This window comes from Colius striatus, chromosome 8 (assembly GCF_028858725.1).
Source record: "Colius striatus isolate bColStr4 chromosome 8, bColStr4.1.hap1, whole genome shotgun sequence".
Classification (NCBI taxonomy): Eukaryota; Metazoa; Chordata; class Aves; order Coliiformes; family Coliidae; genus Colius; species Colius striatus.
This window is the reverse complement of record NC_084766.1, coordinates 29,316,040-29,460,218: the sequence shown is the minus strand read 5'-3', so window position 1 is coordinate 29,460,218 and position 144,179 is coordinate 29,316,040. Positions and strand designations below refer to the sequence as shown.

General features: G+C 40.3%; 3 protein-coding genes across 13 annotated transcripts in view; 1 reads left to right on the top strand and 2 right to left on the bottom strand.

Moving 5' to 3' along the window:
* The window catches only part of ACSL5 (acyl-CoA synthetase long chain family member 5), a 19,237-nt gene extending 1,130 nt beyond the window's left edge, over positions 1–18,107 (bottom strand). The window contains exons 1-20 of one of the 3 annotated variants that reach the window (XM_062001274.1): positions 18,007–18,107; positions 10,449–10,634; positions 9,809–9,917; positions 9,145–9,209; positions 8,964–9,065; positions 8,537–8,636; positions 7,302–7,480; positions 6,591–6,623; positions 6,324–6,375; positions 5,728–5,801; positions 5,203–5,280; positions 4,874–5,008; positions 4,260–4,394; positions 4,090–4,185; positions 3,479–3,551; positions 2,534–2,622; positions 2,322–2,438; positions 1,726–1,869; positions 687–788; positions 246–317 (exon numbers count right to left, since the gene is read on the bottom strand). In XM_062001274.1, the coding sequence (XP_061857258.1) occupies positions 246–317; positions 687–788; positions 1,726–1,869; positions 2,322–2,438; positions 2,534–2,622; positions 3,479–3,551; positions 4,090–4,185; positions 4,260–4,394; positions 4,874–5,008; positions 5,203–5,280; positions 5,728–5,801; positions 6,324–6,375; positions 6,591–6,623; positions 7,302–7,480; positions 8,537–8,636; positions 8,964–9,065; positions 9,145–9,209; positions 9,809–9,917; positions 10,449–10,604 (1,911 nt within the window). In that variant the 5' untranslated portion in view covers positions 10,605–10,634; positions 18,007–18,107. Of the gene's footprint in view, positions 1–245; positions 318–686; positions 789–1,725; positions 1,870–2,321; positions 2,439–2,533; positions 2,623–3,478; positions 3,552–4,089; positions 4,186–4,259; positions 4,395–4,873; positions 5,009–5,202; positions 5,281–5,727; positions 5,802–6,323; positions 6,376–6,590; positions 6,624–7,301; positions 7,481–8,536; positions 8,637–8,963; positions 9,066–9,144; positions 9,210–9,808; positions 9,918–10,448; positions 10,635–12,624; positions 12,713–14,276; positions 14,367–18,006 lie in introns of those variants that run through there. The other 2 variants (XM_010208579.2, XM_062001275.1) reach the window with 2 other exon arrangements.
* A 29,081-nt stretch (positions 18,108–47,188) lies between these two features.
* On the bottom strand, positions 47,189–57,086 carry TECTB (tectorin beta). The gene is made up of 10 exons (XM_010200660.2): positions 57,011–57,086; positions 55,044–55,234; positions 54,502–54,644; positions 54,348–54,420; positions 51,182–51,285; positions 51,023–51,106; positions 50,682–50,844; positions 48,655–48,724; positions 47,713–47,745; positions 47,189–47,241 (listed from the first exon to the last, which is right to left on the bottom strand). The coding sequence occupies exons 1-10, from the start codon at positions 57,084–57,086 to the stop codon at positions 47,189–47,191; spliced, it is 990 nt and encodes a 329-aa protein (XP_010198962.2).
* Positions 57,087–63,350: 6,264 nt separating this feature from the next.
* GPAM (glycerol-3-phosphate acyltransferase, mitochondrial) lies at positions 63,351–124,325 on the top strand. 9 transcript variants are annotated; one of them, XM_062001582.1, is made up of 22 exons: positions 63,351–63,365; positions 66,446–66,583; positions 93,346–93,463; positions 95,819–95,941; positions 98,881–98,954; positions 101,811–101,924; positions 103,154–103,303; positions 104,202–104,298; positions 105,118–105,254; positions 106,659–106,758; positions 107,320–107,532; positions 107,917–108,030; positions 109,999–110,084; positions 111,039–111,154; positions 111,810–111,880; positions 113,041–113,305; positions 113,810–113,952; positions 116,215–116,292; positions 118,830–118,970; positions 119,729–119,918; positions 120,031–120,089; positions 121,017–124,325. In XM_062001582.1, the coding sequence occupies exons 3-22, from the start codon at positions 93,362–93,364 to the stop codon at positions 121,131–121,133; spliced, it is 2,490 nt and encodes an 829-aa protein (XP_061857566.1). In that variant the 5' UTR covers positions 63,351–63,365; positions 66,446–66,583; positions 93,346–93,361; the 3' UTR covers positions 121,134–124,325. The 9 variants fall into 9 exon arrangements, with proteins under 9 accessions (XP_061857566.1, XP_061857563.1, XP_061857564.1 ...); XM_062001579.1 differs by lacking the exons at positions 63,351–63,365; positions 66,446–66,583 and adding exons at positions 73,405–73,461; positions 91,838–91,961; XM_062001580.1 differs by lacking the exons at positions 63,351–63,365; positions 66,446–66,583 and adding exons at positions 91,021–91,095; positions 91,838–91,961.
* The last annotated feature ends 19,854 nt before the right edge of the window (positions 124,326–144,179 follow it).

Genomic DNA, 144,179 nt, shown 5'->3' with positions numbered 1-144,179 from the left:
TGCAACTCCAGTACAGCTCCTGCAGGCTAGGGTGAACCACTTCATGGCAATTGCTACTGTTGCCCACTTCTCTCCTCCTTCAAGAGACAGGCAGATAGCCAGTGTTTCACTGCCTACTTCATTCAGTTGCCTAGGACAGCTATCTTGGGTCCCATCCTATCACCATCAAAACAGGAATGAAGGCTTCTCAGCCACTGCATTAGCAACACAGGTGTTTGTTACAAGTAGAATTTGGAAATACTTACTTGTTCAAAGGATTTAAGGCCAGCTTGTTTCCCCAGCCCAACCATATCTTCTAAAATAGCTTTCTTCACTGCCTAGAAGAAATAGGAGGAACAGAGTGGGTAAAGCTGCCATTTTGTAATTGCAGCTCAAGACCATGCCTATTGCTTAGTCAGTGAAAACTGAAGTTGCCAAGAATGTATGTACCTATTTCAAGATTTCTCATACTAAGGCCACTACAAGGTCACATCTATCTTCTCATTGGAAAAGAAGCAGTGATAGTCCTTGAAATGTTATAAGACTTGCAGATTTTACTTTGTTTGCATGACTCACTCAATATTAAGCCAGTTTAATTTACCAAAAAGAAAAAAAAAAAATGGTGAGCAGAATGAAGTCTAAACAATGCAAGACTGGACTTCAGAACTAAATTCTGTCTAACCCGCTAAAAACACAAAGCCACTCACTGGATTTTTGCAGACATCTTCATAGGAACCCTTTATTCCCAGTTTTGCTGCAAATTCTGGAAGCGTCTCAGGATCAGGAACCACTATACCTACTAGACAAGACTGAAAACAAGTGGAAGTAGTCATGCTGAAACCAAGATAAGGTGTCTGAAATTACTCTGATTGTCCATGTGAACTTGATTGTAGACAGTGTCTCTAAAACAAGCCACATCTACATCCCCATCTATTTCCAAAATTTGGAAGGTACCTACAGGGATTTGAGTCCCTTATTTGAGTTCTGACAGCAGTAACTGAAGTACTAATGCAGATCATTATGTGTGCTGAATGCTCCAGCAATTGCTTTTGGCCGATTTGCAGACTGAAGACTGGAGTCTGCTAGTAGATGACATAGGTGACACCTCTGTGACAAAGAGGTAAAGAAACATCCCTTTCATGATAATAGGCTGAGAGAGTTGAGGCTGTTCAGCCTGGAGAAAAAGTGGCTCTGGGAAGACCTTCTAGCCTTTCAGTACTTAAAGGAGGGAAGAAAGATGGAGACAAACGTTTTACGGGGGCCTGCAGTAATAGGGCAAGAGGAAACAAAAAGAGGGGAGATTTAGACAACATAGAAGAAAAATTTTCTACAACGAGGGTTTGTAAAACACAGGAACAGGTTGCCCAGAGAGATGGTAGGTGCCCCACCCCTGGAAACATTCAGGATCAAGTTGGATGGGGTTTTGAGCAATCTAGTTGAAGATGTCCCTGCTGATTGCAGAGGGGTTGGACTAGATAACCTTTAAAGGTTCCTTCCAACCTAAATGATTCTATGATTCTGAACTATACAGAGCTGACCTGACACACTAATCTCATACAAGCTTGCAACTTGATGCCATGATCTCTCATTCTTTGGTGTCAATTTGGAAGGCTATAGGTCTGAAAGGATGTTCCTATAAACATGGCATTCTTGAGAACAGATCTTATTCAAGAACTCTTGTCCCCAATCTTCTAGAACTCACTATGGGAGAAATCTTACAGGATGCTCAGTCCTAATGTCACTTACCCTCAGGCTTTCCCCATGTACAAAAACCTGGGCTACAGGAGCACTTCTGATATAGACATTTTCTATCTTCTCTGGAGCAATGTATTCTCCTTGTGCAAGTTTAAATATATTCTTCTTCCTATCAATGATCTTCAACGTTCCATTCTGGAATTTAAAAGTGCAGGCCATTACTTTCAAGTCTGTCATCTATAAATCTGTCTTCTACTTCCGTAAGAAGTAGATGATAGGTTTGGTTTTGTTATGTGAAAGTCACAAAGTAATCTAGAACTGGTCTTTGATCTCTAGAGAGAAGGGGCACTTTGTCTAATTTCTCGAGTTAGCTCAGGACACAATTAGACAGCTCCTTCTCCTTCGACAGAAACCAAGACACCTTGTTGTTCTTTGCTGTGGAAGTGACATAGTCTCAACTGCTGACCTAGGAGGTCTTGCAACCTAATTGGTCTTTGGAGCTTTGCCTAGGATTACTTAGTGAATTATAACAAAATAATAGCATGTAAGGCTTTTATTCTAGAATTCACTTCTCCAGCTTCTCCGATTACTGTAAGCTAGCCAGGAATTCACATCCAAGGGATCGTTTGAATAAAGCAATTACTCACTGGCAACCATTTCCCTATGTCTCCAGTGTGGAGCCAGCCATCTTTATCAAGTGCCTCTGCTGTCTTCTCAGGGTCTTTCAGATAACCCTTGAACACATTTGGTCCTTTAATGCAGACCTACATTAATGCAAGCACAGAACATTGTCAGTCACCAAGTCTTAACGATTCAGATGTTTCAGTATTTCCTGACGCACACAGAAGATGGTACCCACCTCGCCTTCGTTGTTAGAGGAGAAGTAGTTCATTTCTTCCACATCATCTAGTTTTATGATGTTACAAGCCAGAGGGGCTCCAACATGGCCTAAGAGGAGAAAAAAAACAACCAAACAAGAACAGTTATATTTTGAGGATTCTGCTAGTAATTGACTCTATTTGATCTAAAGCTAGAAAGACTAGGTCTTGAAGTGCGATGGGAGAACACAGGTGCCTCCTACATATAAAAGGCTTCAGTGGTAGCAGGTACTTAATAGCAGTTTGTTCACTGCTTTAGCAAGAAGCAGTACTGTTTAAAGGAGTATGACACCAAATGTTCAAGGAAGTTAAACTAATATCCTGTATTAACTGTCTGGAAATGGTACGTAGGCACTAATTCTCAACGCTTAGAGCCATTTTTTGGTGTAATCACCACACCAATCCACAGAATTCCTTCATACACTCTGGTATTTATTTGCATTTCATCTTCCTTCTGATCTACAGTTAGTGGGTTCCCAGAGATGGTGAGTTGAACATAGAATACCCAATATTAAAAACATCCTTGCTAAATCTTCAAAATCAGTCAGTACTTCAGGAAAATAGTCAAGTATCGTGTCTGATATTTTAGTCATAATTCCTGAATAAAACAAGTTATTTGGGAGCTAAAGCTGTTTTCTTTAAGCCATTTGAGAAATCCTTGTCCAGTTTGTTCAGCTCTGTACAAATACTTCTTTCCTATACACTGGGACAGGGTCTGAGCTGACCCATGTCACTTCACACAAAAGATCCTCACTTGCTTGAGTCAAGAATTTCAGTACCTTTTAAGCATACAGGTGACTGTTGCTACTAAGAATCACTCTGAGGTTAAGTACCCAGGACTGAATTAAAAGCAGTAGAGCACCTAAGCTTGAGGGCCACTTTCTGTTGACAGCTAAGAGGGAGTATATAAGTCTCAGCTGCCATACCTGTTGTCCAGTCTCCAGGCATTGAGAAAGTACACCCAGCTGAACATTCAGTCTGGCCATAAGCTTCAAAGATCTGTGTGAGAAAGGTTGAATATTCTTTGATCACAAAGTTCTTGGTGCGATAGAGCTCAGTTTCAGCTATGGTCATGCTCAAATCTTCTTAGGAAAGAAGCCAAGACAATCTTAGTCTTTAAGACTTCTTGGTCTTATTGGTGTAACCAGATGTTCTTCAAGTTCACCTATCCAAACCTTTCTTTCATCACCATTCTCTAAACTGTGGTTTCAAATGTACTACATTGGGAGCTCATTGACTGTCAGGATAAGCCACAAAGCTCAGAAGGAGCTACTTGACTTTGAGTGTGCTCAGTGTTCCTATTTCTGCTGCTCTCTTCCTCTTTCTAGAGCCTACAGGATAGTTTTTTGGTAGTATCATTTGAAGCCAACCCTGCAGAATTTTGTTCCCATTGCAGTTAACTCAGATCAAATAGCCTGCAAATACTGAAGACTGACAGCAATCCCCCTGGAATCATGCTGGGCTAGGCCACAGCTGTATCATTGGTCATTTGTTTTGGCATAAATCAAACAGATCTTTAAGAAAAAACTCAGCTTACCTGACAGCCTAATGCTGCTCTAAGAAACGTCAGGACAGATGGAGATATAGGGGCTGCACCTGTTACCATTACACGTACTTTTCCACCCATGGTTGCCTACAAGTGAAATAGAAGCCATCAGATCCTCCAATGCTACATGGCTCAGCTTGCTTACACTTAAAATATCTTACCTGAACTTTTTTGAAGATTAGCTTATCCCAGATGCTGTCATTTCGAATTATGCCCTGTTTTATTTCAGCTGTCTTCATCATCACAGCAAAGTTTAACAGGAAACATTTCACCGGGCTCGTTGCACCACTTTTTATCTACAAGGAAAAGTATTGGTGACTCTCAAGGTTTAACTCACATCTGTATCTCCAGTCCTTGCTTTGTTAGGAGGGACCATAGCTTACTTTGATGTTCTAGGGTCTGTTTTCATCACTATGATCTAGGAGATGAACCAAGAGCCAAAACTAATTTGTGTTTCGTTGCTGCTGGCATACTACAGCCATATCTTTGAGGGACAGGGATCCTCTGTAGCTTTGCGCTTGCCTCATTTGCATTCCAAAAGCAAACAAGCTTATTGTCTCTGACTAGCCACAGAATTAGCCCAGTCATGACTGGATACACCTTTCCTACACTCCAGGACTTTTTCCATCTCCTCAGAAATGCTTTTAAAGAATTCCTCCTGTTAAGGAGTAATTAACTCATGGTGATGTTATGGTGCATTCAATATTAATTTAATATTGTATGCTTGCTTAGACACCCAAACATGAAGATAATTTAGCTACAATTGCTCACATACCTTGTCATATATTCGATTGAGCAGTCTTGGTACAACTGGAAATAGCGTTGGCTTCAAAGTTTTCATGTCATCTGTTAGCAACTTGATGTCTCCCTGGAAGAAGCCTACTTTTGCTCCACAGCTGTAGACCACAGTCTAAAAGTTGACCAGACAAAGCTCAGTCAAGGATTCATTAGCCATAATTATTTGTCTATGTAAACAGCATAATTTCCAGTGCCCAGTGGTAGGCAAGTTCTAGTGTGAATAGGTTTTGGGGAAATACAGAAGGCTATCATACCTTTTACTACAATTTGATTTATAGAAGCTCAAATGCATGTATCTGTACATACCTGTACAACTCTCTCAAACATGTGAGCCAAGGGAAGATAGGACATAGTGATATCTGAACTTGTAAATTCAAATGTGTTCTAGAAGGAAAAGAGGTAGAAGTTGGTTGGCACTCCCTATGCCTGCTTGAGTTAAGAGTAACTAGAAAGTGAATAATATTGGTATCAAGTTGAGTAATTTGAAATAGACACTTCAAATGACTGAAGCAACTTGGGCTCATCCATCACATCTTCAAAATTTGCAGCTGTAGTTCAGCCATACTAGATCATGATTAGTTATATGTTTTGGCAAGACTTGAAATAGAGTAGTTTAGTACTCTTGGCATTTAGGACTGACTCATTCTAGAAAAATATCTCTGTAGATGTTCTTGTTCAAGGTTCAGCCAAGTTTCTTCCTATACTATTGTCCCATTGAAATATGTGCACTTAGGAAAGCATGAGGTGGCTGGTTTGCAGAAAATGCTCACATTTAAGCTAGTTTCATGACTGACTGACATAGCCTAGATATCACTATTAGCAGTAGCTTACCTCTGTGCTTATAAGGAAGGCAGCAGCATTTGCAACAACATTTTGATGTGTCAGCATGGCTCCTTTAGGGTTACCTTTGGAGAGATCAAGCAAAGTCAGCTGTGACTGCCTGCTTCTGCTGTCTGTTTCCCATGTCTTGTCTGGCTCAGTTTGGACTCTCTTGGCTCAGTCATAGCACACACTGCCTTAAGACATCACAAATACACCTCATCTTGAGGGCTTTCAGCTATGAATATTATATAAAGGAATATTACAGCAGAGTCTGCTGAAACAAGATATTTATCTAGCCACTATGGATCAAAATACAGGCACAAGTTAAACAGCCAATCTTTTTAACATTAAGACTCTCTTTTTTTTCATATGGTAAGGCAACATGATTTTGGCTATTCTTCCCTCCAGTTCTAAGAAGCTTTGTCTTAGTGCACTTGACTTTGAGTGACAATGACCCAAGTAAAACTAAGTAGTGGCCTGACACTGTTCTAATTTACTGTTTTAGTTCTATATTGTTAACTTTTTCTCTTTTTTTGTGCTGGAAAGGATTTTTTTTCAGCAGGGAGTTTGTTTTAGTGGGAAAACATCACTATATGTTCTCTTACCTGTGGTTCCACTGGTAAAACACACAACACAAAGATCTTCAGGTTTCGGAGGCTAGAAGGAAAAACAGGTCAGAGTAAGGATTATGTTGCTTATCAGTATTTACATACACTTCCTGAAATAGGATGAACCAGGAATTGTTTGGAAATAGCAAAACAAGGTACAAAAAAAAAAAAAACTCCTGCCAGCCTTCTCTACTAGGAGCATGGCAAGAGATCTTTTCAGAGACTAGTTTTACAAGTTTATAACTGTTCCAGAGAGATACTTACAACTGGCTCTCTGATGTTGTTTCTTCCCAGCTCCTGTGTTAGAGAAAAACACATCTTAACAATTGCAACAGAAAGTCGTGCCACAACTCTACCTGAATAAGTAATTGCATCTCAAATCAACACTTATTTTTATTTTCCTTTTGATACTGTCTCATTTAGAGATATTGGTCTTCCTGAATTTAAACATACAACTTGGAAAAAAACTGACTCCTGAGGCTGTGGCAAGAATGAATTTGAGTGTGATCAGAACTGCTTAAAGAATTTGCAAATCCTGAGTGGAGATATTTCATTTTACTTGATATGGGCCATGACTCATACTTTACATTTATGCATCATATCTGGAAAATTAAGCCTAGTATTGGAATATCAGAGCAGCTAGGAATTTGCACTTAGTTTCAATTAGATACAACTATCAGTTTAGAAGCCTGATAAATCTTGTTTAAACTGCACCACAAACTAAGCTCAGGAAGTCTTCAGTTTAATGCATACTGCCTATCCAGAATGCAAGGACACAACTGTAGTTGATGGTTTGAACTCTGCCAAGTCCATTTGGCCAAATGTTTCAAAATGACAGCTCATCAAGATCTCAGGTACAGGTGTGACAACTGGATAATGCTTACATTAAAGTGTCATTGTTGCTAGAGAAGGTCCAGGTGTCTAGCTGGCAAGGTATTCCTCTGCAAGATCAAGCAGAATCCTTTAGTCACCTACCTCAACCTCCTGAAGTGCTAGAATTTCAATTCCCACTTTAGCTCCTCTGTCCTTGAGCTCTTTATCAAAGAGGTCCATAAGAATGATAGTCTTCATACATGGTGTCTTTTCTTGTTCACAATTCTCAAGCAAGACCTGTGCCTTCTCAGGCCTGTCACAGATCACTATGCTTATGTCAGCTATAGAAAAAAAATTACATTTTAGAGGTCTATTTACAAGACGTGAGACTAGTGAGTGACAGCTCAGTAGCACAAATATTTAGAACATGGAAGTGGTTTCTTCTAAAGCTATTTGCATTTGTGTGTATGGATTCAATGTCTGACTTACAGTGCTAAGAATGTTCCTCCTACCATGGTCAGCTGATTGGGCAAATGCCAAGGAACAGAAGCCAAATATCTTCAGTCATCATGAAGATAAGCATTTAAACTTTTGATATTGCTGTAAGAGCTCAGAATTGTTCTCACTGATTGCTTAGGTTTAGTCATTTTCTTTAAATTTAAAGAAATTTAGATGCGTTTGAAAGAGGGAGATACAATTCTTGAGTTAAGACCTCAGCTTCCATGCATGTGGCAGGCTGGTTTTATCAATTACAAAAGCATTTCCCATTAAGTCAGCAGCAGAACTGGATTTGACTAAACATGCCAGTTCCCCATTAGCCCAGTAAGACATAGCTGTGTATTCCCAAGACAACCCGTTTCCAAGGTTCACCAGCATGACCGTTGAAGTGATTTTGCTTGGCAAATCCTGTTTATCAGTTGGATACCAGATTGTTGTGACAACAGTGGGTATTTCCCCCCCATCTCTCCCTTAATAATGAGAGAAGAAAGTTTGAATATTTATTCAAGCTCCCTCACCAGTTTCTTCCATGACAGCATACTAGTTGTTGTTTCTGTAGAACAGGCCCTAACCAGATAGTTTAAAAAGATTTAGGCATTTCTTTACCCCTCCCTCCTCCACTCTTTACATCCTACAACTTTAAATCAGAGACACAAATCTAGTCTTAATTTGCATGCAAACCTGTCTGCATTGTCTGATTGTTTGGCAATGTGGGAGCTCAAGATTGCAAAACCTCAAATAGCAAATAGTTAAGCACTCTGATTGCAGAATGGTCCACAGCATCTAGCAGTAATGTTAAAGCTACTCCGATTTTTGCATCAAATTCCCTTGAACTTCAGCCTTCACAAAACAAAGTTTCTTAGAGAAATCATTATGAAGTAGTGGAAGTCAATATTTACCTTTGTTAACAATATATACAATGGCTTCTGGCCCCAGAGTGTCATAGAGTGGAACAGCAACCATTGAGTAAGTGTAGCAGGCATACTCTGAAATGATCCACTGAAGAGAAAACAGTACAGCTAAGGATAACTAGCAGCTGACAAGACAGATTTACCTACAGATTTCACCCATCTTGACTAGCCACACACACATAAGTAGGGGATTGTGGAAAGAGTATATCCATAGGATTCTTAGAGTAGTGAGGGTTCAAGATCATTGTATTACATACCTGGCATGGTATGTGCTCAGTCAGTAATAAGGGAACTGGGAAGGGAAAAGCCAGTTGTGATTGTTCCTCATCTAACCTCAAGCTATTTAAATACAGACCCTCCTCTCTCCCCAAGGTGTCACAATATTCTGAGAAAGAATATTCCACTTGTTGCTTACCTCTGGCCTATTCTGAGCAAAAATGCCAATAAACTGGTCTGGTGATGGCTTGCATCCTTTTTGCAGAAGCCCTGACCCCAGGTATTGAGCTCTGTCCAAAACCTGTAAGATAGTTGCCCCCCTACGTTAGTGTTACAAGACAGTATTTCACATTAAGTTGTCTGTCACATACAATGCTCACCTGTTTATATGTCAGCCACTGATAAGGTTGGTTGGGTTTTCTGTAGCCTAAACAGTTGCCATTTCCTAATGGAAGAATTTGGAAAAGGAATTGTAAAGCTCGATACTGAAGTTGCATAGCACTTCAATGCAACACTTCAAGTGGGAAATATTTTCAGTCAGACATCCAGCTGCTTGGAGCATGGAAGTGCACAGTGTCCAGGTCTCTGCCCAAACTAAGATTGTAAGACTGCTGGCTTTATTCTTACAAGCAATACTTCCAAGGTCTGCTGACACAGCCCACATGAAATTGAAATAGCTTTTAAGCTATCACATATTTCCACGTGTGGGACCCCTGATGTCATGTGTGCAGTAATCTTACACTAAAACCCACATCAGAAGACAAAACAGAAGTGTTCCCCCCAATTCCCTCTGATGCTGACTCTTCAGCAGGTTAAGGTGATAGATTTCAGAGATGCTTGCTCCTGCCCAGTCTGCCAACTAAGTCTACTTCTACATCAGTGGGGGGGAAAAAAAAATGTCACTTGTCACTCTACCCCACAGAAGGCTAGAAAAGGTTTTAGGATCTTGAATTATTCCCACAGATAAGTGTCAAGGCAAAAGAGCTTGGAATAATTTTATTTACTTGTGGTAGGCAAGTAGTAACTAGCACATGTAAAGCTTACCAGAAGCATGCAGCCCTCTCTGGAAAATTTCATACAGGGTTTTACCATCTTCAAAGTAGTAAGAAAGTAGGTTATTATCTGACAAGATTGCACCTCTTCTGGCTCCTCCCTAGGAACAGAGCATAGTTATGAAACATTACAGAACAGATGCAATGTCATTTGTTCCTTAGCCATTCTCCCAGCAATCCCTTTTGAAACATTTCAATAACATTGCTTTGTTAGGGAAGTCTCATTTTCCTTCCTGATTTTGATCTACTCTGTCATCAGTCATATGCAGAGGAATTTTCTAGATGGCTTAGATTAAAATTCAGTTACAGGTTATTAGAGAGACCTTGACCCAGACTGAGTGCTACCACTTGCCTAGTTACATGAAGTCTACCACCAGCCTCAAAGCTAGTGCAAAGCATTTAAAATAGAAAAAAAAATCAGTTACAAACAAGGCCATCTGGTAAAAAGCCCACCTAACCCTGTTGCAAGAGCTAAGGCTTCCCTTCTCCCCACCATGCTGTTGAGTTGTACATCTGGGAGAAATGACTGTGTATATCAGACAGGAGAGTTTCCACTGATACCCAGAGTCAGAACAAATCACTGTTCGGATTAATGCCAAATAGTCCATGTCCACAAGCAGACTAAGTATTACCTCAACTCCTATTGACTGCTTGTTCAAATCAACAGGAGGTACAACAGGTTTTGGCCTGCTTATCACCCACAGGAAGACACAGGCTCCAAATAAAATAAGACTAATCAATGCTGGTGTTGGGAGCGGTGAAAATAAGACTTGAAGTATCCAGATCATTGTGCTGAATCAGCGGAGCCAGAGCTGAACCTGAAACAAACAGGTTTAATAGACGTGAGTTAGAAGCACTCACTACCAATGAACCATGGTTACTTAAATAGTTTGTTAAGCAATAGGACAAATCATTTCAGCAGCTTGCCCCCAAAGACTCCTGGTACAATAATGAAGCGTGTTTATACAATGCTTTAAGCCTCTTAAGAGATCTCAAGTCACCTGTCCCCATAAATCTTAATCCATGTTGCATCCACCTCCACGAGAAACTGAAGCCTGATGAAGTCCGACAAGGAACAGATGTCAATTGTTTCTATTCAAGAGTAAAAATCTGCCTGAGGAAAACCAATATATAATTTCTCAAATTAAGTATAACTGAAAAAAAAAATGCCTACAGTTCAATGATGTGAGTAGTGAAAGCAAGAAAACTCTTCAATGTGATAGCTGTTCAATAGGAGAGAGTATTACTAAAATAGTAAAGGTATTGCTAAATTACAATCACAGAAACCAGGAAGGATCATTTTTTTTTTTACAGTATCATGGTAGAGGTAATAAACAGAACTGAGGATCATGACTATAGCAACAAGTACTCTGCTACAACTTAACACTACTTAGCGTTAACACTGCCTAATAAGAGCAGTGCAATTTTCACAAATAGCTACTGTCTGTTACATAGGCTTACTTGACAGAAAATTAACAAAGGACACCTATGACCCTTTTGTGATAAGGATCAGAGAACTCACTAACCCCAAATGCCCCAGGTAGCAGTAGGTAAGTCACTGGAAAACTTTCTGTCAGGGTATTCTCATCTCCTCACTGACTCATGGGCAAGGCAGTTTGTGCCAAAACGTCTAGGAAGACTGAACATTAGATAATGATACTTGGAGCAGAGAACTCCAGATCTAGAGAACACAACTAATCAAGTTGAGGAAAGCATGAAGATTATTAAATGTGGCAAAGCTTTTGCCTTCAGATTCTGAATTGACTCCACAGGTCTCATACATAGACAGAGGAACCAGACAGTAGTCTAATCCCCATATAACCTAACTGTCTTGACTATAGCTACTCAAGAATGATTTTCAGTTAAGCCAAACAGATCTTTAAGTTAAAGAAAGACCTATTGATGAGTTTCTCTCTAAAGCCTGGGAAGTATCCTGTGCTCATTTGTTTCTGGTTTATTGGTTTTGTTTTTTCATAGCAACTGTCTTCATTAGCCAGCTTACAGCACTGTGTGAGACTATACATGTGAGAGCCAAAACCTAACATCCTTTAAAGCTGCAGGAGTTAGTGTGTCATCCAAAAAAGCAAAAAGCACAAATACCTATATCTTGTTTGCAGTACACAAAAAATGCTTTTGGTACCTAATAGACTTTTTTCAATTCCTCTACCTCATTAATATTTAGTGACGGTGTTTTGCTCTTACTTTCCATTCACGTTTCCTCAGATGGGCTTTTAATCATTCCTGTTAAAGTACAAAGGTTCTCTTATTTAAGCTGTGGCAAGATACTGAAAATAAATTTCTCTCAATTCCCAGCATTAGGACACTTGTTTCCCATGCCTACTGTAACTACTCATCAAATCCAAGTCACTACTGGTGGTCTTCAAAAGCCACTTAATCCTGCTGCCTTCAAAGCAGAAGAGCCAGCAGAGAGGATAAGAGTCAGTACTTGACAGAGTTTTCAGCCCATGGGACGAGAATGGTTCTATCCTATATCTGTCCTACGGAGCAACTACAATCGTAGCTTAAGCCACAAATCCAAATACCCTATGCATGTCTCAAACCACCTGTTAGACCTCTTGTGCAATAAGATGCTGGATAGTTTAAGTGTGCCTATGTTGTCTGCCCTATCAATGGTCAGGGATAAGATGCACTAAGCTCTAAAGTGCAAAGGCTTAGTTTTTATCAGAAGAGATACCATTTACAGCTATGAGTTCAGGAGTACATGTTCTCATTTCTACTGTACTGCCACCCCCTGCAACCCCTACAGCAATTCCATCACTGGCTGGAAGGAGTGAAACACTTACTCACAATTCCTCCAACTTAGGAGATTCTCTCCACTGGAAAGTGGCAGAGCTTCATGCCTCCAAACACACAAGTATGAAGAAAGGAATCGGTGTCATCTCCATCTCAGTAGTTCCTTACAGACGGCAAAGCAACCTCTTGACACTTGCACAACTTCAGAAGCAACAGTGATGCACTGCCTGGGAGAATGTTTCCTAAAATTCCTTGTCTCAAGTTCACCCAAGAAACAGTTTGCAGATGTCTTTGAGGTGATCATGAGAACTTGATCAGCATCAGTGAAGTAACATTGACTCATTCCAAGCAGGAAGAGTAGAGTACAGCCAACTACACTAGGGTTACTAATTAGTTGGTTAACCACCAATAGCTCACTCTACATTTGCTTACACAGTGCAGCTCTTGCCTGGTGTCCAGCTGATGTGAGCCACTGTACCAGTTCTTACTCCTTGGAAGCATTATATGCCATCTTCCTCCAGCTGCACCAAGGAGAAGTCTTGTATTCTGCAGGGTTTATGAACATCTAACTTTTAGCATCCTGAGAGAAGCTAAAGTGCAAAAGCTCAGTAGTGACTACTAAACAGAGCCATGTAAAAAAGGCAGAAAGCAAAATCCACAGTAACTTAAGCGTTAAGCCTAAGATATGCTTTAGTCAGACTTTGCTTTCAGAGTGCCTCTTATGAAAGTCTGAGGCAAACAGTTCAAGTACCCTTTGATCTTGGCTGAGGAGCACTCTGCTGGAGGGTGGGAAAGAACAGGGCCTCAGTAACTTACTTTCAGGAAGTATAGAGCTCTGTAGTTTCAGCATACACGTTACAGCCTATTTCTGGGCCTTGCTCATGAAAGCTACTGGACTCAGGCTTTCAGTATACTTAAATAGAAAAGTAATTCTTTATTAAGAATTCTATTATGTCTGATATTACTGTCCCTCCATCGGGATGGCAGTAACACCATGACTGCTTAGTATGAAAAGTAGTTTTGTCAGATCAATTATCAAGCCAAGCTTTCAGATTTTTATATATCAGATTTTCTCCTTGAAAACTACCAACTAATAAATACAGAACATGTTCAACTAGCCCTTTGAAGTACTGAAAAAGTTCAAAAATAGGCAGTATGATGGATCTTTTACTATTTACCTTATTAGATAATACATGATGACATTCTTGCAAAACGTGCATGCATCAGCATTATATTAATAGGAAATCATCTCTAGACACACAACAAGCATGCTTTAAAGAGCTAGAACTAAAGCTCAACTTGAAAATTCACACAGACCTCCTAAGAGAGCTAAAATATCATTAAGCCCCTTACATAGCCACACAGATAAAAGGTAGCACCAAGAACATCAACGTGCTAATAACTTTTATCACTGCATATTATTACACCAGTTGTATTATGAGGAGCAAAGAGCAAACATGTATCTGAATTTACCTCAGCCTAAGGTTAACATTTAACTGATAGCATACTACCAGAGATTTCCTAGCAAGCTCCTGAAAACCTCATTATCTTAAACCCAGCAGCTAATCACTGTGCTTGCACATAGGTTATAGTGAAACCCATGTGAGTAACAAGCAAGCCCATTAGCAATAAAACAAATAAAAGTAGAACTTCATTACTTTGACAGAAAATATTTCAGAAAACTACACAAAAAAAGATACTCCTACCATTTTGAAGATGGGGTGGAGAGCCAACCTCTTTTCCTTAAGTAAAAGGAAGCCTTACAAACACAGTAGGAAACCCAGACCAGCTAGATAACCCTCATGTTAAAAACTACAGCTACTTCCCTCTCCTCGGTTTAAATAAATCAGCAAGCAGAAAAGCATGCTGGGAGAGGAGCCTGTAAATGGGAGGAACTTGCGTAGAGGAGATTAATTGGTTAGGAAAAGAAACACAGAAGAAGTTGTTGAGTTGTTTAGAGGTCTTCTGTTGATTCAGTAGAGCTTGACGGTTACATGTATGTGAAGAGCTAGGTGAAAAATAGAAACCTTTTGAAATTATCATGTATTGCTTATAGACTATTTGGTATTATTTTCTCTGGGTATAAAGCTGCCCTCCCAACAATAGTTTTCTCTCTACAGGTGTGTGTACATTATGCTCAGCAGAGCTTTATAGCCTGCAATACTGACAAAATGCTTTGAGTAAAGTATTTTTCCTACTACTGTAATATATTTGCTGGTGGGCTGAATCTCCAGTTCGGCTGCTGATTTGAGGTTTTTTGGTTTAGGTGGGGGGTTTTTTGTTATTTGGGGGTTTTTTTAATCCCCCAGAACTACCCAGTTCTTTCTGCTGTGGTATAGACTTAATGTATGTGCAGTTATTTGCACAAAGTAACAGTGAATCACATTTTAAACTTCACTTCTGTTTCCTTCTATGACAGGGGTTTTCTTTCTGCTTTTACAGTTGCATTTCTCTGCTTAACGTTTATAGCTTCTGCAGTCTCCATTTTCCTCTCTAATGCTTGTCTAATGTAACTGGAATTTTGCAGCAGGTTTGCAGGAGTAGGAAGACAGTAGCTTCACTTATCTCTCTTTTTTAGTGCCTTGACTTCAGATCTTGGATTTGTTTTCCCACTTAATAGTTTGTCCATATGAAAGTTTTTCTGTACTGCATTGATGTTGAAACGTTCAAAGAACAAGGCCAATTTTGTTAAGAACATGATAGAAACAATGATTAAGCTTGAAACAATCCACTATGTCAAAAGCAGAAACCTAGGTAGGATTAATGGGAAGAAAAGTCAAGAGACTGTGACAAACTACCTATGCCTGCCAAATGATGAAAAAACTAGGTAAAGGGTAATTCTCTCAGGAGAAGATAGTGACCACCAACTCCAGCTACACCCCAGACTCAAAAGAAGGCAAAGTGGGCATGTGTGCTCATTTATATGCTAGGCAAAGAAGTTTTGTCCAATTAATGCATATGTATTAACATATTGAACATGTACAAATTGTGTGTATAAATAATCATAGTTTTGGGACCATGGTGTGCTGCCTTGGGACAGGCACTTGTGTACACACATTCACACAATTAAAGAAAATACCTCTGTCTTGTGTGTGAATTGAGTATCTGCACACCCCCATTTTGGAGACAACATGAGTTTAGAATTATCTGCTCAGCTAGACTAACTATAGCTGTACATAGCATGTACTTGCATCCAGAATACAGCCTGTCCTGGACCTTGGCTTGTTAAAGCACATAGCCTTTACTAATTCCAATTATGTTTTTATGGCTGCTGTAAACTTTATACTATTCAGGTAAAGCTAATTTACACTGTAATTGTGGTGTTCTTTAGCAAGGCAGATATACTTGTAGGGAAGCTGAGGCTTAGTTCACTGATTTTGCTGTAAGCTTTACATGAAGATCAAAAAGAAATAGCTTGCTCTGCATGTAACTCCAATGCCTTTGGCTTTGCCTACCCAGACCTGTACCTATGGGATTTAAGTGAAGCTGTGAGCCTCAGCAGTAACAGTGATAGTCTGGGTGCACTTATGCTTAGAGCAAGTCAGTGTCTTTTGCAGAGAAGGGAAAGGACAGGCTCCCAGCCCAGCCAGCCCCATTGTTACCTTCTTTTAGTGCCTGTCTGAGTGTTTTCCCCCTTTAGGTATCTGACCTCAGACTGTTATTTTTCCAGGAGGAAGAGAAAAAGCAGTGAATTTACCCTGTCTCTGATGGTTAGCAATGCTGTGTATTTTAAATGGATTGACGTTGGCTGCAGGTATGAGAGCCTATGCCCACAGCATCATCCTGCCAGGCCTGCCAGAAGCCCAGTGTGTGATGTGGAGGCACCTGAGCTGGTAAGGTTACATTGCATTGCCTGGACTCAGTGGGTCTCACAGCTCCAACATAAATTGGATTGGGGGATGTACATGGAAAAGCCTTGGGGAGCATAGATTTCCTTAATGATTGGTTCTGTTTAATGCTTATAGATTAGAATGTAGCTGATGTTCTTTCCTCAGTATGAGTAAGAAGTGACATGCAGATTTCAAAGCTTTTGGTTTTTGATACTGACTTAAATGATCTGAATAAACTGCATATTTTTAGGAAGCACAAATCCACTTGTTGCTAGTAATTCTCTGCCAAAAAAAAATAAAGCACAGTCATGAATAACAGCCTTTGCTACTTTTTGTACATGTGCATCTTTCATACTCATTAGCAAATTAAGATGAGCAGCAGGTAGGATATGTGTATAGAAAGTTCAAGTTGTTTCCTTTCTGTTGTCTCTGTCACAAAAGGTTTGCTTAGAGGGTGGATAACCTGAGCTTTTATAATAAACCTTTAGGTCATGGCACAACACGAGCTTTTGCCATCTGAAGATGCCAAAATAGCCCATCTAGGTAGAGCAAATAGCAGAGGCTGTAAATGAAGGGGAAGCATTAGCTCAGTGTACAGTTTTCTCTGTTGTCATTTCATGCATCTTAATTTTGTGAGTCTGTGGGAAGTAAGAGCTCACTTTGTTTGCAGGGTTTTTGAACTCCAGTTTGTTTTCTTAATGCCATGAAAATAATCACTGTTTATTGCTCTGATGCACTTTTCAAGGGCAGCCTTCTGGCTTTTGTAAAGCAGAGTAACCTGCATAGAGATATAATCTTCTCAGAGCACGAGATTCCTCAGAGAAGATAGTAAGGACAAAATGTGGAAGAGCAGAACACTTTTTGCCAGTTCTCTTACTTGCATATTGATTTCTGGATTATCTTTGTCTCCAATATCCATTCCTTTGTTACAGCAGCAGCTCTGTACAAAAGCAAGAGCTTGAAGAATGTTCCATCTCTACAGCCCCACTTTAAGCAGTGGTAGCAAGGCTATGGCAGAAGTCTGATGTGCCATACATGTCTTTGCTTTTAAAACATCAAAAACGTTATAGCTTGCTTCTGTGTTCTTAGTTAGGGATTAAGGTCCTATTGTAGTAAATACTGCCAATAAGCTTCTGTGTATAAATGATCAAACATGTTACAATTTTTTACTGACAAGATTTCAAAAGCTAATGATTCTTCCACTTCTGGAACTTGGTTTTAAATGTGAGTCTGGAAGCCTGGCACTGGTACTCTGTATACTGTATCTTTAAATAGACGTAACTAGCAAACTGATAATGGCTTCAGCCTGGATGGCAGTCCGGTTTCCACTTCCAGCTAGTCTTTAGCAACAGGGAGTGTTCAGGTGGTTGCTCTCACTCAGGCTGTGATTTCTCTGTATCACACCCCTGAGTCCAGATTTGTTTCTTTAATAACATCCAGACAATTACACAGCTGTTGCCTTTAACAGTATAATGATGAGAAGAGTGCATTGGATCCAGGCTTGGCAGCAAATTAAGGCTATTATCTCACTTGCAGTACTTCTCTGTGGGAGCAGGAAGCCTAGTACTTGGGAAGCACAGGGTCTGATCAGGAGAGATTGGCTTACCTTCCTTTGGGGCTGGAGGAGAGTGGAGGGGCTGGTACAGCTTTCTTCCTTTGCTGCTTTACAACTTCAAGTAGGTGTTCAAGGGTTGGTGCTTCCTCAGCTCCTGTGGCAGGACTAAGCCTCAAATCATCAGCGTGTGGCTTTAATAAACAGGCAACACTGCACCCAGGTAACCTTTGAACCTACATTGCAACAGGTTCAAAGGTAAAAAAAAAAAATTATTCCTGATCAAATATAAAGAGCAATTTTGGCTGGTTAGAAATGTTAAACACACAAGTCTTGCTCAACAGCTTTGGAAGAGAGCAGCACACTGAAAGCAAACCCAGCCCTGCAAAAGCTGCACACTTGGATTTTTAATAGGACTCTTATTTACTCTGAGTATGTATGAGGCACTGAGTTAAGTCTCATTACACTGTGAAAAGGTGCCTCCTAGGTTGTACTTTGAGCAAGCAAACATAGTGTGATATTTTTCCCTACTGGTTTGTGTAGGAACCTCTTCTTAATCCCATCTGACCATCGAGGCGTGGGTTTCCTTTGCAGCTCAAGTGGTCTGTGAAGCAGTACTGTCATTTACAGTAGGGGCTGTCAGTGCACTTGGGATGTATGGAAGGCTCATTATCTTACCATGATGAACCTTCTCTTTTGAAGGTGTGCAAATGGTCTTGCACGTGCTGGATTGGCAAGTAGACTAAGTCTGCTTGATCAGAGATTTCTTGTGTTGATTTAAGGTAGTGATTTTTTTTGGTCCTCCTCCCTCTGTGTAATGGGAGTAACAGAGCTGCTATGCTTAACACTGATTGAGAGAGACCCAGCTGTGAGGTGAGGTATGCTGGCAGGTGGACCTTCTTGGCTTCAGTTCCAAAAGCTGTGGATGTGATCTTTGGAAGAAGTTTGCTTACGATCCAAGAGATAAGGCTGAGTACCAAAGTCCTTTAAGCACTCACTTAATATTGTCAGGGCTGTTCAAGATTGTGAAGCTTTTGTTGATCCAGGCCTGGTTTCATTAGTGCTGCAATTTGATTCCTCTATGATGTTTGAAGCGTAAACCAATTAATACTTTTCACTTATGATCTGAAATATTCTGGATTCGGGTAGGAGAACTCATCTGTGTCAGTGGACATGAATAAAAGTGGAAGCCTCTGTGCTAACACTAATTATCATCCTAGACCTTCTGATTTCAATGGCCTCTAAGTTTTTAGAAAATGTCAGTTTGAGGAGGATGAAAGACAAAGAGTGAAATGGTTCCAAACTTGGTGTAAAGAGATGACAGTTATGTGCAAGTCTATTGGCAGCAGCCTGTGGTGCATCTTGCATGTGGGAAAGCAAGCAGTTGATTTAATGGTGTTATGAGGTATGCAATAGATGCTAATAATTAGTAGTTGGGCAGGTCTCCATTCAGTGTAAGTGAATGTTGCCTTACCACCTCAAAAGACATAGAGTGACTGATACCATGTGTGATTTTGTCTTCTAGATGCATCTTATATACCAATGTAGGATGGAAGTGTAGCAGTGTCACTTGAGGAAACAAAGCCAATTATCCAAGCTAGCTGTATGTATAAAGCTGTAACTGCTTTTCCTTCTCTTAGTGCATAAAGTGCATGGCTTTTTACTAGTTTTGAACAGCAGGTTAAGTCAAGTTATAGTGTTTCGTTACCTTTCACCTATGTAGTTGCTTCCTGATACCTGAAGATTAGTTCACCTTCCGGGAGCCCTAAGAAACTCTGGGTAGGTTAGGCTCTTGATCAAAAGTTTTGATCAATTGCCAGTGGTGAGTAACCTTTTTTTTTAGTTTGTGATGAAAGCAGATGTGAGAAAACATGTTGATAAACCCACAAGAAGACACATGGGCTTACATTCTGTAGTGCAGGTTTGTATGTGTACATTGTCTGCATTCCTTGTTGTTTCTGAATGAGCAATGCTGTAGTTCGTGATCTCAGTGACCAAAGTGTATGACCAATGACATAAAATAGACTAAATCAGCTGTGGAAACATCACCTATGTCCCAGTTCTGACAAAGAGGAACTCATGCAAATCTATTTACATAGGTTTTTCAGTAAGATTGGGGAAAACCTCACTTCCAGGTAATGAAAATTTTGGTATTTTTTTCCATCAAGACTATGTTATGAAGAGAACAAGTGATGAATGATATTAAGAATTCTCAGTAGGCTTAGCAGAGATTCTATGAATTTTATCAAGTTAGTAGTTATTGAAATCTCCAAGCAATTTATGGCTCAAAATATTAATTCAAAATATTGATTTTTGACAGAAGTGTCAGCATGCATATGATGTTTAACCATGTATGTGATAATCCAATGTGATAATTTTCTCTTGCTAGTTTTTATAGGTGATAGAAAACCCAATAGTTTGCCTTCTCTGTTTAGATCCATTTTCTATGCTTATCACTAGTCACATTAACACTTCTTTCACATATAACACAATCATTTGCACTTTGTGCAATTCACTCAACACTTAAATGATGAAAAGTACCAAAAAAGAGGAAAAGAAATTAAAGGGAGTGTTTCTTTCAGCCCCATTACTGATAGCAGGATTCACAGGCATGTTTTAGGTACCTGCCAGTGAACAGAAAACTGTATCTCTGAATGCTGATTAAAAGCGATTCTTGCACAGGTTGTGCAATCAGTCTGAGCTGAGAAGAGTGGAGCTAAAGGTCATTACCACACAATGCTGGAGTTTAATCACTTCTAAGTAACATATAAGAAGCCTTTTTTTATTGGTCTTGTGAAATCTGCTTAGATGCAATAGGCTGTTGAGTGATAAACATGAAACAAACTCTAACTCCTCAGCCTAAATAATTGCTCTGCCAGTAGTAAAGTTTGGTGCCAGGATACTGTAAGTCATTCTTACTACTTTAAAGAATTTGTATAAAAGGGATGGATGTGTAGTTAAACTGTTCATATCAATTAATGAGACTCCACATGTCTGAATATTTGCAGTTCCTCTGTGGTTCCCAAGAGCAGCTGCACACTTGTTTTGTTGGCTGTTATGGCTGCTGCATAAAATTCAAGGATCTGACAGAATTTGCTGCTTCTGTATTACCATTGACAATCTTGCATTCTCCTGTCTTCATGCAGAGCTTGAATAGTGTCCTACAGAGCTCCAACAAGTGTCTATGGTTTTAAAATCAGAAGAAATAAACTTTTAAGATAACTGTAGATGTTAAATACACATGAGTATGAATTGGCACCAGTTATGTTACGGGAACTACAAGCATCTGGTTTCTATCTTGATTTGCTTACTGATCATAATAACTGACAGATAATTCTACTGATTTTGACTGGAAATTATGTAATACTGTGGATTTACATTGGTCTATTTGAGATGAGAATTTCTCCCCATAAGAATAGTTCTTCTGTGCTATGACACAGAAAATATTTGGTATTGATCACTTCTGTTCCATTTGATAAGAATCATAGATGAAAGAATAATGAAGCTATCTCTGTGTAATCTCCAACTGTATGTTGCATGTTAACTCTGAAGTCCGTCCTGCCCACATTCTGCCTGGCTGTGCCAGCAAGGCTCTGATGAAAGTCTGTGGACATATGAAATTATCGTGTCTTTTCCCCCTATAAAGGTTAATGACATAATGGAGGCTGTTTAAACATTAAGTGGGCAGACACAATGGATACAAATTACTTTAGATCCACCTTGCAGCAACTCATGAAGATTTCATGGTATTTAACCCCTGATGAAAGTGAGGTGTTAGTAAAAAAGTCAAGGTACCAAAGTCAAAGGTCTGCTGACATTTTGAAGCTCAACACAATTTTATTGTCATGTCCATGCAGAGCTTGGCTTGTGCATGATCTCCAGACTTTGAAATCCAAACCTGGAACATCCAAGAACTGAAGCTTCTCACTAATTTGTTCAGTAGTTTTCATAGTTCTGCTCTGTTCTTCTGCCTACACATTTACCTGAAAATTTTACTGCACTTAACCTCCTCTACTGCTAGGATAAAATATGGGCAAGAGAAGCAGGCATGATGGTTAATGAACAGAGACTTTGATTATTGACCATTCAAAGTGGAAGTAGAAAAAAATCAACTCTTTCTTAGAGGCTTTAGACTTTGGATCTATGGACTAATAAAAGAGAAAAAAGCGAATGTTCAAAGTGAGCAGTATGTGACGTGTAATATTTAGACGAGGAAAGTTTAAAGACCACTTGGATTGCTTCTAAGTGTTATCACAGTGCTATAATTTAAGTGGTTAAACCTCTGTTGAAACAACCAAATTGTATTTATCGTATATATAGCCGTGAAGATTTGTCAGTGTCAATCTGGAGTAATTTGTCTGAACAAGAGATCCAGCAATGATATTTTTTACTGATACTGTGCTTTTGATGGTGGAATAGTAAATACATTGGTTTACTAAGGTGTCTGTTACAGCCCTCTGCATGTTGTGTCTAAACCTCATCTGTTCATCTGAGTTTAACACAAAGGATAAGCCTTGGGAGTTCAGTTCTTCTTGTGATATTCTGAGGAGTGCTGATCTGATTTGGGGTCCATCCTAATTTAGAAACTATAATATATGATCTCTTCCTTTCAGACTAGAGATAATGCCATTGATATTGATGAGGTTCCATTATAAACTAATACAGAGCTCAGATGTAACAATTAGACTTTAAAGTACAGATCTTCTCCTTATAAATTGTTACTGGAACAATGCAGGATACCTATAACATTCTGAAATCTTTCATTTCTTTCTGTGCATCAGCTCAAGCCTTGACTGAATCAGTTTTGTCCCAGTTAAAGACTAGGCTGAGTGTAAGTTCAGGATGTGGTCTGTGAGATAAGATGTCTGATGGTTTTGTGATTTAATTCTATGGACTCCATTAGATGCCTAGATTTAAAAAAACAATTATGCTGTCCAATGAATACTGGCAGAGTCTTTAATTTTCAAAGTAATTTTATGTATTTCTTTAGAAATCAGTTGAAACAGACCATTGGAGCTAACTCCTTGAACATGTTTGAGATCGTCATACTGCAGGATCACAAAAAGAGACATTGCATCAAACATTGGATTTAGATTTTAACTTCTTTCATTGAAGTTGCTTATTACTAATGAAGGCACTTGTGTTTTGGTGCCTTAAAGGGTTTAGATGTTTAGGAACTGTGACTGAGGTTATTTCAATAGCATACATGGTTTTTCAGGGTTGTGCAGATGAAGAATTATCAAATCCAATTAGGTGCTAACTGAAGCTACTGAACTTCAAAAAGCCATTTGCTTGACTAAAGATACAGAAGTGTATATTGCAGTTCAGGAAAGGACATCAGGAAAAAAGGCAGTGGTATTCAAATTCAGACAATCAGTACTTCCTGTGGCTAAGGTATAGCCCCTGGGTCATGTTTACTAAGGGTTTGGAATGAGGTGGAGGGTAAATGACTTTGTCTACCTGATTAATGAGTGCATGATGTATAGGTACGTATTATAGTCTAGTGCTTATCTATGGCATTCACACTGCAGTCACTGCAGTCACTGCACTAGACATGCAAAATGGATTAATTTGTTGCGTTTTTGGTGTAGCTACAGCAAAAGTAGTTCTCAAAAGTTATTTCAACTTGTGGGAAGTCCTTAAACACCTCCATTTCTGTTGTGTTCAGTGGGGCTTCCCCTGTGCTTTAAGTTAGCATGTCTCACAGATTTAAATTTCTACAGACAGAGAGGACTCCGCAATAACATATTACAACATATTGCAAGGCATAGTTGATTCTAGCTGAGGTAGCAGGTGCCTTAAAGGATCTAAACTTGCAACTCATGCTGCAATGATTCTAATGGTAAATGAATTCAAGATGAAATGCATCACATGAAATTCTACACCTTTTATGACCTTATGGGTTGAATCTCAAGCACCTCCTTACCTTTGACTGAGAACACTACTAGATCCTATACAGCAACCCACTGAGATAGCTACTGATACCTCAAGACCCGTGTCTCAACCCCAAGCAATTTGGAGAGGATCTGCTGCTCATGTCACAAACTTTTCTTAGAAAATTTCAGGCCATAATTTTCAGGCCACAGATGACTGTTTTGTCAGCTGCCTATTCAGGGCAACCTCAGACATAGATTATTTGGGTTACATCTTCTGTTTAAGGCATATGGGATATTTCATGTGAACAAGATGAAATGAGACTCAGCCATTGTACCAGTAAACCATGATGAATTTGTTCCCCGTGTCCAGTGAAGAATATGCAGTATTGAAAATTTGCTAAAAAGAAAAAAAAATACAGAAAGAGGGGAAAAATTACAGAATGCAACAGAAGATATATTAAGATACATGCTGTCTGTAAACAGACAAGTAGTCTATTCTGTGTTGGTAGTTTCATGACCTTTGTCACCAGTGGTATTGGACTATCTGTGAGGTCTTGATTGTGTAAAAGTTTGAAGGTCAAAGAAAATTATTTGGGTAGAAAAAAGTGCCAGTAGATGTTTGGAGCAGCCACTCATAGCCCCTTTCTACAGGACACTGCTGGTGCCCTGAACAACATGGAGAGCAGGAAGTGCCATCAGCTGCTTCTCCTGGATCTCATGCTGGCATCTGAAGTTGGGAAGTTGATGAAGGCTTTGGAACTTCTTCAGCTGTTCTTGTTGCATTCTGTTTCAAAGCAAATGAAACCACCTATATTGCATAAAACAATGCATGGTGTGCCTGATGGCAAGCTGAGCAGAGGTGCATGTCCACTGCTTCATAAGGCTGCATTCAATTCTTACTGGAGAACCAATGCAAATATTTGAAAGGCAAAAAGACAAAAACCCTCAAGCAAATAAACCAAAATTAGTATTGCCTTCATTCTCTGCCATCACCTGACAGACTTTTCTGTCCAGGAAGAGAATTTCTACCCTGCTTGTGTTATACACGATGCAACTTCTGGTTTACACAGAGAGAGATTAATGGTAACTGAGGCAATCTCACACTTCGCTGCTAGTGATACTTTTCCTCATCTCTCAATTACTGTTATACTGCATCCCATATACTCATTTGTTTACTTTCCAACTGAAGTGTGATAAAATACATGACAATCTGTAAAATCAGGCCTGTCCTCAGTTGCAATACGTATTGAGTCCAAACTCAGGATGCCATTGAAACAATTAAAACAAAATAGTCTGATTAATTAGGATTATTTAATTAAAATCTGGTGACAGGCAAAGAAGTTGGAGCCAGTGGAATAAAAAGAGGAACAACTCACGTAGTGGGTCTGGGATGGTAGTGATTTTCCACAGCAGCTCCTGCAGTGCTGTGCTTACTGTTGATATCAATATTATGACTACCACTCGCACAGCATCAGGGCTGTCCCTCCAGCATTCCTTCCCCCACCTTCACCAATAGCTGTGGGTGGGCATGATCTTGGGAGGGACCATGGCCAGGACAGCTGACTCAGGCTGACCAAGGAGATATTCCATACCATATGACATCAGCTCAGTAATATAAACTGGGGGAGAGGAGCAAGAAGGGGAGGCAAGATTCATTTCTGGCCTTCCCAAAGCAACCGCTACGCGTACTGAAGCCCTGCTTCTCGGGAGGTGGCTGGACATCACTGCTGATGGGAAGTAGAGAGTAACAGCTTTATCTGCTTTTGCTTTGCTTCCCGCTCACGCGGCTTTGCTGCTTATTTATTAAACTGCTTTTATCTCAACCCACGAGACTCCCATCTTATTTTCTCCCCTTCCCTGGCTTGCTGAGGAGGTGTGGGATATAACAGTGTGGTGGGCACCTGGCATCCAGCCAGGCTCAAACTACCACACAGACCAATCTCCTTATGTAAATTTCATACAATCATAGAATGGTAGGGATTGGAAGGGACCTTTAGAGATCATCTAGTCCAACCCCCCTGCAGAAGCAGGTTCACCTAGATCAGGTCACACAGGAATGTGTCCAGGTGCATTTTGAAGATCTCGAAGGAGGGAGACTCTACACCCTCTCTGGGCAGCCTGTGCCAGGGCTCCCTCACCTCAACAGTAAAATAGGGATTTTTTTATGTTTAAATGGAACTTTTTGTGTTCCTGCTTCATCCCATTACCCCTTGTCTTGCTCCTAGATACAATAGAAAAAAGGGATGTCCCAACCTCCTGACATCCACCACTTATATACTTGTAAATATTAATGAGATCCCCCTCATTCTCCTCTTCTTCAGACTAAACAGCCCCCGTTCCCTCAGCCTTTCCTCATAAGGAAGCTGTTCCATCTTGGTGGCCCTGCACTAGACTCTCTCCAAAAGTTCTCTGTCTCTCTTGAGCTGGGGAGCCTAGAACTGGATGCAGACACAGGCCTGGTGAGGCCTCACCAGGGCAGAGTAGAGGGGGAGAAGAACCTCCCTTGACCTGCTGTCCACATTCTTCTTGATGCATTCCGGAATATCATTGGCCTTCTTGGCCATGAGGACATATTGCTGCCTGGCTTTTGTTTATACCGATTGTGTTTGCAACACAAAGAAGTCTCTTGATACTTTCTTTAGGTTCAACAGGAGAATATTTCAGCCCTTTTAGAAGAGATTTTTTAAAAGTAACTGAGCTGGAGTAGGTATTTCAGTTCTTTGCTTTGTTTTTTCCTCCATTCTGCAATTCTAGGATGTTTTTATTTAAGAACAGTGCTTGAACCAATGTTTTCCCAGTTTCAATGGGAAATGCTGGCAGAGGAGAAGATTTTGCCTAATATTTGACTCAGATATACATCTGCCATCCTTGGTAAGACCCAGTTTGCTATTTTTCAGTAGATGCAAAAATACTGTGTTCTGTTTCAAGGCTTTTCTAGAGGAATATATCAGAAGAAGACTGTCACTGTGAGGAGCCTGGAGGTTTTTATCAGGGAGCACTGTCCTCTCTGAAATGTTTCTTCTGCCTCTGAGCTCACAAGTTATTGCAGTGCGTGCATCACAGAACATGATACTCAAATACCTTCCCTCAGTAAAAAATACTGACATTCCAGTGGCATCTCAGTGCTTCTGCCAATAGATTCTAAAATGACATGAGACTTTGTGACAACAATCTGGGAAATCTGGGGTGATGAGGAAGTTGAAGATTGCTGCTCCTGGCACATTTTTTGTTAGTTAGCATAGTGTTAACAAGTGGCTTCTGTGACTACTCCTCTGCTTGTGGTGAGACCTGCCTTTGATGTGGATTGCTTTGTGCCCCTACCAGATCTTGAAGCATATTGCTTGTGCTATGAAGTTGGTATTTTCTGTTAGGAAGTAGGAGGGAAGAGGGCTAGTTTGTCTGTTAATGATAACAAATTACAGAAGAGAAAGCACTTAACGGCAAACCGAGGCAAGTAGAGCTCTTCAGATGTACAGATCTCTTGAGCCCTCAGTGGTTGCTGCCAAGGCCTTTTTGCAGTCAGATCTATCATTTTCTCTTACCAGGAGCTGATTTCTGTTCAGATTGTTTCCAACAAAGTACTTTCTAGAAGATAAGAGTGTTTGAGCTGGTTGGGAAGGGGCTTTTCATTTGTTTCTAGCAGTTTCAGAAAGCTGACCAAGGTCTGGTTTGCTTTGAGGAACTTTCAAACCTTAAAAAGCAAGAGGACTGATCTAGAAGAGCAGAACTGCATTATGATTCTATGATTCTAGGAGTTCTATGTTTTCTCAAATGCTGAAACACAATGTCTTGGCACTTTCCAGCAGGGCTTGGCAGTTTTGCAATATCCTTTGCTGTGACTGATACAAACCTGAGAAATACTTTAACTACTCGGAAGCAGAATGTATCTTTAGCCCCAGTCTTGTACATCTTGGGATGGCACTTCACGCACTAGTTCATGCTGCCTTGAGTACCTTTTAAGACTGAGGCAGCTATTTGATCCACACCACAGTGTGCATTGACAAGATTAATCTCTGTACCATGGGAAGATATCCTGACAGTCCACCTGTAGCTCTAAATGAACTCACTATGACTGCAATCACAGCATTTTGACTCACTCTGTAGCAATCCAAAAAAGGTGCTTCCTGGTAGAGTAAGCAGTAGAAAGGCAAATGCGAGAAAATGGTCTTGCAATGTCACGTCTCTGTAACTGGTAACATCCAACTTAAAACCTTCCTTGAGGCAATTATGGCATCCAAGCAGGGCCCATGTCTGTGTTATAATGCAATCTGTCCCTCTGATTGCAGCAGTGTGCAAGAAATGCTATAAATTCTGCTTGAACAGTTATGCTTGAACACAGTAAGTGGTATTTGCTCCATGTGCTCTGTATACTCCACAAAAAAGACTTCTTGTGTGGTAACACCTTTTTGTTGTACTCTTCTGGGTGCTGAGATTCCAAGCTTACTCATATTTCAGCAGATGGTGTGGAGCACAGGTCATTGCAAGACTTCCTCCTGATACACAGTCACATACCATACTTCATTTTAAACACCCACATACTGTTGTAATACCTTTGGTGTAAGTAATAGAATTAATTATTTCAGATTAGAGTAATAAATCCAGATCCCAACTTGTTGACCAAATGTAAGGAGAGGGCCCCATATTCAAAGGTAGAACAGGAACTACTGTAGAAGGCATTTGACTTCACCCTCCAGAAAAGCTGGAGAGGAACCCAGGACTCTGGAGATTCCCCCAAGTGCTTGGAATGATGCATCTGTCTTTGTTTTGCTTCTCCTGTATTTCATTCAAAAGTGGTGCATGCTGTTACTTATAAGGTTTGGGGTTTTTTGCTCTTTTTCATTAAGTTTTTATAAGAAGATATATTAGGAAACACTTCTGTAACACCCAGTTAGGTTTCATCTTATTTGCATTCTCTTTATCTCCAAATTTTGCAATCCATATTTGTTTTGTTTCATTTTTTTTTTTTAAAGCAAACCAAACCAACCAAAGCCATGATGTTCATCTGGGGAGGTGTATCCAGGCACTATAGCTGATAGCTTCACTTAATTCTATGTAGTCCTTGGTGTAGTTTATATTCCTTAATATCACTTGTTAAGTAGGAAAAAAAAAAGCATCTGTGCTGTTGCTGGAATCTTCCTTTTATTCTTGTGGCTTGCAGTGCTATTTGCTTTCTTGTAGTCTTGCAGTAAGTCCATATGCTCTTCAAAAACATATATCAGTATACATTGATATATTAGCTCAGAGGTTTCCATGTATAAAATAGTTGCCATAAGAATTATGAACTTAGAATTTCTTCTCTTCCCTTCACCATCCCCTTTCTTTTTCCCATCTCTATCCCCAAAGGGCAAATGCACAAAGCAAACGATACAGTAGCTGTTAGTCAAGACTGCTACGTGGAACTAGATATTCCAGAGAAGATACTCATATATAGAATCATAAAACTCTCCTAACACCTTTAATGAGCTTACTATGAGAGACCAGAACATGCCCTCTGTCACATGAGAGTGCAGAATAGATCAACAGTATTATTGAAGTCCTATAGCAACAGGGAATTATTACCATCAGCTAAGCACCTTTGCTAACAAATTGAACACAGCAAGCAATGTTTTTTTACTTAGTTTTTTTTTGTCTTCAGTCACTTACCTCTTTCAGTAGAATATCAGTTGTTCCTGTAATCTCCTTAGCACTGTCGTTAGCTTCTTGCTCTTTGCTAGTCAATCTGCTTACTCAACCATCTTTTATAATGACACAGCTACACCCTCACGTAATAATAACTTGTTTTTATGCAGTGCATTCACCTTACTGATTTGCCCAGCCTACTCACACGTTTACAAACCTGAAAACACTGTTTTAATGGGACACTGCCTACCACCTGGTTTTCTAGTCTGTTAGTGGTATCTTTTATGTGATTACAATATCCCTTCAAGTACAGCTTCAAAGATCTATATCAAATGGTCTAGATTTGCTATAGATGGTGAAGAAGAATTTCAGTTTGGAATGGATTTTTTTCCTATTAAATAGCAATGATTTGGAAAAGGATTTTCTCACTAAAGCCATTTTTACAGTAGTTCCATATGCTTTTCAGACACTGAAACTTTTCTCATGAAGATTCAGTTCCCAGAGTTAAAGTAGAGTTTAAAATTTAAGAAATAAATTACATTTTCATACAAATAGCCCTTGTGATTGTTGGGTCCAGTCATTTGAAGACAAAGCATTTAAGTGACTGCCAGTTATGGGGATTTCTGCTGGAGGCTGGGGAAGATCCTTGCAATTCTTCCCAGGTTTGCATGGCCTGAAGCTTGAGCGGTTGCCTGTTGCTGCAGAGATGGTTATTCTGCTCTGACGGATCTTGCTGTAGGATTTTAATAAGCCTTTCTACTGAGTCCAAATACAGAATATCCTCTTGGTAATGTCTACATTGCTGGAGTCCTCCTGCTGAGGTTACGGGGAGTAATATGTAGTTTGCTGTGCTGTTACAGGGTTGGTGCAAACAATATGACACTGCTCTGTGGAAGAGTGGTTGGTTTTCATCTTGCAACTTTTATGTGTGCTCAGTTACTTTCTTTTCTTTACTTACTGATCTTCTTTTCCCAAGCCAAAAGATTTATTTTAACATAAAAATTCAAGGGCAAAACTTATACAGCCCTTTTGAGTTACTGGATATAAATTTTGATACAGAGATATCACAGGGGAAAAAAAAAGACCTCTTGCTGATTGTATAAGAATTACTTAGGTAACACATGGTCCCATAGAGTTCCCTCTGTTTGTCATCTGCTTTTACTCACTGTCATCTGTTGCATCTTTTATCTTGCAAACACTTCTGTTTCAATATGGTCCCTTCCAGTGTGAATGTCAGGACAAAAGCAATGAAATTCAGTCTTTGATCTAGGAATTCCAATAATATAAAGAGCAGTAATCTTTTGATAGAGGAAGATAGACAAGTATATGTGAGTTAAAGACCTGGAAAAAAACTCCATAAGTGTAACTTTTTCTAGAGCTTGACAGGTGCTATGTGAAAATCCTCCTGAAACCACCATGGTAAGGAAAACATCCACTTGTTCTTGATTTCAAAACAGGAAAGTAGTTGCATTTCCAACTATAAAACGAGTAGGAAAAAGTGCTAAAATACTATGAAAAATACAGGACAGAACTTCTCAATAGGTGAAAATGTAGACTACATAAACCACTGAATAAAATTACAGGATATTTAGACTTTACCTGTGTGAAGCACCAAAGAGAAGGTACATGTCTGTAGGTCTGAGAAAACTTCAAGCCTTGTTCTTACTGTTTGCTGCTCTGAAGGAAATTTTGTTTTCTGTATCCTACCCAAGGATAACAACAGTAAACCTCAGCAATGCCAGAGGGAATAAGGTGGTGTGAACAATTTCACTTTCCTAGCAGCTGAAGACATTGGCTCACGTTTATTGCTGAAGGGACAAGAATGCCACCAGATAATTGAGTCATGGGGTTTGAAAGCAAGCTTTATTCATTGATTTCTCTATATGGCTGGCTAGCAGACTTTCTTTCATGGGTGTTAGAAAGGTGGAAATTCCACAGGACAGCTCTTTACTGACAAAATTGGTCACTGTATAAGGAGGTATCTGGCTGTAATGTAGGCGGAATTGTGGAAAGAGTTTACTTCCTAATATAAAGATTAATGGGCTTCTGAGTCTTGTTATGAAATGCTCAGACTGATGGCAGTGAAATGTTTTCTTTCCCTTGTTTTCCCTGAGATTACTACCCATCATGTGAACTACTTACATGGGTCTCAACTATACTGTAAAGGCAACGATGATGTGGCAGCATTATTTATGAGTCTTAATAGCAGCTCCTATGGATCTGCCATTTCTGCAGGACAATAGTATGCAAATTGCTCCTACTTTTTTGAGCTCATATGTCAGAATGTAAAGACATTAAAGTTCGAATGCAGCTTTGGGGGTGGAAAGAAGAGAGAAGGGAGTTTGGCCAGTACTTCAGTTATGATATAGCCAATATCATAAAGCTGTTAAAAATCAGCCTTACAGGGTTTTCCCAAAGAGAATGTATCTGGAGTTGAGGTTTTGAAGAATATTCCATATGTAGTAATACCATACATATGGGATTGTTCAAAATTTGGGCTCTAATCTTTACATTTTGGTTTGCTCGAAATTCTTTAAGACCTTAACTGAAGATCTGGGGAAATACTTATATCAATCAATTTACTCTGTGTATGAATTTGTCCTGTAAAACACAAAATAACAGCTTTTGTGATTTATGCCAGATTTGGTAATTTTTCATCTGTATGGAACCTGTATTAGATAATACCCTAAGTTTTCTCTTGGAACTAGATTATAGTACTATAAAGTATGAAAACACCTGAAATCTGTGGGAGATCAACAGCTCCAAAGTGATCTATGAGGTGAAAGTGCAGAAGCCAGTTGTGATTAGTAAAGACTATCGAGTGATTCAGAGTCGAAATACAGAATAAGTTTTGCCTTCTATTTTCTGACACACACACAAAAGAGGCCATCTTCTTGTCACCATCTCTACAGTACTGTAGACAGCAAACACATCAGACAGTAACTGTAGAAAGTTACACACAGCAAAGCTGGACAGTGTCCTTCTATGACCCTCCTGTCAAAATTGTGTCCCCTCTACAGCTATTAGCAGAAGTACTTCGTAAATGTCCTCCGGCTGGACCTCTGCTGCATCACTGGGAAGCTCACATGAAGTTTCTTTGTGGGATGAAATAGATAAATTGCAGATCTCTGTGGAAAAGCAGATCAACCAAAAAGGTGCAAACCATCACTAGGAAGATGGCAAGTACATATCATCTGCTGCTAGAAGTAAGTTTCAGTTTAAATACAGTTTTCTTTTGTCTGTTGAATCTTTCAACGGTATTCTTGTAAAGTGTCAGCAGGAATGCGTTAAGGAAGCACAAATCAGATTGGCTTTATAATAATTTTAGTCTTAGTCTTTCTTACCTAGGAAGGGCAAGACAGGGATGTAATGCACAGCATTTTCCTCTCATACTATGGGATATAGAAGTGGGACAGTGTTGAAAGTGATGATTATTTCCTTTGTAAATATTTGGGTTTTAACAGTAAATAAACTCTTCCTAGTTAGTTGTGGTTAATATTCAAGTGTCTAATAAGCACTTGGTCAAAGGCTGTCAGTTTTTGAGGATATATGTGGTTCCCAGAGACTATAGCATTTCCAAAACTATATGGATTCAGTCCTTACTGTTAGCTATTTAAAGGATGATTTTTCTATTTCTTACTAGCTCCTGCAGAAAGCATGAGGCTTTATAAACAGGAAATGTCCCTCTCTGTTCTAGAATGCAGCTCAGGTACCATGCTGTTAGTGAGTACTGGAAACTGCTATTGTGACTAATACTGCAGCCATCCTTTTTGCAATTTATTTTATGAACTTTGTTATGTCACACATTTCCATAGCACAAGTCAGAACACTCAGCAAGGATTGCTGTGTGCCTAATACTGTGACACAGAAACAAATGGCATATCCTCTAGAATAATAAGTAACTTAAAAACACAATTCACCCACACAGAACAAAACTCTGCATCTAAATGGATATCTGATCCAGTTGCTAGACTAAGCTCTAAATAGAATGTTTGTACCCAGGACCTTTCCATAGTAGTCTGCATCTAAGCTCTTGCATCCTGCAAGTGCACAATTTATGGAGGCTGTGATCACTGAATGTCTGACTCCCATGTAGTTTCCAAACTTATTATGTAATTTTATAAATGCATATATTATCTTCTGTCATGTTGCCTTAGAAAGTCATAATTCCATATTGCAGCAATAGACAGCCTGAGCACAGGCCATTGAGTCTAGCTAGGTAAATTATACACAAATAAATGATCTTTTGACAGACTTCTTGCTGGCATTGTACTTGGCCCCAAGGCCATGCTGATAGCATGTGCTGCTTTCCCCTTTGCTTTGTGGATCCTACCTGCAGGAGGAGGACTTTGCTCTGCTTACCGTAGATTAAGCATTTTGCTCTTACCTGAGGGGAAGGGAAGAGAAAAATGTACACAAAAGAAACTAGGAATATAATAAACTCTGACCTAAACCACTCCCACGACATGATTCTTATGGGTCTCTTCCAAATTGAGATATTCTATGATTCTATGTGACTGCAACACAGTACTTCAGCAGGACAGTGCAAATCACAACACTAACTTTCTGTCCTTCCTGAATGCAGAAAAAGCGACACAAGTCAGAAAATATATGTATATGCAGAAGATCAGAAAGAAGGAAGAAAACTGTCCTCCTCTAGCTGTTTAGAGCTAGGTCAGAGTGAATCGATGGAAGAGGAGAAAGCAGAAAATGGGTTTTATTAATTGCCACAGTGGTGGAGTTTGTTGTGAGAAAGGTGTTGAATGCTAGGGTTGGGCCTGTGAAGAGTGTTGGGTGAGGTGTGCCTACCTGCCAGGCTGCTGGATTCCAAAGTGAAGCAGGAGCAGAGTCTGCCCTGGTCCTCCTGGGCTTTTCCGGGACACATTGTTCTGATGCCAACTGTGACTCACCTGTTTGTGTAGGGTTCAAACCATCCCTGCTTATCAATGCCAGTGAATACCCACTGTAAGGAGGTGGTCTTCCCACCCACTGCATTCTCCAGATATGGGAATAATAGAAATAAAGCCTGTACCAGTGTCTCTTTCTTAGGAAAGCTCTGGAGGCAGCAGTTACTCCTGAACTCTCAGGTGCTGGACTTTGATAAATGTTATCAGTATTTCCAGGCATGATATTTCCTTGAGCTAGAGAATGTGTGTGTGTAACTTTGTTCTTTTCACTGTTGCTTTTCCTCATTGGAAGACTCGAACGTTTTCAGGAATTTGGAAAAAAAAAATGGGGAACTGACTTTTTATTTTCTTGCAAAGTCACACAATTTTGAAGGAGGGAGAAATACTCTTCCATTTTTTAAAAGTGGGTGAATGCTCTCTTAAATAACTGGAAGCTGCCAGATCCCAAGGTATGATGGCGCTATGGGCTTTTAACACAACATCATGAGAAAAGAAAAGGAGTTTTAATAAATATTTTACAGCTTTTTAGTAAAATATTTATTGTGGAAAATGAGTTTGCCTCCACAAAAGGAAAAGAGAGAGAAGATGAGAGGATGAACAAAGCTGTTTCTTGTTATCTATAGTTGTCACTGATGCCTCATTTGCAGATGTTTCTGTTCAGCTTTAGGTTGCAACCCACCATCACTTGATAGATTTTGTTTGATATTCTGGAAGAAATTATTTTTCTGTACAGCAAAGAGAAGCCTGTAGCTAGCAATCCTCTTGCATAAAAAGCAGTTCTTTCTTGTATTACCTCCAGGCAGTTTACTTTCGGGACTATTAATGGGTAAAATGTTGGTGGCAGTTTCCAGCTGCCACAAAGTGCTTGATTTTCCATCACCAGAAGATCTTTAACCATTGATCAGCCAACTGATATTCAGCAAGCAATTACAGCCCAGTGGGCTTTCCAGGGACACATCTGGACTTAAATTCTGTACATTAGTATTTGCTACGTGATGACAAATTCAATTTGCATAACATTGGTACTGATCAGTAGCTCTACTTGTTCTGTGACAAATTGGAAGGGAGATGGCTGTGTGTGCTTCTTCACTTCCTCTTCATCCTTGCAATTACTGTTTTGTTCTTCAGCTTTTCAGATGTCAGTTGATTATGCTAAAAGTGAAACAGATCTGCTAAATGGGAAACTTGTCTTTGGTGTCTAATAATTTAAGGTCAGCAACAATGCAGTAAGTCTCAGTTAACTTTTTAATGACATACTTGTTCGTCAATAGGAAAAAAATCAACAAATAAACTAATGCATTTAAGTTCTAACAACCCAGCAGTGAGCTGACCTTAGTTTCTAACCTTTTCCACGTGATCAATTGGATTGAATGTTGGAGTTACTAAATGTATGCCAGAGGAGAGGCATCATCTCTTGTTTTCAGGATGTCTTCCTGGAAGAGGTACTGAGAACAGCAGCATTCTCCAAACCTATGAATGGGTGTTCCTGGTCACTCTCAGCTCTCCTGGGGAATCTACTAAGTATTTAGATTTTTTGGAAGAGGGCTCAGAAAATGTGAAGGTACAGCCCTTTCACAGCTCCCTTTCTTCACAGGAAGAGGTTTGACATTGTGTTCCCTGCTTACAGCACTTGCCTAATATTATATTCTAATTAAGCCTCCTGCCTTTCACAGTTTGTGATTCACCCAGATTCACATTCTTGAATAAGTCTGTCTCTAACAAAAATGTATCTGAGGCACCTATGTGTGGTTTTCAGTCCTTAGAGACTCAGGAATCCCAAACTCCATGTAGGAGTGACATAGGACATTTCTATGCATGTTTTTGTTACTTCTTGAAACTGAAATAAAATCTGTTTGTATGGTAAACATGTGGAGTTAACCCACAGACTGCTTCCCATGATAGGGGGTTATTGCAGGACTTGTGGGCATATATCAGCTATAGTTGTATTTTGAGGTGGTAGCTAAATGAAGTGTTCTAACTGCCACTGTATGAGGTTCAGATCAGTACCTCTAAATCGGTTCCAGGCAGATCTGACAAAATGACCTTGTTTCCTTAAACAGTTCTTGGAATAAACTTTTGTTTTGCTCCTTAACTCCAGGTCCTAAGATTGTTGAGTTAAGAAGAGTTACTGCTTGAGGGTAGCCAGGCAGCGGAAGCTGAGTAAGGCAGGATGACTATAATCTGACCAGCTGCAGCAGGATCACTGATTGCTGGCTTGGTGCCCGTTCTGTGTGGTTCAGACAGTTCATCAGCCAATATTCTAGGAAAGTGATTTTTGTGTCTCTTGTCCTTCCCTCCACTAATGAGCAGCGGAAATTTGGCAAGAGATCTGTCTGTCTTGGACCTTTTCCACTGAATTACAAACCTTGCTGACTCTCAGATCTACAGTAGTTGGTGAAGAGTGCCTTGATTTAGTCCAAAACTGATAGTAGGAGCATGAATGTTGTGTCTTGACCAAGCTTGTTATTTAAGTTGCTCTGGAGGAGGAAAACACATTTAGAAAGGCTACTGAGCAGAGGTGGGAGATTGATATGAGAACTGGAGCTGTATCCTAGGCAGGCTGCTTGTAGTGCTCACCTCCCTTGGTATATGCTTTCTGTTTCTTTTGAACATGCACAAGCACAATGCACCTTTGAAAAGTGATGTAGTTACTTCAGCATCAGTCCCAAGTCTCACTGAAATCCCCTTTGGTTCCCCAGGACTAGCCAAAAAAAAGCCAGTATAGGGGTCAGGAGAACAAGTTTTGTCCTGAAAGCTGCTTTAGTGCCTTTTCTGGTCTTTACTGGGAGCTGAAGGGTGTTCACGAAGCACAAATCCTTCAGCCATATCACCCCCACTAGATACTGCAAGGTTTTTCCTCACAAGAAGGTGACAGCTGATGGAGAAAGAAGCATGGCCACACTTCACCAGCCTAGAAAGTATCATGCTTGAGATACTAAGTCATGAAAGTAGCTCTATTATCTATGCAATAACTTGTGGAAGGTCTTTGGTGTAAGTGGAGCCTGAACCCATTAAGTAGCAGTTTTTCCCAAGGCAGCCTTGAATCCTCTTGGTTTCAAGGTGAGCAGGGCTGTTACCATCATACATTTATCAAAAAAAAACAACCCTTGCAGTAAAATATCAGGCCTTTGGTGTATGTAATTAGCAGGTTACTCTAATTGTACCTAAACAATCTGAGGACAGTAAAATGTGCAGTTTGGAGTCTTTCTGCTCTGCAGATTTTGATTAATTTCTAGAAGGGAAACAGGAGAAACTAATGAGTGACTATCCAGATCAACATGCAGCAAAGGCAGAGAGAAGCTGATGCTGACTACATTCCTCTCATCCACAACTTTAATGTATTATATGTCTTATCTTCCTAGGGACTGCTGGCTTGGTATACATTGATGAATTGGGAGAGAAGCATATTTTAGAAAAACATATTTTTATGTGGCCAGAAAATTTCTACCATCAGTATTCTTCACTCTAATAAAGATCATTTTCCACGAAGAAGATATATTTTTAAAAGGTTGGGGTTTTTCTGCCCTCCAAGACTATTTTCTTTTATTTGCAACTTATCTCCCATTTTCTGAATTTTTTTATGGGGAAGAAAACATTCCATTTTTAACAGCTTTTGGTGTTGAGCATTAGATAGCAGAGCAGATTGGTAAATCCCCCACAATTTGTAAAATAAAGTAAAAATAAAAGAAAAATATACTGGAAAGAGATTCTAAAATAGCTGTCTGCCTCTGACTGCAGTCAAACAAAATTAATTGCTTCCATCAGCTTGGTAGATGGCTTTGCTCATGAAGACAGACACCTTTGTGGACTCCATAATGAATCTTGCCAAACTTCAGTTACAAGTGAGTATGAGCTGAACTGTCAGGTCCTTTGGGGAATGAGGAAAGCAATGCTCTTTTCAAATATGACAATGACTTTTTATAAATCCTAACTAATGGAAAGTTCTGATGTGCACAGTCACATTAAAAAAAAAAAAAAAAGAGGGAAAGGTTGTGTGTGAGGTGGGAATTAAGGTTTAGAAGGATTAAGCCTTAAAGTTAGTGTCTTCCAGAGTTGGTCACCAAAATAAAGTTGAACCCTGCTTGATTAATTAGGAGCCTTGAAAATCAGAGCATGTAGATTTGTGAGCAAGTTTAAAATTAGTCAAGAGATTATACCAATCTTGTTAGCGATGTCCTCTGGTCCAGGTACATAATAATCACCAGGCAATCCTTCAGGCTGATTTTCAGATGTTTTAAGCCCCTCCACTGAAACAACATTCTCTGTGAAAGCCAGGGCAAGGATGGCAGCACCAGCCAAGCCCAGGTAACACCACACCTCGCAGACTCCCCAAACACTCATCAAACCAGTTTCACAGTTGCTCTCTGCTGACAGAATGATGCAGAGGTGCTGAAGTGCTGCCAGAGATTACATGATGGCAAAGCAAGCTGACAGTGTGTTGCTGCATTTATTGTGTTACACCACAATAACCCCCTGCTCTACTTTACCTAGAAGTAATTGAGAAAAGAAAATCTTAACACTAATATTTTTGTAGACTGTAAGATGTTAAGACATGCCAGCAACTGGTCAGCCTCTTGGTAAATTATACCCAGCCTTCAGGTGCCAATTACAAAGGAATGAGGATCCTATTTCACTCACAGGATGGAAACCTGGGCACGGATATAGGCTCAGTGTCTGAGTTACAGTGCCCAGGGGCATAATACCTGACCATAAATAGAGATCTGCAATGACAGAACTATAGCAAGACAATTATCATCCTGTCATTGAACAGACATAATGTCTAACCTTGTTGTTCCTGTGTGGTTAGGTGAACCAGTTACCTCCTGTTTTGTGGTCAGTTCTGGTTGTTGTGCTGTAAAGTTCACTTTTTCTAGAGCCTCTCCTCATGACAGTTATGTTTTTCCTTCTCCTGGTTTGTTTGTTTTGGTTTGTTTTTTCTTTAATCTATCGTAGGCTAAAGGACTTTAAATTTAGTTATTCCCAAGTGAAAATCCTACAGCAGTTTGTTTGCACTGCTATATCCTTCCTAGCATTTGAGTTTCCTACTTGTTCTTTTTTATTCTGTTTGTACAGCTAAATCAGGTCTCTGAGAGATGAGTCTGAGTCTGTTCTTGGGTACCGCGTGGCTGGATTTAGGCATCAGCACCAAGATCAACCCGTGGCCTGAGTCATTGGCAGGTTGGGCAATGCCATAGAGCTGCCACAGAACCACAGTACTGTGCAGATTGATGGGAAACAGGATCACCTCCAGGAGAAGTTTTCTGAATGGAAAAGAGAGATAGCATGGATTTCTGAACCCAGTGTTGCCAGATTGTTACATTACTTGATTTGAGCTAGCTTTTCATGCAATCGTTTTTGGAGTGTGCATTTACATCCTCAGGGAGTGTGCATTTGCATTGAAAGATAGAACACCTGAGGTGAGTGTAGACAGTAATGTATCTGTCTCCTTTCTAAAGATTTCACCTTTCATCTTTGAAGGCTTCTATGGATCTTGACCTTTTGATAAATATTATACAAGACTATAAAACTTACCTAAGCTTACTAGTAGTTCTTTCATTGGATTTCTAATGCTAGATGGAGATCCTATCACTGATTGTAAACTCTATTACCAAAAAACATAACTACATGCACCTTTCCAAGTCCCCTCCACTTCCACCATGTCCAAAATTTCAAGCATCTCAGCAAAATGTCTTGACAATTTTATGTCTGTTTCACCAACCATGGCCACTCTTTCTCTACAGTCTAGCTAAAGCACTCACATGATATCTTCTTGTCCACTCTATCTTTGAAAGACAGATTCTCCTTAGTTCATATTCTTATTTGTGTAAGTTCTGGCACTAATTCCTACTGATTCTCTGGTGGCATGCAATGGAAGCTTTACCAAGTGGCGAGCTAAGACCCTTTACAGCAAGAACCTGTCCCTTTTCTTGTTACATGCATTTTCAAGCAAGTATGGGTAATACTAAAATGAGAATAGCCATATAGAGACCTGGGATCATGATGAATCATGCTTGCTGTGCCCAGAGATAATCAACACAATCAAAGACTCAATCCCACAGCCATCCCAGTGTATGTGGAGAAGTGCAATGCAAGGATATATCACCATTTTAAGAGCTTGTTGGCATGAAAATACAGACCAGAGACTAATTTTCTTCTCTGTGAAAAAGTGGTCAACATAAGCAAGCCATAAAGGCTGAGTTTTACTCACTTATGAAAGGCTTATTACCACAACTAGCTTGTACCTTTCACCTGACACGTATCAAAAGTGTTTTGCAAACTGTGTGAAATGTGCAAGAGTTGTTTGTTCACCACTCAAATCCGGCTGCTGTAGAGAAGGGAAATAGTAGCTGCTAAACAGCCCACAGTGACAATGTTCAGTGATTTGGTGCAGGAAATGAAGATAACTAATACCCAGTTGAAACCAGATATATTAATTAAGCAAATAGTAAGCTAGTCCCCTTTTTTGGTGGTGAGGTTTTTTTAACACATACTATGGTTGCTTGAGACTTGACAGGTGATGGAGTGCCTCCTGTTTAGTTTTCTGTATCTGTTGTTAATATTCTTTCTACTCTTTCCAAATGTTTGTCTACTCTCTTCTTGAAGCAAAATAAATCTCATTAATCTTGCTACATATAAAAAGTCTCAAAAGGAACTAAAAGTTATAATATATAAAGTGCCTCAGCTTTGTGTCGTGCAAGATAGCTGTAGGTTACAGTAGTTGTTATAGGAGATCCTGAGATGCAATGTGCATATGTTCTGCTGCTTTTGCACTTGCTGTAAGCAGCTTCTGGTGGTTAGAGTAAGAAGGAGGCTTCTGAATCAGATGAACCCTTTATTCTGCTCCAGTGAGGCCAGTGTTAAATTATGCCAGATGGGAAAATTATTTTCATTCAAAATTATGTTTTTCCTCAGCAATCTACCCCTTTAAACTAGTGTAAAAAATTACTGTGTAATTAGCAGTGTGTGTAGATTCTGTAGAGATAATGTGGTAAGAGGATACAAGCATGATGAAACCATGGCACGTCATGAAAATGCCTGGAATATGAAACGGGCAAGTCTTTTCCTCCCTTACCATGAAATCCAGCCACCAGGAGGAAACTACTAGGATCTGAAACAATGTGATATGTGATGCATTGCTTGGCACCAGATGGTAAACAAACATGAGCCTGTTGAATATGCCCTAGAAGGCACATTGGGATCTTGGACAACATAGTCAGCAAACTGGAAAAATACACGGCTCATTCGGAGGGATTGATGCAGTTGGTGGCAGAGAAAAGGAAGATAGATGAGTTCTTGTCATCAATGTTTCCTGGGTTTTTTGACTGACTGTATACAAATGTCTTGCTAACCAAATGGTTTCTCTTACATGCTTGAAGTTAAGAAACAAAATCCAATGGAGGATACAGTGATCTCCGTGCAATGCTTATCTTGATTCTTACTGAGTTTTAGAAGTTACTGAAAGCATTTTCTGTCTCTTTCCAAAACAAATGAAGTGAAAGAAAGGAAATGGATCACAAGAAACAGTGTTCGAAATAGAAATTATCCCTTTTCCTCCTCTGGAAAGAGCAGTTCATTGCTTCGTGAAGGTGCAACTTGTGTTCTCTCAGCATCTTCCTTCAAGTGATCAGTCTTCAGAGTGACCTGTACAGCCTCTTCTATAACATTCTTAACACACATAGTGTTTGACACTTTCTAGAGTCATGGAATAGCAAAAAAATAGTCATGACTCTTCTGCTGACCTTGGAGAGGGATCTCTGTTAGAATAACTCAGTAGGCAGCAAATGCGTTTCCATAATCTGTTAATGGATGTGAGGAGGAAACCTGTTTCCCCATCTGCCAAAGAAAGTTGTGAAGTGAAAGTCTTTCATAGGAAAAAAAAAATTAATAAAAATTCAACTAGTACAGTGAAGAACCACAGATACAGTAACTTCAAAACATTAGGGATTTCTTTTTCCTCCCAACTTTTCTTTACATTTTGGAAAATAGTCGCTGCAGGATTGGAGGTTCAGTTTAACTTGCACCTTGCACCCCACATCTAGGATATGCAGTAAGAAGAGTTGTGCTCTTTTTGTTGCTAAAGGTAGAAACCACGGGTGATGCTTATACTGTGGATAGCAGCCTACTTGTCCACAGTGGGACCAGTCAGGCTGAAGAAGGAGCTGTGATGTCTCTGAAACTCAAGTGCTGTGATTACTTTTAAGATGGGTCATACACCTAGAGAGAAACTGAAACTGCATTATTTGCCTTCATACAGGTAAACAGCGTGAGTCTGTTTGTGAGCTGGGGGTGGAGGTCTGGATATAGAAGAGAGCAAGGATTGCCACCCACTGAGGGATGGTGGCACACCTATCACAAGTGTGAGGTAAAACCTGTTGGTGTGAACTTCCATCCAGGTTATTAACCTTTGAGTTTTATCTTGGGTTTGCTATGGCTACTTGTGATCTATTACTGTGAGTCATCATGTACATGATAAATTGCGTATCAGAACCCATACATTTGTTGTCTTGATTTTGTGTATATATAGAATTTCTCTTTCCAATACAGATAAAATAAATGCAAATTTTGCAAGATTCCTAAATTCACAATTCATCCTCAGAAGTATCAGATCAGGCCACATATTTTTATTTGATGACTATTTCTACCATTTTGGGAACATTCCCCTGTACTGGAATGAGTAGCAATCTGACATACCCTCCCTGCCATCATTCTTTCCGCCTCAGTTTTTCTCAGTTTTTAATGGGAAGATTAAGTCTTCCAGATTAATGGGTTACTGGTTTTAGAGTACTTTGAGATATTCACTAAAAGGAACTAGCACAAAAGTGTTGGGCATAAAGACAATGAGAAGTGCTGAGAAGTGCTCAGAATGCTCTTATCGGGGCTTATTAATCACCGTTTACATTCATAGTGCTGTGCAAACATTTCACAGTGATAAGACCTCTGCTTTAGCATTAGACCTAAGCTTTAGTGCTTACCAAGGAATACAACCTATATGCCCCGCTTCCCCTCATGCAGTACTACATCATTTGGCCTCTGCTGAATGTGCTTATGGAAAAACAGATTGCAATTTAAACCTGTAAGATCTCAAAACATATTTCAGTGCCACATTACTGACAAGAATTATTATTTATTTCCTGGAAGCCATTGGACTTGACCACAATAATACACTGCATGAAAGGGCTGTGGGGTCCAATCAATCAATAGTTATTTTTACCTCTGTACCTGTGAGTGACAGCTGCCCTTTGGAAGGTGATAACTGGAAAAGATTTAATCTTGAGAATGGAGTGAGGAGGTTCACTCCTAATACAGGCTATGTACTTCTACGATATGTTTTGTATGTATCAAGTCATGGCTCTTTTCAATACTATTCTGAGATAAGGAGGGGTTTTCCTTGTCTCTGACTGGGACATTTAAACAAAATGTCATGGATTTAGGAAATAAATAGAGGTTGGTGTTTAAATTAGGATTAAAATGGGAAGTTTCTGTACATGCTATCTGCATCTGAGATGCTGCCTGTGGTTATATTGTGTAATGTATCACCAGTTCTGGCAGTGTATGCAATGTTTACCTCAATATGCTACTGGGTTGAGATTCCTCTACAGAAAGGTTTGCAATCCTGATGTGGGTTCACTTCTTTCAGGGCTGACCTAGCAGGGGATGCACTAGGTGAGGCATATCAGGTCAGACCTAGTCTAGTATCTCATTTCCTGTGATAACCAGCTCCCAAGAATTCATTCTCAAGTTTGGATTTGAATTTGTGGAATTACAGCACAGAATCACAGAATCTTAAGGGTTGGAAGGGACCTCAAGAGATCAACCAGTCCAACTCCCATGCCAGAGCAGGCCACCTAGAGTAGGTTACACAGGAGCTCGTCCAGGTGGGATATAAGGCATAATCATAGAATGGTAGGGGTTGGAAGGGACCTCTAGAGATCATCTAGTCCAACCCCCCTGCAGAAGCAGGTTCACCTAGATCAGGTCACACAGGAATGTGTCCAGGTGTGTTTTGAAGATCTCGAAGGAGGGAGACTCCACATTCACCCCCGGGCAGCCTGTGCCAGGGCTCCCTCACCTTAACAGTGAAATAGTTTTTCCTTATGTTTAAGTGGAACTTTTTTTGTTCCAGCTTCATCCCATTACCCCTTGTCCTGTTGCTAGCTGGTGGGATGTCCCAACCTCATGACACTCACTCTTTAGATATTTATAAATGTTAATAAGATCTCCCCTCAGTCTCCTCTTCTCCAGACTAAACAGCCCCAGTTCCCACAGCCTTTCCTTGTATGAAAGATGTTCCAGTCCCCAGATCATCTTGGTGGCCCTGTGCTTGCTTGACTGTAATTAATTCTGACTTGACAGTTTCAGAACCTGCTCTTTCTTTTTCACTGTTGGACGTGGACTGTCAGGAGTGGAAGTAATTCCAGTGTCACCGCACTACTTGCTTTGGGACACTGAATATAGAGCATGAAGGATGGAAAGTGCCAGCATACATAGGTGGCATGCTTGCTGGTTTTTACTTGTGAGGATTTTGTGTTAGATCTGACTCAGTCATTCATGGGCAATGTCTACTGGACCTTCTTAATCATTATTTGCATCTGCAGTGACTGTCACACAAAGGCCACCCAAGTTAATGGTGTTTACCATTTGCAAGTGAGACGTGACTTATAAGGAACAAAACATTGTGTAAATGTGTGTCACTGGACTAGTGATATAGTGCTGCAACCTGTGTTATTATCATCTTGACACCTGTGTGTGTTCATTTCTCTCCTGCTTCTTGCCATGACCTCAGCAGCCTTGTGCGTCAACATTGCAGTTGCTAACTGTGAGAAAGAAAGCATGTAAAAATTCGTGTGTTATTAGAGTTCATCCAAATGGGAGGAAGAACTAGGACAAAACAAAACTAATCTTTGGAAAAACAAAAGTTGAGTTCTAAACAGATTATCTGTGTCTCCTGTAACTAACCTTCCTTTCACTCTATCTCCATGACCAACCTTGAGTTGGACTTTCAGATGCAGAGATCGAGGCAAGCATCTTCATGCCTCACCAGCTGAAAAAGGCTCATCATTATAGTGCATCTGAAGTGATGAAGTCTATCAAGCTCCAGCTAGTGCTAAACTCTTTTGCAATGACTGACTACATTTTCTGATAACATAAATAACATAAATAATACTTAGTAGAATAAATAGTGATGAACCATATGCAGGATAGGGAAAAAATGGTGAATTATTTTTTATGCAAGCTATTTAAGATGAACAACTTTTGCTTTCTTAAGGATCAGTACTTCTGGAGTTGAAACAAGTTCATATGTTGCTGTCTTCTCTGGCAGATAGACCTATTCATGATCATCTCTGGTTTTCAGTTGTGATTTATTTGTTTTTAGCAGGAAACTATTTCTGGACTGTAAGGAGATAGTGATCCAGACTTGTATTGCTAATAGGGCTTTGCCCATCCTGCAACCACAGCTTGCTTGGTGCATGAGCCCCTACTAAGTACAGGAGATAGGTATGCCCAGAGGCCTCATCCCACGGTGGGCAGGGAGGCGGCCTGGGAATTCACAGGCACACTTCACAGCTGCTGCAATCTTGCAAGGCTTGTTTCAAAGCAATGTTTATTGCACAATCAAGAAGAAAATGAACCAGCCTACCAAGGAAATTCAGTTCAAGGCTTTCTGCACAACATAGCCATGATAGGAGAGCAGCGACTGCTGCAAAGCTTTTGAGAAGAAGCGGGTGTGTTCATCTCATTTGGCAAGAACAAGATTTTGATGAGGTAAAGCTGCTTGGCCGATGTTGAAACTTGGGATGTTAGTGGAAGGAGAGAGGGGGAAAGGATGGCCATGCAGCAAATGGGGGTAAAAACCTGCAGGATCATTATCTCTGATCAAAACATACTGTGGTGCACAAAAAACCAAATAGGTCTGCTCTGTTCTGGAAACTTGTATCACTAAGAAATGCTTCCAAGTGGCAGATCTTCTAGCTCTGGTCTGTCTGATTCAGACACTTCTGTCAAGAGGGTGCCCTCTGTTGTAAATAGTGGCTAAAGGCAGGCGAGGATGCTGCCTGCTATTCTCTCATCTTCTAAACAGCTTTATGTTTCTGGGTTACTTACAAATTTATGTGTATGGACTGAGACTACACTTACAGGAGCAAATAGAATCCATGGTAAGGGAGATCTGTGTGTGTTTGAAAACTGCAGCTGTAATGTATGCATATCCTAGCAATGTGTTATCTTCATAACAATAACGTTAAAATTCTTAATTTAGTAGCATTATTTAGTACGTTTCCTCTCTGCAAACAATAGCAATAATTCTATAATGTGCTTATGTGGCAGTATGTATAGACACAGGCACACTCGCTCTGTTCATTAATAGCAAGTGCAACAGCTGTAGTAATTCCTTTTTTACTCACATTTAGGATCCTGGAATTTTCATGGAAAAGGCCTAGGAATGTTTCGTACATTTTCAAGAGTTTTGTTCAGTATTGTTTTAGTAAGTATTGGAAATAAGGAACCTGCCATCACTATTACTGGGAAATTGCTTCATGTCCTGATATCTCCTGCTTTTTGGAAATCCTGGTTTCCCATTCTAGTGATTTCTCCTTGCTGTTGTTACTCAGGTACAGAGCTAACACCTGGATCCTGTTGTGGGGAGAGGTAAATCTGCTTTAGGATTCTCCAGTATTCAAGGCACAAAGCTCGTGGAATGTTTTATTTATCTGATAAAAAGGTGCACAAGGATTTTTTGTGATTTTCATCTTTCCTCTGTAAAATAAACATCTTCAGTAAAGAAGTCCAGGTCCAAACAAGATTGGGAAAAGTTAAGAAACATAGCTTGGCTGTGTTTTATAATAAAGCAGCACAAAATCCAATCACAAAAAGGAGGTGAAAGATGATATCTGCAAGAGAAACACAGACTAAATGTCAGTACTTCCCCATCAACTGCCTTTCACTTTCTCTTCCCACCCCCATTGCTGTAACTGTATGCCCCTAATGTGGCTCTGTCACCATATCAAGTTTTAACAAATAGGCCTTTTTCAAACCCTTTCCAAATAGAAATGCTTTCAACCATCTCTGTTAACCTAATGAAATAGGCTTGTTTATTTTTGGAAAGGGGGTGTGAAAATAAGAGAATGTAATGTTCAGTATTGGAAGTTATTTGTATGACATTATCACCCAAAGTGAAGGATGTGCCAAAAGGAGGAAAACAAAGTGTATAACATTGAGATTTTTTTTTCTTTAAAGTATTTACCTTTCTCTCAAAATTACTAGTTTTCAGCTGTTTCTTTGAGCTATGGTTATATGTTGACAGAGTCACCCAAAATCCATATTCAGGATTGATATTTTCATTGTCACACTTTGCTGTTTACCTGAGAGTGTGTAAAATCTGGACAAACCTTTGCCTGTAAAAAATAAGAGAAAAAGATAACATTGGGATGGCATATTTAAAATAGGGCAAAGTGCACTAGCATGCTTTGTAAAAGCAGAACAGACAACATTTTCTATATTTAGAAATGGTAGATATTTCTTCCTCTTGGCTTTAGTGTCTGAAGTTATAAAAGGATCCTCAGTTCTTTTAGCTACTAAAATGGAAGATGTTTTACTGGTTCAATATACAGACTCATAATAATGTTGATCTCTCTGTAATTTTAAATCAGCTTTCAGGTTGGTGTGAATGTAGTTGATAAATTAGTATAAGGGGCTGGAGTGAGAACATGATTTAGGCATACTTTGTACCAAAAACCTGTTTCAAAACACACGTTGGGTCTGCAGAATTAAAGCAGCTCAGAGAGAAATTCCCAGTATCTCCAGAAGGCAGCAAAAAGAGGAAACAGGCATTGTTTTTATGATGAGGAAACCTGGTTGCAGTTCAGTTTGTGCCTCAGGAGGGATAGGCATAAAGGGCTAACCTCCCAGAGTGATGGGTATAGTGAAATTCAAGCCCACTGTGTCAAGAAAAGCTTTCCTGCTGTTCCTAAGGCTGACCTCTCTCTCACGCTTGTGCAATCTATCAGAGCTTGTCTGGGCTGTCGCTGAGGTCAAACACAGGTGAGCAGAGTTTACTTTGCTAACTTTGTGTGTAAGTGGTTTGGCTATTTATCATTAATGCCACATGGGTGTCTTTACTCACTTGCTAAATCAGGAGAGTTTCATAGAGCTCTTCTGCTAGAGCCCTGAGCCTGCTGCCAATGGGGGAAAGGGCTGTGGCAGAGGGCTTTGGCTTCCTTTCCCTGCTCCTGTGCCGCTGGTGGCTTCCAGCTTCATTGCTTCCCAAAGGGGAAAATGCCCCAGAGAGTCCCTCACTCACTTACTGCGTACAGCGATCTCTGCCACCAGAACACCTCCGGTTTGTTCCATGTGCTGCTTTCGTTTGTCACATGTCTGAAGAGATCAGAGAGAGAGCCACATATACCGTAAAAAAAGTAAAATAATTTAAAAATCCAAACCCAGTTGTCACATTTCCAACCAAGGAAATGAAACGTGTCAATACTGCTGCATATTTCCTAGGAATTTTTTATCCTGTAAATATTGGAGGTTTTTTTCAGTGCAGGAGAGATTTAAGCAGAGTCTTCATAATGGCACACCAAAATCCTTAGGAAAATGCACAGCCCTTACAGTGACTGTCAGCATAAGTGCTCTTTTAAGTTGTGAGATGGCAAGAGCCCAGATGGGTGTCTGCTTGCTAATCATAGATCTTCCTGAACTGTCCTTTCCACCCTGCCTTAAACAAAACTCCTGTCAAGAAGAAGAGAGGGAGCTGAGCTCCATCTATTTAACTCATGAACCCTGTGAAGGTTTGTGTTCTTGTTTATTGCTAATTATAATTGTTGGCTATTGGGTAGAAACAGGAAATCCCTTCCATATAGATCATGTCGTGTCCAGGACTAATGATGTGTGTCACAGCTGATGAGGTCTGTTTTGGAAGCAGTGCTCTACAGATTAAAGGTCCTTGTCTGTCCCCTGACCTTTGTAGATCCCCAGCTGTGGGCATTTTCAGGGTTTATTCTACAAGCTCAGCATGTGGTAATTCTGGTTATGAGTTGGTTATAAGCATACTACCTCAGCTTGTTTCAACCTTAGTTGCAGCAGACCATCAGCTGCATTTTTCAGTTGTAAATGGACTCAAGGGATGGTTAGCCTGATTGACCAATTATTCAGTGCTGGAAGGTGAGGAGGGGATTCCACTCTGTGCCTGAAAGGATGATGTAGATGTTTGGCAGTACAGACAGAAAGGCAGATATGGAGTACCAGGTTTTTTTTTCTTTGAACTCTGGTCTGGGGCTGGATAAAAAATTGAAGATATCCTTAAAAGCAAACGACAAAATCTAAGTCCAGATTTTTTTTCTTTGGCCTTTGAAACTTTGAATTTCTAGCAATGCATTTTTGTCAAACCTGCAAGTTTTGCATAAATCAGAGCCCCTTGTTTAGTGCTAAGGCTGGCTGATAAACAACTATCTTAATCTAGCTCCTGGATTCAGTAAGGGTTTAGAAAGAAGTTGGTTTCACCAGGAGTGATGCTTTCTTTTCTCCAGCAAGAAGTATTTCTTGCTGAAATGACAGTTAAGTTATCCTAGGAGTATTATGGGCTTTCATTTCAGATTAAATAAAATTCTACTTCATTTTATAGCAATGAGACATTCATTGTATGAAAGAAAGAAAAACAAAGCTCTGACTTAGAGAGAAAGAGAAGTCTTGAGACACTTTGGTGACTCTCACCCTTGCATCAGTTGGTGCAAGCAGTGTACTCCTCATGCTAAATAACATGCCTATGTAGCACCCTCACCTCAGGAGCAGGAAACCACTATTCAACCTCAGTTCACTCTCCAGTAACAACTTATGTATTTCATGTAGAATAGGACACCTGCAAGAGCAGTAACTCACTGCCAGATGGCAGAAAGGACTTTCCCCAGGAAGGGGAACTGGAAGGTTTTGTTTGACTAGCAGTGAGCTTTAAGTCAGATTCTCTTGTTGCCCTCTGGTTGCTCACAGCACTGAGATATTTAGCGAAGTGGAAGAAACTCTGCTTTCTCACTTATTTCAGGATTGTATTTACCTGTCTCTGTCAGACAGGATTGTAGTCTGGGATATTGACAAGAACTGAGTTTTCAGTGGCTACCTTATTTCTCAATCCATTTAAACAGGTTGCCCAATGCTGTGCACTGCACCCGTGGCATGACCGGGGTTGGGGTGCACGGCTGGCCACTCAGATTCACCCGATGCCATGCCCTGTCTGCCGAAAGCCCTGGCACTGGCTTTGTACCCAGTGCTCCCTCAGGAAGGTCTCCACATCCTCTGTCTAAATTTAGCACTGTATGTTTCTCTAGGAGGGAGGCCTTACCACTGGGCAGGAGAACTTCTCGCTATCACAGACGTGTGTCTCACAGTGCAGCCAGACCTTGGACAGCTTGGGGATGTTACGGAAGCGGAAGGCATTGAACTGGAACGTCGCCCGGCTCGTTTTCCCATTCTCATGCACAAGGATGGAGCTGTCTGTGGAACACCTATGTTGTGGATGGAGATGTCAGAGCCTACATGGATGGCTTCAGTGAAACATCTCTGGAGGTCACAGTCTGAAGGATGCACTTGCCCTGCTGTGAAACAGCTTCTCTTTGGCCCCCTCATCCCACAGCCCTGGCCTTCTGTCATCCTCAGGGCTCCCTGTGTCCTACTTGTACCTACCCCTTGGTGATCAGAGGCCAGTGGATCTGGTAGAAGTACTCTGCGGTGGGAGTTGCCCAGCAGTTGTTGAGAACAACTTTGAACCTGGGGAGACACAAACCCCAGATTAATAAGGAAAGTCCCAACTGACAATTTATTATTACTCCTTCCCTTGCCTACCTGTCACTTAAGCCCTTAGCTTCCACTCCAGCAAATATGTCAGAACCAATTTCTGATGTTTCAACGATGAAAGGGGCTTCTTTTATACTTGAAAACTTGGCATTCTTTGAAAGACAAAGAGAAAGAAATATGTGACTAGTAACATGCAAAGCAAATGCATATGGCAACTTCAGACAGCTCTGGAGAGATGGACTCCAAAAGTCTGGATTCTTATTACCTGCAAGTTCCAAGCTACATGCACCAGTAGGAATACTGCAAGCCCAAGATGGTGTTTCAAATATCTTTTTCAATGTTTGGCTTTTAATTTTTTGTCTTATAATGGTAATAAATATAAAGACATATCATTATTATAATGATAATAAGCAACAGAATCTGATGCTATTTGAGTTGTGGCATGTGTTGTATTATGGTATGGGTGGGAAGCAAGCTTCCCCTGCTTCTGGTACACAAGAGATGGTAAGGGAAGCTGGTGGGAGTGAGAGACTGGAGATGACTGTATAGAACAGGAGTGGAGTTGGGAAATGACCATATGTGAGGGGAAAAGAATGAAGACTAGCAGTAATTGTGTGCCCATACTCAAAGGTTCAGTACTCCCTCTTTTAAACTTGTGGTGGCCAGCATGGTGAGAGCTGAGGCAGCACGAGTGTGCAGAAAGAGCTCTGCCAGCTACACTCATTAATCCAGTAAAAAGTGAGCCTGCTTGAAGTAGTGTGTGTTGCTCAGGTGAAGAATTTTGGTTACAAATGCACTGAAGTACCTACCTTAAATCCTTCTGTTTCTTATTGCATAAGGTCATAAAGAAGCTAGCACCAAAACTAAAGTGTTTAATCATAGCACTGGTTTACTTAGTTAAATCTACTGAGCAGGATTCATTTATATGTAGTTCTGGAGCTGTTGGACTCTTCCCCTGCTGTGCTTGCTCGGTCCCTCGATACTGATTTTCTTATGTATCTCTCCTCACTTACAGTGAGGTGACTGTGAGGTATTCCCCTACAACATCTGATAGATTGGATCCAAAGTTGAGGCTCAAGGCTATGTTTAGATAAGTGATCCACGGCTGTTACGTGCCTGGAGAAATTCTCATTTAACCCAAGCTTCCACCCAAAGGAGAGAGCTTGCAGAAGTACTATTGCAAAAATCTTACTAGTCCTGGTGCTAAAATGAATTGAATCTGCTATACTGCTTCTTTTTGCAAACTATTGCTCTACCCTGCTTTAGGGTATGGTCTTGCATTTCTTTCCAACAGCTTTCAGTGCAGGAAGTCCTATTTCCATTCATGCTCTGGCTCCTCATGCTGCATCGCAGCCCTCTGCTGTTAATGGTGTGTCACAGGCTAAAGGTCAGCTGAGACTGAAGGGTTTCCACTGGGTAACGCTGCAGCTTGGGCACTGCTGCTGGATGGCGAAACAGGCACTTGAAGCACCTGGAAGTGAAGCTCACCTGAGGCAATGTAAATCTTTTATTTCTCCTTTGTTGGAAAAAAACCCACCCCAAACCAAACCAAACAAAACCATTTCATTGAAATGAACTTTTTCTCCCCAATGAAAATGTGACCAAAATAACAAAGGAGTGGTGTAAGCTTTCTGAGCTTATTCTGTACTTGTGCTCAGTGGAAAAATGTATTAATACAGTTCAGACACTTCCTCCTTGACTCCTGGGAGCCTCATGGCCATTGGAACAACAGAGTCATTGGCAAAAAAATAAAGTACCAAAGATCCATTGCTCATTGTTCATCATTTGTTTTTGCAGCCATTCTGTCAGGAGTTGACAGGAGCAGCGTGGTACCTCCTGGGACTGTGCCAGCATATACTACTGTGTGCTATATATCAGTAAAAACGACCACATGGTGCTTTCATGTGGCACCAAAGCCTGACAAAATGTTTAGTTGTGAATTGATGCCCAAAGTTCAGGGCGTGAGGGGAAAAGTTTCCATCAGTTCACCTTGTGATAAGTACTCCCTCTACCTGGCCTATGAATTTAACAGTGTGTTATTTATTGTGCTTTTTCTAGCTGTATTTAAATAGAGAGGTTGTTTGTTGCTTTTGACTGTGCTTTAGTGGAAAAAGACTTTAGGATCAGGAGCTGGCTGAGCTATGGGGAGGAGTGTTTCAAAAGATCACCCTGATATCCAGGGACAATATTTTGTTGGAAATAAAATTTCAGCATGCCCTAAAGATCTCTGGGGAACAGAAAATATCTTTCAGGTGAGAAGATCAAGAAAGGAAACTGCAAGAGAAATGTATGGAGCTTCTAGCTGTGTGATAGCAGTGGTGCCTGAGGCTGCTCTTTGAGAGGGACTAAAACAAGTTTTGCTTTTCCTTGTTGTAGTGGGTCTGGGACGGTAGTGATTTTCCACAGCAGCTCCTGCAGTGCTGTGCTTACTGTTGATATCAATATTATGACTACCGCTTGCACAACATCGGGGCTGTCCCTCCAGCATTCCTTCCCCCACCTTCACCAATAGCTGTGAGTGGGCATGATCTTGGGAGGGACTATGGCCAGGACAGCTGACCCAGGCTGACCAAGGAGATATTCCATACCATATGACGTCAGCTCAGTAATATAAACTGGGGGAAAGGAGCAGGAAGGGGAGGCGAGATTCATTTCTGGCCTTCCCAAAGCAACCGCTACGCGTACTGAAGCCCTGCTTCTCGGGAGGTGGCCGGACATCGCTGCTGATGGGAAGTAGAGAGTAACAGCTTATCTGCTTCTGCTTTGCTTCCCGCGCGCGCGGCTTTGCTATTTATTTATTAAACTGCTTTTATCTCAACCCACGAGATTCCCATCTTATTTTCTCCCCTCCCTGGCTTGCTGAGGAGGTGGGGGGTAAAGCGGTGTGGTGGGCACCTGGCATCCAGCCAGGCTCAAACTACCACACTTGTAAAACTTGTCAGCATGTTGGAAATGTAGCTCTCAGCAGAAAAGTCTGACTGATTTAGATGGATTAAAAGAACAGTTGGCATGTGTCTGCTTTGTTCAGCTCAAATATATCCCTATTAATCAGCAGAAACAAGGACTCCTGCAAACCGCACTATAATTATCTGTTCCAGGATACTAAAGTGCTCCATGACACATGAAAGTCAGGAGCAGCAGACTTTTTTTTCCATGCCCTAGGTGAAACCTGTGGAAAGTGAAAGCAAAAAGCAGGGTGGCAAAGAGCACTTACAGAATAGAAGTTGAGGGACAACTGACTTTCAAATGAGCCGGAGCTTCCATTCTTCACATGGACGGTGGCCACCCTGGGGACATAACAAAGCTTCTGTATGAGTGAGGCATGATGCTGAAGACAGAGTGAGATACAGTTCCAGAAGAAGACATACCTTTGGTCAAAGGCAGCCTGGTTCACCAGGTAGTTGGCATTATATGTGCAGGTGAATGAGTAATTCACAGGCTGGCTCTTCACAATTACTGAGGTGTCATTGGAGACGATGGAGTTGTAGAAGTGATAAACAGGGTTCTTGAACTGTGGATAGCAAGACAGAGAAATGTAGGCAGTACCAAGACTTTGAGGCATTGGGAACAACTTCATACATCAAAACATGAAGACTTTCTGGTGACAAAACACTACCCCCAAGGAAACCTGGTTTTGCAGCTCTTTATATGCTGTGCTGTGTATATATATGCCTTACTCTCTACGTATGTTCTGGGTAATACCAGTGCTAATGGGTGCCTAACACACTAATATCACTAAACCTGTAAATATTTTGCCTGCAGATGCAAAACACAACTATTTGATTCTTCCTTCTCCCTGATACTAGAGTTTGCCTCCTCCTTCTATCAGTACTTACAGCCTACTCCAGCCTGAAGCAAATGGGACTCTCAAGTGAATCCAGCTGAGAAATGTTGACTTTGTTAGTCTTACCTCTGACTGTGTCCCACAGTATGATTTGTTCTTAGGTGACAGGTCTGGGATTGTGAATTGATAGTATCCTGAATCATGGATCCCATTGTAGCAAATGCCTCCAAGTGCCAGCTGATTAACCTCCCATCCATAAGGACACTCCGGAATTTTGGTTATGATGGTTTTAGGATAGCAGTACACCAGAATTACATCTGAAAGGAAAACAACATGCCTAGAGTGATATTCAGTGGTATTTTTCTTTTCAAAAAGGTAGGTCTGCACACTTACTTTCCATTGAGATTACACTTCTGTGAGTAGGAGTGTGTGTGCTGGAATGTTCTCTAACAGAACCTTTTGCTACACAAAACTGGCCTTTGAGCTGTTAAATTCTGTCATTTTTGGAGGAGTTTGGCCTTTGCCTTCTAATCAATGTGGAACTTTCTGCAAATTTTTAATCTTTCTGGAATAGCTAATCGAGGATCAGAGGCACAGCTGAGAAATCTGAAGTGCAAAATGGCTGCACTAAAATCTGCCAGATTAGTTCATGCTGCAGAGCTGGCTTCTGTAATGCCGCCAATTCTGTACAAATAAATATTGGTGTAGTTGTTTGTTAGACTTTGGTAGATATGCAGCTTTTTGTAGTGGTGTTAGATTTAGACCATGATAGATATTCTGCCATTTCTCTGATTTTTTACAATTCTCAAATTAAAAGCTAAGATCTAAAAATGAGCCAAGAAGCCTATCCCTGTTAATACCAATAGTAAATGAACCAAAATCCTAGCCCTGTTCAGGGAAATGGTTAATAGCACTGCAATATGTTTCCAAATATGGTAATTGCTAATACAACCATGAATACTGAACATCATAACTTAGAGACTGATTGCTTCATAATAGCAGAATTGGATATTTTTCAAAGAGAACTAGGCAGTGTGAATTTAAATGTCTCTTGGGAATTTAAAGGGAAAATATTGACTAACCATTGGTGATCTGAAAATTAAGAAAGACTTCCAATTACTACAGTCAGAAAAAGATACCCTGCCTGGAATTACTCAATTATTTCTTTTAAAGCCTTTGGTGCTCTCATTTTTGTGATAAAAGCCTCATTTTGCAGCCTTTCTATGTCTGTTAGGGAATCCTCAGGGAAAGTCAGCTAGGAACATTAACAAGTTGACTCCTTTTTGGTCAACAAACGTTCAGTGCCTGAAGGTTGATTCTGCTTGTGTTGGTGGACAGATTTATGACTGGTGACTTTACAGCTATGAGAATTCCTGCAGTTCAGAGAAACTGCTGTGCAAATGAAGCTACTGAAATAAATGGCTAGAGGGCCAAATACTTAAGATTTACTATGAAATTACTGACAGTAGTCTGACACCATTCACACATATACAAAGCAAACACTATACTGAGGAGTACTCCAATACATTTCTATAGTGCATTTCTTAATCGTAATGAACTGTAATGAACTGTACATTACAGATCTGTCTGGCTGCAGATCATTTGAGTTTCTAGGCAGAAATCAGTGTGCAAGTTAAAGCCTTACCTTCACTGATTTTTTCTTTTTGTTGTTTAGTATAGCAGCATGGTTCAAGAGTTCAGCCCAGCATATTCATTCACCACTGGTCGTCTGAGTACAGTCAATGGGACTGTAGCTCAGCATGGACAGCAAAGATCTGCTGCACCTTGCCTATGCTTTTGCAAAAAAAATTTAATTGTTGGGGTTTTTTTGCCATTTTATGCCTGAATTCTGCTTGGGCTTTACTTTGTTGCACTATGATCACCCCACAGAGTTAAGCATATGCCTAATTCTCTGAGGGGCCAGGACTTTAGCAGTATGTACTAGCTGAAAGCAGATCAATAGAAGAAATGTAAGGATTAGCTCTCCAGTAGCCACATTTTAACTTTCTGAAGAAAAACCTTTCCACGTTTAAGTAGAATTAAACCCTTTGGCAGCTTAATTACAAGAAAAGATCATAGGAGACTTATTTTACCTGCTTTATTTGGACTGCAAGGCCCCGCAAGAGCTCGAGCCAAGATGACCAGCAGATAAATAGTAAGAGTCACCATTTCGTGCAATGATCTGAGGACACAGGGAATAAAAGCTGGAACTGTCTTTAAAATTGGAAATAAAAGCAATGCATTTACTGCAGACACGAAACCATAGCTACTGTTAAACATGTTCTTCTTGCAGAGACAAACAAATAATATTACTGATATTCTGTTGCTCAACTTAGCTGCATCTACAGAACAAATATTTCTAAGACCATGATGATTACTCTTTTGGAACAATTTTACTCTTTCAGTTCAGTGTGGCTTTTAATTATTCTAGTTTCCCTTTGTTCCTGTAAAGAGTTTAAACCTAAAGTGTTAGTATAATCAAATGAGACTGGAGTTCTTATCTTTTCCCCTTGTAGAGTTTACAAGGGGAGAGAGTAAAGAGTTTAAAACTAAAGTGTTAGTATAATCAAATGGGACTGGAGTTGTCATCTTTTCCCCTTGTAGACACTGTTCAGTGTCTGTCTTCATATACACATCACTGAGCAGACTGTCAAAAATAACAAATATCATTTAGGTAAAGAAAATAAATATCTTCCTGATTAAGTATTTCTAACAGAAACAATCAGTTTTTACATTTTCACCCTGCCTCTATTAAAAAATGTATATTTATGAAAGGCTAATACAGTACATTTCGGTGACAATTTCTTCTAATTACAATCATATGTATCCTACAAGAAACTAAGTATTATACCTGTGAGACAGGAAGGGGCTAGGTATTTCAGATTCTCATTCTGATCTTATTCCAATAGCTGCACCGTCGGCTCTTCACAAGATGTCCTCTTTCAAATGAGCCCAGCTGGCGTTGTCTTCGCTTTATATAAGCATCTTGTAAAAGGAGCCCATCTCTGGTTAAATCTCAACCTGCCAGTATTGTCCTGTGTGGGAGGGAAAAAAAGAGTTCTAGAAAAGCAGTTCTCTTCCTCTAGTTGGGACTGTGTTGCTGCTTTTTGATTTTTTAAAAGTCTTTCTGTGGTGGCTTTTTATAAGTCTTTAGAATAATTGAACAGAATCCTGTTGATGATATATAACTGGCACAAAATTTTTTGTTTTAAAAGTTAACTAGGAAAATGTAGATTTTCTGCAGAGCTGAGGCCACAGCTGCCTTCTGGAATTCAGTGAAAATGCATTTATAGGAATTAGATGCCTGTCTTGAATGGCTTCTTGACCATGTGAACCTTTTGTGCCATGCAAGTGGACAAAAGAAATTTCAACAGATCATAAACCACCTTTGGGGTTGGTTTTTTTACTTATTTTTTCTAAAAGTTTGCAGCTTGTAATTTGAGTTTAGGTAGGATATTCCATAAGCCCAAGTATTATACACCATACTTACAATACCTAATACTCTGTGCATATAAGTCTATGTAATATACATTAAATATTGAACTATACAATGTGTAAAATTGACCATTACACAGAGAACTGAAACAAATTTTCCTTTCACATGACCATGAGTCTATGGCTTCCATATGACACTCTTGGTCAGCTGGTAAGATTTTTTTGTGCCCTATGGCATCCTGTTTGTCTTAGCTTTTAGTGATAGGATCAGAAAAAAGGGCTTGGATATGCCATTGCTATTTTACATACCTGCATAAAAAACGTTGTATACAGTCTTGCCACATAAACTGGCACAGCCTTAACTTTAGGCACATATGTGTCCACCCAGATCCAGGTGTTGTTGAGCTAATTGTACTCTGATAGCTATCTTGAATCACAAAACAGAGGATCTCACTGACTGTACCTGTGGGACCCAGTACTATGAGGCTCCTCAGAGATTATTTTGGTGTCTCCTTCTGTAGAGTCTCATTCTATCACATTCCTGGCAGGAGTTTGGTGTGGATCTGCCTTCTCTAAAGCAAATTTTGGTATATAGATGTTGTGCAGTAGAACTGCTGTATCAGTTGTCATTAGTCTAGAGGTTTTGAGGGAGGAGGGAGTGGGATGGAAGAGCACAGTGGCCCTGGTCTTAACCTGAAATGACTTTTCAGCTAGACAATGTGTTTTCAGCTCCTCTGTGGCTGAGATTTATGGGCACACCCTCAGGAGAGCATTCACTACAAGGAGTGAATAGCATTAGATGACATTAGCTAAGCGTGGCTGTGACTACACTGTGCATTGTGAGGGGTGCCAGCTCTCTCTCAGCAATGATGGTGTGCAGGTGAATCTACAATGAGATGAAAATGTTTGTAAGTCATTAGGGTGACCTGCTTCTTGCCAACTGATCCAAAGCCCTAAAGAAAGATTGAAAAGCTTATAAAATCTGGTGTTCAGTTTCAAATAATAAGCCTAAACCTAGACCTGAAGCTTCATAAAGATGGTAAAACAGAGCACATTAATAGGCTGTACTCTCTGTTCTTGTGAGCCAAGTTCTGCAAGCCATCACATTCACATTTAAATGAGATTACTTAAAGGTGTATCCATAGATAAAATCCTTCCACTGCGGTTTGTTGTTATTTTAATTGAATTAAAGAATTATCCACTGAACAAGAGCCAAAGCACATAGATGATTTCCTGTGACTTAAATAAGGGTTATCTTCATGAGAAATCTTAAAATAAGGAAAATTTAACTCCAAGTGTCTCATTTATGGCCTCATCCCAAATTCTGCGGGCACTGAAACACAAATTTTATGTCCTAAGCACAACTCTGAATATACACTGTGTAAACACTCACTACTGTGGTCTTTCTGTGTGTATGAGTCTGTATTTGATCTGGAACCAAAAACAAGGTTTCTGGTGTGGTATTTTGACCCATCCTGATATCTCCCCAGAAACAAGGGAAGACTTGCGGGAGAAAGCTTGTGACTTTGGGCGTGAGAAAGGTGTCATGACCTCACACAAATTACTTTATCAAGCTCAAGGAATCAGATTTAGCTTTGGGATTGAACACGGTCACTCATGTCTGGCTACACAGGGCTGATTTGGAGCATAAAATATTTGACTAACCTCGATCAGACATAGTGTAAATGCCTTCCTAAAAATGCTGTTAAATGGTCAGCTATGCTGTAAGATTAACAAAATGTTTGAAACACTGATTACCTTTGTTCTGGTGATTTTTAGCAAATATTGAAATGAAATTATCATCAGTGTAGTGCTACAGGTTTCAGTGGAATAACTCCAAGATGGATTTAGTCCCATAATTGTTGAAAGAAAATAAATCCCCTACTATCTTTTCACAGAAAAGTAATCTCCATGTACATAATACCCCTTTTAAGTGAAAGGTAGAAAACAGAATTAAATCCATGAAACAAATTTGGCAAAGTGCCAGCTGGTGTATAGTAGTTTGCATTTGCATAAGAAACAAGTACAAAATGTACCTAAACCAACCAGCATTCAATACCTGCTCTGATCAAAGGTCAGAGGAAAGCTCAGGGAAGGCTTAGGTTTCTCTCAGTAATTGCACACACAGAAAAAGATGAGCCATTAAATTGCAAAGCAGACCATTGAGGATTGTTGTATTTCCCTGACTGTTTCAATCTCATTGAATAATCTCGGCAATCTAAGTATCTGTAAAGATTTAGACAAAGAGCAAATGAAGGCTTTATTGTGACTATCACCCACAAGGGCAGCTTGTCTCTCCAGCTTTGTTCCTTGAATTGTGATGGAAAGCTGTGAGAATATCTACTGTCTGGTTCTTACATGAAGAAAAGGAGGTTCTGCCGTGTGAATCTGCAAAGGATATTGTGACATCCAGTTTTCATTGTTTTCGATAAAACAATCTGAAGAACTCCTTAGCTATTTGGAAGGACTTTATGGATTAATGAGAATCACTAGAGACAGCTAGGAGTGGTATCTGGTGACACTTACCTAAAGGCTGCACTATATTGATGATCATACACCAAAACTGGGCATACTCAATTTTGTCTGAGGTAAGGAGTGTATCCCACGAACATAGAGACATACGTGCTGGGTCTGGAAGCGTGGTAACTCTATTGATATTGGGCCTGATCTGAGTTAATGGATCCTGTTGGAAATGCAACACTGTGTAAGTACAGTAAAACTTGGCCTGAATCCTAAGTCTACAGTGAGTTATGCTATGTAGACTCATTGCCTCGAATTGTAAATACTTTATAGATTTCAGCATTGTTCTGCCTTCATAGAATAAGTAAGTTTCCAATAGTTACTCACAGCACGTGTCTGGTCACTCATTTCAGCACATGATTGAGTCACCAGCCCTGGAAGTATTTAGTTGATTTGTAGATATGACGCTTAAAGACATGGTTTAGTGGTGGAGTTGGCAGCATTAGGTTTACAGTTGGACTTGATCTTAAAGGTATTTCCAACCTAAATGATTCTATTATTCTATTCTATGATGTTTCAACCTTGTGAGCAGATGACTGAACTATGCAGGTATGTGACAGAGCACCTGGACTCAGAGATACTCTGCACCCTAAGTTCTCAGGTGGCTGTCATCCTTCAATAACCGCACAAAACTGCAGGAGGAATTAAAGGAAATAGTGTTTGTGAAAGAGTGAGCTGTGTAAAAATTAGAGATGGAGGTTCAGGCCACCGGAAGGGACAGTCTTGTGCTCTAAACTTCCTCATGAATCACTTGTCTGTCTAACTATGCAATGCTGAATCATCATTTGTCAGCAATCACCTGGCGAGACTATGATGCTGTTGGTACATGCACTCCCTGGGGTGTGGGTGAGCACAGACTTTCAGCTGAAGAAGCATTCCCTTGACATTTCTGCAGTCATAGAATCATAAAATCATAGAATGGTAGGGGTTGGATGGGACCTTTAGAGATCATCTAGTCCAACCTCCCTGCAGAAGCAGGGTCACCTAGATCAGGTCGCATAGGAACATGTCCGAGCAGGTCTTGAAGACCTCCAAGGAAGGAGCCTCCACAACCCCTCTGGGCAGCCTGTGCCAGGGCTCCCTCACCCTCACAGGGTCCAAGGCATTCACACAGACACTTGCAACAGCAAATCTTTCCGAGCACAGAATTGTGGCTGAAGTAAATAATCATATTTCATGTTCATCATTTGAATGCCTGGTGCTGGTGCTGGTTAGCTTTGCTGACATATTCAGAATAATATTATTTGGAAGCTGCTCCAGCAATGTTCTGCTTGGTGTTCTGTTGGAACAAAACATTGTTTTCCAGTTGACTTTCCTTTAAGCCTTTGTGTGGGTATTTTATTTGGCATATTTCTTCATGGGTTGTCTAGTTATGCTGGATAAAGACTTGAGATTTGATTTAATAAAGGCATGAGACAGGTAAAACAGGTCATGCGAGACTGGAACGGATGACTTACACTGGTCATGTGAGACCACAGCTATCCTTGGGCTGCCACCATCTGGAGATGCCTAAACTTGCCAGGCATTTGATTCATTTGCCTAAGGGAGAAGTGTATTGCATCATCAGTTGGTGTAAGGTGGCCAAGGTATCTGCCACTGTGACACAGGACCTCGAGGAGACTCATGTGCTTCTGGAATGGGATCTGGAAGCCAGGCAGGATGCATTTTAAATGGCACCGGATGTCTGTATGTGGGCGTCTGAATTGAGACCAACCAGATTCACCATTCTGGTTGGTTTGACATCCACATTTTCTATGCCTTGGAAGCCTGAGCACACATGCACACATGCACACGTGCACACATGCTACAGCTCTGCGGCACACATGTCTGAGCCTGCTCCAGTCAGCACAGTGCCCTCAAATTACTCATTATGTGCCCAAGGCTCACTTTTAGGCAGAAGTAAAGAGCACTTCTGGGGAAGAGGAGAATTGCATTTGGGTATCCCACAGTCCTGGGCAAGGGCTGTAACCACCAGACCTGTGGCTGTGGCTGCTGGGCTCAGCTGTAATTTGTGCTGCTGTCCTACTTGTCCCTCTTGGTGTGTGCCATAGCAGAACTGCAAGTATTTTCTGTCAAGAATGTATGGATTAGGTGTCTTGTAGTGGAATAATGTTGCTGGGGAATAGCATTCAGAAGCCACCTGAATGTGGCCTAAATGGCTTCTGAGGCTCTTAAGTGCTGTTTTGGATCTCAACCATTTTGTCCTGTATAACACCTTGTAAGCCTTTTAGTTCTTGTTATCTCAACAACAGGTCTTGATCCCTTGGCAGTGTGGAGTGGGGGGTGGTGGTGGTGAGGATTTTAAGAGCAAGGTGAGAAGAAGGTAGAATGGACTCTTTGTGTCATTTGTTAGTTTAATCTTCTCAGTTTGGCAGCCAGCTCTGACACAGTAACCGCTGCTCTTCTTGCTTCAATAGTTCTCTCTTTTCTGGACATTATCCCACTAGTGCAGGGAAGGTTACAGCAATATGATGTCTCTCAGCTTGGATCCGGGTAAGTTACTACAACTTTGGAAGAGTCTGTAGCAACTGTCTGTTCTTTTGCCTGATTCCTGACCATGATGCATTTTCCATAAGTAATGCTTCTCTCCCAGCCTACATGCTTTGCTACAGGAAAGCTGACAAAAAAGGACTGCATTGCAGTGAGGCATTAAAGACATATAAAAGACAAATTTCTCTGGCATCCCTTAGTGTCAGTTCTATTGACTGCTGAAGAACTGACTCTAAATGTATGCTGCTTATTTTAAAAATATGGTTAAGTAAGAAAAAAACAAAGAAAAATGCAAAGGCCAACTGATAAGGCATTTCAGAAAGAGGAGAAATGCAGAATTACAATAAAGGGCTTGATTGCCACCTATATTGGAAGTGCCTCCCTATGTTCACATTACCAAGCCTAGAAACCTTTCCTCAGATTTGCAGTCTATGTTGCTGTAGGAGCCTGGAGTGTTCCTGCTCTCTTTATAACACCTCTACCCTTAACTGAGCTACAGAGCCTATCTCCAGCTACCTGATTACGCAGTAGTCTGAGGCAGCTAAATTCTAAACCTGCTTTGTGGGATCCAGGCAGGCTTGCATACATGAAGGACTGGTAAAAAATAGGTTCTGGAAATGCTCACCATAGTTCCAATCCTTTGAAGACTTAGGATCCATTTGTTTCAGTATCTATAGTGCTGCCTTCTCGAATCAAACACAAACTTTTTTCTATCAGTAGCAGGTGCTGATTAAAATCACACTTCTGGTTTCCCAAGCTACGTAATCCTACTAGTTCATTCTTAGACCTACTTTTCTTAGCACACTGTATCCATTATACTACTGTTGTCTCCATTTTTAAAAGTTTGTGATTTTTCAGCAGTCTGATAGCTTGGAGACAGTCTCTCTTGCTGTGAAAGGGATCTGTTTGTTATCAAGAATTCCATGGCTTTGAGAGCTACGTGTATCAAACTTAGCTGTATTAGTTAGTTTGTGCTGTGCTTGTGAAGTGATCATAATAATGCTTATCATGGTCTTAGTACCACTATCTCTGTTTTGCAGATGGTGGAACAGAGCCACAGAAAAGCAATGCCTGATGTAGGACTCTTGAGCTAGCCATACTGCTCTTATTTCCTCTGTCATTGAAACAGTAAGCAACTTGGAGAAGAAGTTATCCAAGCAAACTTTGGGTGGGTCTATCCTGTGAATAAGGAAAACTTTCTGGGAAGCTGCAGGGTGATCGCCTGGACTATCAGGACGTGTCTCTGGAACACAGAACTCCCATTTATCTCAAAGGTTATTTTACCACCTAAACTGCCCATCTTCTCCACTCACATTGGGTCTTATGGCTTATTAACAATGATTGATGACTCATAATCCATCACTGGTTGAGTGCCTCAGTGGAATTTCCTTTTCTGATGCCATAAACAAAGTTTTTCATCCCACTTTGTCAAGGCATGGCCTTTAGTGCATTCAGCTTCCAAAAAGGTCTCTTCTGAGACTTCCCATGATGATATATGTTGAGATGGTTCTTTCTGTGCACCATGTTGTGTAGCAGTAGAGAGAGGTTACATGCCTCATGTTGAGATGAAGCAGAGCAATCCAGTCTATAGGCTTCAGGCACTCAGTTAGGTATTCAGATACTTGTTGCTTTATGATTCAACCAATTGTAAATAAAAAACAGATCTTCCTTTTTTAATTGGATGTTTGAAGGTAGGATTTCTTGGAGAATCACTGAAACACAAATTGCAAGGGATGGCAGGATGCAAGGGATACTCATGCACAGCTCTTCAGACATTTTCACGTGCTTCCTCTGGTAGGTAAATTTGAGAAAGTTGGCACTTTGGCATTTTCTTCTCCTGATCTGTTGCCTGGTTCTCAAGTAGTGTTTGCTAGCTTTTAAAATGATAGTTTCTGTCTTCTAGTGTGGCTCACAGTAATGTAATTGGATGAAATATGCACTCTTCAGAAAGCAATCATTTGAACCAAAGCTGGCTGAACAGAGCATTGTGGTCATCTGCAAAATGTTTGCAATTATAATATACCAATGGCATTAAAATAATATTTCCTAACAGCTATTCCAGAAAGCATGACAGTGCAGTTCTCTTCAATGAAGATCCATCAGGAGTACAATAATTTGATTACCTTTCAAGGGATTGATAGTTGCCCTCCTCAGAAATGCTCTATAGGTCCAAGTACTCAATATGGTAGAGCAGACTGTGCTTAAGACTTTAGATTGATTATGCTGTTCATGATGCAGGAGGCTCTGCTGCTGTTTCTTTAGCTAAAATTAGAAGCTGACACTATGTTCCTGAATTAAAGGTGAAAATACAAGTTACTGGTTCAGATGATTTTTCGGGAATTACAGTCTCTAAATCCAAAGCTCAGAGGTTGCCTTCTTTGAGCTCTGAATCAGTTCTGAAATGACAGGTGTTTGGGTCAATTGATGTATACGAGCAATAACCCCTGAGCAATTTCCAAGGTAATTCCTTAACATGCTATGTTGGACATCTACAGATATTTAAGATTTTGACAGATCAAGATGATGTCAAAGCCTTCTTTTAAATGCTTGAAAACGGATGGATACATTCAGTAGATATTAACTGGATAGACCTTGGTCTATTGACTGCTTGACTGTAGCAGAATCACATAAAGTTGTAGAATTCTTCTTTGTGTTTCTGGTCTTGATATCTAAAAAGATGGTAAAAAAGAACAGGGAATATAGTATCTTTGACAGCAATAGATGGTGAGGATACATTAGTGATTTTTCAGAAAGCATGTAAGGCTTAAAGTGCTGAACTTGAAACACTGGGAAAGACTCTGCTTTCACAGGCTTTTCCTTAATATCAGTTTTGGGTGGGGTTTTTTTTCAGTGGGCTCCAAAACAAACTATACCCAAATCAATAGTCAGTTCTGAAAATGTAGGCTGATTTTAGAGTATTCTGATACACTTTTCTGGAAACTCTTTAGGAACAATAACATAGTTGAAATGCCCACACCCTACATTTAATTCTGAGGGGGTGGGGATGGTATTATTTTCACATAGGTAAAGTCGATGAATGTAAGAGATGATCTTTTCTATGTTTGCTGTACCTTTCATTCCAGGCTGTCAGAGACCTTTATAAAGATTTTCCTCCAGACACCAAGTGGCCAGGAGATGGTGTTAGTGGTGTACTAAAAGCAGACAACACGTGATACAGAAAAGCAAAGTGACCCACTCATGCAAAGACAGCTCACCCTCCTGTGAGTGCTGCCCTATCTCTTGGATATTTCGTTGGCCTGTTCTGTTTATTCGCATTATCCATAATAATTACTATTTAGTGTTGTTGTTTCAATATGGCAAGAAGCAATGATATGAAGACAAACATTATATACTTGAATCTTTGGGGATACATTCATTAACTAATAATGTAGCTAATTTATTATCAGGTAATTTAAAATAGAATAGAGCCTATATCACTCAGGAAGAGCAGACATGAGTGAAATAACTTCAGTCATACAGATATTTTTTACTTCTTTTCCAAGCATTAACGAGTAACAAGTAATTTGGAAAGATGTTCCTGCTAAGGCCAACAAATGCCACATGTTTCCTTCCTCCTTCAGCTCCTGTCAGGAGCCAACTCGGATGAGATCCCCAGCTGCACAGTGACCTCAAACCGTACAGTCTCCTTTTCTATCAGCATTATTAATCCCTATGCCGGCTCATTTCTCCTCTTCCTAGTCTCTATTCTCCTGCTGTAGTTGCAACCCTTTCAGTCTCTCCAGTATACCACTAAACTCACATTGTCTGCAGTTGTTACTATGTAATGTCACCTTCTGGTTTTGTGGGATTGCTTCTCATCTTCACACCCACTCTCCCATCACCCTTCTGTTCAGTTACCACTTTCATTGAGCTCAGCAAGCACCGATGGTCGTGCAGTCTCCTTCATGACTTTGCCTGTGCTACTGAAATATGCTTGCATGTAAGATTTTGTTTGGAAATCTTTCCTTAACGCTGTTCCCCGCTTTCTGCTGGGTTTCAGTGGGATTTTCCTGCTTGCTCTTCTGCTGCTGCTACTTCTCTCACCCAGAATATGCCAACAGCCAGGAAAGGCTCTGTGGCCAGGAAGACTGGAGTTGGTCTTGGGCAGGCAATGGTGGTCAGCTAGCACAGTTCCTTGGCACCAGGCTGTTGCTGTGATCCCAGGTTATTTGTGCTCTTCATTGGCTATTTTAGCCATTACTATGCAAAGTGCTTCCTTTTTTACTGAGCAGTCTTTCCCAGCCCAGATGCTTTAGTCCCAGACTGACTATGCTCTCTTGAGGTGAGGAAGTCAGGTATATCCTGACCTTTGCTGCTCAGGGGCCCCAGAAGCTCAAAGGAGGAAGAGGGAAACTGTACCTTGATATTTGATTGCTCTGCCTTCTTCAAGAAGGTTTCCATAGGTCAGTGTGCAAGGGGACCGGCTCCAGCCTTCCTTGATGCATGGACTATCCTTGTCTCTCATCTTGCACAGATCACACAAGAAGGGGCAGCTCTTCTTGTCCTCTTATTTTCTGCCCATGCCAAAGTTGAAGGCATCCTGACTAGTGGACAATATAGTCCTTGTGCAGGGACATGGCCTGGTATTTGTATCTAAATGCTGTATATAACTGTGTTGTCTACGATAGTTATTATCTTTTAGATATAACATACTGGACAAAGTGTCCTGGATGACCTGGGAAAAGAGCCATCAGGATAAAGGCCACTGAGATCAATCATGCAGATGATTTATTTATGTGTGTTGACTATTGTGACGGTAATAGCTTTTTCTGCTTGGCCAGTATGCTTCAATTTTGAAACATTTGGTTTTTGAAATTACACAGCTAGTCTATAAACTTCCTGGAATATGCTTTAACTGTAGGGGTACTTGGCACATAAACACCGTTTTATAAAATGATCTAAGTGGCTTAGCTGATCCGTTTATTTAGGAGTCTAAATCTAATGATTATCAGGATTGCAAAACTGATGGTCCCCTTTCCACTATTATTCAGCACTGGAAGCTTCTCCACCTGTATTTATTTGCCAAATAAATCTATTGCACTTTGAGTTTCATGCAGAACAGCTTTTTTAAAAACAGCTCCTATCTTTAACAAAGTACCTTTTCCAATGGAGCCACTCTGCCTGCAGTGAGACTGCTTTGCAACAAGGCTGTTGAGTCTACCACATATTCTTCAGATTGGTCTTCATCCTGCAGGTACAGTGAGCCTTCATCATTTCTGAAAGTATTTTATGTTCATTGCCCAAAGAATACTGGCAGAGAAGGTCATTCAGGAAAGCAGTGCTCATTCAGAAGATGATCTATTACCCTTAAGTTATTTAAAAATGAGAATTGGTAAGGAGATAATGCTCCCCTCCATCAGGAGAGTGTATCTAGTGTATATATCTCTACATATCTATATATCTATCTATATATATATCTATAGCATGCCAATATTTATGTAGAGTTCATTATTTCAACTTTTCATCCAAATTCTGGAGAGAACGAATGTGAAAATATTACAATGTGCTTCAGGGTGGAACTCCCGAAATGTCACTTGTGCTTACAACACTGGAAGCACTTCTTGTTTGGAAAAGTTTTCCATCCCTCAGAATTCTCTGAAGCAGAAGCATTTTTCTCCCAGGAGTTATATAGACTGAGTTTTTTACTTAGTAAAGGTGGAGGGAAATGTCTACTTATTTGGTATGTTACTTTTGAAAGACTAGTCTTTAAGAAATTGAAAATTGAGTGCGTGAGTGACATTATGTCTGAATACAAAGGACAGTTAATACAGAACTGGAAATCTATGTGTGAGAATGAGGAAGCAGAAAATAGGCAAAGGTACACACATATATGGAATCCTAAGGAAAACAGCAATAGAGTTCAGGAAACATTTAATCAGTAGTTTGACCATACCTGCAACTCAAGCTTGGTAAATAAGTGACTACTCAAGGTAAGGATGCCAAAACAGGAACATTTTTGAACAGGCTACTGACTTATTTTAAGTGGGCCTTGTAGCCTCATTCCTTGTCTTTCATGGCATCAGGTTTTCTTAAAATACATTATGATTTTCACTGGGCGTTTTTGAGCTGAGAAATATGTTGATTACAGTTCAATTGCTGCAAGTAGGATACCCTTCAGGAGGTTACTATCCTCACTCCTGCTGGGGTTTCTGTTATGGTAGTGATGATATTTTTCAAACACTGTTTTGGAAAAAACTCTAAGGTCATCATTAGTATATAATTATGATGATGGCTTCAGTTTACCTTCCTGTAATGCCAATGGAAGATTTGTGTGTGTATCTACAATAAGATTAAGAGCCTTTAAGTTGCATTTACAGTAATCATATTAATTAGAGAAGTGTTAGGATAGTATTAATCCTTTATAGCCCTTGGACTCACTATTTTGATAGTCCATGTGCAAGCACAATACTTCCCCTTATTCTGGTGGATGAGGACAATCACAGTTACCTGGGAAGAGGATGGCTTTAGCTGGACTGTGAGAGCACCTGTGGCCCCATAGCGCAACCTCTGTCCAATCACCCAAAACCACCAGTTTTAGGGCATGGCAGCCTTTGTTTTCTTATGCAGACATGTTGAATGTGAAACGTATTTCTGAAGAAGAAATTCATTTAAAAAAATATTGTACATAAGCTGTAAGCCTAAGTAAGACCGAGCTTGTGGTTTGCAATCGTAACTTTTCCCATTTTACTTTCTACAGTTTGTTTATCTTTCAGTTCACATACTTATTGAACTTAATATTGTTAACTGCATCCATTTAGGCAGAAATTCAAGTGAGGAGTCTTCTTGTTTTTATGTTGTATTGCTAAGTTCTTTTTGTTACCATTATGGAGTGTATGGGTACATATCTACATTCAAAGTACAATATAATTCTGGAATGAGTCCATTTTTTGTTCATTTTCTTCTCATTGGTGTTAAAAACACTGCAGGATTGGCATCAACATTATAGTTGGCCAAATGTCCCTGGTAACACTTTGATCACAGTTAAAACAGATTCTGTTACAGGAAAGGCAGAATAAAGGAAGATGCAGAACCTGATTTAAAGAAGGTTTTAAGAGTGATACATGTATGCACAAAGAATTAGAGTGTCAAAGCAAGCTAGAGAAATCTGGAGTGGTTTGGTAAGGTCCCAGGCAGAGCAGAATTCGCCAGTTGTCTGCAGATCCTGATAGCTCAAGAAATTCCATTTTTAAAATTGTGCAAAAGGAGTAGGGTTGCATTTACTCATTGTGGAAGGCTCTGAGAAGCAGGGGTGAAGGAGAAAGAGGCAGGCTCATCAGTCCAGGCACTAATTAGGGCCAAGGTCTCTTGAGGAAGTTAATGAGTTTCTAATAGCCAACTAGCAGCTGATAGGGAGTGGAAGAATAGTCAGCCCCCGCACCCTGCTTTTATTTCTGCTTTAAAGTGAGAGATACTTTTAGGAGATCTAGACAATATTTTGTAATCAAATGTCTTCTACTAGGAAATAGCTGCTTCTAATGTGAAAACCTTTTTCTTCCTGATGTGGTTTAACCCCAGCCAGCAAGTAAGCATGAGACAGCTGCTCTCTCACATCTTCCCCTCTCAGTGAGATAGAGAGAACTGGGCAAAAAAGTAAAATCTGTGGGTCGGGATAAGAACAAATGGATAACTAATAAAAATGCTTTTTGATAATAAATGTGATGAAAAAGAATGTAACAAAAAGAGAGAAATAAAACTCAAGGGTTAAAAAATACCCCACAAAAACAAGAACTGCCCAGTGCAATTGCTCACTACCTGCTGATGCCTGAGCAGTGACTGGCCCCTTCCTGCCATCTCCCTCCAGTTCATATACTGGGCATGACATCCTATGGTGTGGAATAGCCCTTGGGCTAGTTCAGGTCTGCTGTCCCTGCCATACTCCCTCCCAGCTTCTTGTGCACCTCCTCCTTGGCAAGCCATGGGAAGCTGAAAAGTCCTTCACTTAGGATAAGCACTGCTTATCAACAACTAAAACATTCGTGTGTTACCAATATTATTCTCACACTGAATCGAAAACACAGCCCTGTATCAGCTTCTAGGGAGAAAATTAACTCTATCCCAGTCAAGACCAAAACACTTACACAATGTGAGGGAACATTTAAAAACATTTATGATCTCTTGAGATTGATGATGTTTTACATGAGTATCTCCTGAGTCTTACTGCAGTGCTCAGGATGGTCCACTTTATCTGATTTTAACTGTCTCTGCCTTTGGCTATGCTTCTGAAGTGTCTGGCATGACTGCTCTTGTTTGCACTTCTCCCCCATCTTTGTGTGACAGATAGCTTTTGCCATCTTCCTGACCTTGCCAGGTAAACATTGCACTAACACAGCTTTTGCATAGCATGCATTTGTTTTTGAAAAAACATTGGATGGCAAAAGAAATGCACCCAGGTAAGTGAATGAGGAAAAGGAAATGAGAGGCCAAATTAGTGCAAAACAGTGGTGGGGTATGCTCCTAGCACAGGCCAGGAAATGACCATGGAAGGGTGTGGGCTCTTCTTCAGTATGTGTGGTGCTGTGAGGATGTTACCCTTTATCAAGACAGAGGTGCATTCAGCTGTGGGTGTAAGTACAGCCATTAGCCAAACATCCACCTGCAGAGATGTGAATCAACAATGCAGCAACAGTGAGGACTTGCTCACTTAAGTTCTCAGCTCTAAAAAGGCCCGTTCTTTATGAACTGCTTGCACAGTGGGCCTGACTTCATCAGTTTTGTTACCCACAAGACTTTATGTGTCTCATGTCTAATAGGTGTTTAATAACATGCAAAGGCCAAGTGAAATACTGTATCTGCTATAATATTCCCTTTCATTTCCACCACCTGTGGATCCTGGTGGATCTACATCAGGAAAGACTGGTGCATTTCTTGCCAGTTTCAAATACTTGTAATTCCTGTGGTGGCTCATTTATGAGTCACGTCTTTTTTTAATCACTATACAAATAACATTAATATAACAACAAGCAATTAAAAAACCCTGGTATCTATTTGGGCCACACTATCAATTGAGTGCGATTCCAGGGCTGTAATTAACTCTGCAGTCTTTAGATGTGTGTTGTGTCCACCACCTACATCCTCTGTGCTGGATTTCTGCTCCCTGTGTTGTTCTTACAAACTCAAAGAGGAGTAAAAAGCAAGGCTCCGAACTGAGACATTTCTTGATTTAATATCAAGGAGGCCAGTAATTTTCCTGTGATGTGGTGGCATATCTTTTGCTTCTTGTGGAAATAACCCATAGTGGTAGATTAAGTTTTATGTTCTTAATATTGAAAGAGTTGATTGTTTCCAAAACAAATTGCCTGTCACCTTCTTTTTGGAAAAAACCCTCATTCTCTCCCACTTGCAAAATAGGTTGATGTTAATTCACTTATAGATTATACTCTACTTTTATGTGATGGCAGTTGTTTTGTCACAGGTGTAATGGCTTAAAGATATAGCTTGACTTATGTCTTGTTCATCATTCTGTTGTAACTGCTTTTAGCTAATAATCTTTGGCTCAGGACCCTGGTTAGTGGATAATATACATCATGGCCAACACCTATATAAATTGGTCGTCTGAAAAGGATAGAGATCACTGTATGGGCACAATTTCATTAACTTCCATATTGTTCCCTTTAAACTAGTGTATGAAAAGGAATTGCCAATGAGTCATATGTTATTTGCAGGTTATTATTATCCACAGCTTGGTGCCAAGGAAACTGATTTATTCTGTTATTACCGTGTCACTCATTGCTTTGTGCAATAGATCAATTCCAAACATAAATACATTGAGTAGTCTATAGATAGGAATAAATCCTGTTACACTCAAGTAGATACATGCTGCATGCTAGCTTTGACACAGAGAATCAGAAGACTCCTGTAGCTTCTTTGGATTTGTCATATTCCATTACTTATACTTTGGTTTTTCATTTGTCTGCTTAAGTTTTGGTGGTAGCTTTGAAGAAGTCACCTGAACAGATCATTTTGGACTTTGTTCTGACACTCACCATGCTCACTGAGCAGTCTTGGGTATTTTTGAGCTCTGGATGTCTTTGACAGTTGCATAAACTTTTGGGAGGACATAATTTCTACTTGACTTTCCCACCAGGATTCAGCAGTTAAGGTATGTTTATCTTTGTATAGGTTACATATTGTTAGGTGTAGAAGAAAGAATCACTCTGTGTTATGTATAACATATTCCTGTTTCTTGCAGCTTCTTGTGTTCAGACTGGAGGCACTCTGGGAACCTTGATATAGTACAAAGATGCTTCCCAGGCCTGTGTGTCCACTTTGCTAGGGATTTGTTCAGTGCCTTGGACCAATTCAAAGGCACAATCCATGATTTGTGCAATGGTTGCTGTAAAACAACTTTATGATCCAATTTGAGACTACTCATAATCAAACCTCACTACTGGTTTCTTCAGTCCTCAGACAGTGCTGGTAGGGTCAGTCATTAAGAAGCAGATTCTCCTGTCTGCTTTACAGAAGAGAGGCCAGAATTCATGGAGTCTTGAACTAATTGAGATCTTTGGCTTCATGTTAGCTAAAGGACAGCATGAAAGGCATAATTCCATGCAACATTTTTTCCTACACTCTCTAAAGGTTTTTGGTTTTTCCACTTTCACTCTCTGGGCTGCATTTAAGCAGTTCTGTGGGGACAGAGAACAGTCCTTGGGCACGGACCAGCTGTGTGATCACAGACAGAGTATCACTCTCTGCCTTTGGCTGCCCTTCAGCTTCTGCCTTGTATTTTTAGCTTCCAGTCTCCTTAGTAGAAGACTTGTCTCTTCTTACTGTGTTTGTGGCGCAGTGGATGGATTAGCAGTTCTGCCCTTTCCTCCTCTGGGCTGTAGTAAAAAGGAAATATTTAAAAAGTGATTCCTTAATTGTGATTAAGGGAGAATTGTATTTCCTAACACATTCATGACAAGGCATCGTTATTTAAGCAAGTTTGTTTAAACTGTCATCCCAGATTGGATGTCTTTGTCACACAACAGGTGCTTCAAATCACTAATCTCTTGCAGTCCGAGCTGGTATTTATTGCTGTCCAATGTCAGATCCTTTTCCTTGGCATAGCAGAACATACAACACAACCTGCAAATTGTGCTGGAGAGCATATTTAATCACACATCAGCAGATTACCTATAATTTTCTCCATCATGGCTAGATCTTAGGAGATCTTCAGTGGGAGGATAATGCCTACTCCAAAGACCAAAGCAACCCTGCAGGGAAGATTGCAGCCCAGTTGCAAAGTACTGTTGGAGTAGATTTGAGCTGGTTAAAGCCTTTGATGATCAGTCTGAAGTTGTTTATAGTTTCATATTTCAAAGTCCAATCTTTGAATTCCCTGAGCTATTCCAGTGAGTAACCTCAAATATCTCTGGGCTTCATGTCAGTCCTGTGCATCTAGATGAATTCTTCATGGATTTGCTTTGTACCACACTGCCAAGGCTTGTCAGCTGCCATGGGGTTTAAGCTGCCAATTGCTAGAAGTCAGTAGTTTGTCTGTATTTGCACTAATCAACCTAAAACTAATTTTGTGCACAGAAGTAGGATCCTTCAGAGTCTGTTACAAGTGATGCATCTGAATGTGTGAGGCATCTACTTTGGGATCAGATGACCTGTGCCCTAGAAATGAATGTTTCTTTCCAGAGTGAGATAAAGATATCTATTTCTAAGCTTAGCTGGATGAAACTCACCCAGTGTGTTTGCCCTTCAGTCCAGTTCAGCTTTTCCTTAGGCTCTCAGTAATCCCTCAGTATTAGAAGAGCTAAGAAGAACTTAGGACAAATTTTCTGTTTTGTAGGAGGCACAGAGAAAGCAAACAGAAAAGTACAGTGTGGCATATCATTTATATAACATGTTCTGACCTGCAACTACACTCCAGTTCAGTGTTATAATTGCCTTTTCAATAAACCTCCAAATTATCATCCTTTCTGAGTGTACTAGAGCAACACCTGCTACCTCATAGACCTTGCAGGTCTAGCACATGGCCAGGAAAACAGAACCACATCTCCCCTTGGGCTAGAGCAGGAGTTACAACATTGTGATAAATGCAATATTGTCCCAGATAGTTAACTCCTCTAGATTAAGAACCCACAGTGGTTTCCTGTGTTGCTCTTTCAGACTTTCTCACCTGATTAGCACCAAATCTGGTTTGCTCACATCAGAGTATCTATTAGTCATATTATATCTTATCATATCAGCAACTGGAGTTTCTTAGTATAGATACCTAATAATGTAGGGATATAGTTAAGAAAACTAAAAACTGAATCTTCTGATTTGGGGTTAGTTGTGTCTATTCACTCCCTCTCCTCCAGCAACTGACAAAGCTGCATTAGGATCATTTTTCGTGACTGAAATGTGTATAAAAAATAGAAGCAAGTACACATACCTGAAAGACCAAGACTATAGAAATAAGATCAGGAAGGCTGAACTGATACATATTTGGGAGGGTACAAAAAAAAAGGAGAAGGAAAAAAAGATTCCATAATGAAAATGTGAAGGAAAGACAAAGGCAAGTTATCATTTTACTATTTAGCATGAAACAAGACCAAATTGCAGATGATAAGAAAATGAAATTGTTCAAGGCTTTCAATTGGAAAGTTAGTTGTGTCCAGAAGTTTAGCAAAATGAATTCTAATTCTATGTGAGGGGTTTAAGTCAGAAAATTGAAAGACCAGGTTAAAGACTGTTTTAAAGTATGCATGTAGCAAGAACCAGAATATGAAAAAAAAATGCTTTAGGTTATTTGAGGAATTAGCAAAAGCTGTCACTGAATTGTTAGTTATCTGTAGTACTTGGGGAAAATGAAAACACAACACATTTCAGCTTTCTCAGCATCATTCATCAGTAGATTTCCATCTCCACTGAACAGAGAACCTACTTTTTCCTTCCTCTTTTTCATGCACACATTTCTTATTGCCTTTCATGGTCCCTGTACCTTGAATCTTATTCTTTCCAGTATGTGTGCCCAGGGGTTGACATGGAAAGTTTGAAGGCCTGTGATAAACATTTAGGCATGGTGGTTTAAAAATGTGAAAACTCCTCATAGGCTTAATTCTCCTCTATTTCCTCTCCATGGAAAGTTCTGGTTTGAAATATGCCATTGGAGCAGCTACAACTTCATCCCAGTTGCTGTAGAGAGGCTTCCACTCCACTACACTGCTCTTGTACTTATACTGAATGCTTGTAGATTTTTGTTACTTCCACTACTATATGGTTAAAATGTATGTATCTATGTAAGCCTGCCATTAAAAGAACTGAAACCATGCATTCATAATGAGTTGGAAATGGACTTCCAGTCTTGCACCATGAGTCCTGTGAGTAATACATATGTCACAGGCCTCTTCAGCATCACTGAGATTCCTCTCCTGCCATGGGGACTGTTGAGCTGAACAAATGTTCAAGGGTCAGGACTTCAATTTATATCTGTATTATCTAGTAATGCTTTTTCTGCCACAAACTGCCCTGCATGGCTGGACATACTGGAAATATTGTTATGTGTATGTACACACAGAGTTGTCCAAAGGCTTCTGAGACAGAAAACTGAATGGTTTCTCTCTTCAGAAAGACAGGTGCAAATACTTGGAGAGATGCATTTTGGGGCATGAATTTCTATCCCAGACAAAGTCTCTCAAGATGCATTACAACAGGGCAGATGTTGCAGAACCTGGCCAAGGATCCTGGCACAGAGAGGAGAATGAAGTCAGGAAGCATTTGAATTACATGTTTCTTGAAAAACAATTATGCCATTGATAAGATACTATTAAACTGTGAGCTAAGGCAATGTCACAGTATTTCTGAGCTAATATCTTCATTATTCAGCAAGTGATTGGATCAAAATTACCCATTTTTTTAATTAAATGAGAGCTGAAAAACACGAAGAAATTCCCATAAAGACTTTTAATGTAATACTTGCTATCCATTCTTCCATGCAAAAATATCCTGCCATCTCTAGTGTGAGGCATTATTGAAACTTAAGAACATCTTTGAATTGCTTGGCTTTAGCATTCGACTTGACCATATTAAAGTTAATATATTAAATTAATCTTAAAGCTCACATCAGTTACAGCTGAAATAGCCAAGATATTTCAGCATGAAGGTGTGAAAAGTAGAGCCCATAACTTCGAAAAGTCATCTGACTGGATGCATTGTGTGAAACTCTCCAGCATTGTTGGCATCAATTCCAGTCCAGCCTCTCTGATTTTTACTAAGTTCAAATTGTCACGAGTAAAATTGTCACAACTGAAAATATTCTTCATTACATTGTTGCAATGGTGCTGCTGCAGAAAATCTCTTTGGCATCTGGAATTTCCTGACACTTTCTTCTTGTATGTTTTTCCTTTGAAATCCTTATTAGTCCCAGGTTTTCTGTCATGAGGATTTTGTCTAGGTATTTACAACATATCCTTGTGACTTTAAATATAAGTTGGTTTAGAAGATAAAATGAGTAAAAAAGCCTTTTTCATGATGAAATGTGAAGCAAATTACTGCTGGTTAAGCTTATTGAGCACAAACATATATTGTCATCAGTGAAGTCATAGAATCCTAGAGTAGTTTGGGCTGGAAGGAACTTTAAAGGTTATCTAGTCCAGCTCCTAAGTGATGGGAGATACAGTAATACATCATGTTCAAAGGCTGGTACTAGATGGGAAGTATTTAAACTGGATGTCTTAAGGAAAGAGATGTCAACATACTGAACACACTGCTTTTCACTGCCAGCTGTTGTCCAAATCCACTATTAATTTTTGAGTGGTCCAGGCTTACTTATTTCTTTTGGCTACCAAGGCCTGTGAAGCTGCAAAGGCTGCCTGGTGATGACATGGCTGTGTGTTAACCAAGTGCCAGTGGATCATGTATTTCTCTCATGCAGGGCTTAGCATTCAGTGGTCTTAAAAGCTTCTCCAAATAACAGTTAATTATCATTCTCAGCATCCTACCAGCTTTGTAAACAGCTTGTCATTTAACAGATAAAGCTAATGACAAACATGTTAATACTTTCTGACTGTATGGGATCATATGTGAACCTTAAATGACTGTATATAAAGAACATTACTCCCCTACTTGTGGCAAATCAGATGTATAGAGTTTACAGTCAGTCAACAACAGGCACCTCTACAGGAGATCCAACCATCAGTCTGAACTTAAATCACTCATAGTAGATGCTTACATGCCTGTGTCCCATGCAGAAATCTCTCTGCTGGCTTTAGTAAATTAACAAGATCAAATTAATATTTATTTTAGGCATAACTTCTTGATGCATATAAACAGATATGCTTTGCTTCCAAATCAATTGCAGGTGTAATGCTCCTTTAAAGCACGTTCTGATAGTCTACCTTTCAAAATCTAAAGGCATGAGTAGGCTATTGACATCTTCATCTGATAGAAATGAACTCAGTTTTATGACCACAGGGGCAATGAGGGAAATACAGGCTTACTAAGTACTCTACGATTAAAATCATAGACTAAAATAGAAATTTAGAAGTCCTGTTATGAAACTTATTTATCTTGACAGCCCTAGTTAAGAGCATTTGATGTGCTCCAAAAGAACCTGCTATAAGTCAAACATCAGTTCATTTCAGCCATTGCTTCATGTCCAATGGAATCTCCAAGATGAGGCTTTGTGACTGTTTTAGTGTACTTGTTTGAGAAACAGATACTTTAGGAATGGGCTTAGGTGTTGATTCACACAGAAATGGTCAGTAAACACCTTCTACTGGTCAAGAACTTGTCAAGCTTATGCAATGACCTGTTCCTCTTCAAACTTTTGACCTGGGATAACCCATGTAATCTGTCCTCCCTATTTGAGTGTTGTAAGAAAAGCCGAATGTTCCTATATATTCTGGCATCAGGGTAATGGGAGCCATGCAAATGCCTTAGCAAGAGAGATAAAATAGCAGGGGAGAGAGATCATCCCTGGCATGACTCCTGGGTGCTTCCCCTCTAAATATGCATCATGTTTCATCCAGACAGGTTTTATTTATGTCCTTGTTCATGACTGCACCTTTGGTAGGATTGGCTGGACATGGTAAGTCACTGGTTATTTTGTCGTTAAGTTTTTTGGCATAAAAGGAGAAAAACCTCCATAGTTAGAGGTCTTCATAGAGTACTCAAAACACTTTCAGGCAGAGGGAAGGGTGGGAAATTAGTGGTTCTCGGGTGTCTTAGAATGAGCAAGGTGAACTGAATTATTTGGGGCAGAGCACATTCATTTCTTTCAGATTCACTGCCTGCTTTACAGTTATCTTATCCTGTGTTCCTTTATTGTTATTTTTTTAATTGACGAAGAGAAATCCATGATTAAAAATAAGTTCTTTGCAATTTTTGTATTTGTAATCTTTTAGTTAAACCACTACAATTAGGATGTTGTAGATGACAGAAAATTCTGGAATAACCAGAACAAAGAAGCATTTAAAAAATTAAGAGTGGAAGGTAAATGTAATTCAGAAGATAGTAAATAAATGCTTCATCACATTTCCCAGTTTATTCTGTACTCGTAGATCCTTAGTTTGTGTGCAGAGATGTTAGCCATAAATACAGAGGTAAAATGCCAGTTTCCCAATAGTAGGCAAGGAAAGAAAGTAGCCTGTATGACAGCATACTGGTTTCCAAATTGTAGGTGGTATAAACCACTCTAGAAACCTATTTCATTATGAAAAAAAATGTGTTCCTGACCAACATAATTAAAGTGCTTTGGAACATGGTTGAAATGGATGTAACTTCTTGAGCATCTGTTCAAGAAAAACATAGAATCATAAAATCACAGAAAGGCAGAGGATGGAAGGGATCTTTAGAGAACATCTAGTCCAACCCCTCTGCCAAAGCAGTTCCTCCTAGATCAGGTCACACACGAACGTGTCCAGGTGAGTTTTGAAGACCCCCAAGGAAGAAACCTCCACACCCTCCCTGGGCAGCCTGTGCCAGGGCTCCCTCACCCCCAGAGTAAAATAGTTTTTTCTTATGTTGAAATGGAACTTTTTCTGTTCCAGCTTTATCCCATTACCCCTTGTCCTGTCACTAGATACAGTAAAAAAAAGTGATGCCCCAACCTCCTGACACCCACCATTTAGATATTTGTAAATACTAATGAGGTCCCTGTGCAGTCTCCTCTTTAATCCCATTGACACCACTGTGCTCTGAAGGGCTTTGACAAATGGAATTTAGTTCTAATTAGGGAGTGAATACAAATATATTCTGGTAAATTTACTTGTCAGCATACCAGCAATACTGATTTTTTTTTTTAAACTGGGAATTTAAATGAGGAAAAAACCACATTGTGAGTATTTCAGCTATTTTTTCACCTCCAGAAAACAAAACTAAGCCTTAACATGGGCAATCATACAAAGAATGTACTTTTTAAGGCCACAATTTGACCTCATTCTCCATGAAGTCAGTTTTCCTCCTGGGGCTCTCTCTCCCTGGTATTTTTGTTCTCATTCAATAATGGGAACCAATGCTACTCCTCACCAGCAGTAAGATATGACTCTTTGAGCACAAATCCACATATATGTCTTGTAATGGCCCTGCCCCTTTGCACAACTACTGCCCCTCTGTCAGTTATTCCTCCTACCCTTCCGTTACCTCTGTGGTTGGACTAGCATGATGGTTTTGATGATGACTTATTTTTCAGGTGGATCATTTCCCTCATCTACTTCACTGCATGCCTCCCAGATGAGGATTATATTTTATCACTAGTGAGTTTTAACCAAAAAACCCTTATAGAATGGTGTATTTTCTTTCTGTTGACAGAGGTGGGAAAAACAATGGAAAGGTGAATCAGGAGTGGTCAGGTTTTCAGGTGATTCTTGATCCTAGTCTTTGGGCTTTGTTGGGTAAGCTTTTCAGTGACTGAATAAATGCATTTAAATATTTCCAAGTGATTGTGTTTAGAAGCCTAAAAACAGGAGGCTCAACATGGAAAATAAAATGCCTCCTTAGACTAGTGGGTTAGAAGTAAAGTTGGATGTGTGAATTCTTATCAAACTGGAAAAAAGGTAAAACCTTAACTTCCTCTTTTTCACCATCTCCGTGAATACAGCCCAATTCTCTGTGCTCCTGTCATCCAGTACTACTATTTTGTGGTTGTTTGAATATATTTGATTCAAACACGTTACCTCTTAAACCATTGTGAACACCTCAGTCAAGGAAGCAGGCAATGACACAGGTTAAAATAAAAGCTCCACACATGTTCCAGGCCTGACAGTGTTTAAAATACCTGATCGTTTTCTAAAGATGTAACGTAGTTCAATTGTGATATACTACAAATCTTTCTGACTACACAGTTATGTCTTTCCATGCATGTGAGTCTTTTCATGATGGGTGAGGAAGATAATTGTGGGTTTTTATAGCACTAGAAGTTTGGAGCCGTCCCAATTTCTAGTGATGCAACAGTGACCAGAACATGTCCCACAAAATAGTTTGTATAGCAACTTCTGCAATGCAAAGTATCTAAAATGGGTCTTGGAGTGCTCCTTTTGTACAAAATTCAATGTATTTATCAAGAAATTACATCAACTTTAAAAATATTCTGAGAGTAGTACAAAGATAATTGGATATAATTTCTTGAATTTAGAATATATGTATGTAAGGGCTTGGCTGCCTGAATTTAGATGGTCACCTAATTTAACACCTGAGATAAAAGCATTGGCTGAATTAACAGTTATCATAAACTTTGTGCACAGAGCAATAGAGTATGTTCTTCACCCATATTAAATTTGAGAAAGCTGAAGGGCTTTGGCAACATGAAAACATACTCAGACATCAAACTCTAAGCATGTGAACAGCGAGTGAAAAATGGAATGACAAGAGGAGAGAGGCCCAAGTAACCACAGTGCTAATGTTAGTGTTTGCTAATGACCTGTTTGTTTTAGACCAAAAGTTTATTATTGCAGTCAGTAAAGATACGAGTTGAATTGCACACACATTTTGTGGCAGTGTTGGTCGAAGTTTGTATTAACAGGTTTCGAAGGATAAAAGGTTTACAATAAAAACCCTACTTTGTGGCAGACTCTATATTAAGGATACCAGCAACTGAAACACAGAGCATCCCCTGAAATGCATTTAACATTAAAAAAGCCACATTTCTGCTGGTAAAATTTCCTTTCTGGCACTGCTTTGATGATTACTCAAGATCCTCTCTGTGCCACGGATTTTCACCTGTCGATGGTGTTTGCGTTAAGTTGTGTAACTGCTACTTGATGCCTGTTACGTAAGAATGCATGGATTGCAGCTCCATGAGGTACCCTGCACCAATCACAACTGATAATGTAAGCAGGGTTTCAAAGGTTACTCTCGGTTCAATTAATTTTGCATTAATTAAAATCCTTCCTATATAAGTCATATGCTTGATTTATACAGAAGTGTACAGCATAAGTTCACATAGGACTCAGAATTTAGGTAGCTGGGGTTGTCCTGTAATGCAGTATATAAGTTTTGTGATACTCATACCATATACCAGTGTGATGCAGCTTTCCTGGTCTGAGTGGGAGTTTTGCCATTGACTTTTACCATGACATGATTTTACCCCAAGGATCTCAGGCTGTATCAGCTAAAACACTGTAACATGTAGATAGAGAAGACATTAGAAGAAGACACAGTCAACATTCACAAGGGTGGGTTTGTTAGGGTTTTTTTGGTTCTATACTGCATTTACTGTGTTAGCCCTTTTTCTTGTATTTAATTTTAATTAGGTTGAGTCAGGATCCATACTGAGGAAAGAGAGTCTAAAGATGCCTTGGACATTGCACTAAGGACAGAGTTTATTCTGGAATAAAAGAAATTGAAGAGAATGGAGAGAGGAGTCTTAGTTTAGCAAAAATGAAACAACTTCTTTCAATCCAATTCAGGAGGACTACAGTCAGAGTTGCAATTTGAAATTTTAGCTTTAATAATACTTCCTTTCCTTCTCTGACATTAATTCAACACCTTTATGAGTGACTAATTTGAATTCACATAGCAAACCTCACAAGTTTTAAGGTATTTCTTCACTGCAGTGCTCTATCAGCATGTATTTTCTGGCGTGGCCCTCTGAAAATGCACACCTGGCTTTTTATAGCACCTTTTTCAACTCTGAAGATCAACTGACCACACAAATATGAGATGTGGCATATCTCTGGTCAGGAAACATCTTCTGTAGATTCACCAGAGGAATCAATAGAGTAGCAGAGAAAGTGGATTATGGTACTGACCGCAAAGTTGCAAAATGGCATTTGTACTCTTTAATCGTGCATTGTTCTGCTTCCAAATTTTGCAAGCAGGGAGATATGGATGACTTAATCTCCAGATTTGCCTGACCCAGGTTTTATGAGATTTAACAAAACCTAGATTAGAAAAGAAATCATGTTTCAAAATATATTGGCTCTCACTTTGAAGGCTGATCAGGAACAGATAACATATCTATGCTAGTGCTTGAAATATTAGTTAAAATATAGTAACTAAGACATTTTTAGCAACAACTGTTCCTAGTGTAAACAAACGATGAAATTTTGCTCCATGTTTCATCATACAAGAGTTACTGATAGCACCTCCTGGCCCTTATGTACTAACGATCTCCTGGAAGGGCTGAAACTGAACAGGGAAGGGCCAAAACTGTCTGGATGTTCCCATGGTGTAGGTTGGACTTGAGACGGCTATTTGCCCCATAATCCTCTTGGAAGGCTGTTCCAGAAATTACTTCTTAACTGCATAGGAGCCTTCTCCAGTTTCCAGTCTGCCCAGTGATTCCTAAGTGATGGAGGGTTTTTATTCATTAATTAGCACATTCTAAACTTGTGTCATAAAAGAAATACTAAATACTAAGTATCCATGAAAACACATCTGAGAAATTTCACAGGTAAAAATTAAGAGAAAGTTCTTTTATGAAAGAAACTGGTTGGAAAACACCACTCTGCTTGCATGGTGGAGCTCTATTCAATCTCAGAGACACTGCAGTAGCACAGATACAAAAGCAGAATAAAACTTTTTGAAGGGACGACCCCAAGGCAGATGCATGCCCAATACATTCTACCTGCTAAAGCAGACTTCTGAGTGCACATTGAAAGTGCACTGGCCTGACCATTACTTCTTATGTTTCATAAAATCACACTGATGCAGTCAATCCATAACACTGAAAATTTAAAAGTTCAATCACACAATGCAGAAGTTGTATCTACAATTTACTGGGGTTTTTTTCCAGCTCCTCAGAAGTAAGACACTGTTGCTTCAAAGGCTCCTCATTTTGCCTTCCAACCTGAATTCTGTCACCTGTTACACCAGTTTTATTTTACTTGAACCACTGTGACACTTTTAGTAACTCATGCTGATGGATGGAGCCTGATTAATTTAACTTTGTGGCTCTGAAAAACATGCATTTTAAAGGAAAAATCTGATATAACCTTCTCTTATAGGCTGATTAGGTCCTTGTGAAAGGCATCAATCATTTCTTTTCCTCAAAAGCCCTGGCTCAAAAACCTCTGTCCTACAGCTTAGAGCACTTTGCTGCAGGGGATGTGCAGTCTAACCTCTCACTACAGGTAAAGCTAAACCAAACGAGAGCCCTCCAGAAATGACTATTACTTTATCCCTCTCATTCAGAGAATGAAAAGGGAAAGTGCAGTAAGAATAAGCAAGGCATGTATGATCCTGCATTATCCTAAATCTGAAAGAGCTGTGGAGTGACTCAGTCCCAAGCCCACAAACAGCTTTATGAAACCAGCTTGTCATGCTGTGACCCATCTAATTTTCCTGAAGCAATGGCTGTTCATGTGTGAAATACCAAGCTAGTAACATGTGCTGTTGTTTTATAAAGGGGAAAGGCTAGAGCTGCAAAACCACCATCTCTAAGATGACACCCTTTTCAAGTCCTCTGCCATTCCAGATGAATATCCTAGAATAATTAAGCAATTTAATAGTTGAGGGTATAAACATAAAATATTTCGGCTCTCACAAAGGTATAAGGTGCTTGGGAAAGTATTCAGTTGTGCTTCAAAGAGTTAAACAAAAAAAGTAGGATTTTATGGTGTGAGTTCAGTATCTGTTATTTAGTAACTGAAAGGTTGGTTTTGCCAGGTCAATTCGTATCGTTTTGCTCAAATGATCACTGCTAGTTTGTGAAATCCAGCACTGCAATACAATCGTTGGCTGGGTCTTAGGATTTAAATAGGGATATTTTTCTGCAGTTCCCAGATCCAGGAGACACATAAGTGGGAGTGGGAGGGGAAAAAAAAAAAGCTTTTGTTTGGGAAACACACTGTGGGAAAATTGCTCAACGGGATTTAAATGTCAGAATTGGAATGTAAAAAACTGGTGTAGCCAGATGAGTGCAAAGAGAGGGCTAAAGATAAAAATTATTTTTGTCAGGGTTCTCAGTTAATTTTGTAGTGCTGAAACATAACTTATAACTTACAGTTTGCTTTACGTTGGTCATATTCATGGATAAAATTTCAGTTTCCATGTATATCTATGATCAACTCAAGCCTCGAGACCTTATATTTTTTATTGAGACTGACTTACTAAAAAAAAAAACTGAAAAGATATCTAGACATCTATGGGAAGTTTTAATTCCTGTTTGCTTTTTCTTGTCTGCTAAATCAGCAAATACGTTTTGTTTGCCTGAGTCAATTGGGGCGTGGTGTGTTGCCCTTTGGAGATGGCTCTCTGTTCATCTGCAGAAGATACAGTCAAAGAGGAGGTAGGAAAATAGTGGGGTTGTAAAGCTTTCCTTGGGATATACAGCAGTCTGCACCAGGATCATTGCATCAGGTCAGAACAGGTACCCCAACACTCTCCTTACCCTCCCAAGGTGTTTGCAAAAGGTACCCCCAAAATTCCATGAAAATTTCCCAACAAATAGATCTTATGCCTTCCGTGTCAAAGGCACCAAGACTCTTGAAGTGGCTCACACAGCAGTGCCTTACTCAAGCTCCCAAATATCCCCAAGTGAGGGGGGAGGTAGGGTATCTGTGATGTAACACCTGATTCATATAATCTGTTGCAAAGACTCTTGTGCTGAAAGAGCTATCTGTGATCCCAACTTCCAATACCGACGGAGCTTTAACTTCTAAGATATGACGAGTTCTTCTAAAGCCAACAGCTACTCAGTCAAGCAAACCTGAGCAGGGAAAGCTGCCTCCACTTGAGATACTAATGAAAGACTTGCCTAGCATCTCATTGTAATTAGGAGTTGTGTTACTCTAGAACAATTTGCAGGCCCTCAAGGATGAGTCATAACAAATTTGAGAAGATCACAATTTTGTGATTTTTTTGGTTTGGTGATATGCTGTTTTTTCAAATGGTCCATACTGCCCTCAGCTCTCAGCTTGCTCTATTTCTATTCTTTGCTTGTTTCTTTGAAGGGATAGAAAGCAGCTCTGCAGTCCTGGAGAGGGAACCAGATGAGAAGAAACACATCTTCTGTCTGTCTTCTGCAGGGCAGTTGGCAACAAGTCAAAGTCCATTGAGCCTGATGTAAATTTAAGCCCTTAGTGAAACTTGAAATATCTGTAATACAAAACTGGATTTATCCTTTATGCAACTGACTCCCCCCCACATACTGATTTTTTTTAACTATTTACAGATAGATACTATTTTTGAGTTATCCAACACTATTTAGAGCTTACATATAGTGAATTAGTTGTTTTATCTGTGTTATTTTTCAGGGAAAATCGACTCTTAGATAAAACATCAGCTTTGCAAATACCCTCAACAAACAAAAGCAGAGAGCTGCAATAACCTCCCATACAATACATACCCCTTGTTCACAGCAGGCATGGGGAAGCTTGTATTGTTATGGCAGATAATTGCTTATGGTCTGAGTGTGGGAGAATTGTGTTCCAAATTCTATTAGTCCATGTTCCTAAATTAAAAATTCTGGCAAATTCCTTTGGATAGTTAAGCTTTTCTTATTTGTACCTAATACAAGTATGTGGATAACTGCCTGATAGGTAAATGGTGCTAAGTTTGCAAGTGTAACAGTTAAGTTACACTGGTTTTAACGCAGTGGTGCTTTCTGTTGGAACAAAAGCCTTTTTTGTGCTAATGTAAGTAACAAGTTCAAGGGAAAAGCTTGGAGCAGCTTGGGCTGAAATGCCTTTATCTTTTCAAAATGTCATAAATACGATATTTGAATGAGAAGAAATTACAGGAACACGATGTGCTGTATGACATAGGATAGAGTCACTTTACTCTTAATGAATTTTGTATCTGTTCTTAAGATAAGGGAGATGAAATAGAAGAAATTAATTTGTCTTGAAAGGAGATATAAAATACACCCAAACCATTTCTATGTACAATCTTATCAATCTGTTTCATGGCTGCTTGCCACTCTCAGATGCTCATAATATATTGTACACCAAAGGCAATACTGCTGACATTGAGTTCTGCAACTGACAAATTGCATATTCATTATTGTTCATAGTCATGTGAGGTCAAGTTCGGTCACTGCAAAAAAAGAACCTTTGTCTGGATCTTTACTCTCTCCTCACACAGTTTTTAGTTTCCTAACTTTTGTAGCACTCCATGGGTTGAAAGTTTCTTTTTAAAGAGGATGCTGTGTGTTCTTTTGTAAACGTGTCTCCATTACTAAAAGTGACATCATGGGAATCGCTGGAAACGAGCTGGGAGCACAGACCCTGGGTAGAAGCGATGTAAAAAGAAGTCCCCCTTGTCCCTCCTCCCTCCCCCTCCTCACAGCATTATCTAGCAAACAGGTACTTTGTTGAACTCCGTTGGAAGCTTCATGAGGAATTTAAACATAGGGAGGACTAATAATTTTTTTAAAGAGAGCCCTGCCAGCTCTTTCTCATCTGCAGGCTGGTATGCACAACGTGGTCAGCAGCTTATTCACACAAAGCCAGGGTTCTGCTGATTTGCCATCATATGCAAATTACCTCCCCGGACTCATTGGCACCGTAAACACCTCGGTTTAAGAAATTTAAAAAGATGAATTGCAAAACTTAGGCATGCTCCCACTCCTACTGAGATCAGTGGCAAGCTTCCCATTGACTTCAATGGAAGCAGGGTACAGTCTCTCTTTTCTGGAAGCAGTATTTGAGCTTTTTGGAGGACAAGAAGCTCTGAAAGTCTGTTCCTTTAGAGCATTCCAAGATTTTCCCCATTTGCTTGACTCCATGGCAACACAACATCTCCACCAAGCTCTCAACACTGAGTGAGATTTTACTACTAAGCCTGAGGATTTATACTAGTGTATCCTGTATAAAGACCTTGCTGAGCTGCAAGTGCCATTGGACTAATTCTGCATCTTTTAGATGTGCGACAAAATTACCTCTGAATTCATTTTACAATAAGCCAAGAATTTACTAGTTAGAAAACCAGGAAAACTGCCAGACAATCCTACCAGAAACAACTTTTGTTTGTTTGTTTGTTTTGATTACACAGATTTGCTACTTTGAGTAAAACACTGTATCTACTTATTACGCTTTTCAAAACAGTCTAGGGGATATTTTCTCACAGGTGCTACTAAAACCAGACTCTAGACATTGTGTAAAATGAAGATAAGGGCACTGAGCCTTTTATTCTGATTTCTATATTACTTCTACCACAGAAATAACTATTTTGCAACCTGAAGAATATACCAGTGTAAAAGTGTGCAAGGAAAAAACATGTCAAAAGACCCATATGAGATTCTGAATGTACTGAAGTTGATCTTTTGTAGAAGGAAGCAAAACAGTCAAGCTTGCTTTTACACTCAGTGGCTGACAGTTTGCTCTGAGTTACATTACAGCATGCTGACACTGAGTGTGCTCTTTGATCCCCTATCTTTTATGTGTGGAAGGGGAAAAACAAATCAAAGTGACTCCATACCTGGAGAAGTTAAAGATGTGTGTAAGCAATATTGGTGGTCCTTTATAATGTAGAGTACCTACTAAGAAGTTCCTAAGTAACAATACAAATGCAGTGGAGCAATGCAATTATCAAACACCACTAGTAAGAATGTTAACTGCCGTAGGTTTTGAGCATTTTCTTAGACTTTAGATGTATCTGTTCATTGTCATCTCTGTTATATTCGGTTTTCATCTCATCCAGTTGTGGAATTCCCCCCTCTAATGTGATTTCTGAGAGAATTCTGCCACTTTAGTCACAGCTGTGGCTTCCCCTGTTGTACACAGTCTTACACAGACAGACCCACCCTGGAAGCAATGATCTCTTTCTGCAAAGAGAGTTACAAAAATACATGATGTGACACTGGATTTTCTGAGTGGATTTCAGAGCTTCCCCTTCTGATGTTTCTGCTGTACCTAGGACAAACTCCACACAATCCTGACTGTGGGATGTGACCCTGCTGACCTCCTGAGCCACAGATGTCTCCTCTGGCCTCCACAACTCCACCAAGTCAATGAGATGCTCATTATGAAAAAGAAGCTGAGATGAGGATGTAAAAACTGAGATCACACAAATCTGACAGTAGCACTGTGGCTCTGTTGGTGAAACCCTTATGTATTTTCTTTCCATTTAGATGACCTCTTGGGCTAGGCTCTGATTAGGGAAGCAGTTTCAAATCCACTTAGCTGCAGTAGATGCAGATTAAAGCAGAATCTGTCTCCTCTTTCCCAGCTGACCTTCAATAAATCAGTACAAAACTAAGTTGATATACAGTCAAAAGCTTTGTTATAAAGCTGGACAGTTCTGGGCTTGTATTTCACAACTGGCCAGAGATTCTGGCTATGTTGCTTTTCAAGACTAAAACCTGAAAGTTAGTTTCTGGCACAATTTCAACCAACTCTTCTTCACCAGAAATGACACATAGAACCACTAATCAAATCTGAATTTCTTGGCCCACATGATGAGAAAACTGGGAGAAAACTCCAGTGTGTGTGTATGTGTGTGTGTATGTTTGGTAAAAAATGCAACTTACATTGTCCTTTCCCTATACAAAATACAGAGCCCTAGAAAGTGGTGCTGAACTGTATATTATGCAGAATCACAAACTTTTATATGAGTTGTACATTCAAGTAGATTACAGCTTATTGTAGTTTACCAATTTCTAAAGCAGATGCCTTCTACTCCAAAGTCCATCTTGCATCAAAATATTTTCTCTCACTAAATGGAAGAAAAGTCAGGTCCAAAATCTTCTCTGACCCATAAACTGCAGAACGCTCTTCATAAAAGTCTCATCTCTGATACCCCAATGGTATTTCCTGGGAGGCACTCAGCTGTGGCAAGTAGGACACAACAGTTTGCGTTTTGTCCATCCCATCTCACACATTTTGTGTGCGAGAAGCATTTGTAATTCTTACTTAACAATTCTTGTGTGTAATAAATTCTAAATGGCATCTAGAATCGAGATCTCTACAAGGAGAATATCTCCTCGGGTAACTTCAATTTGTAAACTGGATATTCCCATCAGTGTAAAATCATGTCTTGTATTTTGTCACTTTATTCCTGCATTGCGCTGTTTTGAGTACCTGTGAAGGCTTTTAGGTTCAAAGAAGGAATGTAAGCACTTGTCTTTCCCTAGGTGTGTAATTCAAGCCACAGACTCTTTAAATAGCCCAAGACTGCCAAAGCCAAAAAATACTCTCAGCCCATGTTTGTTTATATGCAGCAATCTCAACCAACATTTACTTTTGCACTCAGTAAAAGGCAAACTGCTGCAAGGACGGGTAGGCAGATCGATACCCGTCCCGAATTTTCTGCAATTGTTGTCAGCAGCAGCTCAGTTGCAGCTCAGAGTCGCTCTAAACTCACAGCAACGCGATTTCCTCTAACTTTCCCACAGTTTTTTTCATTCCAGCAGCCCTGACTTGAGAGCAAACTAACCGTTAGTCACTTCTGTGTCTGAGTGGGGGGGAGGGGGCGGCGGTTTGACGGTGCGAACAGCTCTTTGGCGATGCCCCTGCAGCCGCGGCGGCTGCAGGCGGAGACACGCGGCACAGGGGCAGAGGCCGCGCACGGCTGCACTTCAGCGCTGCGGCGGCCGGAGCCGCTCGGGACAACGCGGTTCCCGGCGTGGGGACGGGTCCCGCGGCGGGTGCGAAGGGGTGTAAAGGCCGCGCCGCGAAGCGGGAGGGAGGGCACCGGCGTGGCTCGGCGGGCGGCGGGCCCGCACCATGGCGACGGGCGCTCAGGAAGTCGCGTCAGGCCCGGCGCTGCCGCGCGGCCCGGCGAGCGGGCAGGGGGCCAGCGGCTGCTGCGGAGCCCGCCGTGCGGTGGAGCCCGGCGCGGGTGCGGGGCCGGGCGGGGGGCTGCCCGCGGCAGGCGGGGCGGGCCGGGCCGCTGCCGGCGGCGGCGCGGGGAGCCGGGGCCGCGCGGAGGGCGCGTGTGACTGCGCGCCGCGGAGCGGGGCCGGCCGCAATGCCGGTCCCCGCGGCCGCCCCAGGAGCCGAGCGGGCAGCCGTTGGGGGTGCGGGGGGCGCCGGGCAGCGGTGAGCGGCGGCTGGCCCGCGGTCGGCGCCCGCCCCCGGCGTTGCCCGGGGCCGGCCCCTTGGCAGTGGGCAGCGGTGCGGCCCAGGGTCCGCTCCACACCCGCCACGCGTGCTCAGCCGCCGTGTTTTTATTTATAGCAGATCTGGTGAGCGCGGGAGGCGGGAGCCCGGTCCGCAGCCCGGGGGATGGCGGCGGCGTGCCGCAGCCGGCCAGCAGCCTAAGCGCCGCAGCGGGCACTCGGGAGGGCTGATCTGGGCACAGGTACGTGTGAAGTTGCTGTTGCTCAAGCAGGCTTTTAGTGACTTGGTTTTTAAAGCTGGTCTTTTGTGTATGCCGGTGCAGCCAAGGTCACCTTGAACGCAAGGACGCGTTTTGCTTCCACCGTTTGAGCTACTTTTGTTGTATTTAGAGGGTGATCTGAGTGTTAATTTTCCTGAGCACAGCTTTTTTTTTTTTTTTTTAAAAAAAAAAAAGAGACAAAAAGCTTAAGAGCTAGCAAAGAAAAAAATAGTAACTTCTATACTTAGGCTGTGTAAAGATAAGTATGTACTAGCTCAAACTCCGGCTTGTATTGGGAGCTCTGTACCTGGAGCGTTGCCTGAGAGATCTGTGTCTGCTTGGGGAGGGTGATGAAGAAAGACAAAATGTTGAACTGAAGTTTTAGGCCTTGCTCCTGCAGATGTTAGCAAGCAGAGTGGGAGCAGTCTCATTCCTGGGGGCTTGAAGCTTGGCTGTTGTATAAGTTTCTTTGCAGTGACAGATGGAAGACGTTGTATTGCCACTTTGCAGTTTCTCTAGATGAAGAAGCTGGGATCCCTATTTCAGTGGCTCTCTGAGACAAAGCAGTTTAATTTGTAGTCTTTTACAGATACACCATACAACGCTAAGTTGCTTTGATGTGCTTGGCCTTCTCTCTTTTTTCCTTTAGACAAGAGAGAATTATTTATTATGTTTATGATATGAACAATAAAACTTCCATTTTAAAAGAATAAGTTTTAACTTCTCTACTGCTTTTTAATCCTGCAAGCGTGGAATATCACTGATGTCAGCAGCAGATTCAGACTTAGGTGTGTGCTTTTGTGCAGAGCATTCCTTCCTCCTAGGAGTTTGTAAACCTGTTTGACTACAGCTAGATCAGATACATGAAACATACTGTGAGCTAGAACTGGGAGAGAACATTAATGAATCTTTTTGTAGATAATAGGTGTCCTTGAGAAGCAAATGATGAAAGAGTGAGGTCATGGAGTGCAAGAGAATAACAAACTTTTGAAAGTGGCTGAAATGTGTATCCTTGTGGCTGAATGGTTTAGACTACACAGTGCAGCACAGTGGAAAAGCATGGGAGGGACTGTGTGGACCTGTAGTGGGAAGAAGTGCAGGGAGAAAAAAACATAATGGTAGCTGATTGGTGTTCTGTGTTTGTGGAAATTAAATGTGCTGTGGTGTTTTTTTAATCATGGTAAAGTCGTGCTGATTTCTGACTGCAGTGAAACTTCTTCAGAACCTAATTTTACCTGAAGGGTGCAGAAATATCAGTTAGTTTGCTATTTTTTTTCTAGATACCTATCACTGAAATTAAGCATTTGTATGTGTATTTCTGTGTACGTGTGTGTATCTACATGTGTGTGTATGTTACTATTTGCAGCTTCTGATCTTCAGTCATGGATGAAACTGCTTTGTCCCTTGGAACAATAGATGTTTCCTATTTGTCCACCTCAGCAGAGTGCAGTATCAGTAGATGTAAGCATTCCAGTGAAGAATGGGTAAGTAAAAATTGTGAGTGTTACTGGCCATATTTATCTTATTTTTTCTCCAAGTCAAGGGTGGACTTTTTTTTTATTACTTTGAAGATAAGGCTTCACCTCTCTCATGCCTGGTACAGTTGAAGGAACCATCAGTTCAGTAGTGTGCCAAAGACTCATGTTTCTTAAAAAGAAAAACCCTCTCAAAGCCTATTGTCAGTCTTATCATAGAATCATAGAATGGTAGGGATTGGAAGGGACCTTTAGAGCCTATCTAGTGCAACCCCCCTGCAGAAGCAGGTCCACCTAGATCAGATCACACGGGAAGGTCTCAAGGCGGGTTTTGAAGATGTCCACAGAAGGAGACTCCACAACCCCTCTGGGCAGCCTGTGCCAGGGCTCCCTCACCTCAACAGTAAAATAGTTTTTTCATATGTTTAAATGGGACTTTTTGTGTTCCAGCTTCATCCCATTACCCCTTGTCTTGTTGCTAGATGCAATAGAAAAAAGGGATGTCCCAGCTTCCTGGCGTCCACCATTTATATGGTTGTAAATGTTAATGAGATCACCCCTCAGTCTCCTCTTCTCCAGACTAAACAGCCCCAGTTCCCACAGCCTTTCCTCATAAGGAAGATGCTCCAGTCCACTGATCGTCTTGGTGGCCTGATCATCTTATAGTCTGGTGTGATGTTACTGATCATTTTACATAGTGATAAATGTGCAGAACCCCATTCTGGAGTGGTCTTGAGGTCAAACAGAAAGTCAAATGGCTTATTGCTGTTCTGAAGGACATAGTTTGAAATGCACAAGTGAGAAGCAGCATGTAGCTGAACATGCATGGTCAGGTAGCTATTGTAGCTGGAGCTTTTTGTGCAATACAGGAGGCAGAAAAAAAATGGTGGATATAAATAAGGGGCCTATTAAAAGTCTGTGTCCTCTGTTGAGTGACACTTGGGATTTTGAGGAGACAAAGAGGCATGAGCAGAGAGGGCTGGGTGGAGTAAAAAATGCCACATGGATGATAGTGGTTGGTTTAGAAGCATAGGTCAGGGGCTCTGGAGAGGAGGAGTTTGAACTTGATACTGAAGAGTTGGACATGAGGTCAGAGTTGAGGGTAGGGACAGATGTTCTGGCAGCTGGGTTTTCTATCTAGGTCTAAGTTACATCAAACAGCAAGCTGCGTAACCAAGAGATCTATAAGAGAGTGGGATAAAGGCAGGTGACACAAAGGAGAGAGGAAGGAGCTTTTTGTAAGAAAGTGGTGGTGAGTTCAGTCAGGGCTTGGAGGCAAGCAGAAGGAAGATGGTACCGTTACAAAGTTGGTTTGTTTCGGAGTTAGCATTACATAAGGTGATGAGGAAGGCATTGGGCCAGGCTTAGCATTTTGGTGCTTGATTGTTTCGGAAGGCTTAGCCTTGGAATAATGCCAATTCATACTGCTTGCCAACTGTGATATATGCACATTTTATACATCTTCAGTGTTGCTTTTGACTTTCTGGTTGTTTCTCACTGGGCTGGCTTTGTAGCTGAGTATGTGATGTATGAGTATGTATTTGTGTTTTCCGACCCTTATGCTAGCTTATGGTATTGGTTCTACCCTGCTTCACTTCCATTTAAATGTTCTATTTAAAAATACATTTTGGTTTTGTTTCTGTAACTTCCTTTTTATTAAAAACTTAGAATGTGTGGTTCAGAAAATGGCAATCCAATGCTCATTCTCAGCAAGCAATAATTCAGTAAACTTTAATGGTAACAATCTATGTCTTTGTAAAATTAAGTCTCTTTTCATTGTGTCCAAACAGAGAGCATGTGTTCTGTGAATGCAGTTACTTAGGGTTTTTTGGTTCTGTAATCTTCAGAAAGACATTGGAGAAGGTCCATTGGTTCCTTTTTTTATATCATTTTGCAGGAAATTGTGGAAAAAGAGCCTACAGAGTCAGTAGAGTTAATATTTTGCACACAGTCTTCTTGCAATTTTACAGGGTGATGTCCAGTTAAAGCTTAAGATGCTCATAATACAAGCACACTTTGATTATTAAGAATCTAATGTACTGTTCATTTCTTTCACTTTTCTCAGCTGTCAGTTTTATTGCTGTTTCTTACTGGAGTTATTATTTATTTTAAAGTGTGTGTCAGCAAATGCTGCAGTGCTTATGATACACAAGTACAACACTGTGATTTTGCTTGTGTTTCTAAAAATCACATCATCTGGAGATAATATTTATTTTAGAAAAGCCTTGGAAAAAATTGTGTTAAATTGAGGGAGGGGGGTAATTTTTTGTGTATGTGTTTGGAAACTCCTCTTACTCAGAGTTTTCACATACTCAGTAAAACATATATTTCTAGTTATTTACACAGTGGTCTTTTTTCCTGCAGGGAGAGTGTAACTCTAGGCCCACTCTCTTCCGATCTGCCACTTTGAAATGGAAGGAGACTCTACTGAGCAAAAAAAGGCCGTTTGTGGGCCGGTGTTGCTATGTCTGCACTCCCCAGAGCCGGGTAAGGAGATTACAGGCTGGATTGTGTTTGACAATAATGCAAAGTTGCAGCATAATGAAGTTGCAGTAGTTTTCTTACTTTCAGAATTAAGGTCACAATGTTCCCACTTCATAAAGGGATGTAGTTTTTCACCTTTGTTTGTGGTTAGATGTGTCGTGAAATTAATGGGTGTCAGAGACCTTTTGTGATGCTTTGTCTCCATGTTTTCAGCATGGACTTACTGCTTGCACAAAACATTCTGATTCTTCAGAACTAGTGCTAGGAAATCATATGGGGAAAAAAAAAGTCTGCATTGCTAGATTAAGAATGAGAGTTCAGTGCACCTATGAAAGTGTTAAGGCTTACTTTTAGGACACTTAATTCTACCCATAGAAGAAGTACAGTTTTGAAGGAAAGCAGTATGCTTCCCTGCAAACTTGAAGAGAGCAATCCTGTGCTTGATATTCTGCACCTGGCTGATTCCTGATTTCTCTGCTCAGCCTGGAAACAAGGAGGGCCAGTTAAATAGTGGGGATATTTGTCTGCTGGGAACAGTGTCAAGGTGGTGCCTCTAGAGAGGTTACACAAGCTGATTTAAAATGTGAGCTTTATTGAACTGAAATCATCAAACTTGCCGTAAGCTGAGTATGCAAAATGCTGATATATGGCATAATAGAGTCTGCAACGAGTTTATCATGTAATTTGACTATGTGTACAGCCCAGGCTTTAAATTGCACTCACTTGCACCTGCACTGAGCTCCATGATTATTGGCTGGAGTGAAGTGAACATTTACTTACTCCTTTGACCATGGAAAAGTTGTTACTTCACTCTGTTCCTATGCCAGAATAGAATATTGCAGCAATGGCATACAAGTGTGGGATAGAAATCCAAATGTGCTGTGAAGGCTAATTATGACATGGATAACAAGACAAGCAGGTAGATAAATTGACACTACTTCTAAAGTCGCTTAAGTGTTTTGACTTGTAAGAAGGTGTGTAGGAATCTCCCACTTAGGGCTTTATACTTTTAGTTATTAGTCTGTTCTTCTCTAGGTGGGAATCATACTTTAGAAATAAAAATACTATTCTGTGTTTTGTCCATTTAATAAGGAACTAATTACTTATCCTGAGATCTGACTTGGGAAAGGGCATGACCTGATTAAGTCCTTTATTGCCTTCAGCCACAAGAAGAAAATACCAGCCTTGCAGCATAACAAACCAGATCGTGTCATTAAACACAAGATATTTCACTTTTATTTGGCTGCCTGTTTTGTTTATTCCTTTAAGGAAAAGGTATAGACAAGTGAGACATTTCCTTAAGTGGTGGGCCAAAGTAGCTACTTGCCAGTGCTGGAGCAGGAAAGCCTTGCTTCTCTCTCTCATTTTCTTTCCTGGTCTCCTGAGAGCTGATCAGCTTCACTAACCAAGCAGAAAACTAACTGCTTTATTTATTCATTTAGTCTCATCTCGCTGTCTTAGTTTTCTGTCTTGCCTGAATGAAGTTGGCTCGTTAAGGGGTGTGATGAATGCTGGAGGTGGTGTAAGTTAAGAGGTGAGGGATAGTGTTCAGTGGGGAAGGGCAGAACGTGGTGGTGGGAGCTGGGTTTCTGCCTCATGGCAGCAGGGAAATGCTGGTCAGCTGGATCAGCTCACTTGATCTCATGGAACCACATCCTCTGCCTGACACAGGGTCAGAGAAGGGTTAACTAACGAAAAGCTAAAGTGTGACATTACAGCTGGAGGATGGATTTCACAGAGTGAGGTTATAACCTAATGGTTAAGGCACTCGGGTGGACCTGGGCGTTCAGTGGTACTTAACTTTGCTGCTGATTTTTTTGGAGACTGAGAACAAGTAATTCCATTTCTCTTTGCCAGAACATTTCCTCAGCTTTAAGATAAAAAAAAAAAAATAGCAGTGAACACTCAAAGCAATTACTGTTACCTTTAAGTTTCCTCTTAAGAGCCTAGAACAACAATTCATTGATTGTATGTACCACGCAGTTACGCTTTACCGTGGGGAAACAGACTGTGCTCCTGCTGCAGTAATTTCTACCTGTCTTGCAAATAGCAAAGGACACTCATATATTTTAATCACATGTACTGAACCAATACAAACAAATAAGACTCTTCCTGGCTCTCATTGCAAAAAAAATTGGTAGTTAGGCTGGTCTTTAGCTGCCCTGTTGCTAGTAACCATCCTTGTCCTTTACCATCCTGTTTTTGTCTTCCTTGACACCCACAGTCCCAGTGGTTTTAGCTGTAATTCATTGTTGCTATGACACTAGTTTTATAATTAAATATTATTTGGGCAGAAAGGAACGAGCCTCTTGGTCAAGGTACTTACTTGGAACGTGGAAGAATAAAGTTTAGGTTTTCCTGGCAAGGAACATTTTTTTATCCAAAATGGAACTGCTCCCAGACTGGCCCTAGAACAGTTAATAGTGTGGCATGGAAGGTCTGTAACCAGGCATGCAGAAGACTGGATTGTTGTTTAGGCAGAGCAGGGATGGGGAGATTTGCCACCTAACCATGGATGGATGTCCTGACTATTGGGCTCCCGTTAAACTGGGTATCACAGACTGAGCATCAAAAGGCTCATGGTTATAGTAATGCTGAATGTGGCTTCATAAAGTTCTATCTCAAAGATGAGTTATTTATTATGATAAGTCCTGGTTTATGTTACATCAGAATATGATAAAATATTCTGACTTGACAAATACAACCAGTGCAACTGTTTCTGCCTGCAGTAAAGCCTAGAGAATACTTTGAAACTATTGGAGTTGGGCATAGTAACTTTATGAACTTTGTTTGCATTTCAGAACAGTTTGTGTATACTTTATAAGCAACTGCAGGTGAAAAACACTGCATTATATGAAATGTTCTGGTGAATGTAAAGACAGAACTATTCTTATGTAAAGAAATAGTCCACCAATCTTTTTTCTTCTTTCTTGGTTTTACAGGATAACTTCTTCAATTCTAGTATTCCTTCTTTGGGTCTACGCAATGTCATATATATCAATGAAACACATACAAGGTAAAGTAGCAAGTCTTTCTTTGTCTTTTAAGATTTATTTGTTCTGATCTTATGGCAGGGAAGTCTCTTGGATAGTCTGGATTGAGTAAATATGTATGGCTGTCCTAAAAGGCAGGAGTTAGTGCTGACTTAGAGACAGTAATGAACTTGTATCTGGGAGCTGGGAAAAGTCCTTTGGGGCTATAGACAAAGAGTGAAAGAGTCAAACCTGTTTCACAAGCAACAAAGCATGTTTAAATCCTTTCTCCTTTACTAAAAGTGGCAGCATCCATAGCATAATGCTGAGAGTAGCTGTTTTATTCCCATGCTTGAGAATGACTGCAGGCTGCATTTTCATTGACTGAGTACATCTGGCTCACAATGTAGGGGTTGACCATTATCAGTAATGACAACTAAACATGAACATGTCGTGTGAGACCATCTCAGTGGTGGAGTGCAAGTCCCAAAGGATGTTGTATGTGACCTAAAAATGATGATCTATCTTTGGGTTATTGGAAATATATCTCGTGTTCTGGGATGAAGATATTGGAAGCATACAATACATCTTTATTCTGTTCTTTAGAAAGTTAATAATACCTGCTAAGGTTTTTACCATAATCATTAGCATAAGCAGGTCCTGCAGTGTTTGTCCAGAGTCAGAGCAAACAAAGAGAGGCCAGCAGCCTGAGAGAAATGAGCCAAAGTGTCTTGAGTGGAAAAAAAGGCAGCATTGTGCTGTGCTCAAAGGGAGGAAGCTAATGATAGAGGCTGTTCTTTCTTCAATTTGAATTAATTATGCATTTTAAAGAGTTGAGCTTGTAGGTTAGAATACAGAAAAATAACAAATAGTGTTTAATTTTAACTTAGAAAAATTGTTTCAAAAGTTTAATGCTTGAATGGTTTTGAATGATCAGAGTTACTTAAATTAGAAATGTAAGGGCAACAAAATATGGGTTAATGAATTGTTCTGAAATAAAATGCCTTTAGCTCAAAATGTCATTATAGTCTGAAAAGTGACAATTTTAATGAAGTTCTGAGGTCCCTGTGAGGTTACATAGTCACAGTTTCTTAGGCTTAGAAAGCAAGAGGGATTATGTTTAACCGCTGGCATTTTGTGCCTGTATTGAGACATAACCTTAGCCTTTTTCTGAGGTGTGGATATGTCAGTTTTATAACACATCTTGACTGGATCTATTCTGTGTGATTTTGATCTTGTACCCAATTAGAAAACAGACTTTTCTAGTAATACTTTGTGTAGATATATCTAAGCTGTAAAATGAATGTAAAAGCTTTCATGCCTTGAGAGATCCCTGCAATAGTTATATGCTATTGTGATATGTTCACAGTTATCAAAGTCCTTGTCAGAAAGAAGCATATCCTTAACTTGGCTTTTGTGAAAAATCAATAAGGCTCTCAGACTCCGATGAGGAGGGGAAGATGGAAAAGCAATTAAAACAGAGGCACCATTCGACTTCCCTGACAGCATGAATGGCAAAATTCTTTGTCCTTTGAGATGGGTTGAATATTTGTATAACTGTTAGTGTCAGACTGTAGGATGGCCTGTGCGTGTGCACTCACCTTAATTACAGCACGAGCGGCCTGTGCGCTCAGGTGCTGTGGCCTTTTGCAGTGTAGAAGTTCCTTCTCATCTTTCCTAGCTGGTTTTAACACATCTATACATTTATTGAAATGTAGTAGGGAGGTTTAACAGCCCAGATCAGTAACTCAGGTGACGCAAGGAGTGAGACCTTGGCAGCACTCCAGCATGGAAACCAGCATGAGCATTGTCACCCATGGTTCGGTCTGGGACACTCACTGGAGCATCAGGAGTGTGTTGCACCAGCAGTTCTCAGGACAAGGTTTTTTCATAGTATTGAGTACACTGGTCTTAGGAATGGCCAGAATTTAATTTCTTCTTCCAGTTCTTAATTTTACCCCATCACTTCAACTCTGCTGTTGGAGGGTTTCTGAATTAATTGGTTTGTGAAGTGACCTACGTGAGTGATGGCTTGTCCAGTCCTGGCCTGGCAAGGCAAGAAAATAGTAAGGAGTATTCATTACTGGACTAGATTTTGGCCTTTCCCATGTCACATGCATTTTTTAGTGTTATCAGGAAAACTGTTCAAAATTACATTTTCTCAGGTGATTGCTGCTTATCTGATGCAGAGAGTAGAGACTGGCTGCATAAGCTAAGTTGCCTTACTTAAATGCTTGCATGCATGGAGAGGTCTACTGATTATTTAGTAGTTCTACTTTTAAAACTTTGCAAGGAGATGGTAGCAGGAGGCATATAAGGCTGGGTGTTTAAAAACACTACAAAGGAAGAAAAGATGACAAAAAAAGGAGTTTTTCTGTTGGAGGCTAATGCAAAGATTTCCTAAGTGTCTGTGAGGGTTTACCCTGTGTGTACAACAATAAGCAACTTTCCCAAGAGGACTCAATGTTTCTTGAAGAAGTTGACAGACCTCTTAGCTGGTCATTTACATTCCTGGCTGGAAAGGCATTGAGTTGGAAATGAGCACTACTGTCTTCTTTTGTCCTCACCAATCTGGGAGGGTGGTTGCAGGAGACAAAATGGTTATGCTGGTTTTTAGGTACTTTCTTGTACATTCTATGGACGTTTTAAGGCCAGCATCACTCTGAATTGAAGTAATGCAGACCTCAAGTTGTCTCAAATATTTTGTGTTATGCATCAGTTGTTTCATCCATAACAGCAACATATTGGCAATTTAGTAGAAGATACAGAAATTCTTAGGCAACCCTTCATAAAACTCTACGTAGTTTTGCCCCTTAATTGTATTTTTAGGTATTTTAAGTTTTTGAGGGCCAGTGAAATATTTTGAGGGTGGCACTGAAATACCTTTTATATTTTTGTAGGTACAGAGGGTGGCTTGCAAGACGCTTTTGTTACTTCCTTTTTGTGCAAGAGAGGGATGTTCATAAGGGTATGTTTGCCAAGAATCTGACAGAAAATGTGCTGAATAGCAGCAGGTAAGATATTGCAAAATGAACTGGGTTTTTTTTTGAATGACTGATGTGTTATAATGTGATTTAACAATTTGGAAAGTGACAGGTTTTGAAAATCAGGCTATTAAAAGGGTTAGAAGACAGTATCTTCAGCACAGCCTTTCAGGACTGCAGCTTGCAATTTCTGTTTGAGTAGTAAAAGAGGAGAGATGAAGAATTACAACTCCCCAAATGAATGATGCATAGTGAGTGGGCAGCAGACAGTACACAGAAAAAGAAATTGTTACACGGGAACTCTTAAAATGTCTGTTTGTCTAATTCATGTAAATCATTACCACCAAAGTCATACTGCAGTTGTTAGAAATTGTCAGTGTTTCAGAAATAATTTCAAAGTGCCTGGAGCGTACAGCGAGAGCATGGGGCAAAACTGGAAAGAGGCTATAGAATGAATTCCACCTCCCTGCCCTTGCTTTGTGGAGCTTGTTTTCTGTTTGATACATTGCATTTTAAATGGTGTGTTGAGCCCTTGGTTAGCACTTATGGTATGACTTTTCTCTGAACACAAAGAAATTCAACCACATGCCCACTCCTTGAGTCCCCTTTTGTCAGAGGGCACACACTGCCTACATTAACATTCCTAACTCTCCTGAATTTTTAATGCTCAAGTCCCATCTGAAGATGATAGTGTTGCTTTTCAAAAGTAAAACAGACGGTGTTGTGCCACAGTTATGGTGGGTTAAACCACTTAAACATGTTTTAAATGGGAAAAATAGGCCTTACAAAATTTAGTTGCACTTTGTAAAACTGGGACTTGAGGGAGAAGATATGGTAGAAATGCAAAATAATAGCAGCTGCATATATCTGTCTAATGAGGCAAGTGAAATGACTATGGCACAAAATATTAACAAAGTGGAGATTTCAGCTGTTCTTTCTGCTTTTTAAACTTTATTATCCATTTCTATAAATAGACAATTGCCTAATATCAGTGCCTGTGATCTATGTATGTACTGTTTTATATGGCCAACTTCAAGTGCTTTCATCCATCCATCATCCACCTATTTAACCAGAGCTTAGAAAACTACTGAATTCAATTTAGTGTGTTTGGAGTACACAGTACTTAAGTGTGTGTTTGTCTGTTCTGTTTTGCTTGCAAGTTACTCCTGTAGTAACTGCTGATTCCCATCAGTTTTGTCTGTGACTTGAACTCTTCTGCTGTGAGACTGTCTTACAAGTTTTACTTTTTGATATTAAAGAGTCCAGAAGGCCATTTTAGATGAAGCTTCTGAACCAAGTGCTCCGGGTAGTTTTACTCAGATGGATCCTAAAGCTGTTAACAAAGTGAAGAAAAAAGCTAGGAAAATTCTTCAGGAAATGGTAGCAAATGTGTCACCTGCTTTAATCAGGTAAGAAAAAGGGCTCTTCAGTATTGTCAATGAGTAGAAGGACAGCCAAGCTCTTTATTATACCAGCAGGGCTTGTAACACATTATGCAGAAATCATGAATAATTACTCTGAAAAAAACCAATACATTATTCATAAACATCTCTTTTCTAATGTTAACTAATGAAATGGTAGTAGTTATTCTTCATTTTCAGATGCAGCAGAAACCCTCTGCCTTTGCAAGGGATAAATCTTATTACAAGATTAAACACTGACTCTGTTTTTCATTTGTTTCTCCTGAAACTAGGTGTGGTGCTAATGCTCAGACCAATATTAGTATCCTATGTTGTTTCAGGCTGATACAGGCAAGAGCAGCTAGCTGCAACAGTATACAGTGTGAAAGAGCTTTATTCCAGTAGTCCATGGAATATCATAACTTGTGTCTCAGAGAGAGAAAAAATCTTCTGCTGTGGGCTCTGCTTTTACTACTCACAATGAATTTGTCACTGTCATGATTCTAGTCCCTTTCACCAACTTTTGTGATGCAAACCCTGTATTTTTTGTAACTGTGTTAGATTCTCCCACAAGACTAGATAAATGCTGTCACCTAACTAGCTTAGTTATTATAATTGATCACAGGACCTCCATTAGCTCACCCCATATGTAAAATGGTCTCTGCTCTTTTGACAGCCTTCACTGAAGCCGACACAAGTTTTATGTCAGAACTGCAAGAGACTGCAATATGGTTACTAACTGTGGCTTAGCTGATAGGCAAAAACTTGTTAAGCAGTTGGATTTTATAATCATTTTGTTTGAATGTGAAGTCATCAGATTTTATGGCTTTGCTTTTAGTTACATAGAAGCAATTAAACCAGGTAGAAAGTAACGAAACTTTTTGAGTTATGTTTGTTCTTCCTTCAGGTTGACTGGCTGGGTGTTACTGAAGCTCTTTAACAGCTTCTTCTGGAATATTCAGATTCACAGAGGTCAAATAGAAATGGTCAAAGCAGCAACAGAGGTAGATGTCTGACATTTTCTATTAGTATTTACAGCACTTTCTTGGAGAGTTCTGCTAAGTGTGTATGATATCAGATTGTAGATAGAACTCTTATCTGTGAAATAGTGATTTTAATTAGATATAATACTTTTTGAGTTGTGTAACCTACAATATTATGTGAACTCTAATTTTACCTTTGTTTCAGGATCAAATTTTAACTATTAGGCTGAATGATTATCTCAGATAACCAGCATGATTTCTCTTTTTTTGCACTGAGGCAGCCAGTACTAATCAGTAGGTCTATTTAGGATTTTTCACTCTTATCTTAATTTGGAACAAAAATCTTTTAGGAAATAAATTTTTCCTATTTCTTACTAGCAATCTCTTCCCAGTCCTTCAGTATTTACTGAAATTGATCAAAAGAACTCCTACATTCTACCATTTTCTCAAAACTCAAAGGAATTGATTCTTTTGGAGGGTTTAACTTAGAAAGATGGTTTATAGAAACAAATATATTTTTATAGAAACAAACAAAAATTATTCCTAATACTTTCTGATATCTTTTGATTATAGTGTTTGAGAACTCCACTATTCATAAATCCTTGCTAATATCTAAAAGGAAGACATAGCAGTGCTTTGGTGATCATTGTCAAAATACTGAGGAAACTGGGAATAATGATAATTGTTACTGTAATGCATATAGCAAAAAAGCTAAAGTCTATGAAAATTAAGAAGTGCAGTTGACTGAAACAATCTCATCACAGCTGAATGAAAACAGAAGTAAACAAAGGAGAAACAATCCACATTTCTTACTCTTTTTCCCTTCTCTCCCCACCATAGATGAATTTGCCTCTTATCTTCTTGCCTGTTCACAAATCCCACATTGACTACCTGCTCCTCACATTCATTCTTTTCTGCCATAACATCAAAGCACCTTACATTGCTGCAGGGAACAACCTCAACATCCCCATCTTCAGGTAACAACCCCTTCTTATTTGGAGGATTTTCGGGTGATCTGTTACGCAATGTGTCTTATGTCCAAGCTTAATAATGAGCCATCATGTGGAACTTCTTTGGTTCCTATTACATGCTCAGAGAGGGAGCATAATGAAATCTTTGAGAAACTCCCATAACCTAATTAGAGTAAGGAAGGATAGTCTTTCGTCTAGGACTCTCAAAGTGAGTGGATGACTAAGGAAAGTTGAGTAGGTGGAAGTGTTGTGAGTGGACAGCTCTTCTCTATGAAGTTCACTGAGCTGGCTAATGGGCAGTAACAGTACTGAGTGAACAATACTTTGTGGGAAAGCAGTGTAGTTTGATCTCTGCTTAAATTGTATTTCTGGTGTCTGAAGAAGCTGGGATCTAAGTAGTATTTCACCAGCAACACAAAATTTGGGGATAACAGATTTTTAAAAAGCCACTGGATATTGCAGGAGATACCTTGACGTAGAGGGTGTTCTGCATCAGTAGATGCTGGTGTCTGAAGATCCCAGTAAGAAAGGCTTTCAGCCAAGTATCAATTAAAATGCTGTTTATTATGTCTAGCAAGACAGACTAGCATAGGTAATCTAACATCCCTTTAGACTGTGGTCATTTTGGTCATTTGAGCTAGTACAGGATCTTCTTACAAGAAAACAACTCTATTCCTAGAATCATAGAATGGTAGGAGTTGGAGATCATCTAGTCCAAGCCCACTGCAGAAGCAGGTCCACCTAGATCAGGTCGCACGGGAAGGCATCCAGGCAGGTCTTGAAGACCTCCAAGGAAGGAGCCTCCACACCCTCCCTGGACAGCCTGTGCCAGGGCTCCCTCACCTCAACAGTGAAATAGTTTTTTCTTATGTTTATTCTTATGTTTAAATGGAACTTAATGACTTATTCATCATTTCTTCTGTCAAGCAGAAGGATGTTCTCATGAGAAGTTCTTGGTGCACTGTCAGATAAAGTCAGGACCATGCAGGTGGTGTAATGGCTGTTGCCAAGTGGGAGCTGCTTGTAGCCTCATCTGTTAAAATTAACTAGCTGAGCTGATCCTGCAGCCAAGGAGTATGTGCAGCACAGCACAGACTTGGGCCAGCTCAGGTTAACTGTTATGTGGGTCACCAGCTTCTCCGTGTACAATAATTTCCCAGTCCAGGGCACTGCAGAGAGTAAGTGGTCTGTGAAGGGCTTGAAATGGAGCAAGACAATGTAGAGAAGCCTGTTTCTAAAGTTAAATAGAGTAATATTTGGGGGGTCTCATCATGTGCAAATAGTGTAATACATTGTAGTCATGGAGAATGCCAGTAATTTCAGTTCCTGTTGTGTGCTAGGGATTTTGTACTAGATGTGTAGTTTTCTGCAAACTAAAATCAATGGGTATCATTCTTCTTTGTCCTGCAGCACATTAATCCGCAAGCTAGGAGGGTTTTTCATCCGTCGGAAGTTAGATCAGAGTCCTGATGGTCGTAAGGACTTTCTCTACAGAGCTTTGCTCTACGTGGTACGTATTCCTTGTCCAATTGAATGCCCAGCATCCTTGGGAATGAGCAGGTTTTCACCTTGTGTAATCTTTATTAAAGAAAGGGAACCCTCTCTGAATTAATGTTAAACTTAAGCCTTGTTTCTCTGATTTCTTTTGTCCTGGGGCACATCTACACTGATTCTGTTAACTTAATGGAAGTCTTTGTTTATGATGGGTTGATGTAATCCTCTGTGCCATTTAGAGTAACAGCTGTATTTGCATCTTGGGAAATGGGATGTACTGAGGAACCAGAAGGAGATATTTATGCAAATCAGCTAGATCAACTATTAATAAAGATGCTGTTACTGAACAAATGGCATTATACTGCTTGTATGCTCATGCAAATTCCATTGCATTTTAGTCTTGATTTGTGTCAAACATTAATTAGTGCTTTTGGTTGTTTTTCACAAGTTTTCATGCTAACTCATAGTCCTCACATGTTTTTAAAAGGAAATAGTTGCTCAAAGCATATTTGAAATATGAATTTGCCAGTGTAATTAGATATATATTTTTCCACTTTTCCAATCTTTTTATGTTCAGCACATAGAAGAATTGTTGAAACAGCAGCAGTTTTTAGAAATATTCTTGGAAGGCACACGATCTCGAAGTGGAAAGACAGCTGGAGCTAGAGCAGGTCTTTTATCTGTGGTGGTGGATGCTCTCTTCTCAAATGCTACTCCTGACGTCCTAATTATACCTGTGGGAATCTCCTATGATCGAATAATTGAAGGTCACTATAACAGTGAACAGCTGGTAAGAGCAATTGAACAACTTCTTTTGCCTTGGGGATTTTCTGTTTATGGGCAGGAAAATGTGTTAGGTTGTTAAACGATGTGCTGATAGTCCTCTGTCATGTGTACTTAGCCTTTAAGAGCACAGATCCATGAATCACAAAACCTCTCTGATGGGGATTGCTGAGGTATGGGTGACATACTTCTAAATGCAAATCCATGACATACTCACTTGAACATATTATTTGTTGTCTACGGAAAACAATAGTTCTCTGGATTTACTTGAAGTTATAAGGTGTGTCAAAAGCTTTAACCTTGTTTTGTCTGCTGTTGCATCTGTTCTAATTATAAACATAACCTTTAATTCAGGTTAAAAATCCGCACACCAACCACCTTTGTTTTCTAGGGCAAGCCTAAGAAGAATGAAAGTCTTTGGAGTATAGCCAGAGGAGTGTTCAGAATGCTGCGGAAGAATTACGGGTGTGTCAGAGTAGATTTTGCACAACCATTTTCCTTAAAAGTAAGTTTGATATTTTGAAGATCCTGTTTCATTAGTGGGACACATTTGTTTTGATTTTCCTCTTTGTGGATTATCATCACATTATCTGCTGAAGTCCATTGCAGTGGGACAAAAGTACTGCTGTTTTTCTGAATGTATGAGTCTTCGGACATGTTCTTGTTAAGCTTGAAATAGTCTTAGGGCTGACACAAAGGGTCATATTAGTTTTGAAATGGTATGAATATTCTCACTGGGGTTCTTCATTTTGTTTTGTTTTAACAAACAATCTGTAAAACAATCCCTGTACCATGAAGTAATTCTTTATGTTACAGAGACAGTGGGAGTTGAAGTAAACTCAACAGTATTCTCCAGTTTTAAGTAATTTAATGTTGAGGAAGGATATTTCCCTTGCTAGGTTTTTCTTTTTTAATTGCTGAGCAAATTTATAGCTGTAAAAGTGCAATGGCTAACATATCATAAACATTTGCTTATTCTTTCAAAGCCATGGTTAATTATTAGTTTACAACTATTACCTACAGTAGCTCTCCAACACTGTTGTACTTTCTCAGGAAATGGGATGGTACAGTAGTATCTGTCTTTGCTTTTTCAATTTTCTCTCATCTCTTTGCAGAATCTGCTGGTACTGAACTTACCCGTGTTTCACTAATCTATGTTCTGCTACAGTGTACCTTATTTTTAGTGTGGCTTTAATAAGATTAACTACTGTAACAACAACCTACTAGAACATTATTCAAATTAATTAGGTGTTCTTCTTTCTGCCCTACTTTTCTCAGAAAAGCAGTGGGTTGGAGAGTTTTGGAGGGTTCAATTAGCACAGCATGAAATTATTGTGACCGTCTGCACTGCGTTATAATTAGTGTAGTAGGGAAAGATATTAATTCACTTCCAAAGGAGAGGGTTTGGGCTATTCTTGGTAGGGAGTTAACAATTGTTTTTGGATCAGTATAAGGAAAAGAAGGTTATCTACCCTCTTAATCTAGTGAAATGCTAATCACTGCATACCTTCCTAGCAACTCCTGTCAGAACTCATTAATACATATGTTCATCTTTGAAAGGTTTTGTTTTTGGAATTAAGTATGCCTAAACTAAGATTTGCAGAAGTGTAACTGTACTTTTAGATCATTTTAGATACATCACAGCAGGTTTTTTTAAAGGAGATGAGCTTTGGGGGTTAATTTTTGGGCATATGCAGTTCTAAGCACAGGCTTAGAAGCAGAGGAGAGTGAACTGGCTGTGAAAGTCCTTTAAGCAGCTTTCCTGGGAGGGAACTGTTTTCCTGACCAGCGGGTTAAGTGGCTCTTTAGTTTCCCACATCGGTCTTTACAGAAACTGAAAGAACACTGTGTCCTGAAAACAGAGTAATGTAAATGCTAACCTGTAAGGAGAGATGTTTGGCCATGGGGAAATTTGGAATTCATGAGTTCCAAGCATGCAGTACCCTGCCTGCTTCCTTCGGGTTCTTTAGCTTGTGGCACTGTGAGGGTCTTGTAGCTGGAGTTTCTACACTGTTCACCTGTGAAGAAGTTCCCTATCCTGGTTTTTCAGGAAAGCTGCAGCAAGCAATAATTACAGTCTCCATGTTGATTCTGAATGGGTATTAGACTTTGTTCTCACTCCTGTTAATGAAGGCAGTTCTCATTAATTTAATCACAGAGAAGCTAGTTTCAAAGGAGTTGTTCCAAGCAGGATGCTGACAGGGCTTTTGTATTGTTTTTGTTTCAATGTTTTTCATGAAGTACAGATTCCTTACTGTGGAAGGACTGCCTTTTCATAAAATAAAATCCAAAGTGAATCAACAGTTGAAAACTTTGTTTTTTTTGTGATTTTCCTACTGCTCTTTTAGTGGGAGCTCTTTTTAATTACAATTGTGGTTTTGAACAATTGCCTCTTTCATATAATAATGTTGTGAGTTGAATACAAGAATCAGGTGGGAAAAATACAAAAAAATAACAAATCTTCTCTTTACAGGAATATGTAAACAACCAAAGCCAAAAACCTGTGCCTGCTCCTCTTTCTTTGGAACAAGCTTTGTTACCAGCTATACTTCCGTCAAGGTAGAGATTTTTTGGGTGCTGGGGAGAGGGAGGAGAGGTTAGGATTTGTTGGTTTATCCTTGTAGTGTTCTGTGTTACATTCCAAGCAGTACTTAAACTCCCCAAGGGTCATCCCTACGTACAGAAAACGTAGGCAAATTGTAACTGTACAGTTTATTGTGAATTGTTTCTGGGGAGCTCTGTTTAATTAAACTCAAGGAGCCTTTTTTTGGTCTTTTTTAACTTCAGTGACTGTTGGTATAATTTGAAATTTTACAGAATAACTTAGGGGGAAAAAAATGACAGAGTTAAAAATGAAGGACTTGTTTTTAGACCTCACAAGCATCTCAGGTGGGTTTTGGTGTAATTCCAAAGCAAATAGGACTTGGGAGTGAGTACTCCTTGCTGAAAGAAATGACTGTCACTCAGAACCACAAAACTGTGCTCAAAGGCTAGATCTGCATTTGTTACATAGGTAGGCATTTTAGTTGAGGTCTTTTATGAGCTTATACCAACCTCTGTGGTCCTAGAAGCAAGAAAGTCAGTCATCTATCTTTAGAAAATTGTAGGTCCATACAGGAGACGTTTCTTGTTTGTAGAGAGGCTGAGCTGGAAACTGCCTTTTAGGCAGATCTGCTTAATCTACTGTTGTCCATATGAACTGAAGGGAAAAGAGCTGTAAGATGCAAGTGGTATAATGGCAAAGTCATGAACAGTCATAGGACAAGGTTGCAGTTTGTTATTTTTATCTTAGATCGCTGTTTAGTGTGAAGAACTAATCTGGAGAAGTTGGTAGATATTAAAATTGTTGTGGAGCTTGTTACACATAACTTTTTTGTGCCCTTACCAGACTGTGTAGTGATTTTTTGAGCTATAGTTCAAACAGTGTATAAACCAGCCCCACATCAGTCTGGGTTAATTTATACTGTGATCAAAATCTAAATGTCATAATGTGGATTTTTGTTCTATATTCAGATCTAATGATACTGTGGATGAAGGTACAGAGGCCTCACTGTCCAGCTCCAGGGATATCACCAGTGAACCCTTCAGAAGAGAGCTGATAGCCAACTTGGCTGAGCATGTTTTGTTCAGTAGGTGTTACTGTATCACCATCAGCAACCTGTTTTGGTTTGCTGATTGCATGAATTAACTTGCTGTTCGGTAATATCATACTTCCCATTTTCCCCCATTCAGGTGATCATATCATGCCTTCAAACACTCTCTTGACAATTCTCCACCCTTTGCTTCCCACCCTTGTTCCCTCTACAAAGTTTAGTAAACTCTTTCAGATTTGTTTTGTTAACTTCTGTATTGGTAGGACTAGTTTAATGAATTTGCTGTAGTCTGAAGTGTGTGTCATATTGATTAAGTGATTTCTTATCACTTCATGTAGGAAGTTATTGCAGTCTCTTAATGACAGCATTTACAACATACATTATCTAGCTGCATGGACCAGTGTTTCCAGATTTTAGAGGTTATGTGGTGTATGTTTTGTTCAGTAGGTCTGTGATTTGTAGTATAAGATATGCATGCAAGCTGGTACTTAGCTTAGGGAACACTTAAGCTTTACTCAGCCTTCTTAGTTCAAGTTACTTTAATGTGATTACTATAATATTGTTACTATTTAGACAGTACCCTTTCAGTTTCATTCAGAAGGTACAGTTCTGTGCCAGTGGGTACTCTGTCACTTGAAAGGATGTTCTGAACTTGCAAGGTCCTTAATAAGTTTATCTTGTTTACCTTCAGCTGCTAACAAGTCCTGTGCTGTGATGTCTACCCACATTGTTGCCTGTTTGCTGCTGTACAGACACAGGCAGGTAAGGCTTCCATGCTGCTTACATAGCCAAACATTACTATGGCCTTGATAGTATGCATTTTACTGTTGAGTGACACAAATAAAAGAAGGAGGATGCATTTAAAGTAGGATTCAGGTAGCCTGAGTGCTAATATTTTAGTTAGTAGTGGGTGCTTGAAGAGAAGCCATTATTGATGGGTGGAGAATAAATGCTTATGTGGAAATAGATTTCTTTGTAATTAAAAAGGTAGTTATACTTTATTTAGAGAATAGATGGTTTTGCTTCATGGTATTAAGATTGTTTTTTAGATCTCAAACACATTCACATATGCTAGAAACTCTTCTGTTAATTTTCAAACTAGTTTTCCTGCTCCTGTGTACTAGAATATTATGTCACAATGGCAAAGTGATACTAATGTTTAACTGAAATCTTGTGCATGGCACTGGGAAGAAATCTTTTTTTCTCCTGCAAGTGCATTTCATTTTTTCTGAACTACCTTCTCCCTCTAATGTGTAGCTTTTATTGCACATAAATCAAGAACAAATTGAAGAATATTGGTCAGATACATAATCTTGCTTGTTGAGGACAGTATCACCACTCCTGTCAGCCCAGTCTTTCCATTTTCCTGAAACAGTGAGAGCAAAAAAGCACTTTACAGTATGATCTGAAGCCATCTTGAAAAAAAACAAGGAAAGGAAGTGCTTAAGAAAAAACTCTTCTTCATATAATCAGTTGAACAATCCTGTTAATGACAGTATTGCCAGATAATTGATTGTTCATTATAGCATAGGTAGTGGAAATATGCTCTCTGCAACATCTTCTGGAAGAACAATTTCGGTCTCTGCAACTTGTGAAATAAACCAAGACAGGGAGAAGAAACTTGCAAATAGCTGCAGGGCTATGTAAATATAAAAATATATAAATATAATGGTGTGTAATTCAAAGCCTGTGGACTATTTCAGCAAAATCTCAGTGAAAATAAGTTATGAATTTAATTAATTTAATACTTTAGTAATAACACATGATATTTATAAGTTATAAACAATATGACTGTTATACTCTGGGTTATTCACAGTTGCTGTACTGTTTATGTGTTTGCTATATACATGCTTATGTGGTTTAGAGATAAACTCGTGTGCATTAAAAATTGTTTCACTGTGTAATTCTGTTTTTATTTCTAGGGAACTGATCTCTCCAGGTTGGTGGAAGATTTCTTCTCCATGAAGGAGGAGGTCTTAGCCCGTGATTTTGACTTGGGATTTTCAGGGAACTCAGATGATGTTGTCATGCATGCCATCCACTTGTTGGGCAACTGTGTAAATATCACAAACACTAGCCGAAACAATGAGTTCTTCATCACTCCCAGCACCACCATACCTGCTGTCTTTGAACTCAACTTCTACAGCAATGGTGTTTTTCACGTGTTCATTAAAGAGGCCATTATTGGTATGTTTTGGGGTTTACCAAGGAAAGACTTTGTTGTAACACATGTAGTCAAAAGTATCTGCACCAAAAACCTCATTGATTTTTCATCTGATTTACTTTTTTATTTCTTCTCTCCTGCTTCAGCCCTTGTTTACCTTAACAAAAACAATTTTAAAGTGAACTTTTGTGTTTTGTTGGTGGAATGTTTCTACTCCTCACATTGTCCTTTATCTTTCATAGAAGTGTGTGTTGCTCAGTGCTATAGGCACTGTCAGAATTTTGAGCCAACATGGCAAAACCAGTGCTTTGATCAGCAATATTTTAATGAGGTTCTGTTTCAATTTGGCATTAATTGGACACAAACAGAATAGTGGTGAATTCTGGCTTTATTCTTCAATTGCATGTGTAATGTTTGGCTGCCTTTAGGCTTAGAAATGGATGAAACAAAAGTTTTTTATTTCCTTTGCTCTAACACTCCTTGGAAAAAGCAGCTTTGCTACTTTTCTATGTCTATTTCTACTCTAGCCTGCAGTCTTCACGCAGTTCAGAGCAGGAGATACAGAAATGGCACCAATGGTGGTTCTCCCAGTTTGATTAGTCAAGAACACCTGGTCCGAAAAGCTGCCAGCTTGTGTTACCTACTTTCTAATGAATTTACAATATCTTTGGTAAGTAATCACATTAATTGTCCACATTTCAAATTTTTGTTCTGGTCGTAACTGTGTGTGTTACTTTAAAAATCATTGCATCTGTCTTTCTTCAAGTGTCATAGTTTGGACATGTTCACTCTAAGTACAGTCTGATGGCAGTGGGTATTTGAAGAAGGAGGATAGTGTCATTCCCATTTGCTTCAAGGAAATATCTGAGCATTTGAGCAAACGTAGTTGCATCACACCAGCTCATCCAAAAGATGTCAGGCCTCAGATAACACTTGAACAAACTTGCCTAATTCCTGTCATTACCTTGTTTCTTGGCAAGATGTGACCATCAGTTTTGTTTCAGGGATACATGCTGAATGCACGGCTGCTGCTTCTGCCAGTGCTGAAGTGGTTGGTGCTGGGGTGAGCCTGCAGCATTTCTGCTGTGCCTTAGGCTTTTCCTGAGAAAGGAAAGCTGCTCACTCCTAACAGCTTCCCACAGCCTGATGTTGGGCTTCTTAATGCTTCCAACAGATTTTGTGTTGCTTTGGTCATGAGACATCACAATTCCATCTCCGTTCTGCCCAAACCATTGAAGTCTTTTTTTTTTACTTAAACAAATACAAGTCTTTGAGAGCACTCAACCCGTGTGAGTTTGTGTAGGTGGCTGAAATTGCACTGGGAATTAAGGCTTCAGATTCTAAAGATAGTCTTCGTTTGCATAGGAGTGCAGTAACCACACCTAGTACTTTATGGCAGTTTAAACATGACCTGACTCTGATGGTTGTTTTATTATGAAAAGCACCAAAGAGAGGTGATGTAACATCACCTCTCTGAAGTAAACTCTCCATATTTGCAATTTTAAGTGCTAGATTTATTTTTTTAATTATTTGTAGAAGTTACTTAGAATTCTAGAGATTCTTGAATTAACTCTTAAATTTGTACACATATTTCTGACTTGTCCCTTTTCAAATGAATCATGGAATTGTTACGGTTGGAAAAGACCTTTAAGGTCAAGTCCAACCACTAACTCACACTGCCAAGCCCACCACTAAACTGAACCAGCTCCCTCAGTACTTCATTTAAGAACAAACCAAAGTTAGTATTTTTGTTTAGGCAGTAATATAGCTCATAGAATCATAGAATGGTAGGATTGAAAGGGACCTCTAGAGATCATCTAGTCAAACCCCCCTGCAGAAGCAGGTTCACCTAGATCAGGTCGCATAGGAACATGTCCAGACGGGTCTTGAAGACCTCCAAGGAAAGAGTCTCCACAACCCCTCTGGGCAGCCTGTGCCAGGGCTCCCTCACCTCAACAGTGAAATAGTTTTTTCTTATATTTAAGTCGAATTTTTTGTGTTCCAGCTTCATCCCATCACCCCTTGTCCTGTTACTATCTACTATGGAAAAAAGGGATGTCCCAACCTCCTGACATTCACCCTTTAGATATTTATAAATATTAATAAGATCTCCCCTCAGTCTCCTCCAGACTAAACAGCCCCAGGTCCTGCAGCCTTTCCTCGTATGAAAGATGTTCCAGTCCCCTGATCATCTTGGTGGCCCTGTGCTGGTCTCTCTCCAGCAGTTTCCTGTCCCTCTTGAGCTGAGGAGCCCAGAACTGGACACAGGACTCCAGATGAGGCCTCACCAGGGCAGAGTAGAGAGGGAGAAGAACCTCCCTTGACCTGCTGGCCACACTCTTCTTGATGCATCCCAGGATGCCATTGGCCTTCTTGGCCGAAAGATACAATGGGATTGTTTAGTAACTCTGCTTTCAGACTTAATAATTGTTTTTTTTTAAATTTAGAAAATATTTCCTACATGATTATGAACAGTGTAAAAAGGTTGGATTTTTATTCAGAGTTTCAAAATGCAAAAGGGAATTTCTTCAAAGTGTACTTTCCTTTAAATTCCAAATAAATCACTGGTCTGAGTCTCAACAGTTTTAGTTTTATGATGATTTTATTCCAGAGTTGTTACTAAACTAAATTATAGAGGCGATTAAAAGGGGAGAATATTTAATACATGGTTGATATGATTTGTTCCAGTATAGTAATGCATTTCTTAAAGTGGACAAATTTAAAATATCCTGTTTCACTGTAATGTTTTTAATGTCTGCTAGGATAAACATAAGAGTGATGCATTGAGATTGTATTGGTAAAACTTTAATAACTTGCTTAAAAGGAATAGTACTGCTGTACCTAAACCATTCATACTGAGCAGGGAACTGGTGTTGCTGTAGTAGGTATAATGGATATGATTTTTTCAGTACACTTCTTTTGTGTTGTGCAGCCTTGCCAGGTGATCTATCAGGTTTGCCACGAAGCTGTGGAAAAGCTGATACAATATGGCATTCTTCTGGTGGCTGAGGTAAGAGGACAGAAGAGCTTTGCTTCTTGTACTTGACTTTAGCAATAGGTAGTTTATGCTTCTTGATTACGAGTCTTGTTCTGAATATATGCTGTTACTGAAAGCTTGTAACAACAAGTCGAGGATGGATATTACTTCATTCCTACATTTATAAGCATCAGATATTTGGGTAGGTCATCCTGTGATGCTGGAGTAACTCTGTGTAGTTTCATTGTACTATTAAACATACCCAGACACAGATTTTCTACTCTCTTGCAAAATGGGGATTTTATTTTTGGAACCCTTTCAAATTGTAGCATAGCTACATGGATGCTTACTTCCTACTCTGTAGGAGGCAGTAGTTCAGATCCTTTGTCATTCTTTGATTACTTTGCATTGATCTCAAAATTATTGTAAACTCCTCTGCTAGCACTATTTGCAGCTTCAGAGATGTACTGGATTTACTGTGTGGTTCAATCTGCCGGAGGCATACCGTGTGGAAAGCTGGGGACCAGGAGGCAGCTGGCTCGCCGTACCTTTATTTCCCAAATTTAGAGTTAACAAACCATGGTGCCCAGGAGCAAGCAACAAAATCTAAAGAGAACATGGAAAAGGAGTTAAATATTTGTCTGCTTTCTTCTGGCAGCTCTTCAGTTTCAAAGGAGGCGAGAGATGGTGTATTTGTTAATGGCCACTGCTTCACTCTGATCTTACTGCATACCTTTTGATACGTGTTTCCATTTTTACTAGATATAATCATAGGTACTATTTACTTGATGTACTTGGATATCAAACATTCTCCTTTGGAGTTACTGTTGCTTGCTTTTTATCTGAACTACCAACATGCTGTCATGCATTAGATTATAATCTTTATTAGATAAATCCCCAGATGAATGCTAATCAGAGGATTAGGAAGGAACCTCTGTGTTCCATGCCTGGAGACAGATGGAGAACATAGGTGTGGACAGCAGTAGATACGCACTTCACTCTACTCAAACATGAAACCTGTCTTAAGAGTTCTTCTATAAGTTGCTGAGTCTGGTACTTTGCTGTTTATAGCTGGGATATAGCTAGCTATTAGGCAGTATACAAATATATACCTGTCTGATATTTATCCGAAGTGCAACTTTTGAATACTCAATGGAGTACTCAAAAAGGAGATACATGCCCACAGGGCATTTCTTAAACTTAAAACATCTCTGTACCTGCTTTCTACTTTTAAAATGGTAAGAATTTGGATAATCAGTACAAGCACTGTAAACAGTGGTTGTTTCATGACTTTGGAAAGGTTGGAAATGTTTGGAGGGCATTTACAACCTGTTCTCTAAGAAAGGCAGCTAGCTTCTGCACCTTTTAATGTTTTCAGTTTACTGCTGACATTCATAGAGTCACAGAATGGTCGGGGTTGGAAAGGACCTTTAGAGATCATTCAGTCCAACCCCCCCTGCCTAGATCAGGTCACGCAGGAACACATCCAGGTGGGTTTGGAAACCTCCAGAGAAGGAGATTCCACATCTACCCTGGGCAGCCTGTGCCAGGGCTCCCTCATCTCAAAACTAAGAAATATTCCTAACACACAGTGATCTCTGTTTTTTTCCTTTTAAAACTTACTTTGTGAACTTTGCTTCATTCAAAGTAAAACATTTGATGAGAGTGTAGGATTGGAAGGATGTCATTCTTCATTTGCTGCAGAGGCCTTTTTCTTTGTCATGAGTATTAAGACAATCACATCTACAAGATGTCTGTTATCCATTTTGTTTTAATCTTGTCCAATTCCCATCTCTAAATGGAATAAGTGTTGTGGGATTTTTTTTCTCAGTAGCATGGCTCTGGTGACCTTTGAAAAACCTTTCATTTCTACTTTGAGCAAAACAAATAATGGTGAATGATGGACACTAAGGCTTCCCTTAATCGTTTGAGTGTGTTTACTATCTGTAAAACTAATTTCTGAAGATGAATTGTTGAAATTGAAGGTTGCATCAAACATTAAGTGGTGAGGTGGAGCATTTCTTTTGCACCTCAGTTACTGTACACCTGAACTTCTGACATACCTGTATCAAAGTAATCAGGGTTTAAACAGTTTGGGGCCTTTGTGATGAAAACTGGCTCATTCTATTCCAAACAATGTCTCAACTGGGGACAAATACTAGGTGTGCATCATTAAAGGCAGTAAGTTACACTTCCAAATAGCAACTTGAGGCATTCAGCACTAATTGAGATTTTAGCTACTGTAATATAATAACACAGAGCTTCTTACTCTGTCTTTAAGGCAAAAGTAGTACAGAGGTTAGCAACATCCCCATACAGATGGCATCTCAGCTTTCTATCTTAACAACTGGATACACTTTCTTGGTAACTGCTACTGCATGGTCTCTGGTGGGAAGATTCAGCAACACTTGCAAAGATTTTCCCTTTTATGTGACAGGCAAACAGCCTTTTTCACCAACCGTCTCTCCTCTTTGTATGTAATTGGGTCTATAATTGGGTCTGTCTGTCTACAATTGTTTGCCTGGATTTAGGGGTTTTACCTGTTTACCACCTTGTCTTTCCAATTTAAGCAGGATGATCAGGAGGATGTTAGCCCAGGTCTTACAGAACAGCAATGGGATAAAAAACTCCCTGAGCCATTATCTTGGAGAAGTGATGAGGAAGATGAAGACAGTGATTTTGGAGAAGAGCAGAGAGATTGCTACCTGAAGGTAACACTGTCCTAAGGCTGATAACATGCAAGCCTCTTGTCAGAGATACAAACTACTTGGCCAGTTCAGGAGGGGTAATGATTTTTTTGGTTTTGCTGGCTCACAGTGTTAGCCTATTGTATTCCCATGAGGAAAACAGCTCAAGAAACACCAAATAATCTTACAGAAAGGTGGAAAAGCAATGTTTAGTATCATGAAAACTGATAAAGACTCAAATACTGCAATGTCTAAATGTTTTAGTCTTTGCTGACAGCACACACCCTAAAAGGGACACATCCATCTGTTGTTTGTTTTCAGCCTGAATTTCACTTCATAGATTCATCATGTTGTTTTTAGACATAGTACCAGTTTTATCACAGAGCTGACACTAAACACTCTTGAATTTAAGATATGGTGTTAACATCTCTGTGAATGTACAGCAGCCCTACTGTTGGCTGTAGAAAAGTATGGTGCCTTTGATTTTATCTGAGGAAAATAGGTACTAATATCGTGGAGGAGAAAAAAAAGTAGCACTGGCCTGTGATGTGCAGTGCCTGTTTCATCCTTTATGGTACACTGCTATTTTGCTCTGCTTTTCATAATGTGCTGTGCTGTGCCCCCATACTCCTTTTTGTAGTAAGAATTACTTGTACTAAAGGAGTATTTTTTTACCAAGAAGTATGGCTGCTGTTTTGCCATTTACTGTGTTGTGGGTCATTTCTTGTTCATCCCATGTGACATGATCTCTGTGACATAAGCTTTTGTTGCCCTTTTCATAGGTGAGCCAGTCTCAAGAGCACCAGCAGTACATCACTTTCCTGCAGAGGTTATTGGGACCTTTACTGGAAGCATACAGCTCTGCTGTCATCTTTGTGCACAATTTTAGTGGTCCTGTTTCAGAGTCTGAATATGTTCAAAAGTTACACAGGCACTTAATAAGCAGGACGGAGAAGAATGTAGCTGTATATGGTACGTTAAACTGATTTTGGAAGTGCATCTGATTCATTCTGTGCCTCCTAGCACAAGGTAGCCCAAATGCAATTGGAGGAGTTTGTTTATCTCTGGATTTTCTTTCTTGCAGCTGAGAGTGCTACCTACAGTCATGTGAAAAATGCAGTGAAAGTCTTTAAGGAAATTGGGGTAAGTGTTTGGTGATCAAAGCTGGAGACTGTTAAGTTTCATTTTAATAATGAGCACAATTTGGACAATTCATGGAACCTCTTCAGTGTCAGTTTAAAATCTGTGAAAGTGTCTGTGCACAATGTATTGGGAGTTTTGAGCATTTTGCTTTCCCGAGGCTCAGAGCTGTGGAAGAAGAGAACATATTACAGAACAGAGCACTTCTTGCCCCTGAGAGAACCTGCCTAGATGAGGACTAGGTGACTAGATATTTTCCTTCACAATAAATGAAATTCCTCTGTTCTACTCCCATGCTGAATGACTACTTAAGTCTTCAAAATGTATTAGGTATTGAATTTTGGTGCACCAGTGATTGATGCTCCAAGAGAACCATCCTGACAGGCCTCCAGTGTCCACCACAAGAGTCCAGATGTTCTTAAAAATAAAGGGTCAGTTTTGCTCTTCACCACTAGCATTTTGAATCTGAAATCACCTGTCTAGATTTTGCAAGTGTTTTTCTCCAACCAGAATGATATGGCTTCCTGAATGCCAGGTGGGGTTTAGCATTATAATTTTGAAAGCATAGCATTTAGGCAAAGTATTGCTAGATAAGAGTTTTCAAGTCTTTGTCTTTAAATTCTGGTGTTTTAAATAATCTGACAATCAGTAGCCTGTGGTAAAGGCATCTTCCTGTAGACTGTAAGAGCTGTGAAGAAAGCACATATCAATCTATCAGTTCATTCTAGTTTGTTCTGCTGCTGGTAAAGTGAAACTAGATGTCATCTGCCGAGCATATATTCAGAGCGTAACACCTGAGTTCTTGTTTCCAGCATGCTTGGGCTTTCAATTCAGGTGCCTTTTGTGTGCTTGTTTTAACCTTCTCTGTGAGAGCTGGCTGTTGATTCCTTTAACAGGGTGATACTTACAGATATTCATGCTGTGCTTTAGGTTTTTAATCAAACGAAGCAAAGAAGAGACACCATTTTGGAACTGAGCACTACGTTCCTACCTCAGCGCAACAGGCAGAGACTGCTGGAATTCATCATGAGCTTCATGGTATTATAAACCACGGAGAGCACCTTTGTCCAGGGACACAAAGACAGGTTTTGAGACTGTATCAAAGCCTGGGGACATTTGCTAATCTTTCAAGGTGTAAGGTGCCACTGTCTGGGTAAGGCCTTCTCTGACTTGAACTACTGGAAGACAAGTGCCTTGTTACGTATGTATTTATGGATTTCTTACAGTCCCAATGCTGTTGTAGCACAGCGATACTCAGATGACACTTTGGATACAAGTAACTAAACACATTGCAAAAAATGAATGATTAGGATGAGATTTAAAATGAAAAGTGAAGTTTTATCAGTGTTTTAAGTATACTTTTACAGACTGTAACAGATACACAAATACACATATTGGTGATCTGTAGCTAACCCCGAGGTCTTGAGTTTAGTGGCAACACAGCTTGTGGCATAAACAAGTAACTTTCATTCCAATTCAGTTTTCTTATTTTAAATCAATGGTTTCAGAATTTTGCTTAGGCAGAATGTATGTGTCATGGATAAAGCCATAGTTTTTTATAAATGTTAACATAAATGCCAAAATTCTAATGAGATACACAGACATCTGAGAGCAATGATCATGTAGGAGATGATTGTCAGAAACGTCAGCAGGCACACCTTGCACTGTTAGAGCTGTGTAATGCCGTGGTAGATTGCACTAATCACTGCTGTCATGAAGAATGTGAGAGTAACTGGCTTCTTTTTATTATGGCATCTGTCATTCAGCCAGATGAAAGTCAGGAGACAGTTGCCTGAATGTGAATATCTTGTAAAATCTTACGTTATTATTTAATTGAAAAAACAAAGCTATGAAGTTTGGTGGGCTTTTATTTTTAATTAATGTCTCTCTCTTTTTTTTTAATTATTATTTTCAAGTACAGACTTGATTTGGTGAAATAATTTTTAATTTGGGCCCTAAAACTTTCAGCAATAACTTTTACAATCCTTTGGAAACAAAGTGTTCATATTGTGTTCTCTTGCTGAGCAGATCTAAAGCAGTATGAAGTAGTAACCTCTAGAAATAGGGAAGCAGCATAAACAGTGTACTCTTGAGTCTAACTGACTTACAAAAGAGAAATAATTCATAGACAAAACTGAGTGATGAATAAATTCTGTCCTATGAAACAGGGCTCTGGTCCTGTGATTCGATCCGTTTGCATGGAGGACTTGCACTGTAGATTTCATCTTCTCTTCATGTGAGTGGAGATTGAATTGCAACCCACAGTCCTGTATTTTAGTACAGCTTCTCTAGCTGAAGCAATAACTTGGTGTTATGTGAAGCTGATTTGCTTGTGGAATGTGCTTTTCCTCATTTAGATTGCCTTCTATATGAGGGAAATCAAACTTGGTTACTCCAGTGTTTTGCTTGATTCTCGCATCCAGGCATTGTGAGCAGAAAATCCCCTAAAATTTTGTCATGTGGTCTCTTTTGCTTGACATAACTACAGGAAAGCATACTTGAATCCCAGCACTTGCACTGTTACGCCAGCACAAAACCGATGCACACGATTTGACTTTGTGGCCAAGGAGCTTGTGCATTTGTACTGCACATTTGTCAACCAGAATATTTCTGTACATTTTTTCTATTAAATGTGATTAATATTTGAAAGCTGCAATTTATAGTTTGTTAGCATTACACTGTCAGCACTGTGAGACACGTGTTCTGTCACTAAACCAGGTGCTCTACAACACTTAACAGAATTTCTGAACCAAAGCTACATTAATACAGATAGAAACTGACCCGAGAGTCGCTTCTGTTCTTACATCCTCCTGCTGTCTCAGCAGGACCGTGACTGCATCACACACCATTTGTTTTGTGAAGTCTACTAGCTGTTTAGAAACAGTTTCATCTCCTGCCTAGCTAACGTGCACTGTTGTTTAACCTGAGATATGCTCCACACAAGGGTTGTTGCTGATGGCTTCTGTTTAATGTCCAAAACAGACTAGGTGCTTCTGAATAATGGGCTCTCCTAGTTTACTGCATTGCAGTAAATCTGTACTAACAGTGAAGACTGTACATAAAAAAGGTTTTTACAGATGAAGCAATATGAAGCAAAAAAAACCTTGAGTTATTTTTATCAAGAGTGTTCTGCCAGCTGATATATTAGTTACCAACGAAACCTAGGAGTACTGTGGTCACTGGAGTGTTCTGGCTAGGTGTTGCAACTAACAGAGGTTATGGCTTACACTGAAAAATCTAAACAAGTTAAACCTGGGTAATATAACTCAATGAATGGCTAGGGTAATGATGCATGTGAATACACATTAATGAATAGATTTAATGTGCAGACGCACCTCCAAAACTGGTTTGGTTTTGTATGAAAAAACCTGCATGTGAGAAGTCAGTGCTATGAACCATATGCCCCTGGAAGCCTTTGCAGTCTGCTGCAAGTGTGTATGTACACATATTTATGCAAATGTGTGTATAGTGTGACACACAACAACTATGCTTTTCCCTGAAAATAAAGCACAGAATATAAAATGATCAGGTTATAGCAGTCAAAAACTGAAACCAACACTTTTGCACTGAATTTACACCTTCAGTGTCTTCTGATTTTATTAACCTTTCATGTTTCCCTTGCTGATAGTATACCAGTTAATTTTGGTCAACCAGTAAAGAAGAAAGATCTGGCCCTGAATTACCACCAATGTATTTTAAGACTCTCTTCTTACAGACTTACATGAGTCTCAACATTCTTATGAGCATAGTACTCATGTAACATGTGCAAGTCTTTTGGGGCCAGGATCTTTTGTGATATAAGAAACTTAGTCTTTCCAGATGAATCCTGTAGATCACACGTTTTTAGAGTGGTAAAAATGTAGAAATCAATTTCCTGTGCCACCATAGCTACCCAGACCCCATGAACTTGTTAATGCATTTAACTCTGTACTCACATTGACAGCGTTTGACAGTATAGGGCTTTATTCACCTGTCTTTGAATAGGAAGCATGTACACACACTGAGGTTCAACTGACTGCCTGCTCTGCAGAGAAGTATCAGAATCACCTTGTAGAAGAAGGTTGAGCTGGGAGGTGATGTAAGATACTGTTGCTCTTGTGTTTCTGTGCTAATGAGCCTGACACTGCTTCCTTCAGAATGTTACCACATTTTACCTGTTACCTGTAATGCCGTGTCTGTTGTAGAAGCACAGAGGTGTGCTGGAGTCATTTTAATAAATTAAACTGTTTGCTAATATGACATTTAACAAGCTCTCCTAGTGGTTTTTTGCTTTGTTTTTTGGCTTTTTAAAACAAATGAAATAACCTGCTAAGAGAATTCATTCAATGACTTTGTCCCGTTCCAGGTGACTTGTGCAGTGAAACCACGAAAAGCTGTGGTTGTAGGTGAATCCCTAGCAGTGTTTATACTGGAGCAAATCCATTAAAAAAAGCAGATGGAAGTGACATCCTGACTGCTGAGTGCCTGTTTGTTTCATTGCAAAGCACAGATGCCATTTTGCATCTGTTTTCCCGTCCCTACGAGGCTCTTGTATGCAGCTGCTTCTTTCAAAGTTACCCTCACCTTACCGGAGTGGAAGGTCATTCAGGAGTCTGGGACAGCTCTGGTGCTGCAGATTGTCTCTTCTCATGGTGATTTCAAGCTGACCTGAAGTGCAATAAGCACCCATCAGCAATTCTGACAGCATCTGGCAAATGCGAATCAATTGGAGTGAGACTTTAATGTAATAAAACCTGCATAGATGATCATTACTTAAATTGAGAAGGAGGGACACTGTTTCACTCTTCAGAAAAAAAATAGTACAAGTTGCAATCAACTGATTCTTCAAGAGGCCTCTAGCAATGTTCACATGCAAGCAAGGCTCCATTAATTGGCAACTCTAGGCTGAGGCAGGAAACTAAAATTCAATTATTGTCAATAGCTTGAATCAAACCCAATTGTTAGTGGTGATGACCTTACATGTTATTCTTTCTGTAAACGTCTTCCTATTTCTCAGTCTTTTAAAATCCCAAATGTCAGATAAAGCACTTATCTCCAGGTTTTGCTTAATTCAGTTTTCTTGCAATAAAAGCTTGTCAGGGTTATTCAGAAGGATCACTTGATTTGAGCTCTCTGTTCTCTCTTATGGTACACCAAGTTTTCAAGGTAACTTCCACATTGATCTGAATTGCTGCTTGAAACATTTACTTTTCAGTCTTTTATATGTGTCCATCGCACTTTGCATCTGCTGGGTGAGAATTGTCATCCTTGTTAATTCTTCTCTAAGTTGGCTCACCTGCTAATATAATTGCCCCAAAAGTATCACAGTTGGTGCTGCCATTAAAGAACTTCCCGGCTTTGGAAAAGAAACAGATCTGAAATGTTTTATTACTGTGTGTTACACCAGAGTTCAGCCCTGAGAGACCATGAACCCCAAAAGGACTTAAGGTTTCATCTGTTGTAAGGTGTTGAGAGCTGCAGAAACAAAAGCTATTTAGGTATTGTGTAACTTAGTTATAGAAATATGTGTGTATGTAATTATGCAGTGTAAAATTTCAGTAACAGATGCATGGCATAATTGCTACAGGTAATTTACATTAAAAGAGAGAAGTCCAGCATAGTAATAATACTGATTCTTAACCTGATACTATTTGCAGTCCCTTGGTCTTTAAAGTTTTGCAGAGTGACCTGAGGAACCCTAGACATACAGATCAGGTAATGTGTCTGAGAGCAGGCACAGCTTCAGTGGCACTTAAGAGCCTATTCTTTTGCTCCCAATTTACATGTCACTTCTGATGCTCTCCTGTATTTTCTTTAGCAAGGGATGGTAGTTTGAGAAAAGCTGCTTGTGTACAGGTACTGAGTGGATTTTTTTTCTCTCTCCTTAAAGCACAATTAACTGTCAGAATGAAAGAATGATGGAGTGGGAGAATTGCTATTAGTAGTGGACATGATTCCACTGCCATCTGCTCTGAGTCTGGTCTATCCAGTATCTTCATTAGTGATCTGGGGAATACAAGAGAGAGTTTGCTCTTTATGTTTGTAGATAACAAGACCTAGAGGAGGCAGATTGGAAGTCATCAAGATCCCAATGGTAATGAAACAGTTTGGAGAGATTTGAAGGTGGTAAAAAGAATGTGATTTAACCAGAAAAGTACAAGGTTTTACAACTGAGAGAACAAGACCTAAATGCACAGGCAAGGAAGAGGAAATAAACTGTGTTGCAGTTCTTTGGAGAAAACTCCAAAGTCAAAAGTGGCATACTGTTATGAATGACAAGCAGGGCAAAACTTTTCAGTCTATTCAGATTGATAAGGTCTCAGCTGGGATACCATGTTCTGTTTGAGGAGCTCTATTTGAAAGATGACAGCAGCAAGATGGAAGGAAAAATAAAAGCCTTTTTTCCCTCTCCCTTGTGAAGAAGGAAAGAGTTTGGATTATTATTAGAAAAGAGGAGACTGAGGGGAGATCTTATTAACATTTATAAACATCTAAAGGGTGGGTGTCAGGAGGTTGGGACATCCCTTTTTTCTATAGTAGCTAGTAACAGGACAAGGGGTGATGGGATGAAGCTGGAACACAAAAAGTTCCACTTAAATATAAGAAAAAACTATTTCACTGTGAGGTGAGGGAGCCCTGGCACAGGCTGCCCAGAGGGGTTGTGGAGGCTCCTTCCTTGGAGGTCTTCAAGACCCACCTGGACATGTTCCTAGGCGACCTGATCTAGGTGACCCTGCTTCTGCAGGGGGGTTGGACTCAATGATCTCTAAAGGTCCCTTCCAACCCTTACCATTCTATGATTCTATGATTATTCTCTGTGAGTACCCAGGCTGGATAAAAATAGTGAATTTCAGTTACAGTGAAAAGAATCAGGTTATATCCCATAAAATCTCTTTATACTGTAAGCAAAGAGAAGCAGTGAGGTAGATAGCTTGGGGGGTGACCTGTTGGGGGCACTGGGTCCCTCTCCCTGCTGAATCTGTTGTGCTTGGTGGTGGTGAGCAGAAGGGATGAGAGGTTAAACTCTTGCCTTCCAGGTCTGGGCCCCTTCCCCAGGTGAAATAGAAATGAGTTTGTGCAGGATCAGTTTGGTCATGCTGCTTTGACTGGTGATCTAGCTATCTCTTTAAGTCTCAAGATCAGGAGCAGCCCCAATGTAGATTATATTTCTTGTTCCCACAGTCATTCAAGAGTAAAATATATGAGGGATTTATTAAGGTTGTTCTGTAAAAAAACCATGTTTGCTTAATGTCTCTGCTAGTCAAAAAGTACGTGGAGTACCAGTAGTGATGGGTGGAGGAACAGAGGTGAAACCAGAGAACATCACCATGCCTCTGTGCTGTAACCTGAGTGTGGTGGGTGTTCTCACTGACATGTGCAGAAGCCTCCTGCCTCTACTAGTAGCAAAATCCCTAAGTGACTGGAAAAATGAGTGAGGAATCCTGCCCCTGGCAATTTCACCTTCCAGACTGTTGCTGGCAAATTACAATAACAAATGACCAATTAACTCTGTAATCTGTTAACAGGTTACAGTTTAACTCTGGCCTTGCTTTGGAGGTGCTGAAAACCAAGTCCTATTTCCTAAGTTTTGGATTTACTGCTGCCTTGGCTATTGTGTTATCTCAGAGATTCAGGCTCCAGTGATTGTATCTACCCAAAGAAAACAACATCTATAAATGCCACAGAATTGACAGCGACACTACTTTAACATAATGCCCTTTTTTTCCCCTGAAAAAATACTTAAGCAATCTTTTAAAATGAGCTCTGTACTGCATGATGGGCACTGTGTAATTCATACTCAAGATGGTTTATTAACAGCCAGCTGGAGCTGTAAACCCAATGTCTAACTTTTGACTACTTGTCCTCCTCCTTCAGATGGGGCTAAGGAAGGGATGCTGCATTGGTTTTGTTCCCCAGTTAAGCATTTGGCCTATCTGTGGAAAGTTTTACCTCACGGTTATGTTAATACATGTGCTCTCTAAATTAAAACTGAAGCCTAATTTTAGCAGTGGTGCCAGGGGTCTTTTTGAATCAGCCTTCCTCTTGTCTCTGCAGGATGGAGAAGGCCAATTAAACTACTACCTGTCAGGAAGCTGTAAAAGCCCTTTTTCAGTGTTGATATTTCCCCTTCATTACACTTAATTATGATAATTCAGCACCTTTACCTACAAATCTCTCCCTTTGTCTCACTGTCTGGCTGTCCATTTATAGACTCCAGTTTCCCCAGTTTCTTCTTCCTGTCTGCTACAGGCTTAGACACTTCATCCTCATGACCATTCCTGTTCCCAGGTGCTTCTCATCATCCCTCTTAACAGCAACTCTTTGATTGAGTGAGTCAGCTTTCTCAAAATATAAAATAAGCCCCCAAAGTATAAAAATAAGCTCCTTTAATATCCAGACAAGGTATTTTAAGTTAATGAATATTTTTTTTCTATCAGAAAATTGTGTTTCCCCTAAAACCTCCTGTGTTAAAAAGTAAGTGCATTTCTCTTCTTGCTTCCTTGTTTTGGCAAGGTGTTTGTGAAAGGATTCATTTTGAAGAAAGACTTTTCATTGAAGCAAAAGCTTTGTTCAGTTTGTGGTTTTGAAAAGTGAAGGTAGAACAAGATTTGTTTTAGGTGGAGCTGCTTTAGCAGGGGAGTTGGACTAGATATCTCTAAAGGTCCCTTCCAACCCCTACCATTCTATGATTCTGTGATTCTGTAGTCCAGTCATATTTGTTTTCCTGAACATTTGTTACTTTTTGACTACTATCAACCTGATTCAATGAGATGAACTTTAGTGCTATGCTGCAGAACAATATATTCTGTGCAAAGAAATTATGTTTTGAGGAAGCCATACCACAGGGCACACTCCTTGGACAATAAATGCCCAAAAGAAATCGGTACATGGAATAAAGTGAATGTTCCCAGTCTCTAAGAGATGAAGGAGTTCAGATATGTGTTTACATTTTTGTAATACTTAGATATAATGTAAAAGAATTCTGGTGCTAGGTTTTAGAATTCCTCCATTCTTCTCTCAAAATGGCAGTTTCTGTCAATTTTGCCCCAAAATGTTTCTTTTGGTCCAAGAGTCTGAGAAAACTGTTTTAGGTATTAGGAGAATTGTATCCCTTTACCAGCTGCAGTCATTAACCCAAGTTGTAATTTAAGGAAGATTGAAGCAAAGCAGCATGGAAATATTAGAAGCTGGTGTTTCTGAAGGTACTCCAGAGAGTGGGGAGAGTGAACCAGGGCAGGAGGTTGTGTGTGTGTTTTTCCCTTTTAATTGGTTTATATAATGTTGCCCCTTTGCTGATGCAGAAGGCAGTAAAAATGAAAAATGTTGGAACCAGCGACACATGTAGTTAATTTTCTGAACAAAGTAAATTAAGTACAAATTGGTTATTAATAATTCAAAGCAAAATGCTAGATAAGAAACTGGAGTAGCTTGTCTATCATATTCAACCACTGAAAGATAAGTCTGAGCAAGGCAGTCCAAGGTTCCCTTATCTCTTATTAAAGCCTCACTTTGTCATTTATTAAAGGATCAGACCTAAGTGATGCAGCAGGCTTCAGATATGGCTGTTGCAACAGCTTGGTGTGCCATGCCCTGCTGAAGTCTCAAAATCAGCTGGGAGAGGGTTTGGTGCAGGCAATTCTGGGTATGTGGGACCTCCTGTAGATAGCCTGGTCACTTCCTTGGGATTGTTACTGTAGATCTTGTGAAGAGATGAGGAGCTGAGAGGGCAGGGAGAGTTGAGAGGGCCCTGCACAGCAGGAGGATTGGAGGGATGTTGCTCTGATTAATGAAGATTCAGAACTGCCTCTGAAATGATCTCCAAATGTGACCCTGGGAAGACCACTTCATACACCATGTTTGGAAGTCCTCGAGTGCCTGGGAGTTGACAGCATGGTGCCCACAGTGCCCAGGGAGCAGGATGGGCCAGTGCCTCTGTAGGTGTGGAAGAATTGATGTTCAGGATGCTGGGTCCTGCTATGGCTGAGGGGCTTCTCTGCCCCGTCACCTGCTCAGCTGCTGCACACCAGGGATGGAGCATGTGGCAGCCACAGAGCTTGGCCAGCCTGGGCAGGTCCTGGCCACCCAGCAGCATCGTAGCAGGGAGGAGGGAATGAGAGGAGGCACAGTGAGACTCCTGGTTCAAATACCTCAGGGTGATTTTCTTTAATGTGAAAAAATTCAGTTCTCCCTGCTGCTGTGTGACTGCAGCAATTTCCACCGAGCACATGGGCTCTGGTACAGTGATTTCTTTCACTCAACTCACTGTCATACAGAATCACAGAATCTCCAGGACTGGAAGGAACCTCAAAAGATCATTTAGTACAACCCCTCTGCCAGAGCAGGACCACCTAGAGTAGGTCACACAGGAACTTGTCCAGGTGGGTTTGAGTGTCCCCAGAGAAGGAGACTCCACATCCCATCTGGGCAGCCCCTTCCAGTGCTCCCTCACCCTCACAGGGAAGAAATTCTTCCTTGTATTTCTTTGGAAGCTCTTATGTTCCCCCTTATACCTATTGCCCCTTGTCCTATCATTGGACATCACTGAGAAGAGCCTGGAGCTCAGCCTCGAGTCTGTCTGCTCCTTACTGTGTAAACCACATAGGTATTTTTGTTTAAGTTGCCTAGGAAAACACTCTCCACTGTTTGCCTGCTTTTGCATTCAGTCTGTACTTCATGAGGTAAGATTTGCCTCTCGGATCTGTCAGGGCTACAATAAAATGAAATAAACCCAGACTTTCCAAAGGAGATGTGTAGTTACCACATGTCCATAGGCATAAAAATTCCTGATGGCTGCAAACCAGGAGGTTAAAGACTTTGGTTCCAGCGGTTTTGACTTTTTTCTTTAGAGGGCTTTTGTCAGTTTACTAATAGATAAATACAGAAGAGCCCAGCTCCATCTTCGATGTGTCCAGTAGGTGGTGGTGGAGTTTCATCTACAGCTGTGATTCTCACCAAAGTCCCGGACACAACTGTTCCAGTACCTCAGCCCTCAGGCTGGCCATTAGAAACAGAACATCATTTCCCTGGTAGCCAGATACAATATTTGTTTAACATGGAAAGCACTTCGTTTGGAGATGATTTTATTTGTTGCTGTGATTGATTTTTATAGTTGCAGGAGTCAGGCTGCCTTTGGCACCTGACACAAACACCATCACCTTTAAAGACCGTCCTTAATGCCTTCAGGCATGGGGTGGTGTTTATGCAGCTTCAAGAGAAAATGTGCATTAGGAGAGAAACTCTTCACCTCATCTTCCTCCTGAAACTTCTGGTCCAAAGAGACAATTTAAAGAAATGAAGCCATCACCCTAAGTGCATGCCTCAGGTTTGGAAGTGTCCCAGACTAGACTTCTGGGTTTCAGACCCCTATCAGATACCTCCATCCCCCCTCCCACCCCTCTGCAAACTGAAGCCTCTCTATAGCTGTGGAAGGCAGAGAACTGGATCTTCTGCAAGGCAGGAGGAAAGGAGAGGCTGTGTCCTTTGCATGCTTTGGAGAGCCTGTCAGGGCTGCCAGCTCAGCTTATCCCCCTTTAGATGTAAACCTTCCTCTGATACTGAACGGCAACTTCAAGACTTTGTCTGAACTTGAGTACAAGGTGTCCTCACAGCATCACTACAGCTCCTAAATGTTCTGCAAAGTGTTACAAGTATAATTGAATGTTAAAATATTCTGCAGGCTTTTCCTTGTGAAGATAACCTTCTTGTGAAGATAACCTTCTTGAATTCAAGTGTCCCAAGAAAAAGAGTCATTAAAACATCAGTGAACAGCCCAATTCATCAGCACACAGTGTTTTTTTTTTTACTCACCTACCAGTACCAGGCAGATTTGAACCTGTCCTAAATAAAAACTGAGGAGTCTCCTGAGGTTAGAATTCCTCCAGGGTAGGATAGATAGTGTGGTTCACTGCTGCACAGCACCTAGGTGTGGGCTCTGGCCAGAGCGATGGACAGTGCCCTGCTGAGCACCTTTGTCCTGGTGCCCTGATAGCTCTGTGGAGCCCAGGAGATGTAGTTCATGTGCGTTTCTTGACCATAGTATTGATGCTGACAAATCCTGCCCTTTCCCGGTTTCTGCTCATTTCTTCCCTGATCCCTGTGTCCCCTGTTCCTAGAGAGCTGGTTTGAGGTTTTGCTGGGAGCTGAATGAAATTCTTCAGCTTCCTCCCTTTCCATCTCCTTTTCTTCTGAATTATTTTTCAGGCAGATCAAAGACTCAGTCTGACTCCTTGTGAAGCACCACTGGCCACTCTCAGCATAGTGGAGAGAACCAAACTGATGACAGAAACAAATTATGCAGAAAGGTTGCAAGTAGGTCAGGAATATATTATACCTGTATTTTTAAAGGGCCTATTACCATTAAGGCTTGAAGTTTCTGTGGCAAATCAAGCAACCTTTAGCTAGCCCAAAAAGCAAAGTGAGTGGAATGAAACAACAACTACAGGATCCTTAGGTCCCTTCTCTCCTCTCAGATGATGTGCAGGGCAGAGCTCACACCTAGGCTTGGATGTGAGGAAAGAGCACTTGCCTTAGAGATTTGGAAGCTTAAAGGTAAGGAGAAGAATGGTTCTGGCTGCCAACCCAGAAATCTTAAATCCAGAGGCATACTCTGAGCTGGAAGATGCTGTGTTTGCCTCCTGTGCCTGTCCTGTGCAGCCTGGCATGATGACACTTTTAGTAGCAATACTATTTTTATTATTCTGAAACAAAACTGCTTGGAATCAGAATTTGTTTCCTTTAGTCAAAATGACAAGGAATCAGTTCCTCTGTCTTAAACTGCTTGTGAGACAAGTGGTCACTTTGGCACAAGTGAAAATGAAAGGATTTCTTCCACATGAGAAGGGTTAGCTGCATAAGCCTGAAGGAGATTTATGTATGAGCCACTGGAGGGCAGCTGGAAAGGTCACAACTGCCGTTGTATCAGCTCATCTGTCCCTGAAGGATTTGCTTCAGGTTTATCTTGTTGCAGCAAACACTTCCCTTTTACCTTCCTACATTCATTTTCCTCTCACTCAGTTATTCTCAGATCCAGCAGCTTTTTGAGCACTGAGGATGGCAGCTGTCTCTACTTGCTCTGTAACCTGACAAGGCATTGAGTAGCTCGGGCAATTTGGATATTGAGGATGAAAAACCTTTTACACCTTGAAAGTTCTTCTTGGGGGGCTGAAAGTGCCTCAACTGTGAAAAGAATAACAGAATCATCATGTATGCTCTGGCTGCAGCAAGTTGAAGCCTGGCAGAGGGAGAATTTCTGGAGAGAGTGCAGTGGAGGGCTACCGAGATGATGAGGGGACTGAAATATCTCTCTGACAAGGAAAGGACCTGAGGCTGTTTGAGCTGGAGAAAAGAAGACTGAAGGAGGATCTTATCAACATTTATAAATACCTAAAAGGCAGGTATTGAGAGGATGGGGAGAGTCTTTTTTCTGCAGTGCCCAGTGACAGGACAAGGGGTAACAGGCACAAGCTGGAACACAGGAAGATCCACTTGAACATGAGGAGAAACTTTTCCTGTTGAGGTGAGGGAGCCCTGGCACAGGCTGCCCAGAGAGGGTGTGGAGTCTCCTTCTCTGGAGGTTTCCAAACCCACCTGGACACGTTCCTGTGTGACCTGATCTAGGAGAACCTGCCTTAGCAGACAGCTGGACTAGATGATCTCGAGAGATCCCTTCCAACCCTCTCCATTCTGTAATTCTGTAATACTGATGGGGGGGTCAGGCAGGAGTCTTGGCTGACAGACAGCCTGCTTTTGTAGACACAACAGGAGAGGAACAAGAAGCTGGGCTTGATGGTGTGTGAAAACAAACACAGTAAAACAAAACAGGAGAAACTTCTCTGCCAGCTTCTAATGCTGAAATAGCCCAGAACTGGACCAGAAACACACTGGAGCTGGCACCAAGGGAGGAAAGGGAAGATGGGCCTGTGAATGCCAGCACTCTGATGGAAGCATGGTGCTGGGCACTGTGGTTCAGGAGCTCCATCCTGACTAACCCATGGCTTAACACAGAGCAGGGATGTGATCGCATGAATGTCTCTGGGAAGTATTTTGTTAGGGATTGAGCATTAAGAAGTAAAACAACTTCCAACTTTCTGTCTTAGGAGCAGCTGCTTCACTGCTCCTCAGCTCCCTTCTAGGGGTGGGAGCTGCTCTTGGGCCAAGGATGATGAGGGCAGTGAGGAGAGGGGCTGCATCCCTGGGACCTCACCCTGTGGGGTTTGGGGGTTGGCAGTGCCACTCTGCTGGGCCACTGATTGCCTTGGGTTACCCACTGAACTACACCATATGCCATTAAATCATCCCATATTATACAAATCTGTGCTCTGCATGAGTTCCCTCTCTGGCACGGTTGAGTGGAGATACAAACACATACACACACAGACACTCTCTTTCTCTATAATTTTCCTCTGCATGGTAGATGAGATCTGAAAAAATAAACATGCACGTTTCCCTGTGGGCTATGATGTTCTTCTAACCAGTGCTTTTGTTTGCCAGCTGTAACACATCCCTTCCAGTCTGATGCCTCTGCTGCTGTCACTGTGATCCCTGTTGCATCTCTTTGGTCCTGCCCTGCAGCAGGTTGGGACGATTTCCACTCTGCTTCAGCCTCAGTTAGGCAGCTTTTATTACTTTGCTGGCACCAATAGCTGTCTGCAAGAGTGAGGCATAGGTAGAAACAAGGTACCATTGAGAGGCTTCAAGAGCCTCAGTCCAGTGTGCCCTGCTCTGTTTGGGGCTGTGCTTGGCAGTTTTAAGAAATGAGGTTGATCAGACAGCTGGCATGTCTGTCTCCTTTTCCAGACAATTTCAACCAACTTGCATAAATCAGAGTAATTGCAGATGTAATAACAAGCTATAATATCGTCACTACATGGTTCAACTCCTTCTCTCAAGATGCAGCAGTAGTGTGGCTGAGCAGCACACACCAGTTGACCAGCTCCTGTGCAGCTTACCATCAGCTCCTGCCTGTACCATCCTGTGCCCCATGGGAGATGTACGTGGGAAAATGTACAATGAGGTGGTGGTTAGAGGAGACAAGTCACAAATTCACAGGAAATAATGTTTCATTGGTTTTGCTGTTCATGGGTTGTCATTCTTTACAAGCATAAATAGATTACCCTATCCTTTTAAATTTCCTGGGCTTCTGGGCATTGACTGTTTCCACACAACTCACAGGGGACATGATTGCTGTAGGAAAATGAGGGGGAAGGATGAGTCTTTAGCTTGACCTGCAATATCAGAGAATTTGAAAAATAGGGAGTGTTTTTGTTGGGATTTTGTATCATCACCCTTTTCATCACTGAGCATCCTGAATGCGTTATAAATATTAATTAAGTCTCATGTGGTTCCTCTGAATTACGTAAAGACAGAATTGCCTCATCCGTCAAAAGAGAGGCTCCAGAAGCTGCTTAACAATTTGAGACAGCATTAAATGACACAAGCTCAGTGAATAAGAACACCCACTTGAAACTTCTGGACAGGAGAAAAAATTAAGCAGCTGAAGTACATCTTCCCACCCTTACATAAAACTTAGCACTGGATCTCAAAGGGCTACATGAGGACCCTTCCTCTCTCTCCTATTACTTTGTGGTAAAATCTTGTCTCTGTGGGTAAACTTTATCTAACAGAGTTAGTTTCCTTCTGGAAAGGAAGCAAAATAAAGGGAAAATACTCATAAAATCCTCACTTTCTCAATCCTGAGACATCATTGATGGTTGACAGATGCTGACACTGAGAGGGCTGGACCAGATGGATGGAAGTTAAGGCAGTCCCATGAAGAAGCATGATGCTGGGAGCAAGACAGTAAAGCGAGGCACGATGTGGAAACCTCATTAAATAAAAGAGCAGTGTGATTTAAAGGGCTGGCAATGCAGTATCAGTATGCAGGGGATGCTGCTTGTTTGGGAAAGAATGTCAAGGTTATTCCCAGTCTTTAGGATCAGAGAGGCTCACCCAAAGAGATGAGCTAGGAGCAGACTGCCTGCCAGTTTGGTTTGGACCCCAGCTCATTACAAAGTTTAACTCAAAATAGAGACTGGCACTGAGTAAATGCATAGAGGCATCAGTTATTTACTCAAATTTCTCATCTCCTACTGAAATTATTCACATACTCTCTTTCAAATGCCTGAGAAAGGCACTGGATTCTCTGGTTGGGCTTCTTCAGATGTGTCTTCTTCAGCCATCCTGGATCAATGGTTTCTAATAAGACAATTGCAGACCAGGAGAAATGAAAATACAGTGCAAAAACTTGCTTGTGCTGGAAAATCCAGGAATGTTCTTTATAGTATATCAGATACACCATTTGGGAATGTTCTAAAATTTCAGTGAGTCCAGATGTGCTAGAGACTTTGTTTATTTCTCACTAACTGACCCTATTAGAAATTAGCTGTGGAAAAGGACCTGCAATCCACCCACATGCCCAAAGCAAAGATTTGCTGCATCCTGCTCTCAAGAGGCAACAGGAACAAGCTGCAAAAAGTGAAGTTCCTATCAGATAGCAGGAAAAAAAATCCACAGTGAAGGCAGTCAAAGCCTGCAGCAAGGGTCTGTTGAACCACTGTCCTTGGAGGTGTGGAAGACCAGGCTAGAAAAGGTGCTGAGCAATCTGTCCTAAGGCGGCCATGCTTCGGGGCAGGTTGGGGTGGTGTTGGACCACCTGACTTCAGAGGTCCCTCCCAGCCTAAAAGATTCCATTGTTTTGTTTGTGTTAGGAGCTGGGGCAGACATGGGGAATCTGTATTATTTGATTCTTTAAGTCATATTTAAAAGAGATGAACAGACTGCAAGACATTAAGGTTTGTGATGGTGTGAGAATTAGGGTAATTGTAAGGTCATGATTGTTTTTTGAAAATGTAAAAGTAGAACTGGTTTTCTCCTTTTAATCCCTCTCTTCACCACATATGAATTCACTCCTGCTGAGTTTTAATCTATGGTGAATTTTCTGGCTTTGTTTCCTGCAGAACTTCTTTTGAAGAGCCCTTGTTGAGAATTGCATGGACTTTGAAGGGAAATGAAAGGTAATTCAAACCATAGATGGTAAATCCTGAGAGTCTCAGTACTACCTCTTAATATGCATTGGTAAAATATGCAAAGTTATAGCAATCAGCTACAGCATGGCTGCAACAAATCTGTTATTAGCTCATGCAAAGGCACACTGCCTGAAGATTGATGAAGGAGGAAGGAGCTGAAAGTGAATTTATTTTCACTTAAAAAGTCCCAGTTCAATGAATTTCCCATGTTCTTGGAACCATAACCCAATCAGTGACTGGCTCTGTGAAATAAGAGGATTGACTCTGAATGCATTTCAATGTACAGCAATGGTTTTCCTACATACAATATTCACACAGGGAAACTAACAATACTTGACTAAGTGAAAATGAAGTTAATTATTATATGGACTTCTCTGTGTTCATCTTCTGTGTATCACAAAGGTTTTTTGTTGCTTTTTTTTTTTTGAGGTAGAGCAATACTATGTAATTAGCATCAAATAAACAACAATCTCTTGCCTTGTGGTCAGGAAAAAAAGGATCATGGCAGTACATTGCAAAAAACCACAGAACACTCACAATACAACACAGGGCTGGTTGCAGCTCAGTCAGGTTATGACTTTGTCCTCTTCCAGAGGAGTTTTTGAAGAGAATTATGAGATGAAGGAGGATGTCAGCAGTAATTTCACCACTTGTCTTTATTTCAATTCATGTTTTTTCTTCCAGGTAAAATAACAGAAAACATACATGTAGTCACTGCACCCAGAAAGTTCTTTCTCTTCATTTCTTTCCTCACTTTCAATTTTAACATAGAATCATAGAATGGTAGGGGTTGGAAGGGACCTTTAGAGATCATCTAGTCCAACCCCCCTGCAGAAGCAGGGTCACCTAGATCAGGTCGCATAGGAACATGTCCAGGCGGGTCTTGAAGACCTCCAAGGAAGGAGCCTCCACAACCCCTCTGGGCAGCCTGTGCCACTGCTCCAACTCCTCTTACAATTAATAACATGTCAGCGTTGTCATTAAAACCTCTAGTTCTGTTGTTATATTTGAACTGTAAAAAAAGTTGCTTCAGGCTTCAAATGTGATTTTTTAGGGTCTTGCTCACAAGATCCTGTAAAATGTTGTATGAGTTCACAAAAATACATTAGGCTCTGCTCCAGCTCTTGGATTCAGTCTGTTGAATTTCCACTGTGAAACTTTACTGGATACGTTTTTAATTAACTGTTATTAGTGAAATTCTAATGGATGTATTAGAAACTTGTTATCAGAGTTTCTTTATGGCTTTATTTCTACTTACAACAAATGAAAAAGCTGCAGTTTCTGCTGCTTTAGAAATTGGTTCGTGACTCTGATATTCAACACGCTCTTAGGACTGTCAGAAAGGTTATTGCATACTTGTATTCTTGCACAGCTCTCACATTTCCCTTACTTCAACCTCTCCAGTTTGCTTGTTTTAAATATTTCCAGAAGGGTTTGAAAGAACACGAGCTAGCTGACAGGGATCTTCAAACGTGTTACTGTAACTGCAAAGGTTCCCCAGGGAGGATTTTAATTCTGCAGAGTACCTTTCCAAATTGGTTGAGAGAATCAGGTTCTGGAAGAAGGGCAAGAAGACAAGATTTGCTCAAAGAGCTGAAACAAAGCGAATCATCCATGGTGTTGTAGAGTTAATAAACACAACTCTTACCATGACTTTTTAGTCTCCATGAAGTACAGAAATGCAGGAATCGTCCTGATAGATGAAAACTCTGTCTGTGTCATCCTCCCTCTGGCAGCTGCCAGGGATTTGTATTTAGACCCAAGTCCAAGAAACCCTGCAGTTAAACAACTTGGCTGAAGGGGCATTTTATTGCCAGATCTCCTCAGTTCATGGCTGAGAACACAGGCTGAAATGCAAGATAGCTTTTAATATGTGCTCTCCGTATCCCTCAGAGCCATGGACCCAAGGGATGCAGCTGTTTTAACAGCTCATTAGCTTTTGTGTGAATTGCTTCTGCTCCTGACATGCATTTGCTCTGACCAGCTTGCAATGGGTTCTCAATCCACAATAACTAGATTATCTCCTTCCTTTCATAGGGATATATGCAGGAGAGATTGATTTCCCCTTCCATATGCCACATATTCCCCCCCCCCCCCCTTGCCTTTTAACTGCTCTTCCAGCTCTGCAGCTGATCCTTTGGATTGGGTGCTGGGGTGCCTGACAATGTAACTGAAAGAGATATTTAGCATGGAATAGGCTTTTTGATGCTCTGGATAGATGTGAATATTACTGTTTATGGTTTCTGATAGTGAAATTTATGGTGAAGTTTATTGTTTCTGGTAGTCAAATCTCACAGGCTGCCTCCAAGCTGAGGTAGTACAGGACCACACAGTATCCCAGATTGCTGCAGGAATATTTTAAAGCAAATGCCAGTGCTATCCTTTACTTCTATGATAGAGAAAGGTTTAAGTAATGACAGGAAGTGAGACTCAGTCAGTCAAAGGAAGCATAACAGGAATTAGCTCTGGCTCAATGCTGAGACTTGGGCAGCATAGATCTGTCCTGGTACATGATAGCTTTATGTGTGCAGGAACAACCAGTCCCTCTTAATCTCCCTTCAGCAGGCTGCCCTGCAGCCCTTTAAACTGGCTGATGTTACTTTTCTGCTTTCACAAAGCAGCATTATTACCTGCTGCCAGATTTAGGAAGGAATTAGGTTTTCTTGAAAAAAAAATCAAAGCTTGAATTTGGATATATGTTCTCCTCTCATCATTTTATTTCCCTCTAGCCTCCTCTCAAGAGCACTCAGTGAGTGTTTCATTGGTCTAACAGGCTCCTTCTCAACAGCAGACTGCGAGTGAGAGTGTCTGGGTCACATCTCTACCCAGTGTCAGCCACAACAGTCAGATAGCATGCTGTGAGCACATCTCTCCTGCTGTTCCTAACACTGTCCTCAATGCCTGAAAGTGGTTTTTCTCCCCACTTGTTCAGGACTTTGGCACTCGAGTTCTCTTCCTGGCTTGGCCAGTGGCTGTAATGGTCCACGCAGAGCACTCTGCAAACCAGCCAGGACATTGGAGGTACCTCAAACCCTTTTTTCTGTGAAAGAGCTTGTGTGGCAGAAAGACTATTTGGTCAGTAATCACTGTTCTGATGTTTTAGGAAGAAAAGGTATTTATATGTTTTCTTTTGGTATTGCTCATGTTAGGAACCTTCTGAAAGCACCAAGTGAAGTGACCCTGAAAGGAAAGGCATGGAAATAGATTTCTTGTCAAATGGATAAGGAAGAGGGCAGGAGGTGAGATTACTGCCCCTGGGACTTCACAATACCTGCTTGCTAAGGTTAATAAATGCTTCAAACCACATCTGAAGTTTATTCTTCTGCAGAATGTGGAAAACCACCTAATTAAGTCATGTGAAAGCTGTATCCTCTACCAAGGCTCTTGTGACTGCTGGTACCATTTGGTGCTCTGTCCCTCAGTGCAGAGGTAAGATTACCCTGAAGACCACAGGGTTGGAGGGGAGACATGGCTCTGCTTCAGACTTATTTGTGCAGAGCTGTAATGCAGGAGCCCCCGTTGAGTCCCTTCAGTGTGACAGACTTTACAGCACTTTAGAAAGACCTGCGTAACATAGGAGTCACCTCTCTGCATCTGCAATGGGACTGACAGAAGCACCATAGTCCGAGTAAACTCCTGTAAAATCTTTTATGACAGACCTGGTAACTCAACAGCAAATGATGCTGACTTGGTTAACCCCCATCTTCAGAACAAGCTGAAATAAAATCTGATGTTTGAACACTTAATGCTCCTTGAATCATCGGGATAAACATCTGAAGGTTGTGGTAGTGCCTTGGATCCACCAGTAATAAAATCTGTGTGTGAGCTGGTGCTGTCATTTGCTTAATTTCTAGTAGCACTTTATCTGGTGGAAGCAAGCAGAGAGAGCATGGGCAAAAGTGATAAATTGCTGTGCTGGAGAGTCAGTAAACCTTAGCCTCAGAGTTATTGTGTTTGTCATGTCATAGGTAACTGATTTAAACTTTTTAAGCCCCTAGCTTCTGCTAGCACATTTTACACAGATCATCCTTCTTCACCTGACCTTACAACTGTCACTTGCAAGAGAGAGCCCAGAAGTGATATAGAAATCACCTGTACAAAGAGGACATGGGACTGACAAGAACTCAGCTACTAATCGCTTGTAGTAGTCAGCTCTCTCCAGCAATAGCTACAAATCAGTGCTTCTCCTCACAGCATTTCTTACCAAAAGCTTTCCTTGAAAGGAAATCTTAGGCATGGAAATGAGGGGAAAATGTTTGATGGTCCCTAAGGTTTTGGAGCATTCAGTTCCTCCTAAAATTAATGGAATTTGGGCATCTAAATCCCTTATGGAGCTTTGAACATCTCGCTTGACTAACATATTTAAACTACTGAAGTTCATCACAAAGCCCCAGGAGTGAGCAGCGGCAGGAGCTCCTGGGAGTTGAGAACATCAGCAGCCAGCAAGGAGGAAGGAAGACATGCTCCATCATATGCATGTGAAATGCTTCACCTTCATAACTGCAAATCCACAACAGTTACAAATCTTTCATGGCACTTATAAGTCTTCAATTTCATGTGCTCATGTGTTACTGAAATATTTGGTTAATTAATTAGGCAATTATCTTTCAATGGCACTTTTCCCACCCACCAGCTACTCTAGTTACACACATCCTTTTGGTTGCCTGCTATGTGGTTTTGTTTGAGGGTCAAGCTTTCTATTTTTAACTTTGACAGTGATTAGAGACCTTCTTCACCCCAAGAACACTTTGTCTGCCCTGCAGACAGTGTCTACACACAGCAAAAAATGATGTTCATGGTAGAAACCATGGTTTGCAAGATCTAGCCCCAGCTGGGGACATCAGTGGGCATTACAGAGCAAGAAGCACTGGGGCAATTATTTAAGGCCACATTTTATGTACATTTTGTAACGAGAACTCAGACTGGGGATGTTTGGGAACTAGTTGTCAATTTTCTTGTAGCTTCTGTGAAATTAACTTCAATGTCCACAACATAGCTTAATATTAAATACTCCAGCTTGTTCCATGTCGAGTGGCAGTACTGTGTATTTGATGCCTGCTTTGAAGATGTGACTGAACAGATTGTGTCTTGTCCAGTTTCCATCACTGGAGGCTGCTGCAATACGAAACATGACATTCATGCCAACCCTCAAGAAATCTTTGTATACACCTAATACTGGCCAGAAACCACAATGTGTGTTACACTGTTCACAAAGTCTATGTCTGGAAAAATGCAGATTCAGTGCTTTGCATGTTAATTCCCTGAAGGCTTTGCATTCTCAAGCATAGACAATCTCATATAAATCCAATGGAACTTTTCTCAGCTTTGTAAATCTTGAAGAAATAAGTCTTTAGTTAAAAAACCTGATGTAGGACAGGGGAAAGAAAAATTCGGATAGTTTGGATTGGCCTTTCAGTTTTGTGAGAAAACTTTACAGGTGTCAGTGATCTAATTGTGCCTTAATTACCTGTAAAATGGGACACAGATACTTGGGAATATGCATTTAACTCCAGCTAGGGGTCAGAAGTAGCCACATAAATGATACAAAAATATAAAATATGATAGAACAAAGCATTTGTGTGCCCAACACTCCTTTGTCTTACAATTTAAGATCCAGAAATTAATGTACATTGATTCAAAGAGCCAAAAATACCCTGCAAATTCTAATAAATCCAAAAGTACTTACAAGCAATAATTCAGTCAGCTGGTGAACTAACTGAGTGCTAATGATGAGTGAGGAAGGCTCCCTGCATTTGTGAGCTATTATCTGAATCACCTAATCTGGTACTGAAGAGAATTGTCTGCTGATACATATGAAAAGACAAAGTGTGAAAAAAATTAATCCCAGTAAGTGTTCATATAGTTGAAGGGGATCTCAGAAAGCTGCTGAGATCACAAAATTGAAAGTAATTTGTTGTTGTTTTTTACATTGGCGTAAATATTTGCAAATGTAATCTTTCCCATGAAAGGATGTGTCACACTGTCAGGCCTCAGAGGGCACTAATGGCTTTTCAAAGCCCTGACCTTCCCTGAGACCTACCCCACCAACGCCCATGGGTGAGGAGACTCATTTCAGTTCAGCCAGGGGTCATAGGTCTCCATTCACAGATGTGCCAGATTGTGACCTTGCCTCCTGGATGGACCTGGGCTTGGCCTGGCAGTAACCTGTCCCCTGCATTGACCCTTTGTTAATATCTTGGGATCATAGAAGCATTTTGGTTGGAAAAGACCTTATTTCAAGTCCTGTCTTTTTGAAATGGCCATTGTTGCCATATCTGAGTTGTAGAAGTCTGCTAAACTGTACCTCCAGTGCTTTCTTGCACGGTTGCTTGCTTCTGTCTGTTCTTCTCTTTTGGGATTAAAATGCTGTGGATCAGATGCTTCTAAGTGCTGTGGAAGGAATACAGACAATACTCAGAGCTCACTATAGGTTTGTTATGGACAGATAGTAAGATCACTTGGCATGGGAAAGAGTGGCTCAGGTGTGGATCAGGCTTAAGCAGGGAGTAGAAAGAGACATTCTCAAAGTTTCTGAGCTCTGGGGAAATAAATGAGTCACTGGACAGTTGCAGCCACTTTGCAGCAGAGTCTCAAGTGATGGAAAAGACCCACAGAGTTAGGATCTGTAGAGCACGACTGTAGCTGCACAAGAGTGGGGTGGAGGGGAGTTTCTGCCCACCTGAACACCTCTTGTATCCCTTTGGGAAGGTCCTGACACCCCACAGCAAAGAACTGCCCAGACCAGGTCATTTATGTTCTCCCTTCAAAATGAGCGGTGGGTGTTTTGATGATCCTAATTCTACATGGAATTTTACCAAATGTTTGGTAGGACTTGAATTTTCAGCTGGGCTTTGGGGAACTAAATTTTATCAATGGAGTTCTCCTCAACTGCACTAACTGGAAGGCCAACCATAGGCTTCCTCATTGAAGGTAACTGTAGTACCTAGAAAGAAAAGGAAGTTTTAAAAATATCTTGAGGAAAGAGAAGGAAATAATCAAGCAAGCTTTTTACTCAGGAACTTCAGAAGAGCAGCAAGTTAATTAAAAAGTGACACTTCCACAAAAAAAAAAAAAAGCAAGCAGTGAGAGG

Bases quoted from the DNA above. Each gene is read 5' to 3' on its own strand.
- TECTB (XM_010200660.2), bottom strand. From the start codon at position 57,086: ATGGTGACTCTTACTATTTATCTGCTGGTCATCTTGGCTCGAGCTCTT. The intron at 55,235-57,010 runs GTAAAATAAGTC...TTTTCCTTTCAG, and splicing joins TTGCAGTCCAAATAAAGCAG to ATGTAATTCTGGTGTACTGC. The intron at 54,421-54,501 runs GTATGTCTTCTT...TTATGTCCCCAG, and splicing joins CAGGCTGCCTTTGACCAAAG to GGTGGCCACCGTCCATGTGA.
- GPAM (XM_062001582.1), top strand. From the start codon at position 93,362: ATGGATGAAACTGCTTTGTCCCTTGGAACAATAGATGTTTCCTATTTG. The intron at 111,155-111,809 runs GTAGGTGTTACT...GTTTACCTTCAG, and splicing joins GGCTGAGCATGTTTTGTTCA to CTGCTAACAAGTCCTGTGCT. The intron at 116,293-118,829 runs GTAAGAGGACAG...TTCCAATTTAAG, and splicing joins GCATTCTTCTGGTGGCTGAG to CAGGATGATCAGGAGGATGT.